Consider the following 142,459-nt stretch of genomic DNA (forward strand, 5'->3'; position numbering starts at 1 on the left):
GTGGTGGATGGCTTTTCCAGTGGAATACAGTATCAGTGCAATACTGGTGGTATTCACTCAACACCGTCGATACCGGTATTATTATAAAATGAAAGGTTGTTACTCCACTGCTCCCATTTGGCGAATTGGTAGAGTGACTAGAAGTGCACAACCAGGCACCTCAAGAGCTGATCACTAATCGTCAGTTGATTTTACTTACTGGTATCAAGTCACACAAGCTGAGAGTCACGCATCATAATGACGGTGCCTTCCCGGCTTGTGGAAAAAGGCGGTAATACCAGTTAACTACGGTTTTAATATCTAGCGGCACTGATGGATATCTGGTTCCACCTTGACAAGTCTACAAGAGGTTAACTAGTGCTTATCTGCCCCCCCCCCCATGTCACCAGCAGCATTGCAGATCTCTGTCTCTCAAAGCACACAATAAGCCACTCGGCTTCACCCGGGTCCTTAACGTCTTCCGTTCTACCCGAAAAGAGGACTACATGAAGGCCCAACACATTGCATCCCGGTGGCAGAGGAAAAAAGAAAAACACACTCTCCCTAAACTGGAATGGTATTTGAGAAGAGCCCCAGAGTTATTTACATGAGGTGCTGTACATGTACCCACGTGTCTGCTCCTAACATTTTACTATTCTGCTTGCGTTTGTAGTGGCATTCAACCAATCCAGTGTTTGAGACTCACAGCATGACAAGGATACCCAGACCACCCAGTGAGATTTTCATCTCCAAGTTAAAATCTTGCAAATGACTTCTCCATTAATTTAAATATACGCTACTTCACTGTGGAGCAGTCCTACGTTGAGCACTACAGATGACAATCCCTCTTGGCGGTGTTATTTTCCACTCCCACATTGAAAGATTTTCTCATTACAAGAACATTTTTTGAAGTAGTTATTTCTTGCCAAATGGCTTTTAAACAGTGTTTTATTTCGTAACTTATTCATTCAGTACAATTGTGATTTGTCTGATATTTGTGATATTTTAGGCTCAATAAAGAACAAGAACAATTTTTTGAACATTGGAAAATAGACAGTGAAAACGCAGCATTAATTCTGAACTGGATAAGCTAAATGAGAAGCTTTGAAAGACATTTTTTACACTGTACAAATATTAGATTTAGTTAATGACGCTTTCTTAACAGAAACACTGACAGCTGTCGCGGGAAATTTAAATTTGACCAATTGTGTGCACATCCATGTGACATCCATAAGTTTTTTCACCTCCATGTTCTATCAAGGTTTTGCAAACCTGGTAAGCCTGCAGATGTGTGCATGCCATTTAGAGACAAAGTGTTGTTGACAGATTTAAAAGGCATAAGGGTTCACAAGCTGTAACCCTAAGCCAGTGAAACATAACGATCTGTCTCCATTCCAACCATACCACAACTCTGCTTGGCAAAAAAAAAAGAATTAATCCCCCCAACACACACACCACCGTATCCCCATTACTACAGCACTAGTAGCTCCTGACACTTTACAAGCTGACTGATTCAATACATAAGAAGCAGAGATTGTATTTACTCCTCACGCACCATATGATGGAAGTATGGCATATTGTTTGCCACTTTTTCCTCGTGGAATGAATATAGAAAATAAAGCAAAAAAAAAAAAATACAAGTGTGTTTTTACAAACACTTAAATGCAAGATGATGATCGATTGTCAGGTGTGTATACATTGCTGTGATATCTGCCAGTGAGCGAAGTGACCCCCAGCCTCTGTTCTACTCCACCAAGTCTTTGTCATAGTTGATCAGGTCGCAGGTCAGGAAGAGGTCAGAGCGACCACTCTCTGTCACCACCCTGTTCAGCTGGCTGTGTGTCGCGTGGACTTCCATGAGCTCGTCCAGGGGCCAATCTAAGAGCTGGGCGCTGGACGGCAGTTCAGGTAGGCCTGGCTGGTAGTCTTCCAGTGGATTGGGGTAGAGCAGCTGGCGGAGGGAGGGCATTCTCACAGCTGTCCTTACCAGGTCCAGAAGGCCAGCCATGGAGAGCGGATTGAGGGACAAGCCCAAGCTCTTCAGGGCCCGGCAGCAGCTCAAGGAGGGCAGGAGGGCTCCCAATAGCCGGTCTGTCAGGCCACAGCCACTCAGACAGAGGTGCTGCAGGTTGCCAGAGGCCTGGGAGAGTAGGCGGCGCACAGATGGCAGCGTAGTTTCATCCAGACGGTTTTCACTCAGGTCCAGTTGTTGCAGTGTGGAAGCATGTTGGCTACAGGACAAATAGGCGAGGTCCGATGGGCTCAGGCTCAGATAGGGCATCTCTAGTACCTCCAGAGGCTGAGACAGCGAGCTGTGAAAAAAAGAAAAAAAAGAAGAGGGGCAGGACATATGGCTAACATCATATATGGCTTACAATATTAACTTGTTATACTGTTCAAGATTAAGTACGGCACAAGACTATGACTTCAGTCTTAAACTCGAGTATTCGAATCCTTGCTCATTCAAATGGGTCAACCAAAACTGCAACCCCTTTTCTACTGATTACAATACGTTGGCTTTCCAAGTCCATGCAATTGAAGGTAGGATTGATTGTATAATATTAAGTTTGTAGCCTGGGAGGAAATGGGAGTAAAATGATTTATGATTTTGTAGCCTGGGAGGAAATGGGAGTAAAATGATTTATGATCAAATGCAATTTACTGAACTTTAGGTATAGGCATACAGCACAGTAATGGTGTTCACGAACAAGAGAGTGGACTATACCTGAGCAGCATGCGTAAATGTCCTGGCAGGCGCAGTGCAGTGAAACTGAGGTGGCTTAGTTGTTTTAACTGTGCCAGACCCAGTGACAGATCCCTCAGTGTTCCCTCCTGCCCAGGCTGGTCTCTGTGGAGATCCAGGTTACAGTAGTACAAGCGGAATGAACTCAGCGCTGGGAAAGTGGAGAGTTGGGGCAGCAGCTCTGTCAGCCCCGCCACCCCAAGGCTGCTGTAGCGGACATCCAACCCAAGAAGTCCCTGGCGGGGCAAGAGTTCCAGCAGGGTCTTGATCCTCGACACAGTGAGCTCCTCCACCCGGAGATACCTGCACTGGAGCTTGAGGGGTCCCACTGTGCGCATGGCCAAGCGCACACGCTCCCATGAGCGGGCATTGACAAAAAGATCAGCTCTTACGTGCATCACCACCTCACTGTCTATATCAATTTCCTCACTCTCTCTTCTGCTTCCTGACACTTTACTCTCTCTCCTTTCCATTTCCATCCTCCTCCTCACCCCCTTTATCTTTTGCTCCTCTCCAGAAATCACCGATGTTCCAATGCCCTGCTCTCCATTTCTCACAGGTTCCCTGGTGTCTGTGCCATTGGAATTGCCACTTCGTGCCTCTTCCTCTGATTTTTTGTTTTCTTGCCCTCTCTCCTTCTTCACCAAATCCTTTTCTCTCTCCATAGCCCGGAACCTTTTCCTCTCTCGCTCCCCTTCTCTTCTTTTTTCCCTCTGAGTGCCAATCTTTGCCTGAAGAACCATGCTGCAAAGGGCCACGGTCAAAGACCAACCGCCCATAGGGTCTCCCATTCCCCCCTCTTCACCCTGCAGTCCACAAAGGTCCAGCACCTGCAGAACACACCTGGGAGAAAAGAATAGCAGTGCAATGTTATTGATTAGAGGAGACTAAAACAGGGGTAGGCAATCTTATCCAGAAAGGGCCGGTGTGGGTGCAGGTTTTTGTTCCAACCAAGCATTACACACCTGTGTCTCCTAATCGTGTTCCTCAGCAAAGACTCTGCTGGTTGATTAGTGGGGTCATGTGTGTAACTGCTTGGTTGGAACAAAAACCCTCACCCACACTGGCCCTTTCTGGACAAGATTGCCCACCCCTGGACTAAAACATGGACTTACAGAACATGCAGCACTACAGGATTCAATGCCGTCAAGGGACTGGTGTTGGAAATTAGCTTCAGCTTTAAACACGCGTACAGTACACCGGGCACTGCTTCTGCAACTGTCGATGTTCTCAGTATTTGCCCCTTACAAATAAATAAAATTACGAATTAAAATTATTTTAAAGGTCCCACGAAATGGCATTTAGAGCACTGCAAACTTTTGTGAAACAGAACAGTTGGGGTTTTCTGAGGGGAGGAAGTTTGATTTAACCAACAGCCAATAATAACCAGGCACTTTCAGAAGAATGTGGACTCCAATATGCTATTAGCCAATTTCAGTTTGGGAGGTCGTAAATCACTAGACCTCTCTCAATCTCGCGTTCGCATTGGAAGTCTTTTTTTTAAATAGCGTTTTCCAACCCAGTCCTCAACCCCACCTAGCAGATTTTCCATTGTAACCCTGCATAGGTAGGCCTGCATGCAGTAACTCAACCAATCATAGTACTTCATTCTGCCACGTCTGCTAAATATGACACAACTAAGCGCTGATCCGTTGAGCAAGTATAAGCAGGGTTACACTGAAAATCTGCAGGACGGGGGGGGGGGGGTCCAAGAGGACTGAGTTGAAAAACACTATTGGTGAAAATCCCTGTAAGCGACAGGAAGAGGAAAAACGTTCTTATAAACACAAAAACAAAACACGTTTTTCTGTGAATTTCTGAAACATGGTGGTAAACTGATGCAACCCAAGTGCAGATTAAAGAGGTAACAAAACAAAGAAAAAGAATACACATTTTATTTTAATTTCATGGGACCTTTAACGAATCCGAAAATATTCGTCACCTTGGGTCCGTCAGTCCTCTGACGACAGCGAGCAAGAGAGCCTGGATGCAGAGCCGGTTCGGAGGACTTTTTCGGGGCTTCTTTCGGCCACCGACCCGCAGGGTGCGTTCGGGCCACCGCTGAACCAGTTCACCGACGGCCAGCGGTCGGCAGCCAGTGAAGGCGGCATCGAGTAGGGAGCCGTACAGCTCCCTGGGCACACAGCTCAGCCAGTGCGGCGACGAACTGTGGTCACTCACCACCACCTTGGCGCACAGGTTCACTAAGGAAAGCACCATCGTGGCACAGGCCGGGACGAAATTTAGATGGGGGGGATAGAAGATATCAACAACTGACGCTAGGCTAGAAAGAACCACAAAAACCTGTTTCGGAATATATCCTCCTTAAGTCGCGGACGGGGTTACATGTCCGAGTCAAGGCAGGGAATATTTTGCAGACGTTTTAACGGCTCTCTTCAGACGAGCCTGACGCCGGCTAACATTAGTTTTTTACTCTAAACCTTAAAAAAAAGAATTCATAACATCATTCGATAAACTATTAACATTAAACTATGCTGAGATGATTGGAAGCGTCCTACATGCCAAACATCGGACGTTGGCAGTTATCGAGACGGGCGGTCTCCGAACGTGGACGGTTGAAGCGGCACGGCGCTGCCGTTTTATGCTCCTGTGTTTACAGTTTACGGCGGCGCCTGCTGATGACGTCGCGTGTTCCGTACGACGTCGACACTGGGGAGGGGGAAGCGGTGCGGTGACCGGAAGTAGACGCGTTTCCGCGCATGCGTTAAACATGCATCGAACAAACGGGTTTCTGCCGGAGTGCCACCAGGGGGCCCGCTGGCCTTCAGCTAAAGATGTTTGGAGTAGATTTAAGATGGCTATTGGATTTTTTTGGTGACTTTTGCGAATTAGAGAATGAAATGTTATTTACACTGGGAAAACTGATGGGAAAATTTAGTACACTATACAAGAAGAAATGGACTGGCTCTAAAACAAATGTTGCACGCCCCCCCCAAGAACTGAACACATACGTTACTTCCATTAGTAATGTTATTAATAAAGGAGTGAAGATATTTGAATTTATAAAAAATACGGCATTATTGTTAAATGACTATTCTGGAATATTCCTGTTTTTGTGCACTGTTATAGATAATGCTTTCTATGTTCATGTTCATTAATAAAGTTTAAAAAAATGTTGGCCTTTATCTAGCAGATATAGAGACAGCGATGGAGAGCATGAAATAGCCTCGAATTTATTGATTTCATTTCCCATTTAGTTTCAAACAGGTTATTTTCTCAAGATATGAAGGTCGCTTTTAAATATTGGTGAGGTTTGCTTCATCACAGTAAAGATTAGACTTCCGGAAGACCGACAACAGTTGTTATTAAGGTAACTTGGCTAAACCAGAGACCCTCCGCGCACCGCTGAAGGTAAATAAAGGACCTCTGGTCTGGCTGAAAACGGTGGATCTATTTCTGCTACGAACCGACAAGTCTAGCTGTCCTAAATCCCTTACAGTGATGCCTTCTTCGCTTATCAATTTGTATCCTTTTTTTAAAGAACTTTATTAACAAAAGTGTACAAAAATAGTATACAACAATGTCAATCAACAATAGTCACATTATCAAATGTATACAACATTAACACATATATTATTGTAAACTACTAATAAGACACGTTAGCCCCTAGCTAATGGGTCTGACCCTTCAGCCGAGCGGTTAGTGATGTCGCCTTGTGGTGCAGTACACGCCGTATCGAATCCCGCGCCGGGCAAGAAAATAACCGGTTACATTATCATAATCATTAACATAAATACGCCAGGGGAATTGTATAAAGTAAAACAAATAAATTACATACCTAACTAAATATGTTGTAAATCATAAAGCGCTTATATGTTTTTACAGCTTTTTTTATTTTCACTATCAGATATTGATGAAATATATTGTTTGATATACGCAGACAACTCAGGAAAATTAGGTTTCTTGCTAGAGAATTTAGATCTGTGAATATAAAATTTTGTTAAGATAATTAGCGAATTGATTAAATAATACTGAGAATCGAGGTTCCCATCAAATTCAGCATATCCAAACCATACGTTTTTCCAACTCAGGGTGAAATGAGAGTAAATACGATCAATAATCAAACGAGACCACCTACTCCACAGTTGTTCAGTGTGTGGGCAAGACCTATCAATTATTATCCACGAACCAGCTAATCGGGAAATATCGCGTAGCCTCAGCGCTTGTGGAAGGGATGTTTGTTTTTGTTTTTTTTACCGCAGGCAGGATGTAAACGTTGCTATGACTCCCGGCGTGACGTCATGATATGTCGTCATCCAGGCGACAGGAAGAGGCCGCGACGCTCTGTAGTTTTGCTGCGAGCCGCGGTTTGTGGGCGAAAAGCAAACACGCAAAACAGAAGGAAAGATGATGGCGCCACAAACAAAGTGCCGTATGTGCTCATAGGGATGTGGGCGGCCGAGTCCAGGGTGAACTGTGAGGAATGAGAGGGTACATCTATTTACCAAAGTGTGTGTCTCGCTTGGACGTCTTTGTACCAGTAATTTATAAACGTTCACATGCATCGCCTCCACTTAACGGAGGAGAACTGAACTGACTTAATAGGTGATGCGTGTTTTGAACATTGCCGGACTGCCCTGAAGGCAGTTCAACACTCAGAATATAACAGGACCAGAAGAACCCCGCTACAATGTAGCGGTTTGGTTATCCACCCGTCTAAATCTCCCTCCTCTTCATCCTGCCAGCTAACCGCCCCCCCCCCCCAAATGCTCAGAATCATCTGAAATGCCGAGAAAAGCGGTTTTTAGCCATTTTTAGAAAATGCATATTTTGCATAATTATGCATAATTATTTTAATTTTCTGCTATTTTTTTGGTCCTCTCTGGAACAATACCTACCACCTCCCAAACAAAATTAGGATCATAAGTGCATTTTTGCAAAAATGCATATTTTGCGTAACGCCAAAACATTTAAGTCCCAGAAATTTTTTTGTATATAGGTGAAAAAAATCAAAGATGCTCAGAATCACCTGAAATGCCGAGAAAACTGGTTTTGAGCCGTTTTTAGAAAATGCATATTTTGCATAATTACGCATAATTATTTTAATTTTCTGCTATTTTTCTGGTCCTCTCTCTGGAACAATACCTACCACCTCCCAGAAAAATTAGGATAATAAGTGCATTTTTGCAAAAATGCTTATTTTGCGTAACCCCAAAACATTTCTGTCCCAGAAATTTTTTTGTATATAGGTGAAAAAATCAAAGATGCTCAGAATCACCTGAAATGCCGAGAAAACTGGTTTTGAGCCATTTTTAGAAAATGCATATTTTGCATATTTATGCATAATTTTAATTAATTTTCTGCTATTTTTTATAGGTGCCCCTGATCAGCCCCAATAACCTCCAAAAAGAGTCAAGGCCCCAAGTGCTTTAGTTTGGCCGTTTATAGACTCTCACACAGACACACACCACACACCAGACACACATTGTGAAAATACAGTAGATTTATGGCCCCGCCTCCACAAAAGGGCATCACGGTTTTTGACCTGCCCAGACAGCACCACGTTGCGACCACCTATTCTGGGCCAATAACCACCAGTTGTTTGAGGAGCCGCTCAGTGAGAGAGATGGCAGCTGGAGGGGCCCTCTGACATAAAGGGACCTGTGGTGCCACAGTACCGCCACTTGGACAATAATCTAGAAATAGAATTGTACTGCCTATCTGACTGATTTGGGAAAAATAAGCAGGTGATGCAACTATTGCCTGTACTACAAACACTTGTTGAAGTACAGTATATTTTGTTGTTGGAAAGAGACTGAAGGAGTGCAGCCATTCTGATCTGTCTGCGCTACTGGAGAGCAACAACAGAAGAGAGGACAGGTTTTATGAGCTGATGCTTCTGGAAAAAGCAGCAGAGGCGCAGGCAATAAGCCAGAGGAGAATGGAGGCCTTCAATCACAACTTTTTAGCTACCATCCAAATGCTTACCGGGGCCATCGCTGGACGCACACCCCAGACAGACTTACCTCTGGACTAGATGTTAGGGCTAAACCTCTGGACATGAATCCCCCCCTTTCTTGTTTGCACATTTGTTCTTTTTTTTTTTTTTGCAAATTACTCCACCTTTTTGTGGTTTACCATTTTTGGTTTCAAAAAGACATGCATGTTAGGGTTAATACTCCTGTGCAAGGCAATGGAAAGAAGAACTGGAGTTGGACCCTGCACGCTGCACGGTGGCTGCCCGCTGCTCCTAGCTACACAGCTAGGATCAGTTAAATGCAGAAAGTACATTTCATCTGTATGTATGTACAAAATGACTAATAAAGAGTATTATATTATTCTATTTTTGTTTTTTCCAACCTCACATTCTGTGCTCATTTTATCATGAAACACTATCTGATTTTGATGTCTTGTGATTTTACATCATACAACATACAATAGAAACCACATCAATTCAACATTGCAATACACAAGTATTGAGAAAACTACATCGTATTTGTGCTTAGGATAATGGAAATATAACTTGAAGGCTCCATGAGGCAAAGGGGAGAATGAAGCAATGACCCCCAAACAGCAATCCTGTAGTTTAACTGATTATTTATTGCAGAAATCTTCAAGAAAATAGGCCAGTCAAGAACAAATGTAAAGTTAAGCTAACATAGGTCTCGGTGAGCAGTGTGTTTTGGAGGGGTTTGATGCTGACTAGAGGGTCAATGTGTATAGTAATTAGAGTCTCAAACAGCGTATGTCATTCATCTAGTACTGGTTTCCTTCATTTCCAAATACGGCTGCAGATATGAGCATATTTAACCAGCTTCCTCTATTGCCAGATGTGACCGTGGATTTTTAGTCGTCATATAGAAATAACATTTCTTCTTCATCAGGCCAGTCCTAAACATCACATTTAATGTCATCTGTATTTTTTTCTCCTTCTTGCTTTCTCTTCTCTTGCTTCCTGTGTAATGTTTTGTGCATATTTAATGTCATCTGTATTTTTTTCTCCTTCTTGCTTTCTCTTCTCTTGCTTACTGTGTAATGTTTTGTGCAACCTGTATCTCCGGTTCCTGTTGATGTTTGATTCTTTTTGTAGACTTCTTCCTGTTTCCTGAGTCATCCACCGTCTTGTTAGCAGAGGCGTCAGTCCACACAACAGGTGACATCACATAAAGCTTCTCTTGACTGTGAGTGTTGACTTAATGATGGCACAAATTTAATGCACATTTGTGCTTTAAGCAAAATGCAAGTCATTTTTACCAAACCTTATTAGATAACAGAGGTGAAAGAAATCCATTAAGCTTGTGTTGGGTGCTGAACACTGACAATGCCTGACTTTGCTTTCCATTTTAGAGAAATGCAACTTGGTAATCTGACCGTTTCAACCATGCAACCTAACAAATTGAAGACTGAGACAGTTCGACTCAAATGCAAGTTTATTGACATGTTCAGTATAATGAATAATCAAACAAGGCGCAGAGCAGTCAAAGTCACGGAATTCAAGCCCACTTGTAAGCAACATGAGTACTCGATGTATTAAAAAGAGTGTAAAACATGTTCAATGTTCCTGTTAAGTTTGTCTGACGCCTCCGGTCTTAAATTTTATGCTACATTCATTTGAACTGAAGCCTTTGCACCAAGATAATGAGCAAAGAAGAAAAGCCTTATAAGGATGACATCTATGAACTGGGCAATGCATTAGGTCATGCATTTTAGGAAGAAGAATATAGAAATATATACACAATATAAAAAAAATACCTTAGAACTGTAGAATAATGAATTCAAACCAGACAACGGGACATCTATTAAAAACTGATATGTTGTCAAAGCTGCAAATAGGGTGCCTATAATATTTTCCTTGGCTGTACTCTCCCTTCTCACTTACACAGAGGAGTATTGAGCAGTAATACAATTCAATAGTACAAGGCTCAATTACAAATGCAGCATACACGTTCAAACTCAGTGCTAAAAAAATATTAAGTTCTCACAGTAACATCACTGTCACACAAAAAAGCGACACACAGAACAAAGAGAGGGACAAAAACAAAAATAGCTATAGAATCACAAACCAGTATTCAGCTGCTCATTGCCATTGGCTATAATGGGGCCAGCCCAGCTCCTTCCCCGACAGGGCGACTACAAAACCCTCTCCGTGTGTTGTATTTTCATTGGTGCTGGTGTTGTGTGGACTCCCCTTGTATTGTAGGAATTTATGACTTCACTTGTAAGAAAACAAATACTCTTGCAATCTTCCATGACAACTTGTGACTCAAAGGACCCCGGCTCCTAAAAGGTTTGAGAAGGGTCTCTGAAGAAAACACGGATTCCATCGTAGAGGCTGGTGTAAGGGGGTCCATAGATGTGTGTGTTCCATGGGAAAAGGAGCTTAGGGTCATCAACCATGTACTGGAGAACAAGGACGCTGGCTGAACGCTGTTCAAATTGTACCCTTGGGCATTTCCGAATGTCCATTGATTAAGGTACTGTTTTTGACTAGCAGAGAGGCTTGAAATCATGCACGTGTCTACGGGGCAAATAGTTCTTTCACTGTATGAGAAAATGGCTTAAGATGAGGCAGCAGAAAACAAATAAAAACAAGAGTAGATGAGAGGAAGAATGGGATGAGAGTAAGATGTGAAAGCAGAAATCTTCTCCAGCCACGGTGTGTCCTCTGGCAAGGCTCACACACACAAAGCTCTGGGGAACCTGCACACAAGAAGTAGGAAAAAGAAATCACTTGTGGTAAATGCCAATTTTATCATTAATGGCATGAAAAACATTCTAGGTCTCATGGGAGCACTGGTATATAACATCTGTTTTGAACTGACCTTTTAAAAAACCCCATTAATGTCTAACAAAGACAATTTTGTGCAGTGCCTCTGAAAAGAGACCCATAAATACCACTGACAGAGCTGCTGCCTTTCCCCTCTTTTATATAAACCCCTACAGACAATATCCATGCCCTGAAGGGAAGCTAGCCTTTCGATACCAGACAATCATAGATCGCCACCTACCAATGTCTGGGGACTTCTAAAATGCAAGACGGCTGCTACAATGGTGGCAAGAATGGCCGCTAACAAACCTATAGGGTTAGGTACCAAACCCCGGTATTAAACAGGCACCGGTATTGATAAGCTCTAACATTAATGGTTCTGCTATCGGTATTAGAGAAATTAAGAAAATGTCCTATTTATTTAGGCTACATAAATGTTATCTTGCACCTTTAACATCACCAACTCCATTTCTAATCTGCAATAAAATTAAGACATTTGTCTATGATGCATTTTTTCTACTCTCAATCCAGAAGACAGATCCAGAAAAGAGATCTTACAGTGACTTTGTTTAAAATTTTAACCCAAGGAGAGAAAGACATGTTGGCTAAAATATAGCCAATGCCGTCCCTCAACGTAACTCCTCCTGTTAATAACCTCCAAAGCAGATGTGTAGTCCGGCCGGACAAATGAATCATGAACTAATTAAATATTGTGTTTGTTTTTAACCAATGAATATGTTCGGCGCAAATGCAACAAACATCAAAAAACTTTGATGGGGTTTTCTTCGGCGACTGCGGCTGAGCCATCCTATAATGCTCGTGTTGCTGGTGCGACAGTGTTTACAAGCACACAACTTACGAATGTCAACGTCACAATATGGAGGGCCGCCCTAGAGACTTTGGATTGGTTTTGCAATTAAGGTTTTTTTTTAAACTCTCTTTATTGTTTCCACTCAATTTTAGCAATGAAAGCTGGGAGATTGTCCTAAGTCTCTAGTCGAGCGAAGCATTAAGAGACTGACTTGTGAGTCTAAAGGGAAGCTAGTGGAGGAAACCTGTGGTCTTACCTGTCCTCAGTGAAGCCATCAGTCTCCTCTTCATCATCCATTTCCATGTCCAGCTCATTGTCAAGACACCCTTGGCCATAGCCACTCAGGACACTGCAGGAATTCAAAATTACTCATTATTTCCTAAACATTATTCATTGTTTACTGACTGAATAAAGTGAGAAGCTTGGGGGGGGGGGGATATTCTGTGTGATGGAAAAATTTAGGGAGTGAAAAAAAAATCGAACCTAAATAAGTGACTTATGAATCAAAAACAACACAGTGATGTCTTAATTATTTAATTAGTGGCCTGGTGTGCCCATGGACTTTCAGGAAGTCTACATTTACATTTGCTACCTTTGACAATAAGATATAGTACGTGCTCACTGTTGGGGTAGCTGACCTGACAGAGCGGCAGGTGAAGAATACAATCCTCTTGAGTTTCTTGTTGTAAAAGAAGTAGTTGAAAGACCAGAGGCTGCCCTCCTCGCCGAAGGGGTCTGAGTCCAGGTCAGGGTTGTAGCTGCAGACAAACAAAGATGTACACCTTTCAAATAGTCTCTATGCTCGGGGGAGCCAACAGTAGCCTTAGGCCTCTCTAAAAAAAAACACACAACAATGGGCATGTACACATATGGCTTTACCTGTAAATATCACAGCTCTGCAGGGTTATCTCTTGGTCGATGGCATTCCACAGCTCAGGTCCCAGGGAGTTGAACTCCTCACCTACAGCTGAGAAAAGGCTGCTGTTCACTGCGTTGGCCACCTGGAGGCGATAAAACGTTCAGATTGTCATTTACTTTCCCCTTGATATTGCCTAGTGTTTTCATATCCAGAAGTGAGGCAAGAACTTGTGCATCGTAATCATACAATTCTCTGACAGGGTTTAAAAGGTTAATTTTTATGTTATGTCTTGTAGATTTGTTTCTGTAATATTCTAATGTCATTTACAGTCTTTAAAGCAGGTGAGCAGATGTTCAGCTGTAAAATACGCCCTGTAAAATACAGGAGTGAGATTCCTGAGAATTACTCCCATGCATGTATACTCAACAGCCTTCTTTGCTGATATTTCTAAGGTTACTCAGGTTAGGTTCGTCACTCTCGTTGGGTATATTATTGTATCTGACAGCAGCACTGACCCAGTTGAGGCTGGGCTCTCGGCTGAACTCGTGGGCCCGGGCAGCACTGAAGTCGTAGTCGGGCCTGAAGGACTCGTTGAGCGTGGTGATGAGGTAGAATAGAGTCTTCCTGCAACACTTGTCACTCAAGGGGTTATCCCCATCTTCGCCACTCTTCCCCAACCTGGACAGACCACAAAACAGAGATGATATAAAACAGAGAAGGAAGTTTGTGAAATGTCAAAGTGACTGAACCAACCCAGACTAGAGAAGTGCACTCAGTAGAGTGCAGCTCTCTGCCAGGTGTACGTATCTCCCCTTCTTTCTATACACACACACACACACACACACACACACACTCACACACACACACAAAACCAGTATTTTTCCTGCCACTATAAGACTTTTGCGCAGCGCCTAATTCGATTGAACGGGAAATTTGGAGAAAAAAGTTTTTAATATGCAGCGCTCAAGCTAAAAAAATCTACCTAATAATCAAGCTAAACAGTTTGCCTGTTACATTTTGCTTGTCAGTCTGTGGTTGCACAACCAACTTGGCGGCCCGTCACATGAAAGCGACCAGGTCTAAGATGAAATGACAGAGAGACTATCATAATTTCAAAGCCCTTATTAAAGCACGTTAAATGTGCTTAACCTTCATGGTTGTCATGATCAAAGATGAATGAAAGCGAATGGCTGCTCTGCTGACTGACTTTCATTCATTCTAAAGCAATAAAACACTGGTAAAAAAACATAGCTCAGCCATGGGAAATGTTTTATTGTAGCTACTGAGATGATTTCCAGCTGTGATTAATCCTACTCTTGAAATAGTATTTTTATAGTGGATTTTTTTTTAACGTTGGTGACTATGGCACTTCCGTGTGGCGGCGAGGTGAATAAAGGGAATTATTTTTGGTTCATCCAGCGTACCTCCAGTTTTCCTGTGCTGAGATCAGCAGTGAAGGATTTGTTGGCTTGGAAATACGATCGACTTCTCGCTCACTTTCAAGACTCATATCCAAATACATAATGTTTTGGTTTTGACAATATCGCTGCCTGATTGGACTCAACTGTAGATGTGAGTCGTGCATGCATATGGTTGACTCAGAGCGAGCAGTGACAGAGAGCAATGTTGGTCGAGCAAGCAAGACAGTGAATGAGGAGCGGGAGCGGCGATAGTGAGAACAAACGTTTTTCGAAGGTTTTTAATCACCGCAACCACGAGAGGTTCTTCATCATACAAGGCTCAGTGTTTTCGGTTTTTACCGATTTTCACCGAAAAATACCCAGATTTTTAAACGGATTTTCACCCAGATTTTGTTTCCACGGATCCAAAAATTGCTCCTTTTCATGTGAGGTTATGTAACAGTGTCCTCTTGTGGCGAAATTCGGCATGCTGGATGGCTTTGAAAAATAAAAACCGAAAACGCCGAGCCTTGATCATACAGTCATAACTGCGCACAAAGAATCTTAGGCTGATAGGTCCAGTAGTTTGCCGGACGCACACGTGCCTACATGCATGCACACACACACATACACACACGCACAACCCGCGCACATGCGAGACCAAACACATAATCTCCTCCAGGGTACTGCCTGGTGGCAATAACCAACAAGTTTCTCAACAAAGAGTCAAAACAGAAGAAGGGAGAAATTCAAAGTTTAAAAGGACACACAGGTGTTTCCATTGACCATTTTCTAAAGCCTGCTGTAGTTTGTTAGATTTGTGAATGCGTTTTTCCTACCTTTTATGGAGCCACTGGTTTCCATTCATTTAATTACAGTATGAAAAATTTACTTGCAGAGTTGCCATCACAGTGAACTTTCTGTCAGTGTTATGTTTTGTGAAAGCTGTGCTATTGTTGTGTGGTAACGCAGTTGAACTCATGGGTGTTTCGAAAAGTCGTCTGAGTGGTGCATTCCTGGGCCAGTAGCAAGCTCTGACATTCCAGATCTGAGAGTTGGATGCTGAACAGCGTTTCACTCATGATGATGTATATTGTAATAAAATCAAATCCATTAAAAAAAAAATTTTTTAAATCAACATGCAAACATGGATGATGTGAAGAGAAAAATTTAAATCTGATAGCTTCTTGCATCAAAAGCATTGCTGTTCAGCAGCTGACTCGGATGTTGGAGTTTCCAACCAGCACTGGAGTGCACCATCCCAGAAGAGATTTAAAACATGTATCTTCACCTGCATTACAAAGCAATGATAGTTTAACTTTGATTTAAAAAAAAAAACCTGACAATGTGCAGTGATGGATTCTCTCCAAGTTGATTTTGATTCCACACTAAAATGAATGGAAACCAACGGCTGGCTGGAAGGTAGAAAAAAATGACAACATTCTTTAGAAAAAGATTAGGAATAATGTAAAGTAGTGGATGGGCTAAAAAAAAAAAAGAAGCAAAAACACGGGTATGTCCCTTTAAGTATGATGGAGTCCTTCACTCAATGCTTTCTGTGAGGACAATGACAAAGGACCTGATAGATACTGGTAATAGTCGAGCTCTTATAGGACCAGTTGTTTTTAAATGTCTTTGCAGACTGGACCTGCAGTACTCACTGTGAGGGGCTGGTGGTGCTGGTGGACTGAGGGGGGGAGAGAGCCTCCAGGACATGTGGCTCCCCCTCCTGGCAGAACTGCTTAAACATATGTTTATCATCCCCTGCCATCTTGCAGGAGTAGCTCTCAATCCTACAAGACAGACATGCAACATGTTGTGTATGTTTATGTGTTAGAGGAATTGATGCATGTTATTAGTAATTTTAGAGATTAAAGACATGTTATCTGCAATCAGTTCTGCTAAACCAACACCCACTGCCAAAAAATATAACTGGACTCTTGTGTTAACCCAACTGAGAAGCAAAACTACACTAATCATCTGATAAACAGACGTGTTGGTGGGGTGAAAAGAATTCATTTTGCAACAGCATGTTAGGCTCACAATCCCCCCTGTGTTCTTTTTGGAGTTTCTGGGTCAGATGCCACAGTAGACAGAGATAAGAACAGTGCAGACTGCTGCACAGTGTTTATTTTGCCCCCACCCACCTAGCAGTTATGCAAGAGCTATGGTTGTGAAACTTAAGATTGTCCCATCTGAGAGCTTTCTCTGGCCTTGGCAGTCTAATTATAGGGGCATTAGGTCGCCACGAAACCATTGTGGAAATAGCTGCCCTAAGTTTCCATACACACAACATTGCCTAACTGCCTGACAAAAAACTGTGGGTGGACGGATGATATGGCACCCGATGGAGCTGAGTGTAGAGCATAGCGAGTTAAAGTACATGGCTCAAGGTCCGTTTTATGTGATTTGTTCTTTGATTTCTACATCTTTCTTTTGTACAACAAATTACTTTAAGACTTAGAGCAACCAGTGATCTACCTACAACAAACAACCTGTTACCTGAACTGGACAGAAACCATGGCATCAAAACATAATGTTCAGTTTTACACTGTACTGTTTTGGTAAGATCAGGGGGGTTATTGAAAACATCCTGTTAAGAACGAAAGTCACTGTTCACATCACGACAGACTACGACATAACTGATACAGAACAACAAACAAACTGCTGCTTACAATTATTGTCAGTCTCCTTTGATGGGAATAACTGAGCACTGAATCAATTTGACATGTAAAATCAGCATTGGCTGTCAGGAAACAAACATGTAATAGTGTCTGATTCAAACTCAAAATCATCCTAAACACACTTCAGAGCTATCCAGTAATCCCAGATGCCGACATCAGAGACAGGATATGACTCCGTAATAACATAACACCGCTTAAGTATCACGTTATAACCAGCAGCTCAGGAACACTGCTGCTATGATGGGCTGCTGCTGTACTAATCCACTAATCAGCTTGAACACCACCCCAACTTGGCAGCTCTATAAGCACTCAGCTGTGATGTCTGATGGTGTGTGTGTGTTGGTACACGTACACTCTCCATTACAGTCTGTGTATAACCTCAAAGGTGGGTTAGAGGACACCACATCGAACATCACGCCTGGGTTATAGCCAGCACAGAGCCTCGGTATCAGTTCCCCCGCTTCTAAACCCTGCATTCAGTCAAGTCTGCATCACTCCACAAGTTTGTGCCCTTTAAGTTACTGTTACAAAGGTCCAAGGCTTAAAGGAGGTCATCCGGCTCAAAATTACATAACATCAATTTCATTTATCTGTGAGATACAGACAGCTTGCAAAGGCCTGGCGTTAACAATAGCAAAACCTATTGCGATCACTTCAAGTAATCAGTCCAGATCTTAATGTAGGTCTTTCAGTACAAATCATTGTGGTTGTGACCAACTGTGTTGCATAATATGCATGTAGTTAGATGCAGTAGTGCCCCAGTTTATCAACAGTGATCACGGGAAATATCACACCCGATGAGGTAACCTTACACCCCCCCCCCCTTTTCCTGACACAGAGTAAACAAGTAATTTCTGGTTCTCAAATTACTCTGACATACAAATTACAGCAAGACTCAAGTCTGTTGTTGTGTTCTGCTATGACTCCCTAAATCTGCTGTAACCAAAGCACTTAAGCCATACCTCAAGAAACATTCTTAACATTCACTACCCAATCAGGAAAGGTGAGTGTGTATGTACATTTGTTTTACATGTGTTCGTGCATGCGTTTAATCTCTAAGGCTGAATGGAGAGCAGGGGTGATGTGGGATGGAGGTGGGTGAGGTCAGAAAGGCAGCTCGTGCTTAGAAAACAATTACACTGATCATTAAAGTTTAGAGAACCTCTAAGTTTTCTGGTTAAATAGCTAAGGCTTGTCTCCAAAACCACTTGAATATATGTTAACAGGCTCGGTATTATTTATGCAGCATTAACAATGCTATTCTACGCAATGTGATCATGTGCATCATTTACAGGGTGACACCACATGAAAACTGATTCGTTACCTGCCAAGTATGCGAGACTCTCCTGTTTCAACACAGAGCTGAGAGCTGAGAGCTTCGAAGCTGGAGTTCTCCAACAGTTTCATTTCCGCCTGTAGAAAAAAGACAAAAACTTAGTAATATCAGGAGAAGGTAGAAGATGATTGATTCAGATTAATTCTTGACCGGCTACCATAATGTCAGATGAACTGCAAGGTACTTTTGGAGAGTGGTTCTCAACTCTCAATTCCTAGTACTTTAAAAGGCCCACAGAACTGAGGGGTTTCTCAGGGAGTTAAATCAATCAGTCAATCAACTTGCATTTTATATAGCACTTTTCTAGCTGGAGCAGCAACTCAAAGCGCTTTACATTTCTGGTCAAATCTGAATTTCAGACACAATTGAACACAAGCCATTTTCTGTACAATGGAGTTAATAATGACCACCTGTTTTGACAGATTAAATAAAATCTCCATGATGAGACAGCTGAGAAATCTAGCAGAACAGAAAAGCAGCGGTAACCGTGGCTCCTGATGACAATAATGGAGAACCAGTGAATATATATACATAAATATCTATATATAACACTGGTCTACAAAAATATAGTTTTTTTTTTCTTGCATGGACTTTGAAAACTGTTTTAGGCTAATTCTGGTCTGCTCTATCACATCAAGTTTTCGTGCTATCTGTACGCTCCTTATTAAGGATTTTACAAAAGTTGACCATCTAGTCTGGCCATCTTGGTGGGGATAAAAACGACCCCTATTCATTTCCTAAGTGATTTCGTGCTAGGCTGAGCGTTCATTTATTCATTGTAATCATTTGTGCACCTGTCGATCTTCTAATGCAGCAGTGTTTTTTTTTTAACCTCCGAGTGTAAAAACGGCTGCTTACTCAAAAATAACGATTTTTTCATAGTTCAAAAAACCTGATGCGATAGGGCGAAAACGAATGCCAGATTTGGATTCAGCCCCCAAAAGTGAGCTAGGATCCGCTGAAAACCCCCATGCAAGAAAAACTGCGTTGACCAGTGTCATGTGCATTTTGTTTATCAACAAGGGGGCTGCTGCTGCGCAAGTTATGCAACATTTGTGCGCAAGCGGGGGGGGGCGTGCAGTTATAACGTGAGGAATAACACCGCTATAGCCGTCCGGTATTCAGTTTCACTTCTCAAAATCATCGCCAGCCATCTCAGCCGTCATCAAATATCGTACTGTGGCGAATTCTACTAGCGTTTCTGCCCCGAGGTTCATTCACATATTACCCACAATGCAACTGAGCGGTCGACGTTTTGGTCATGTTGTGGGATATGGAACATGTTAAAAACGGACATATCTGTTACAGATAGCGGTGATGTGGTGGAAGGTGATGGGGACGTTATGAGAGAAGCTAGATTAGATAACCTGCTGCTTCCCGCCATGAGGGTAAAGAGTAGGCAGGTAGATGGGGTTGCTTCGGTGGCCGGAAAAGCGGAGCGCGAAGACCCATACACGCTTGTGTCTGTTCTGGCTTGTTTGACTTGCAGTCATTAAAAGCTTACTTGTTAAACTGAGAGAGTGTCTAAGTCAGTGGTTCTCAACCTTTTTGGGGTCCTGGACCCCTGCGCATTTTTGATCTACCCTGAGGACCCCTCCACCTGATCTTGGGGGAGGGGGGTTGCAATTTGATAGAAACTGCATTTTAAATTGCATTATAGCATTTATTCACTCTTTGGGGCAAAAATAAGAGCTTTCAGTTGTAACTTAGATATAGTTAACAAAACAGAATTCTTATGCAGTAACTTTCAGATATATGTAACGAAACAGAATATGTATTCAGTAACTCAGATATATGTAACAACAGAATTTTTTTGCAGTAACTTTCAGATATATGTAACAAAACAGAATATGTATTCAGTAACTTTCAGATATATGTAACAACAGAATTGTTATGCAGCAACTTTTAACAATGCAAACGGGAGCGAGATCTCTTATTAAAATACAATAAATTACACTTGTGAAACAGATGTAATTAGAGAAAAAAAGTCCTGTTACCCTTTATAGTTTACGTAGATAAAGGTCTCAGTCACATTTGAGTAAAATAATCCTATTTCTATAAATGTCACAGGATCTTTTTTTTAAAAGATATTTTATTTTCACGGTCCCCTTGCAATTACACCACGGACCACTAGGGGGTCCGCGGACCCCCGGTTGAGAAACACTGGTCTAAGAAGTCCATTATTTAAACACGTCACAGTACTTGAAGTGGTTCCACAGCGCCCCTTGAGGACGCGCGCGGGCGCAACAAAAACTAAATTTCCCCTCTCTTTAATCTCCCTCCCCTCCCCCACACCGCTCGATCCAACTTGGCCATCCCTCTTCCTGGTTGAGTCCCCCCCGACGTTATTACGCCACCCTGAAAACTCACCTTGTGTTAATGTCGGCGCAGGTAACCGTGGTGCGGGTATCTCTCCCCCTTCGTCGGTTGATTCGTTAACTTGACGAGTAAGCGAGCTCGCGCCTCCCGTTGTTTACCAGCGTAGCCGTTAGCTCTCGCGCTCTGTCTCGCTCTCTCTCTCGCTCTCTAACAACGACGGGCCAGTCGCATTAATTCCAGGCTGACATCACACATCTTTCCAAGTGACTCGGTCGAGGGTGACTTATCGTTATAACGCCGCTACTTGCTTTTATCGTGAAACTGCTCTTCCCAATCGAATGCGACGAGATTAAACCCAGCGAAGGTTTCAGTCCGTCTGACTCGGTCTGCCGCGGCATCCCTTTGACCTAATAACACAAAGGGGCTCTTGCGTTAACCGGATCACGTCGCCTTCGGATAAGCGACCCGATCGCGGAAAAAAAGAAACGAGCAACGCAGCAGACGAGGCGCCCGGATCGGAACGGTTTACGGATGGCGCTTGCGGCTAAAACATCCGACTCGGGGGGCGGAAAAACACGTCTTTGCTGGATCAAAACAACCGATACCGACGTACGACCGAAGCGCGACCGCTCTCAACAGACGTCCGTTGTCGTAACACCCCCTCCCCCCCTGGTAGGTGGCCGCCCGTGACGCTGCTGCGATTGGCTGTCCGGCCTGTCATTTAGAAATTAAGCGCGCCGCGATTGGTCAGGGTTTGTTGGACCCCCCCCCCGAAGCCTTTGCGCCAATGGACGGTCACGACGCCAGATGGTCACCTGATTCGCGTAGATAAACGGTGCCAAGTAGCGGTTTCGATCCGATACCCAGTAAATACAGGGTCAGTATCCCGATACCGATTTGTTTTTCTTTTCTTAAAGCGGCTTATGCACTTTCATGTCGGGGAGAGCAGTGTGTCGTGGTTTATGAGGTGAATGAATCATCAATAGGCTGGAATTGGCTTCTCTTCTGGGAACCGGTTCATTTCAATTAAGGCATCACTGGCAGTTGTGCAGTGCTGCTGGGATGCAAACACTCGGGTGTCAAACTCCGTCCATATCTCACCTTTTGCTGCGGGTGGGGATGCAGTGGCCACTGCAGGGAAGGTTGAGGTAGTCGCAGTATCCATAGCTGAGGCAGAGCTTGGGGCAGATTCAGGAGCTGACACTGAAGTGGATGAGGTCTGGTTCAGTAACTGCATTTCAGTGATGAGTCGCCCTTTTACAGGTTCAACGTTTGCTTGGTCGCAGAACCCAAGGTTTTTTAATGTTGTGTCCAGGAAGGTGCTGACAGCAAGACCGTAAAAGGTTTCAATAGCTTTGAAACGACGTTGGCATTGAACTGACAGCTCAGCAGCTAGCTTGCTACCGTTGCGCTCATAAAATGCAGTTGCTTGGTGACATGAGAGGAATCACTTTTGAAAGTGAACCGTGTTTTTCACTTGATATCGCTTTTGTCACTTCCTCAAAGGGTCTCCGGGCATCAATGGAGAGACTGATCTCCATTGATGCCCACCAGTCTTCCTCACTTAAGTACAGTGAGCTCTTTCCAAGAAGACAGAGGACTGTTGTAACAGCTTCCTTCTGCTCACAGAGTCTCTTGAGCATACAGAACACAGAGTTCCATCTTGTTTCAGCTAACTGTAACAGTTTGTGTTCTGGAAACTTCAGCTGTTTCTGAATTTCTTTGAGCTTCTCTGCTGCTCTTGTGCTGTGGTGAAAGAAAGCACTATAGCACTGCTTCTCTGCTGGATGTTAAATCAGTGAATGAATTTAACAGTGCATCTGGATTGAGGGGGGATAAAGAGGGATTAAAGGATGATGAATTAAAAGCATCACAGAATTTAACTGCAGAGCCAGCATCGAGAACGCGTGTTTTAGGATGTGACTAGAAATAGCGAGCTGTAGTCAGACTTTGAAAATGACAGCTTTAATGGTCAGATACAGGCATATCCACCAGATAAGACATTCGAGAGAGAAACCAGGCGAGAGTACAAGGTCTAAGATGTGGCCTTTAGGATGTGTGGCCCTTTAACAGATTGAATGAGGTTAAAAGAGTCTATAATATCCACAAAAAAAAAGTGAAATCAGGGAATGGCATGACAATAGATAGAAGGTCAGAAAACTCTGAGATAAAACTAACTGAATTAGGGGGCCTGCAAATTAAGATGCAGCGTAAAGGGGAGGGCAAGTTATTAAAAAGCATAAAACCTCAAATGAGATACAATTACCGAAAGTAACAGGATGGCACTTAAGACATAACTTGTAAAAAACAGCTAGGCCTCCCCCTCTTCCAGAGGGCTTGGGAATATGAAAATATGCAAAATCAGGGGGGCTAGCCTCAATCAGGGGAACAGTGTCCCCTGGGGACAGCCATGTCTCAGTAATCATAAATTAAAGTCCAGATTATTAGAAACAGTAAAATCATTAATGATAAAGGACTTATTGCCCAGAGATCTCACATTCAAGAGGCAAACATTGTTTGGTGCAAAAGAAATTAAAACCATCAGGAGTACAACAAATATGACACAAATTGCAGATATTTGCTCCAGATATTCGGTTGTTGTTGTTGTTTCTACTATTAGATAGGTCGTGTGGATGAGAGGCAAATCACTCCCAATTTTTCTGGAATTTTAGGTGAATTTAAAGAGTATGTTAAGACTATAGAACTTATAAATGATAAAAAAGCAATAAAACTGTGAAAATGTATGATGAATTATTTAAAGAGGAATAATTTGATAGTTTATGATGCGAGTTCTTTCTCATAGTTTTATAATAATGTAGTTCATTATCCCAATGTTAATTTTTGTCCTCTTATTTATCTTTTATTTTATCCTTTTGGGACGTTCTTGCCCGTTTTTATAATCTTGTTGAGCACATGTCTGTAATGTCTGTATACTTGAACGTTTGTCAAGAAAAAAAATAAGATAGTCTGTATGGGGAAAACTGCCGGCGAGGAGGTCAGTGACAGATCAGGCCAGTGACGGGTGTCAGTGGGTGACTTTACGTGGTCAGCCACTTTGTGGCTGAGTTGCTGTTGTTCCTCAACGCCTCCACTTTTCAATAACACCACTTACAGTTGACTGTGGAATATCTAGCAGGGGAGAAATTTCATGAACTGACTTATTGTAAAGGTGGCATTTGACAGTACCACGCTTGAACCCACTGAGCTCTTCAGAACGACCCATTCTTGCACAAATGTTTGTAAATGTAGACTGCATGGCTGGCTGTTGGATTTTATACACCTGTGGCAATGGGTCTGAATGAAACACCTGAATTCAGTGATTAAGAGGTGTGTCCCAATACTTTTGCACACACACACACACACACACACACACACACACACACACACACACACACACACACACACACATATATATATATATATATATATACACTAAATTTTTCAATTGTGGAAGAGTTATTTAGGTAATAAAATAAGCAAAGTAGCATAACAAGTCACACTTGTTATGCTACTTTGCTTATTTTATTACCAAATAACTCTTCCACAATTGTCTGTGTGAATGTGCCCATTCATCCAGGTCATGGTTATCCACCCGGATATATACCAAGTCCAGTTGCACTTGATTCAACTCCTTTGGATCTTCCACAATTGAACATTTTAGTAGCAAAAGACCAATTAAAATGGGATTTGGTTTAGCTTATTTGGATGCAACCTGAGATTCGACAAAGCACATCCCTTTATTTTTCGTTAACAGAGCTTAGTTTGCACTGCACAAGGGTTACGGTCTTTCTTTGCTGTGGATACTGTATGATGAAAACGTGTATAAGCTGTTTGCATGCGTGCCCAGTCCACATTTTTCTGCTTTTCTATACGAACAATTTGATATCAAATCTCAAATCACCAGTCATCACTGGTACTTGGGAGATGTATTCGGGGATGTTACACACGATCTTCTGAGATGGAGTTCCAAACATCAGTCAGGAAAATGGTTCAGCCCAGAAACAACATTTAATTTGCACATCACAGCATTTACCCCTGCGGTGGCATCAAACATAAAAGCCACCGTGTCACACTGACAATGCACGTCTGCCTTCAAAATGCAGGGGATATTACTTTGCGTATCATTTGCATTGATTTGGGCTGCTTTGCTTCCTTGTACATCTACCTGGAAATACTTACTTGGTGTATGATGATTTGGAATGATTTATCATGCTTATACAACCCAATAAAATGTGACCCAGTGGCCTAATGGATAAGGTATCAGCCTCCGGAGCTGGGGATTGTGGGTTCAAGTCCCACCTGGGTCGTCAATTATTGTTGCATGGAATCTATCAAATGTATATGATTTCTGTGGTGAGTCCACATGATGCAGCTCAAACTGTGGCGTTTGTTAAAAAAACAATTATACATTTGTGCCTAAACACCTGTAGCAGGGTTCAACGCTAATTTTTCCCCCCCACTTGCTCGTGGGTCAGAAATCTACTTGCCCGAAATCAATTTTTAAAAATGTATTAACGGTTAACAATTAACAAAGACTAGAGTGAATGATCATGTTTGATCTTTATCTAAGTAAGTGAAACATAACAAGGACACGGTGTGTCATAGATGCGTAGCAACAAACATTCTTGCATATTGAAAATGGTATGACCCTTGCCCCCGTCCATCCTTCTCCCCAGAGATGGACTCATTAACTGAGAGTGATTGAGCGAGTGAGCTCAACCGTGTGTGAGTGAGTGAAAGAACAGGCTATAGCAGATGTTTCACACCTAAAAACCTAATGAAACCATACAAATACAAATCTTAATGACACCAACGTGCCCTCTGCCCTACTGACGGCCATCTTTGTACAACACGCTCCGCACCCAAATTGGCAAGTTGTGGAGGAATGCTACAAAAAGACAGAAGGGAAGCTTTGTTGAGGAATATCAAAACCCCTCCAGGAAGTCCTGATAATCAGCAATATGCAGAGCAACCCAGATCTGGGTCTTCAAGGTTAGGCTATTTCATTAGGGTGTGTGTGTGATTCTGACTTAGCCTACTCCCAGGGACACAATTTATACTAGATACTTGTTTTTTTTAATTTATTTATACAGTTTAAAGTTACAGGGACAATGCATATTAATAACATTTTTGTAAATGTGCCAGTTTAGCCATCTCCGCTAATTTTCAGCTGTAGTCTCTGGGCCGGTGAATGGCAGTACAATAGACACACAAGACACATTAAAACAGACCAGCAATACACATTTAAAAAAGCACGTATAGAGCACGTAGAAGCAAGGGCAACAGTACATAAAACACACCAGCTGATTGGGGACTTCTTGTCTAACTGGGGACAAAAGCCGTGACCCAATTGGATGAAGGCTGATTTTTGGGTCAGTGGTTCAGGTTAGGGGTAGGTTATGGGTAGGGTTAGGCAAGTAGTGCTTAGGGTTAGGGTAAGTCTCGTGGAAATGAATGTGAGTCTGGGGTTAGGGGTTAGAGTGAGGGTCATCCCCAAAAGTAACCCAAGTCAACATGCGAGTGAGTGAGTGAGCGAGTGAGTGTACATATACTGTCTATGTAAGTGTTTATATGTGTTTGTCCATGTGAGATTATTATGCTGACTGCCGTTGTAGTCATTATTTATCGCGTGGTTTTGTTTTAGGCAACATTCGGGGGGCAAGAAACAATCTCGACGAGCAAGATACAAACTGTACAAAGAAACAGAAAAACTCAAACATGCACTCAAAAAGGACAAAAAACTTTTTTAAAAAAAGTACAAAAAGTGGCTTCAGTGATCAGCAAAACAACAACAAACAAAAGTCCATGAACTGGTCCAGAACTGTACAGTGAACAGTAGAACCAGAAAAACTTTACCACCCCATGAAGCCCTTATTACTGACATCAAGAGAAAATACCAGAATGCCAGAAATGAAACAGATCAGAATCAGAATCAGAATCCTTTATAAGTAAACCATATCTAAGGTTGCTGTGGGAAAGTTCGTCAAAATATAGGCTGCAGAGATGGTCAGAACGGGCAGGAACGCAGGAGCCTTTTGAAGAGTAAAAGCCTGAGCAACTTTAACAGAAAGCCTGTCAACAGGCATGCCGCTACATCTGTTGAGGGCAATGTAAAGACCTTCGTTACAAGAGATGATGTCAGCAGGATGACTACGGGAAGAAAACAAACTATTACAAGAAACAAAGTAAAGATGCAAAAAAGGTTCCTTGTAGACACAATGAGAAACCTTCACAGGAAATGTCTAGCAGAGAACAATATGAAGATCTCATATCCTGCATTTTGCCGCCTACGTCCCTTTTTGGTTGTGCACCCATCCCCGTCTGACCGTGAGACGAGCACGTGCAAGCTGCACGAGAATCTAAGTTTTCTGGCAGCTTAGTCAGCTGAAGCTCACTGAGACCTCAGATCTCGAGAGACGTGTGAAACTTGCGTGCTGTGATACCGCTAGCAAGGATGTAGCTATGAGGACTGTGAAAACTGCAAAGACAAAACAGTTCCCCTTTCGAGTACATGTGACAGTGCAGAGAAGGTGTCCTATACTCAGTGGGGGACAGAAGAGAGGGCAAAAATGAATGATCAGAAGGGACCAACAGTAACGATATCCGTTAAACAAAATGTTGAGGGCACCAAGGGGCAACTTGCTGAGCAGTTCCACACACACCTGACCAAGTTCAAGAAGCAGCTCTTCAATATTAGGCAACAGTTTGCCTACTACCGTGAGCTGAGGGAGAGCTTGGACACTGATGAATGCTTAATTCACATCGCTTTTTCGGGGAACTTTACCTGCAAGTACAGTTCTGAAATCCAAGCAGTGCACCTTGGATCGTCTCATAAGCAGGTGAAAGTACATACAGGAGTTTTTTTATGTAGGTGGTAGCCAAGAAGCAACCTGCTTCAGCACAATATCCCCATCAGAGCACAAAAGCCAAATAGCTATATGGGGGCATCTGAGCCCTGTATTGGATTATGTGCAGGCAACACACCCAGAGGTTTTGGTGATACACTTTTTTAGTGATGGTCCTTGTACCCAATACAAGCAGAAGGGCAATTTTTTTTCCTCTTTAGCACTGAGCTGGAGAAAAGAGGCATCAAGGCAGGAACTTGGAATTTGTTTGAGGCCAGCCATGATAAGGGAGCATCAGATGGTGTTGGAGGAACCTTGAAGAGGACTGCGGACATGCTAATAAGCCATGGCCGGGACATCCAGGCTGCAGATGAGCTTTTCAAGGCCCTTTTGGAGATCAACACATCAAGTTGTTCTTTGTTGATGGTGAAATCCGGGGAGGGCTGCAGACTACCACATGCTTCTTCTGATACATGTGGATTCACCAGCCGCTTCTTTTCACCTGACAGTGAGGAGTTTCGCCAGGGGAACGTAGCGCGTGGGAGGATCATGCTATTCCCCCGTGTTACCCGTCCCCCCTGAACAGGCACCCCGACCGACCAGAGGCGCTTGTGCAGCAACCAGGACACATACCCACATCAGGCTTCCGACCCGCAGACACCCCCAATCGTGTCTGTTGGGACGTCCGACCAAGCCGGAGGTAACACAGGGACCCGAACCGGTGACCCCCCCGTGTTGGTAGGCAACGTTATAGACCGCCACGCCACCCAGATGCCCCGCAGTTGATGATTTTTGAGGCAGAGCAAACAATTCTGCCCAGCTGCTTCCTCTGTTGAGCTGTGGCGGTGCACAGATATAGAAAAGGTGAGAACTTTCCGGCGCAGCTGTAGAACTGCAGCGTCCCCTTTCTCAACACCGCAAACTTTTTGAGCTGGTGAAGGAAAAACAGTCTTTGGTGGGCTTTTTTGATGATGCAGCTCGAGTTGTCATCCCATTTCAGCGGAGATCGTTGTTCCCGAGAAACTTGAAGTTTCTAGTCTCTCCACCTTCAGACCATTGATGGTCAGCGGCCTTCCCATCTCTCCTCAAGTCGACCACCAGCTCTTTAGTTTTGGAGATGTTCACTGGTGCTCTCTCTACAACTTGGAAGTGACCTCACTTCTGTAGGCTGATTCATTGTCACATGAGATCAGCCCTACCACTGTTGCGTTGTCAGCAAATTCAAACATTTTAACAAAGTTACAATGTGAAATGCTGTCATTTGTGCACAATGAATACAGGAGAGGTGATCGTATGCAACCCTGAGAGGCACCAGTGTTTATGTACCAGGGGTTAGAGAGCCTATTGTTAATTTTGACTATTTGTGTTTTGTGCTGTAGAAAGTAGAAACTCCAATGACATAGGGAGTGATTAACTCCTAGTTTCCATAACTTATCAAAACGTTTTGTAGGTAAGATCCTATTAAGAGTAGAGCTAAAGTCCATAAAGAGAACCTGTGCATAAGTGGCAGGAGCTTCTAAGTGCTGCAGGATAGAATAGAGACAGAGGGACATAGCATCCTCTACAGAATTATTTGCCTTGTATTCAAACTGGTAGGGGTCTAAGATGACCGTGTTGGCTAAGTTTACATACTAGGTGCTCAAAGTTTTTCTCTTATTACAGATGTTAATGCGACAGGTCTGTAATCATTCAGGCAACTGATGTTGGATTTCTTAGGTATAGGCATTATGACAGCAGACTTAAAACATGCAGGAACTTTGCATTCCTTGAGAGACCTGTTAAAAATATCAGTGAATACAGTAGCAAGTTCATCTGCACAACATTTTAGGGTAGCAGAGGATACAAGACCAGGGCTTGCTGTTTTCCTGCCGTTCTGTCTTTGCAGCAGGTTCCTGACCTTATACTCCTCTATCACACAGAGGGGAGTTAGGGAACTGGCCACTATTGGCTGTCTTATTAGGATTTGATTGTTGCCAAAGTGACAATAGAATTCATTGAGTCTGTCAGGCAGCTGGGGGTCATCACTGACTACTGAAACTGGTTTTATAGTTAGTGATCTAAGGCCGGCGGCATGGTGGCGCAGTGGTTAGCACGGCCACCTCACAGTAAAGTCCTGGGTTTGAGCCCCGGGGTAGTCCAACCTTGGGGGTCATCCTGGGTTGTCCTGTGTGGAGTTTGCATTTTCTCCCTGTGTCCGCGTGGGTTTCCTCCGGGGTCTCCGGTTTCCTCCCACAGTCCAAAGCTATGTAGGTCAGGTGAATCGTCCACACTAAATTGTCCCTAGGTATGAATGTGTGTGTTTGTGTGTGTGTGCCGGCCCTGTGTAACAGCCTGGCGGCCTGTCCAGGGTGTCTCCCCGCCAGCATCCCTATGACCCTGAGAGCAGGATAAGCAGTTCGAAAAATGGATGGATGGATGGATGATCTAAGGCCTTGCCATACAACCCTGTTATCACTGGCCTTGAGTTTGTTTTCTAACTTGCAATTGTCGTCAGCTTTAGCTTTTATGACAGCTCTCTACAAATCATATTTGGCCACCTTATACAGTTTCCTGTCTTCATCCTTAAAGGCATTGTGCTTATTTTTCCATAATTGTTCCATCTCTCTATTGAAGCATGGATTTTTGTTGCTGTATAGTATAATCACAGACTGAGATGGAACACACATATTTTCAGAGACGTTACTGTAGATCAGGTAATGGAAGGTAATGTATTCAGATCAATTGTATCAAAAACTTTATTTATTTATTACTATTTTATTAATCCCCATGGGGGCAATTCCTTCTCTGCATTTAACCCATCCTAGCTGTGTAGCTAGGAGAAGTGGGCAGCCGCCGTGCAGCGCCCGGGGACCAACTCCAGTTCGTCTTGCCATGCCTTGGTCAGGGGCACAGACAGGAATGAACCTTAATATGCATGTCTTTTTGATGGTGGAGGAAACCGGAGATTATTAACAGCGAAAGAAATCTCCTGTCCATTTTGCTATTGAAAAAATCCCATGCAGTAGATGCTGTGAGTCATTCAGGTCTGTGGAACATAAGCCAAGACATCGTCCAAGCCGGCGCTATCATTGTCCAGGTACTCAAGGATCACATTACCCCCATTGTAGAGGGGTGTCTCTGGGTGAGCCAGGAGGGAGTGCAGCGTGTCATCCATCCGCAAAACCTCCCCTGTCTGAGGATGGCATAACCGCAACTTCTGTTCATGGCAAGAAAATACAGAAAGAAAAGGATGTTAGACATATTTAAGAGACCACTTCAAGTGAGTCACATTTACAGTTTATGTTTACAAAGAAGCTAACCTATAGGCCTGATGAGTTTAAACAATATGGGTTCCTCTATTACCATAAAGTATGCAGTCACTTGAATCACTCATGTAAAAATTTTGACTTTAGTGGGAGCAAATTTAAGATATGTCGTTATCAAATATTTGGGAGTAAAAATACATTAGAATTACCAGCAAAGAATAATCAGCAGCGCAAGTTAAATAAAGACCCAGACAGAGTGATTGGGCTGTCTTCTAAATCCCTCGTATCACTTTATAGTTTCAATATACAAGATCGACCACCTGTTGGTGCTCCTGTCGTGCTCCGACAGGTGGTCGGATTTCCCGACCACCTATCGGTGCTCTTGCTTCCTGCCTACGTGCAGGAAGTGAAGTGCGTGCAGCCCACTGTGAGGATAGTACAGTGCCAGTATAGTGCTGGACTACAGAACACGAATCCAAACTTCAGGGATATTTTGAATCAACAGACTGGTCAATTTTTAAGGATTCAGCCTCAAGTTTGGATGAGCATGCTGAATTGGTCACTTGCTATGTTAAATTCTGTGTGGATAAGTGTATCCCAGTACAGTCTATTCACTCCTACCCCAACCAGAAGCCCTGGATTAACAGCGACATTCACCTCAGGTTGAAGAGTGTACCACTGCTTTTTTTCCCCTTCCAATTTCCCCTTTTTTCACTCCAATTGAATCTGGTCAATTACTCCGCTCTCTTTTTTTTCTTCTTTTTTTTTCTGAGCCATCCTGGTCGCTGCTCCACCCCCTCTCGACCGACCAGAGGAGGCGCTAGTGCAGCGACCAGGACAAATACCCACATCCGACTTCACACCTGCAGACATGGCCAATTGTGTCTGTAGGGACGCCCGACCAAGCTGGAGGTAACATGGGGATTCGACCCGGCAATCTCGTGTTGGCAGGCAACGGAATAGACTGCTATGCTACCCGGACGCCCCGTGTACCACTGCTTTTAAGCAAGGAATGCTACAAAAAAATCCAGGTATGGCTAAAACACAATATAGGGACAAACTGTAAAATGACTTCAGCGACTGTGATTCGCAGCGCATGTGGAGCGGGCAGCAGGCGATAACAGACTATAAAACTAAACCCAGTGTGGCTATCAACACCTCTGCCTCGCTCCCGGGTGAGCTCAACAACTTTTACGCCCGCTTTGAAGCTCACGACTTGGACCCAGCAACAGCAGCACAGTGCCCACTCGATGAAGTCAATCTACAGGTGACAGAGGCTGATGTGAGTAAAACTTTTAAAAGGATTTGGGCTCGTAAAGCTGCTGGCCCAGACAGCATCCCTTACTGTGTCCTCAAGGCATGTTACACTCAGCCATCTCAGGTTTTTACTCAGCTATGTTAGGTCTTTACTGACATTTATAACCTGTCCCTGTCATTGTGTGTGGTTCCACTGTGTTTTAAGAAAACCACCACTGTGCCTGTAAATAAGAAAACACCTGTCTCTTGCCTTAATAATTACTGGCCTGTTACTTTGACCTGTTATTATGAAGTGCCTGGAAAGACTGGTTATACAGGTTTCATACATAAACTGTAACATTCCCATTTCCCTTGACCCATCACAGTTTGCCTACTGTTCCAACAGATCTGTAGATGACGCTATCTCACTTGCTCTGAACACTGCTTTTAGTAAACTCTGAAAAGAAAAATACCTATGTAAGAATGTTGTTTATTGATTACAGCTCTGCTTTTTCATAAAATTGTACCATCCAAACTGGTGTTGAAACTCAGAGGTCTTGGTCTAGGCAACTCTCTGTAATTGGCAATTTGATTTTTTTTCCCTCCCCAACCATACTTGGCCAATTACCCCACTCTTCCAAGCCACACTGGTCGCTGCCCCACCCCCTCTGCCGATCGGGGGAGGGCTGCAGACTATTACATGCTTCCTCCAGTACATGTGGTGTCGCCAGCCGCTTCTTTTCACCTGACAGTGAGGAGTTTCGCCAGGGGGGCGTAGTGTGTGGGAGGATCACACTAATAAGTTTCTTTCCACAAGCAGTCAGGTTGCTGAACAGCTGATGCACCAATATGCACCTTACATTGTTGTGTTATCATGTACTGTATATTGTGTACATGTAAAGTATGAATTCATTGTGTACTTAGTCTATGTAGGTCTGTAGTGTTTTTATTTGGGGGGAGGGGTTCTTGTGTTAAGGCAGAGAGAGCCAGAGCACAAGAGTTTCATTGTATTCCAATACATTTTTGCTGTGTTGTTTGACTACTGAAGATCCACTCAAAATGAAACTGAAAGTTGTCAACGTAACCCCCCGCTCCTCCAAAAAGAAAACTTGGTTTGACCTGAATTTGAGCTACTAATGTTGAAGTATCTGTAGGTAAAGGTCTAATATGAGTTAAGACTGCCATATCTGCATATTAACCACAACAACTTTGCTTCTTCAAAGTTGCCATTACCTGCCTTATGGCCTTATTTCACTGCATTTTGCTCTGATGGTAAAATTGTGAAAGGCTGTACACCATGTTGCTTTTCTTAAAAGTCCTACCAAAGAATAATCATTAAAATGAGCAATTACAAAAGCATTAATAATACTAATATTCATGGATTAGCTACTGTATGCCTAACAATAGCAATAGAAAGAATCCAAAAGGACATTTGTTTGCATATTAGTCTGCAGGAAAGTAGCTTTAATTTCTCCTGGTTTGACTTTTTATGCCAATGGAAATATGGAATTTATACACACAACAATTCTTGTAATTCTCTGTTTGAAAGGCTAATGGGAGAGTCAAAAATTTGAATTAAATTAAGGAGTGTTTTTTTTGGGGGGGGGTTATGGAAACAAGGTGATGCCTGAAACGTGGTAGTTGGGTGAGTTTGAGAAGGGTGAATTCCCATATAATATTACTTTATTCTATTGGCATTAAACAAACAAAACAAAACAAACAAAATCCTGCTGGAGAGTAAATATGTTTGGCTCTACTCATAAATACCATTTTCCTGTTACCTTGGCAGTAAGTATGTTATTGTTGTTCTTGAGGTTAGCCAGGGAGGCGGCGTAATCCACCACTTTGCCCACACTCCACTTAGAGCAGAAGAACATGGGCTGGCTGGAGTCTTTAGAGTCTTTGGGAAGACACACCTGAAAGTAGGTCCTCTCTGTCTGGAAAGAAAAGCAGATCAGAAATGTATCAACTAGTGTAAACAAAATTAGAATCACAGATTTATCCAAGAGGTATATTTGAGAAGTTGTGTAAAGTTTGATACTGCTAATATAATACGCTTTGCTGACATGTGATCATTTTAATCAAGTTCAAATCTGTGTTGCAAAGAGTAGTACCTGTGGCAGTCCCTTGTCTCCTGCAGCATGCAGTTTCAGTTTCATTAATGCCACTTTAGCTGCAGTTGCACTGTTCTTTGCTCCCCTGATTCTCCTTTTCACAGGTGTCGCCTTTGACTCTGAGTAACCAAAGGTGAACAAAACAAAGTTAAAATATAACTTTAGAGACAAGCCACAGTATTTTGGTCCACACTGCCATTATGTGGCAGAAAGGGGAATGGCAAGAGAGTTTTTGGCAGCCTTCTTGTGAAGTTACTATTTACAATGTCTTCTGTATCTCCTAGGTCGAGTCTGATACAAAAAAGTCATCACTGACCCAAAATCTTTTGCACTAGCTCTTTAGTGGCTGCCATTCGAGGTTTGGGTGTTTCCAGTTTCTCACACATGTGGTCATCTTGATGACGATGGCTGCAAAGCAAGGACAAAAAGAGTTTGAAAGACAGCAGTTTCAGCTTCTAGCTTCCATTTATAAAACAGACAGATAAAACTTGAAGACACCATGACAATGCCTCCCTTCAAGCCCCTCTTTAAGAAAGCTCACATTAGAATGAGAAACATGATTGAAGTCAACAGATGATATATGATCTCATAAAGAGAGGTGCAAGTTACAGAGAAGGATATAACAGTGAACCTACGCCAAGCAGAAATGTTTTTCACAATGTGGACATATGATGGGCAATAATTCTTTCCCCTTGCAGTCTTGGAGTGAACATCGATAACTTGTACTGCCACCAGAAGTCTGAGACTCCCTTTTCACAGGCACCTGCAAAATATATCAAGTAAACAACACAGTATCCATTTAAAAGCATAGCAAACAAGAGGTTTTATTTCAATCATGGTGGAGGAAGAAACAAAGCATAGTTTACTGAGCTAAAAAACATACCTCTGGACATAAATGTGACTCTCTACTTCTGTGTTCAAGGCTGAAAGGGACAAGAGGCATGTCATATATAAATATTCACACACACACATACACTATATATACATATACACTACCGTTCAAAAGTTTGGGATCACCCAAACAATTTTGTGTTTTCCATGAAAAGTCACACTTATTCACCACCATATGTTGTGAAATGAATAGAAAATAGAGTCAAGACATTGACAAGGTTAGAAATAATGATTTGTATTTGAAATAAGATTTTTTTTACATCAAACTTTGCTTTCGTCAAAGAATCCTCCATTTGCAGCAATTACAGCATTGCAGACCTTTGGCATTCTAGCTGTTAATTTGTTGAGGTAATCTGGAGAAATTGCACCCCACGCTTCCAGAAGCAGCTCCCACAAGTTGGATTGGTTGGATGGGCACTTCTTGCGTACCATACGGTCAAGCTGCTCCCACAACAGCTCAATGGGGTTCAGATCTGGTGACTGCGCTGGCCACTCCATTACCGATAGAATACCAGCTGCCTGCTTCTGCTCTAAATAGTTCTTGCACAATTTGGAGGTGTGTTTAGGGTCATTGTCCTGTTGTAGGATGAAATTGGCTCCAATCAAGCGCTGTCCACTGGGTATGGCATGGCGTTGCAAAATGGAGTGATAGCCTTCCTTATTCAGAATCCCTTTTACCCTGTACAAATCTCCCACCTTACCAGCACCAAAGCAACCCCAGACCATCACATTACCTCCACCATGCTTAACAGATGGCGTCAGGCATTCTTCCAGCATCTTTTCATTTGTTCTGCGTCTCACAAACGTTCTTCTTTGTGATCCAAACACCTCAAACTTGGATTCATCCGTCCACAACACTTTTTTCCAGTCTTCCTCTGTCCAATGTCTGTGTTCTTTTGCCCATCTTAATCTTTTTCTTTTATTGGTCAGTCTCAGATATGGCTTTTTCTTTGCCACTCTGCCCTGAAGCCCAGAATCCCGCAGCCGCCTCTTCACTGTAGATGTTGACACTGGTGTTTTGCGGGTACTATTTAATGAAGATGCCAGTTGGGGACCTGTGAGGCGTCTGTTTCTCAAACTAGAGACTCTAATGTACTTATCTTCTTGCTCAGTTGTGCAACGCGGCCTCCCACTTCTTTTTCTACTCTGGTTAGAGCCTGTTTGTGCTGTCCTCTGAAGGGAGTAGTACACACCGGTGTAGGAAATCTTCAATTTCTTAGCAATTTCTCGCATGGAATAGCCTTCATTTCTAAGAACAAGAATAGACTGTCGAGTTTCAGATGAAAATTCTCTTTTTCTGGCCATTTTGAGCGTTTAATTGACCCCACAAACGTGATGCTCCAGAAACTCAATCTGCTCAAAGGAAGGTCAGTTTTGTAGCTTCTGTAACGAGCTAAACTGTTTTCAGATGTGTGAACATGATTGCACAAGGGTTTTCTAATCATCAATTAGCCTTCTGAGCCAATGAGCAAACACATTGTACCATTAGAACACTGGAGTGATAGTTGGTTGAAATGGGCCTCTATACACCTATGTAGATACTGCACCAAAAACCAGACATTTGCAGCTAGAATAGTCATTTACCACATTAGCAATGTATAGAGTGTATTTCTTTAAAGTTAAGACTAGTTTAAAGTTATCTTCATTGAAAAGTACAGTGCTTTTCCTTCAAAAATATGGACATTTCAATGTGATCCCAAACTTTTGAACGGTAGTGTATACATACACACCGACATTCTTTTTAAGTTGAAAGGCATTAAATCATGCAACTCTTACCAGAAAAAACCATTACATGAATCACAAACAAAAGGCAGGAAATCTGTGAGGGGAATGGAAGGATAAGGAGCAGGTAAGATGCAAGGTTAAAAAAAACCCCAACATAACACATTTTTTAAACGCCTGAATTCAAATACACTGGATTTAATTGGATCACAACGATTATTGGTGTAATATTTTAAAATATCTACTTTTTCATTAAAGATTGTAAAGCACTTTTAACCTGCCTTTTTGTCGTATCTTTATATCTTTTTCTCTGCTTGATTGTTTTGACTGTTTATTTCTAATGTAAATCACCTTGAGCTGCATTTCAAGTACAGAACGCGCTACAATGTATCATTTATTCGTCACAATTTAATCAGAGGAATGGATGAGAAGTTGAGAGAGACAAGACTGAGGTGGTTTGGACATGGACAGAGAGGAGGCATAGACTGTAGAGCAGCGGTCGGGAACCTATGGCTCGCGAGCCATATATGGCTCTTCCGGTGACGGCATTTGGCTCCCAGACAATTTTGAGTTGAAAATTATTTTGTTTTCAAAAAAATCAGTTTGGAACTGATTTTAAAATACTTGTGATATTTCTTAATAATACTGTGTCATTTTAAAGTAAACAGAAATTAGTTTTGAAGATAAATTTCACGGGTCACGGGTCACCCGTGGGTCGGGTCGGGAACCAATGGCTCGCGAGCATGTCCGGGTCATTGTAAAGGTGAAGAAATCAATTTTATCAGATAGCCAACTAGTTTATCCGCTTCAACCCTTGTAACGGAAAAGATGGCGAAAAGAAAAAAAGACGATGATTACCGTGCATTCCAGGCTGCGTGGACAGAGGAATCTGCATTTGTGGAGAGAGCAGGATCTGCGGTATGTCTAATATGCAATGATAAAATTGCATCGATGAAACGGTCAAATATAAAGCGGCACTTCGATACGCACCATGCTTCATTTGCATCGAAATATCCAGCGGGGGACAGCAGGAAAAGGGCATGCGAGGAGCTACAGCGGAGAGTGCAGACGAGTCAGCAGCAACCACGTGTGTGGACCAAGCAAGGTGACGGGAATTCCGCTAGCTTTGCGGGGGCTTTGGCAATAGTAAGGAATGGAAAGTCATTCACAGATGGCGAGTATGCCAAAACATTCATGCTTGATGTGGCCAATGAACTGTTTGATGACTTCCCAAATAAAGACAAGATAATCAAACGAATAAAAGACATGCCCCTGTCAGCAAGAACTGTGCACGATCGTAGCATCATGATGGCAAATCAAGTCGAGGAAACACAAATTAAGGACATAAACGCCGGGACATACTTTTCTCTCGCGTTAGATGAGTCAACAGACGTTAGCCATCTATCTCAGTGCAGTATAATTGCCAGGTATGCTGCAGGTGACACACTGCGTGAGGAAAGCTTGGCTGTTTTGCCAATGAAAGGGACAACAAGAGGAGAGGATTTATTCACGTCTTTCATGGAGTTTGCTAAAGAAAAAAAACTACCGATGGATAAACTTATTTCTGTCTGTACTGATGGTGCACCCTGTATGTTGGGGAAGAACAAAGGATTTGTAGCGCTTCTCCGTGAACATGAAAAGAGAGCCATCCTAAGTTTTCATTGCATCCTGCACCAGGAGGCGCTTTGCGCTCAGACGTGTGGCCAGGAGCTTGGCGAGGTGATGTCTCTGGTCATTCGAGTGGTCAACTTTATTGTTGCCCGAGCTTTAAATGATCGCCAGTTTAAAGCTCTGTTAGAAGAAGTTGGGAATCATTATCCCGGTCTGCTTTTACACAGCAACGTGCGTTGGTTGTCAAGGGGGAAGGTGCTCAGCCGTTTTGCAGCTTGCCTGAGTGAAATCCGGACTTTTCTTGAAATGAAAGGCGTCAAGCATCCTGAGCTAGACAACACTGACTGGCTCCTGCAGTTTCACTATCTCGTGGACATAACTGGCCATCTGAACCAGCTCAATGTGAAAATGCAAGGTATTGGAAATACAATCTCATCCCTTCAACAAGCAGTGTTTGCATTTGAAAGCAAGCTGGAAGTCTTTCTCAGGGACATTGAAACAGGTCGTCTTCTGCACTTTGAAAGACTGCAACAATTTAGAGATGCATGCTTAGCAAGTGACTCCACTCAACATCTGGATCTCCAGCAGCTAGCTGGCTTTACGTTCAATCTCCTGCAGTCATTCAAAGCACGTTTTGGAGAATTTCGTGCGTGCACTGGTCTTTTCAAGTTCATCACTCATCCACATGAGTGTGCAGTGGACAAAATCGACCTGACATGCATCCCCGGGGTCTCTATCGGAGACTTTGAGCTGGACGTTGCTGACCTGAATGCATCAGACATGTGGATGAGTAAGTTCAAGTCACTTAATGGAGAGTTGGAAAGTCTTGCGCGACAGCGAGCAGAGCTGGCGAGGGAACACAAGTGGACAGAAATTAAAAATCTTCAACCTGAAGACCAGCTGATTCTTAAAACTTGGAACGAGCTTCCTGTGACATACCACACAATGCAGCGTGTGAGTATTGCCGTATTGACCATGTTTGGCTCTACATATGCATGTGAACAGTCTTTCTCGCATATGAGGAACATTAAGACCAACCTACGCTCACGTTTAACTGATGGAAGCCTCAACGCCTGCATGAAGCTCAACCTCACCACGTATGAACCAGACTACAAGGCCATCAGCAAAACCATGCAGCACCAGAAGTCGCATTAAAAGTAAGACATATTTAATTTATTATACGTTAAAAATACTATATGGCTCTCAATGAAATATATTTAGAAATATTTGGCTTTTATGGCTCTCCCAGTCAAAAAGGTTCCCGACCCCTGCTGTAGAGGAAAGAAGGTATTGGACCTGGAAATAGAGGACGACCAAGGAAAAGACGGAGAGACCAAATAGAGGAGGACACGAGGAGGGTTGGACTGCGGGAGAGAGATACGTCGGACAAAGTTATGGAGGGCAAAAATCCGCTGGGGCGACCCCTGAGAAACAGGGAACAAGTCCAAAGAAGTCATCTCTACTATCCAGGGGCGCTAACTCATGTAGAGCCGCATATATGCACGCTACAGTACCAGCTAACGTATAGCTTAGTGATCTGTTGTTGTGTTATGTAAGGCCAACTACCACCCAACACAGTAAAAAAAAAAAAAAAAACAAGACCTTATTGTATATATGAACGCACCAAACCTATGCTATCTATCAAACATTGGCAACTTAAAAGCGTCTCATTTAGGTAAGCACCTAAACTGCATTAGCTTACATGAACGAAAGCCACTAGCGGCTTTAGCAACGCTACCTTGCTAGCGCTGCTAAAGCCACTAGCGGCTTTAGCAACGCTACCTTGCTAGCGTCGTTACCTGGTTAGCTTCAACGCTAGCGGCTTTAGCAACGCTACCTTGCTAGCGTCGTTACCTGTTTACCTTCAACGCTAGCGGCTTTAGCGTCGTTACCTGGTTAGCTTCAACGCTAGCAAGGTACCTTGCTAACGTTGTAGCTAACCAGGTAACGACGACCCATTCAGCCGGAACACAAGGCAAGAGTCATGCATCGACTAGCCACTTTCTCTGGCGTGCTGACACACCGACCTTTCTGACGACAGGATTCAATCTGACAATGCTTTCCGAGGTCCACTTCAGCCATAGCTCCTCTGCCTTTCAACTTCAACTTTGACCCTATCGACGAGGAACTACGTCACGGCGTGACGTCACCAGTTAACTCTGCAGGGCCTAGATTTAAAAGTCAGTAATAATGAACACGTATCGGTGTGGGGGTTTTGAATATTCTGGACTTCACAACTCCAAATAGCGCAATCAAAATGAATTGGCTCAGACAATTCATTAATAACCTATCATCTTTGTAGAGCTTTATCCCCCAATTTTATGTTCCTCAAAATTGGTGGACTGCAGTTTCTTTTAACGTGCAACTATAATATTAATAAAATCCCAAACAAATTGTCAAACTTTCATAAGCAGATGCTTTTGGCCTGGTCTCTCATGTTTAAACACAACTTCTCGCCGCATAGATATTACATTTGGAATAATAGGGACATTCTCTACAAAAACAAATCTTTCTTTCTTTGAAAACTGGTTCAAAAACGATTTAATTCTTGTTGGTCAACCCCTTAACTCAAATGGTTTGGTATACAACCAGTCAGACTTTCTGAGGAAATATCACATTCCCATAACAGTTAAGGAATATGCTGTCATTTTCGGTGCAATTCCTTCTGGAATTATAACACTGCCGAGGGGTATTTACTTCCCATGGCCGCTTACTCACACTGTCAAATTATCTGATACCGCTGTGGGTGGTCTGTGCTTTTCAGCAGAGCATTGGAATAAAAACAGAACAATTAGGGCTTTATTTCAAAAAGACATTGTCACAATTCCTTACATAATCCCATTTTGGAATGGTATAATAGAGAATGTGACTTGGAGAAAGGTGTGGGCCTTACCTTTCAAATATTCTATTACTAATAACGTGAGAGAAGTGACGTTTAAGTTAATTCACAGGTTCTACCCAGTTAAATCTTTCCTTAAGAGGCATAAAACAGACATTGAATGTGAATGCTCATTTTGTAAAAATTAAATTGAAAATGTTTCACATGTGTTCTGGAATTGTTCTCATATAGAGAAATTTTGGTCAGACACTCTAGTGTACATCCAAATGTAGTTCATTACTGATTTTTCTTTCTGTTTTAAGGATGTTTTCTTTGGTGTGTTCGATTTTAAGATACAATGTGAAGGAAAATACTTTATAATAAATCTTGTATTTTTACTTGCTAAACATTACATCCACAAGAGTGAATTCAATGGTTCTAAACCATTTCCCCCCCTTTTTAAAAAAAAATGAACTCAATGAATATATGGATACCATAAAACATTCAAAGCACTGTAAAGCCATGAGGACTGTACTTTTATATGAATCATTTGTGAACTCGCCGGACTGATGTTGGAGCAGCCTGAACTGAATTTGGTGCTGAGTTTTGACCTTTTGAATAACACTCTTTTTTGCCTGTACCCCCGGGCCTTGTGTGGATGTTGTATTTTGTACGTCTTTACGTGTCCTTTATGTTTTGTATTTGATACTGTTTTCAATAAAGTTTATTAAAAAAAAATCTCTCAGGACCTAGGTAGGCCATGTCATTATCCGGGCCAACACGACCCAGGAAATCAAAACAAGCCAACTTGTTGCTGGCCTAAACTAACAGCAGCCTATTTACAGTTGACCACCCTCATTGTATGAGGCACCCAATCATATTTTTTGCTTTTTTTTTTTTTTTTGTAGGGAGTGAAGCATGAGGATATTTTGATTTAAATACATCACGTCAGTGGGAGGGGAACCCCTCAGCCTTGGTATCGTCAAGTTGGGGTGGTGTTTCGTTGCACTTAATTGTGCAGAGGATTTATTTAAAACATTGGCTACTTCTGAACCTCATCTGCTGCTTTTATAACATAATTGCACAATTCAAGTCCTCTCCCACTACTGCTAACTGTTGGACTCCAGCTGACATAATGTTTTGTACTGCGCAATTAAGCCACACGCACAAAAGAAAGTAGGCCATGTCAAGGTTATGTGACAGCACACCGCTTTGACCTGTAGGCGGAGCAGCTACACCAGTAGCCGTCTCCTTCCGGACTCCCAGAATGCACCTCGCCGACCAGCGAGCACTCCCCGGTCTGACGGTAACATGGCGGCCGTCAGTAAATTTCTCACTGCCAGAAACTCTTCGATAGCCGGCGGTGTCCTCCTCGTTTTATATCTCCTGAAAAAAAGAAGGCGGGCGAGCAAATTACGCAGGTAAGTCTCTAATCAGTGTCGAAGTGGGCTAATTCGTTTTTTTAAAACGCGTTAACGTTACCTGCCGACGGCTCTGAAGGGTCGGTCACCGCCGGTCACCTGAGAACTGCTGTAACAGGTGTGTCAGTGGGGTCTGTTAGGTGCGTAAACAGAACTGGGTCAACAGTACCAGAACCAGGGGCTTTACACCATTTATCCCCTCCTTGTTGAAGAACATAGATTCGAGTCCCACAGTTGGCTGGATCTCAACCCCCCCCCTCCCAGATGAGAGAGAGGCATCTACCTACTGAGAACATCTGCTTGGCCAGATGTTTTCTGTTGGTCTGTTTTCTCCTTTTATCATTATCTTGTTCTGTCTGTGCACTTGCCCCTCGTGTAGTGTACATTGCATTGTATTTTAATAGTGTTATATAAATAAAGTTTTGTGGATGGATGTATGGTTTGATGGATCAGAGGGAGATCCCAGTGGGGCGTCCTACAAAGTTCTGGTATCTGTTCTCATGCATGTAATTTGGCCACTTACTATGTGAATCTGAAATCTCCTTTACTTGCAAACAATGGAGATCTTTGTGGTGCGGCTGCTAGTGGCACGGTTGAGTAGCTGTTGGCTATCTAAATGTGCAAGATGCCTCGTTTGAACAGCTGCAAATCCAGTATTGATCGATCCTTTTAATATCAGGACATACAGTCTGGTCCATGAGTATCTGGACACCATTTTGGCTCTGTCTGCCACCACAATGGACATGAAATGAAACAATCAAGGTGTTCTTTAAATGTAGACTCTCCGCTTTAACTTAAGGGTTTTGTCAAAAATATTGTATGACCTGTGTAAGAATTATAACCATTTTTATACATAGCCCCCCAAAAAGGGCTCAAAATTAATTGGACAGACTATCCATCCATTATCCAAAACCGCTTATCCTGCTCTCAGGGTCACGGGGAGACCCCGGGGAGACAGACTAACATAATCATAAATTAAATTGTCGTTTTTAATACTTGGTTGCAAATCCTTTGCAGTCATTGACTGCCTGACGTCTGGAACCCACAGACATCACCAAACACTGGGTTTCTTTCATGGTGATGCTCTGCCAGGACTTCACTGCAGCTGTCTTCAGTTCCTGCTTGTTCTTCGGGCATTTTGCCCTCAGAAAGTGAAATGGATACTCAATTGGATTCAGGTTAGGTGATTGACTTTGCCATTGCAGAACATTCCACTTCTTTGCCTTAAAAAAGTCTTGGGATGTTTTCGCATTATGCATCTCGTCAGTCCATCTGCACTGTGAAGCGCCGCCCAATGAGTTCTGAAGCATTAGGCTGAATCTGAGCCAATAATGTAGCCCTACTTCAGATTTCATCCCGCTTCTTTTGTCAGCAGTCACATCATCGATAAATACAAGGGAACCAGTTCCACTGGCAGCCATACATGCCCACGCCATAGCACTACCTCCACCGTGCTTCACAGATGAGGTGGTATGCTTCAGATCATGAGCAGTTCCTTGCCTTCTTCATACTATTCTCTTACTCTCATTCTGGTACAAGTTGATCTTTGTTTCATCTGTCCATAGGATGTTGTTCCAGAACTGCACAGGTTTTTTTAGATGTTTTTTGGCGAACTCTTATCCGGTCTTCCTGTTTTTGAGGCTTACCAATGGTTTACATTTTGTGGTAAACCCTTTGCATTTACTCTGGTGTAGTCTTGATAAAAAATAAATAATAATAAATTGAGTTTGTATAGTGCTTCTCATCTGTGGAGACAGATCTTGAAGCACTTCACAGATAAAAGACTTACAGTAAAAGAAAAAAAATGTATAATAAAATAAAAAGATAAAAGAGGGGGAATAAAATCAGGGTTGGCCACTGTAAAAAAAAAGGTGCTGTAATTCACCGTTCACCTGATTCAGATGTAGATACCCTAAGATTAAAGTTTAAAGGTGCAAGTCTGCACTTTGAGCTAATATTCATTTAATTTCGACTGTAATATGCTGTAGTAAACAGCTAAAATAACAATAACTTTGTAAATGTCCAAATATCTATGTACCTGACTGTATCAGTGACCGTTTTGCTGCTGTTTTGCATGAAAAGGTTGAATTAGCCATCTTTTTTATTACTATAATTAATGTTACTAATATTATTGTTCTTGCAACAACTATCCTTAGTATTATTGCAGCAATGCAAAGTTCTGTAAATGGTATCTAATTTTCTGATAACATTGATTTTTTTTGCATTGGTGTCAGTATGGTCTTAAAATGTTGCTTTTTATTTCAGTAAAAAAGGAGGCTCAGAACTAGCACTGAACAGTGATGTAAGTAAATTTTACTTTTTCTTAAAAAAGCTCTTTGGGACATTTATTAAATACTCTCTTCTTGGCAACTGTCATAATTACTAGATATGTTGGCACAATCTGAGTTGCATTAGGCATGTGTAATATACCTTTTTTTTGGCTTTATTCCTACAGAAAGATGGCAAAAAAGATCGGGCAGCTGTGGACAAAGTCTTTCTCTTCAGAATCCTCCGCATTTTGCGGATCATGGTGCCTCAGTTTTTCTGCATGGAGGTGGGCTATAATTACTGTTATCAGCTGTTTATGGTACAGTTCCATGTTTAGTAAAATTTTTTTTTTAACAGTAACATTTAATTTCTTGTTTAATTTGTCTTACACTGAAGTTCTTGCCGCAGTAATTATGGTCATTGAAAAAACATCTAGTACTGTTGTTATTGCATTATACAAGTCATGGACACATGGGGAGCCTCTCCAATAGCCAGACAAGCCTGGACAGTAACTTGTCCCAGGATGACACAAAGCATAAACAGTAGAACATAATTTTCTCTCCTAACAAAAATCCAAGATAAATTCTCCTTGCAGATATTAACCTTGAAGTACTTGGTATCAGAATGCCATGCAGATCTCTGTAGACATCTGTAGAGCATCAGAAAACCACTCTGTCTCTCACTGTGTCATTTTGAAAATGCAAAGCTTATCATTTCTATATTTTATCAGAGCCTCACCAGTAAAACCAGGCACTCGTTTGACAAAGAAACTGTTTCAATATGCTCAACATTTTGTTAGTGAACTCTGTGGAGTTTGGCTGGAATGAAAAACCTGCATACTATCCATGGTTCATGGTTGAGTACCACGCCACTAGACAATGTCAAAGGAACATTTCCTCTTTGATGAATACAGGGTCAGTTTCTATCTTTTGGTTAGAGGGAAAATTAAAAGCAAACATAAAGGTCAAGGCCGGGACCTTGAAACACGAGCATATATTTGATAATCTACTATGTCCTCAACAAAGAATGCTAATCAGTTTTGCTGCTTGCTGTCGCCCAACAGACAGGCTATCTTCTCTTCATTGCTGCCATGCTAGTGGCCAGGACCTACTGTGACGTATGGATGATCCAGAATGGTACCATGATTGAAAGGTCAGTCCCACTTCTTGGAGAATAGCTTATCATGTACAGGCACATCCAACCAACTGAGTAATATCATCAAGCTCTGCAAAGGTTCAGGTCCACACAAATAAATCAATGACACCTCTTTATTTGATGTGCTTTTTTTGTTTTATCTGTCTAGATTTTAACAGGCGGGTGGGGGACATGCATCCTGCAATGCTGTTTCATTGCCTTTGCAGATATTGATTACTTTGTTTTGGTTCTCCACAGCGGTATTATAAGCAGAGATATCAATCTATTCAAGACGCACTTTTATTCCTACATTGCTGTCATACCCGGGGTAACTGTCTTTCACATGTCTACCGTAGAAGTGGAAAATAAACTATTAACGTTGACGTTTTGGTCTTTAACATTAGTGGTGTTTTTGGCGTTTTGCTGAACACTTTACCTTGTCATAGTTGCTTTCAAGGCCAGCGTGGCCCTGTTATTCAGCTAAGGCAACCATGTCAATGCATCATTAAGTCTCCTCAGGTGGCAGACTGCGTAAAAGTGGCATACGTTTATGGGAAAATATATTAGGGGAATACCACAGAATTATTGTTTTGAAATGTTATTCTTATGTGTAAGAATAATTTGGTATGTGTTGGTAAGCATTCTTCCTTAAGGAAACAAGAAATCATTTAAAAAGGACTCATCAGTAACTGTCAGCTCAACAATTTTCTGCTCAGTTGATGTAGAGTAAAATAATGGCATAAATAGCTTTTTCAAGTCAAAAAAGTACAGAAATGTCAGGTGTCCGGGTGGCGTGGCGGTCTATTCCTTTGCCTGCCAACACGGGGATGCCGGTTCGAATCCCCGTGTTACCTCCAGCTTAGTCGGATGTCCCTACAGACACATTTGGCCGTGTCTGCGGGTGGGAAGCCGGATGTGGGTATGTGTCCTGGTCGTTGCACTAGCACCTCCTCTGGTCGGTGGGGGTGCCTGTTTGGGGGGGGGGGGCTGAAGGGAATAGCGTGATCCTCCCACACACTATGTCCCCCTGGCGAAACTCCTCACTGTCAGGTGAAAAGAAGCGGCTGGCGACTCCACATGTATCAGAGGAGACACGTGGTAGTCTGTAGCCCTCCCCGGCTTTACAGAGGGGGTGGAGCAGCAACCGGGACGGCTCGGAAGAGTGGGATAATTTGCCGGACACAATTGGGGAGGAAAAAGGGGGGGAAATCCACAAAAAAAAAAAGTATAGCAATTACTTCATTACAGAGGGAATGTTTGGCTCTTATTAATGTAGTTCAGACAGTAAGGCAAAAACAACTCGAAATTTCTGGCCACCTGTTTGTCAGTTGCTATATTTCCCAAATTGTCATGACTGTTAGAAATAATCAAGTTGAATTGGCTTTTGATGGATCCATCAACATTTAGTTGTCTATATGACATTCTATTAATTTTGTTGTACCAGTGGCTCGTAAAAGCAAAATTGCTTTGTTTTTGGCACAGCTATGAAGAGAAACGTCATCCAAATTGAACGCTAAATGAGAGCACGTAGATGAAGAGCAAAAGCGGACATAGAAACCCAACTGAGAAGTGGTTTTATGAGCTATTAGTTATGAACAAATAATAATGTCTGTATTCCCATAAAGTATCTTGTATATTATCAAAGGAAGTGTTGAGGTCAAGTTGGACCAGCATGGACAGTGCAGCAGCATCCACTAAAAAATAGGTATTCATAGCTCTTTGAGATGCTAAAAAAACAGGGCAAACATTATTAGTGTCCATAAAGCCACTGTCCATGAAGCCACTTGTCCAAATTATTGGCAGCAGATCAACTCCAGAATGCAGTTCACTGTTTTGACATTGCAGATCCATAAGAATAACATTCTGATTCATAAATCGAGTGGCACTCCCCTATTCAGCTATGTGGGTACTCCTCTGGTCCCTGCTTATTTCACAACACAAGATCACTCCCCTCCAGCCTAGGGCAATAGGTTTGCTTTTTATTTTGTCCCGTATGTGTTTTTATTTAATTATTTTCTCTCTCTTTTTTTTAAACCAGTGCATTATTTCCTCTACAAGGAAAATGAACCTACAAGTTTGTCTTGCCTCACTATCTGTCCCACTTCCCTCCCTGACAATGTTTGTTCATCCTTGTGCATGTGTTGTGGTTTGCAGTGCAATTATCGGTCGCTCGACTAAAGATTTCAAGATCTTCTTGTTCAGCTTTATCAAATTCATGCCACTTGTAAGTTCATTTTTTTGTTTTTTATCTGTACGTATTTACGTCCCCCTCTTTAGGTGTGGACTTTAAGTTGTAGTGATATTTCTACGAGAGGTCAGTAGTCGTATGTCCACAGAGCCACAATTTTTACTGCTATCAGTCTACAGAGGAGACCTGATATGAACATATGTCTAATATTGTCTCAGTATGCTTCCTAACATGTTATATTTCTGCCTTGTGTTGTAAAACCACTAATTTCCTGGTGTCCCTTGCGTAACTATATTTAACTGGGTTACTTAATATATTCATTGGCAAACATAACTTTTGCATGAGTGCGCTAACATTAGCTATGCCTCAACAGCATGCAAATTTACGGCCGTTTATGACTACCATGATAGATGAATGTGCAGCGATTTCTGTTATCTTATTATCTTAGCTTGCATGTTAATGTAAAATCTTTAAAATCTTTATTAATCTGACAAGAATTGGTGGACGGGGCGTCATTGTAACTGCCTGTGAAAATTTCCAGAGAAACGGTTTCATGAAAAGAATCACAAGTTGTTATTTTAGAAAATCTGCTCTTGATTCAACCGTGCATAAATAGCTGCTGGTGGTGTGTGTTAACCTTTATTTTGTGTGTGTGTGTGTGTGTGTGTGTGTGTCTGGCCTATTCCAGATAGCCTTGGTCAACAACTTTCTGAAACTGGGTTTGAATGAGCTGAAGCTCAGGTTCCGCGAGAGGCTCACCAAGCACCTCTACGACCAGTACCTCAGGCAAGCATTCCCACCTGAACCAATACCAACACACAAGTACAATGCTGTTAGGATATAGTGAGCAAAATATACCTTCTGACAAGTTTTTGTGTCAAAAACTCTGACGGTATATGTAGCCTGTAAACCCTCTTTGGATAAGATCCTATTCCAGGGACCAAAACCTTGGAAGATTTATATGTTATCAGATTAGATAGAGAGATGCAACATGGACCCTTGTCTGTCTTTTTGTTGTGTTTTTTGGAGTTCTTATTCTGAGTTGTGATTCTGTAGAGGTTACACTTACTACAAGATGGGTAACCTGGATAACCGGATAGCTAATGCGGACCAGCTGCTGACCCAGGATGTGGAGAAATTCTGCAACAGTGTGGTGGATCTCTACTCCAACCTCAGCAAGGTACAAGAGCTCTGCTAGCATCCAATCTGGATGCTCCATTGCTTTTTCACCTTTTTGGATTCAGTAGATGAGTGATTTGTAAAACTTGAGTGAATCTTGCAGCTCGACAAAAATCTTCGTTCTAAATGACATCGTGGTGCATCACAGAAAGGGAACTGGACAATTTCAAAAAGTCGATCATCAAAAACGTATACATCATATTTGTTTTCGAACTTGCCACATGTTATTTTTATTCCAACAAAACAAAGAAGCTCTCTGATACTTAAAGGGAGTAGTAGAAGTAAAAAAAAAATGATTTGTTAAAATACCTCTGGTTCTGGGCACACAATTGAGTGAATACTATCTGGTTCAGTTATGGTTACGTTTTCCTGCTGTATTGAGAACTGCTGAGTACAGATACTAAACTATAAATTTAGTGAACTGTTCCGCCCTTATTGATTTCTCAAATAACCTCAGGAATGGAAATGTTATGTTGTTTAAAGAGTGTTTTTAAAAGTTTCTTTCCTGTATGGCTGGCAGCCTCTCCTGGATATTGGACTGTACATCTTCAAGCTGACAAGTGCCATCGGTGCCCAGGTGAGCAGATTACAGAAACCAGATAGAAAATCGGCACAATCAGTGCTAAATAGGAAGTGATGTCACCATGCCCCCCCCGCCACCTCCCTAGGGCCCAGCCAGCATGATGACCTATCTGCTGATCTCAGGTCTGTTCTTGACCAGACTGAGGCGACCCATAGGGAAGATGACTGTCGCTGAGCAGCGCTATGAGGGCGAGTACCGCTACGTTAACTCCCGCCTCATCACCAACAGGTGAGCACAGTCTGCATCTATGCTACGTTATCCCAGTTGCATTTTTAGATTTTATGATTAAGTGTATGTTTTCCTTCATATCCACCGTTTGGGTATTTTGTCTTTTTGATGCAGTGAGGAGATTGCCTTCTACAACGGGAACGTCAGGGAAAAACAGACCATTTACACCACATTCAAGAAACTGGTTCGCAAATTTGTTTTAAAAAAACACCAGGCTTTCCATCCTTTTTTTAACCCTCTCCAAAATGTTAACTTGTTGATTGTTTGTTCTCAGGTTGACCACTTGCATAATTTCATCTTCTTCCGCTTCTCCATGGGCTTTATAGACAGCATAATTGCCAAGTGTAAGCAGATTTATTAGTCCCTCCACATGACCTTGATCGCATCTTCACTATCTTGTTGCCATATCTGAAATGTTAATTGGTAAAGGTGAACGTTAAAAGTGTTGCACATTAAGCTAGGTATGTTTATTAACCACCCCCATCTCTTCTCTTTGTCTACCCTCCTCTACAGACTTGGCCACAGTGGTGGGCTACCTTGTGGTCAGCCGTCCCTTCTTAAACCTGTCCCACCCCCGGCACCTCCACAGCAAACACGCTGAGCTGCTAGAGGTCAGTACAGACACACACACAGGGCTGTAGCCAGGGCAAATTTTAACTGAGGTCCAGAAGCATAAGTACAGTGGGTTTATTTTATAACTGTACATTTGTACTTTTTTTTTTTTTTAAAAACGTTTCTCCCAGGAAAATTTGAGTCTCACACATGTAATTCTGCATGCATTCTGGTGAATTTTTCACTAAAATATTTGGGCCTGTATTAAGTTTAAACGCAAGAATAGTGCAGTCCTGGGGATGCAGATGTTCTGAATCTAGAAGCCGTCAATATTAACTGGACTGGTGTGACCTGTTTGACCTGTAGGACTACTACCAGAGCGGCAGGATGCTTCTGAGGATGTCTCAGGCTCTGGGCAGGATCGTACTGGCTGGCCGAGAGATGACCCGCCTCTCAGGGTGAGTGTTTACCTCTGATGAGCTGGAAGAACAGCCAGCGCTTGAGAAACTGTATTCAAATGTGTATTTATAGTGGTCACAGCCATCATGCCTAGCCTGTACAGCTGTCCTCAGCATGAAGATGATGTTTGCATTTTTAAGCTGTTAGTGCTTTTCTTTGTCTGCCCTGTTTTTGAGCTACCCCAGCCCCAATTTGCTGAAATAGCCCTACCTTTGCTGAACTGGATAGTTGCTTTGGTTTCACTATTTGTTCCTCTGCTAGTTTGTCCTGAAGCTAATTGGCTTCCTGTACCCACATGATTGTGGATGAAAAGCACTGAGAATAAAACTTTGAAGGACCAGATGAAAAAAGAAATGATGAAGAAGATGCAATTTGTAATAAATTGTCGTGTTCACATTTTTAATGAAAAAATATTGGCCTAGCATCATAGATGACGTGTGAACATGCCCCCCCAGATTCACCACTCGCATTACTGAGCTGATGAAGGTACTGAAGGATCTCAACACGGGCAAATACGAACGCACCATGGTGACGCAGCAGGAGAAGGGTAAGGGTGGTCCTCGAATTTCAAAGAAACCTGTCATTTTAACTGACTGGACTTGTAGCCCAGTATTGAAAGATGTGATTCACCGTAGAATCTGATGTGCTGGAGAAAATGTCGTTGGTACCTGGAAGTGGCCGTATCATTAATACAGATAACATCATCAAGTAAGGTTCACATGACCCTAGCACATGGATACTTAACCTCTCACATAAAATGTTATTTTTTTTGCCCAGCTCATCAAGTTCTGCATTTTGCAGGTTTGAACACACCCCTCTGGCAACACCCAATGGAGACGTACTCATCAGAGACCTAACATTTGAGGTAAGAAACAAAAAGAAAGAAACAGGGTCATGGTGGTCTTGGGCAACCTCCAAGGTCATGGAAAATATACCCAGAAATGTGAGTCATGGTTATAAGTGTCACAGAATTCAATCAGCTGTGTCCTGCTGGAGTCTGCAGTTTGAAACTGTTCATTTGGGTAAAGCTTAGTATTTGTTACTGGTATTTCCTGATTATTTTTCTCTACCTGAAGGTGAGGTCTGGCACCAATGTTTTAGTGTGTGGACCCAATGGCTGTGGAAAGAGCTCTCTCTTCAGAGTCCTTGGCGAGGTGGGCATTTTGTCATTCAGGAGAAAAAAAGAATAGCCGCAGTGTAATCTATGATGGGTAATGTACATGGGGGGTTGTTTGTATTTGTTTTTAGCTCTGGCCTTTGTTTGGAGGCCAGCTGACCAAACCTGAAAGAGGGAAGCTCTTCTATGTTCCCCAGGTAAAAACTCCTCTTTGTTTTTCTTCTGTGAACTTGGTTAGACTACAGTGACCGATGCGCGAATGACCGTTGCCTGCCGAGACGAAATTCGTATCTTGTCATGCTGAATGTGGGTAGTGCAGGCTGTGACGCCACGTGGGGTCAACCACCCACACTTCTTTGCTATTGATTTAGGCTGCGGTTTCGCTGGTCAAAGTTTAAGAAAGTGAACTCCACACGAAGCGAAGATGCGAATTTCTTTCGCCACCGGGAGCGAATGTTTTATTCGCCCCTTCGCCTGCATATAATGGAAGTGAATGTTCACCACTGTTAATTTCGCGCATGTGTGACTGTACCCTAAATCTTGACACAATGGTTCCTCAGCACCAGCGCCCTCGAAGTCTTTGGTAATTTACATAGTAAAAATGTGTCATCCACTCTTTCTGATTACTTAGATCAGCCACCATGTGTAGCAGATCTCTGTCAGAATAGTCAACATGTCCAGAGTAGCTTATCAGCATAAAGGGCACTTTTAATTTGCAGTGCAACGTACTATTGCCTGCTACCAGTAATGTAGGGCTATCTATGGCTTGACAAAGGTCTTGAGAATCCATTTTCGTACTGTTATGTTACTGATTTTTGTGATGTATATGTTGTTGCTTTGTGTATGCGTGTCCAGAGGCCCTACATGACCTTGGGCTCCCTGAGAGATCAGGTCATCTACCCAGACACCCACGAGGATCAAAAGAAAAAGTCCATCTCTGATCAGGTGCGATGTCATGCATACACAGACCCATTCAAATCATCATCATCATCATCTGGAAGCTACCTTCTCACATTTCTCTCTTTCTTGCGCTCTCTCTCTCTCTCTCTCTCTCTCTCTCTCTCTCTCTCTCTCTCTCTCTCTCTCTCTCTCTCTCATCTGTTTGTTTGTATGTGTGTGTATGCATATGTGCAAGTTCAGGTGCTGAAGGAGTACCTGGACAACGTCCAGCTAGGTCATATCCTGGACAGAGAAGGCAGCTGGGACATCATCCAAGACTGGATGGATGTCCTCAGTGGAGGGGAGAAGCAGAGGATGGCTGTAAGAACTCATCATTCACTATTCTCTTTTTTTGTCTTATAGGTTTTTAAGTTTATTCATTCCTAGTCTGCAGTTTCCTGCACGAAACCTTGAATTCATCAATATATAACTAGACTTTTGTCTCTCACACAGTAAAAGCCATAGTAATCTGTGTGTGTGTGTGTGTGTGTGTGTGTGACAAATGGTAATGTGTTGTGTGTGTGTGTGTGTGTGTAGATGGCCAGGCTGTTCTACCACAAGCCCCAGTTTGCCATTCTAGATGAGTGCACCAGCGCAGTGAGTGTGGACGTAGAGGACTACATCTACAGCCACTGCCGGACGGTAGGATTAAAGCCCAGACAAACTCTCATGTCTATTCTATCTACCCATCTTTTACAAATGTGGTTTACCTTTATTCCTAGACAGAGAAATCCTTGTCCTACATCTGATCTAAGCACAAAGCCTCACCCGTATTAACAGGGAAACATACTGGGAAGCAGTACGTCATAATGTGAAGTAGAATGTTACACTAAACCTTCCCCTTATCAAAATGTTGAAGAATTTTGCAATTGCTGCCATTCTGTGTTGATGAAAATATATTGGATTACCTGTCCTAAACCTGAATTATTAATTTAATCTGGGTTAAAAAAAATCATCAACAAAGAAAACCAGCGAGTTTGGATTTATGAGGTGTGGACAAGCAAAGTCCCATCCTTTTCAATTAGTCAAACATCAGTAGCTAATGATGTCCACGTTCTTTGGTCAACAGGTTGGAATCACCCTGTTCACCGTGTCTCACAGAAAGTCATTGTGGAAACACCACGAGGTGAGAGAAAGTGCTGTTTTCTGTAGATGCACATACCACAAGATTGTACTAAGGGAAATTTATTTCAGGATACTGTATTTACTTTGTTTGATTTACTTTTTAGTCATTGTAAGTTAATGGTGTTGCCTCTCTTTGGTAGTGTTGTGTTGGTCATGTGACCACTTTGTATGGCGTTTGTATGTCTCTGCATCTCAGCGTGGCTGCAGAGCCGAGTCCTTTCAGATCTGTTGACAGTTAAAAGGAGAGTTTTCTTGTTATTGAGACCATCCATTACTAACCTCAGCGTATTCTCTGTCCGTCTTGCAGTACTACCTCCACATGGATGGGAGAGGGAACTACGAGTTCAAACCCATCACTGAAGAAACGGTCGAGTTTGGCTCCTAAATTGTCAATGGTGCCCATATTCACACCTGCTCCTAAAAAGCAAGTCTGTTAATTCCCTGCATATAAAACTAACATCTGAGCAAGTCTGTTTTTAATCAAATATAACTTTGTTCAAGATGTTATTTAAAAATCCGTTTTCATCTAGATTAATGATTTATTTGTCCAAGTTGATTGTAAATAACTTGTAATCCACAGCCCATGAATTGCACTGCGTCGGCCTAAACTAGTAAAGACTCTAGAGAAGGTGCACATTTAAGTAGATTGTTAGCACCACATGCCTACAACTACATTATGTGTCATAATGGTTAGATAGATGACTTGATGACTTTATCCGGTTCTTGACCTCAGAACAGCAGCTATGCTAGGAAGCTTAGTGTCCATCACAGGACAATACTGAAATATATGCAAGTCCAAAATGATGATACGTAGATGCCCGGATGCCGAAAAAATGTTGTTCCTGTTGGTGTCTCTGTCGTCTTCAGTGAGCGTTCCATCTTAAGTAATAGGAGAAGGAAGTGTGTACCAGTGTGTCACAGAGCACACGTGATCCTCTGGAAGTCAATGACCTGTTCAGAGCCAAACCCCAGACAGAGCTATTTGATGTTAAGTATCTGAAGACCATAAATTAGATGGTCCCAAACAGTCCATCTTTAAACTCCTTGGTCAAATTGCAAATTAGAGCACTGACATTCATAACCTTTTAAAAAAAAAAAATCTGTTGTCTAATTCTGTTTGAATTCTAATATATATGTTACTTGGGTGATTAAGGTGAGTTTTTTCTGGAACTGGAATGAATTATGTGGGGGGAAAAAACTTTATTAAGGTACAAGGACAGGTGGTACAGTGAAAGTGCAATAGGGGCCGTTCTCAGTTAAGCATAGTCACACATGAATTAAGGACAATACCAGAAGCCTTTCCTTCCTCCTCTTCCTCACCACTCAAAAGTTGCCTCCTGTCCTTTCAGTTTGTCATTGTAATATAACACTATTCTAAGTCCTCTTTTTTTTTTTTCTTCTCCAAAATATGAAGAAGCAACCTCTGTAGAACTTATGGTTTTATATGGATGATAATTGTATTAAAGATGAAACTCGTTGAAAAAGTGCATGAACTTGCAATAAACTGTAATTAATTTTCCTTAAAAGGTGGACATGTTTTCTTGAAGCACTTGCCCAGGGGGGAATTTGTAAATATTCAAATTTGAGTTGTTGCCGAGGTCAAAATGATTATTACTTGGGAATTTGGGCTCAGGGTCACTTGGTAAAGATTGTTTGACTTCTTAAATCCTTATTTGCTGTTGTGACAACTGACCACAAAGTCGGTCTGTTCTCATCTCCATCTAAAGCCTTTTGCATAATTACATTGTTGTGTCTTTGTTTAGTTTCAATAGTTGGGTAAGCAATGCCAACTGCCTGCAGTTTGTTAGCCAGAAGACTAGAAATTGAGACTTGTAATTAAAACCAGCTGCAGAACAGAGACCTTTGCCCGCTGTCCTGTCCAGGCCTGTGTCATCGCTGTACTGGGTAAAAAGTCACTGCTGCCTTCTGTTTAGTGAGTACTGTTAGTATGACGGCTGGGTTTTTCTTTCCTCTTATCCAGTTGTGCTTGCATCATCTTGTTTTTCCTCCCATCATTTATATACAGGCAAATGAATGTATACTAAAAGCATATACCGGAAATCAACATTTTGTTCTAGATCAAATGTGGTGGTCGCTCTGATTTGAACGAATAAGGACCCACACATAACACAAGTCATTTCTAATTTAAGTGGGCTGACATACATCTGTAGTCACTATTGACACCGACGGTTCTCGTACTTGTGATTTTATTTAGCGTAAATTAAAATGCAGTCATGCTCAAAAGTTCAACACCTTGACATTTTGTGTATGATACTTAGTTTTGAGGTAGTTATTCTCAGAGATAACTATTAACGTTTTGCATCGTATGTTTTTCGGGCTTCACATTTGAATTATTCAAAAGGAAGTGTAAAGAGATTTGAACAGGTACAACTGAAAATATCTCGAGGCCCTTCAGTGCATCTCTGTATAGGATGCAGCACAAAATCATTATTTGTATTGTGTGCTGAGACGTTTGTATTACAGGATGAAGCAAATGAGGAATGGTTTGTTTAAGCCTCTGCCATGTTGTAACTGACACTAAGTTGAGTCATCCTTAAATATAAAAATGACGTTTGACTAGAAAATAGTCTTTGTATAACTTGCTGCACTTAACATGCAAAAGTTACATGTCCACATTTTCGACGCTTTCACTATCAACAGCATTCAAAGAGAAAAGGAAAAATATTTGACACTATTATTTCCTTGCAACAGTTTCAGTCATGAGGAAGTTGGTGCGGTTTGCAATGCCGCTGCCAAGTCATGTAGCGTATCCACAATAAGATACTGTCCTGGTGTCCACAGATGACAAATTTTCTTCTCAAAGTTAATATTTGAGATATTTGCTAGCTATACTCCCGTATAACCTGCATACAGTTATTTGTAATGAATATTTTTTCCAAGTCACATAACAGTCTTTGAGAGGAAACAATTCAGAAGTGAAAAGAGTCTCGTGTGTGTGCGTGTGTTTTTCTAAACATTGCATCCGTGTGTTTTTTTTTCTTGCTGTGCTGGACTGGTGAGGTATCACCTTCCTATCACACACTTCGACAACAGGCCATTTCTGCAGGGGCTGATTGGCTCGGCGAAACTACAGGATTAGACTTTGTCCTCGGCCTTGGGAACCACTTCTGTTACAGCAGGGCGAATGACATGGACAGCCTCCGCTTCAAGGCTAGTTCACATTCACACAGGGAACACAGCAAGAAGTCGTGGGGCACATTTTAGATGTAGTGACCACTTCTTATCAGATCAGAGTTATAAAGATTTGGGGGGAACATGACACTCAACAAAGTCAATTCACTTTTTGTGCAAGGTAGAAATGAAAGGCTTCAACAATGTGAACTGTTCAGTGGTGGTGATGCAACCCTGGCAGTCAGACAGGCTCTGATGTGGCAAGGTAGTTCTGCAGCTAATTACCCCTAAAGGCCAATTCATGATGCAAGAAGAGAGGAACATTTTGCCCCCTTGTGTTAGAAAACTGACCCTGGATGTGTGTTATAATATAAGCTTGGAATCCCAGTGCATTAGTCCCTATAAGTCAAATTAATAAAGTTGTGACCTTTAACAAAAAAAAAACAAAAAAATAGAGCAAAAGCATTGTAGTCTTGCGTCCTCTTGCCACCTGCTGTTACTATCAGTAAACAGGGTTACTTATGACAGCATGCATTTGAGAGCATCTTCTCTCCTCTAAACATCCAATGATACCGGGTGGTGAGAAACCATGACCAGCTGAGGAATATCTCCACTCCAGTGGCTTTCTCCAGTGCATCCCACAGATGAAAAATAAATGAAACGAGCCCTTCGTTTAGAACCTTGCTGGTGCTAGTCATTCTGAAAAGTCTTAATTTATTCTCAATACAACCCATTCCATCTAATACAAAAAGATATCTTCCAATGTATTTACATAAGCATGGTAACTGATCTATTCTGGAAATGACTTATCTGCCTTACTTATCAAACCTGAAGAATTCATAAAGCGCAGATCCATTGAAGGAGAAATAAAATACAAAAACAAGCTAACATTATGAGGATATGCAAGAAGGAATACTATAATAGGGAGTTAGAGACCAATAAAAACAACACCAAAGGTATATAGAACGTGTTTAATAGTATTATTAGAAATGGTTCTAGAAGCCCAAGCTGCCCTCAATATTTTACCGATAATGATAAGACTAGGAGGAACGGCGTCCCCGATCGAAACCCAAGTGGTGCCTTGTTATTGGACTTGTGTGCGAGTCATGGATTGGCCATAACAAACAACATGTTCAAACATAAGGTAGTTCATAAGTGTACATGATACCATAATACCTCAGGCTGAAGATCGATGATAGACTTTGTGGTCGTATCATCAGATCTGCGGCTGTATGTTTTGGACACTTGTGTGAAGAGAGGAGTAGAGCTCTCAACTGATCACCACCTGATGGTGAGTTGGATCAGATGGTGGGGAAGGCAGCTGGACGGACCTGGCAAACCCAAATGTGCAGTGAGGGTGAACTGAGAATGTTTGGCGGAGGCCCCTGTCCATGAGGTCTTCAACTCCTACCTCCGGAAGAAGTTCTCGTGTATCCCGAGGGAGGCTGGGGACATGGAGTCTGAGTGGGCCATGTTCAAAGCCTCTATAGCAGATGCGACAGGCAGGAGCTGTGGTCATAAGGTCATCAGTACCTGTTGAGGTGGCAACCTAAGAACCCGCTGGTGGACACTAGCGGTGAGGGAAGTCGTCAGGCTGAAGAAGGAGGGCTTTCGGGCTTGGTTGGCCCTGGGGTTTCCTGAAGCAGGAGACAGGTACCGGGAGGCCAGAGGGCTGTGGCTTCGGTGGTCGTGGAAGCAAAACCTCAGATGTGGGAGGAGTTTGGCAACACTATGGAGGAGGACTTTCAGTTGGCCTCAAGGAAGTTCTGGCAAACCATCCGGCGACTCAGGAAGGGGAAGCAGGGCTTGACTCAGGCTGTGTTCAGCCAGGGAGGGGAACTGTTGACCCGGACTGGGGATGTTGTCGAGTGGTTGAAAGAACACTTTGAGGAGCTCTTGAACCCAGCTAACACGTCTTCAGGGGAGGAGGTAGAGTCTGAAGACTTGGGGGAAGCCCAACCCATATCCCTGGCAGAGGTCTCTGAGGTAATTAAGAAGCTCCTTGGTGGCAAGGCGCTGGGTGTGGATGAGATTCACCCTGAGATGCTGAAGGCTGTGGACATTGTTGGGCTGTTTTGGCTGACACGCCTCTTCAGTGTTGCGTGGAGGTCAGGAAAAGTACTTGTGGAATGGCAGACTGGGGTGGTGGTTCCCATATTTCAAAAAGGGACCGGAGGGTGTGCTCCAATTATCAGGGCATAACACTGCTCAGCCTCCCTGGGAAAGTCTACTCTAGGGTGCTGGAAAGGAGGCTCCGACCGATTGTCGAACCTCAGATCCAGGAGGTACAATGTGGATTCTGCTCTAGCCATGGAACAACGGACCAACTCTTTACGCTTGGGGAAGTGCTGAGGGTGGCATGGAAGTTTGACCAGCCAGCCTACATGTGTTTTGTGGACTTGGAAAAGGCTTATGATTGTGTACCCTGAGGCACTCTGGGGGATACTGCGGGAGTATGGGATACCAGAGTAGTTGCTACAAGCCATCCGGTGCTTGTATAACCAAAGTGAGAGCTGTGCCAGCATTCTCGGCACAAAGACAAACACACTTTCGGTGGGTGTCAGACTCCGCCGAAAGTGTGTTCCCTTGTCTCCGATTCTGTTTGTAATATTCCTGGACAGGGTCTCGAGGCGCAACCAAGGTGAGGAGTGTGTCCATTTTGGGAAACTCAGAATTGCCTCTTTGCTCTTCACAGATGATGTGGTTTTGTTGGCTTCATCAGAATGCAACCTCCAGCGAACACAGGCGGTTTGCAGCTGAGTATGAAATGGCCGGGGTAAGAGTCAGCACCTCCAAGTCTGATGCCACGGTTCTCTACCAGAAAACTGTGGATTGCTCCTTCCGGGTTGGGGATGAGTTGTTGCCTCAACTGAAGGAGTTCAAGTATCTCTGGGTCTTGTCCACAAGTGAGGGTAGGATGGAGTGGGAGATTGACAGGCGGATTGGTGCAGCATCAGCAGTAATGCGGACATTGTACTGGACTATTGTGGTGAAAAGGGAGCTGAGCCTGAAGGCAAAGCTCTCAATTTACCAGTCTATCTTCATTCCAACCCTCACTTATGGTCATGAGCTTTGAGTAGTGACTAAAAGGGTGAGATCGGGGATACAAGCGGCTGAAACGAGTTTCCTCCTTAGGGGGTCTGGGCTCGGCCTTAGAGATAGGGTGAGGAGCTCGGACATCCGGAGGGAGCTCGGAGTAGAGCCGCTACTCCTTCGCGTCAAAAGGAGCCAGTTGAGGTGGTTTGGGCATCTGATTAGGATGCCCCCTGGGTGCCTTCCATTGAAGGTTTTCCAGGCATGTCCAACTGGGAGAAGACCCCGGGGTAGACCCAGAACTGGCTGGAGGGACTCCATGTCCAGTCTGGCCTGGGAATGCCTTGGGATCCCCCAGGAGGAGCTGGAGGGCGTTGCCAGGGAGAGGGACATCTGGAGTGCCCTACTTAGCTTGCTGCCACCGCGACCTGATCCCGAAGAAGCTGCTGCTGAGACGAAATGAGATGAGGTTGGCAGTGATCTGATGTTTTTAGGTAAATACATCAGGTTATTCTATCGATCTAGCCTGACAACTATTTTCTTAGTTCGCTGTCTAATATGCTGCATTCCATTCAAGGAATTTCCCAGTTGGAGTTTCCAATTTCCGACCTCCAAGCGTTCCAGGTGCACGATGTCAAACGTTAATAAAAAACGTGGCTGTGTATTAACAATTGAATTGTCAGCAGTGCAGCCTCCTTGCATATATAAACGAAACAGAGGAATAACTTGTGTGCAGAGATAACTTTCAGAGATTGTTTACCATAACCAGCTACTTATTAACATCGTCGACATATTTTGACATCAGCTTACACGCAGAACAGGTTTTACTGTATGATAGTATGTATTATTGTAATTAAATACAGGCAAATCTACTTTGTGTTGCTTTCGTTTATGGTTTACCATTAACACTGCGCCTCCATGGGTGCTGCCATTGTTGTGTGATGTCAGACAACTGCCCAGCAAAAAAAAAAAAACGTCCCTAGCAGCACGTCCCCTAAATGTCAATGTGTAGGGTTTGCATTACGTCACGGGGGCGTTATTGCGAGACGTTCAAAGAACGTCCCCCAACATCCCCGTGATGTCCCGGGGACGTCTAGAAGACTTTCCCCTAACGTCCCTGTAATGTCCTGAACGTCCCGTGATAACGTCCCCGTGACGTCTCGGGGACGTCGAGAAGACTTTATAGCGTCCCTGTAATGTCCTCTGGATACGTCCCGCAATAATGTCCCTGGGACGTCTACAGGACGTTCCCCTAACGTCCCAGTAATGTCCTTGGGACGTTACAGGGCGCAATAACGTCCCCGGGACGTCACGGGGACGTCAGGAGGACTTTCCCCCTTACGTCCCTGTAATGTCCTCGGGACGTTACAGGGACATCCCGCAATAACGTCCCCGTGACGTAATTTTGGGACTTTACAGGGACGTCCCGCAATAACCTCCCCGTGTCTTAATGAAAACCCTACACAATAACATTTACCGGACGTTCGGAGAGGACCTTTAGTGGACGTGCTGGGGACGTTTTTTGTTTGCTGGGTGCTTATCCGTGAAGTCGGGGTAGATGGTTTGCCCCGAGTTTTGAAGTAGGAACTCCGACTTTGAGTGGCGTTCCATTGTACTTTTTCCAGCAGGAGATCGAAAAATCTCGATTTCCGAGTTGTTTGGAACGCAGCATTAGGCTAACGTAACATATCAAGCCGTTGTGTCCGTGTATGGGATACGGGACTGCTTTCAAAACTGTATTGAGACGAAATTAACTGGATGACTGGTTTTATTGTCATTTCAACCTCATATACAGCTAGTCCACAGTGAGATGACATAACATTTCTCCAGGACCATGGTGCTACATAAAACAACACAGAACCACACGAGGCTACACGGTACAAAGAATACATAGGCCTACCCAAGACTACATAGAGTGCAGGTGTGCAAACATGTACAAACAGTGCAAGAACTTAACAATACTACTGATTGTGCAAAGCTATAATAACAGCTGTAAATGGTTTTTTTTTAAGATACAGTACAAGATTACTGATTGTACAAAGCTATATCAATGTAACGGTTAATAGCTGTAAATGCAAACATAGGCTGCTGCATATCTAAGCATAACTGCTGCAAGAGTAAACACAAGTAGCAGAATTTTATGTGGTCAGTACAGTCGGAAAAAAAACCTGCCAGCGGAGTGGAATGGTGTTCAGCTGAGTATGAGTGTGTGAATGTGTGTGTGTGTGGGGGGGGGAGGTCAAGTCCAGTCATGAGGTATTAAGGAATTTGATGGCTTGGGTGAAGAAACTGTAACACAGTCTGGCCGTGAGGGCCCGAATGCTCTGGTACCATTTGCTAGATGGCAGGAAGGTGAAGTGTTTGTGTGAGGGGTCATCCACAATGCTAGTGGATTTGCGGATGCAGCATGTGGAGTAAATGTTTGTGACTGGGGTAGAGAGACTCCGACGATCCTCTCAGCTATCATCCCTATTCGCTGCAGTGTCTTGCAGTAGGAGGCGGTGCAATTTCCAAACAATGCAGGGAGTCACAGCTGCTCAGAATGCTCTCAATAGTCCCTCTGTAAAATGTGGTCAGGATGGGGGGAAGGAGATTGGCTTTTCTCAGCCCGCACAGAACAGTAACGTAACGTAACAATAACGACCTAATAATCTAATTTATTTCCAATAATTTGATGCTAAAGACATATTCTACAATCAGGCTATGAAATGAGTAAGAAATTATAGTAACATTTGACCAGACATGGTTCACAATAAGAGAACTTCAGCCTTATAAAGCGGCACACCTTTTGTACAATACAATACAATGGGGGGGGGGGTAGTTGGCAACTACTACTGACAAAGGGGCCTTTAGCCTTCTTTTGGGGAACGCTACAGTTGGGGTCAGAAGTGTGATGTGTTTCATGAACACACCAGGTGCCCAACATGGAAATGCTGATGTACTTTTCTGCCGCCCCTGCAACGCCGATGGCTGTCACAACTGTAGAAAAAGGAGGCACAGGAGAGAGTGGCTGCAACTCGAGGTGAAGTGTGCAGTGGTGGGCCCAGACGGGCTGACAGCCACCCATGGACAAGTAGCTGTGGATGCGGCAGAGTGGGGGTACAAACAGGAAGAGGATGTTGGCATCACACCATTGTTCACATGGGTGGCAACACAGCGATGTCCTGCATGGGAGGAGGTTAACATGTTTTCTTGGGCCACAAAGAGACTCTGGTCGGTCAATGTTTGAAGCCCTGCACCTGTGTGATGGGGTGCTGCAGAGGGGGGTGGAAAGAAGAGAAACACGGTAGCGGGTGATGGTGCTCCAGGCAGTGCACGGAGCTCCAGGATCACCAAGGCCCCAAAGTGGCCAGATGCCTCCACTGCCTCCAGCACGGATTCTACTGGGGCCAGCATAGGCGGGATGTGGAAGACTATTGCCACTGCTGTGACAGTTGAACTGGCCCCACAGACAGATCTCATGCCCAGCTCCAACAGTTTCCAGTGGGGTGCCCCATGGAGAGAGTGGGGATCGATGTCCTTGGTCCGTTTCCCCGCAGAGAGGAGTAATGGCTACATCCTCACGGCCATGGACTATTTCACTATGTAGCCCAAGGCTTACAGCCCATCCGAAGTTATTCACACTGGCGAGGGCAGGAACTTTGAGTCCCATGTGTTTGCAGCCATGTGTGGAAAAACTGGGCTCCCACAAGACCTGCACCATGCCCCTCCACCCTCAGAGCAATGGACTCATCGAGAGATTTAGCTACACACTGGCGCAACAGCTGGCCATAGTGATGGCTAAACACCAACGGGACTGGGATACCCATGTCCCCCTTGTGCTAATGGCATACCGGTCTGCTGCCCAAGACTCAACCTCCTAGTCCCCTGCCCTTCTCATGTTAGGCAGGGAGATCCGGACTCCAGCTAAGATGATGGTGGGCAAACCTCCTGACCGGGGGTGGGCAATCTTATCCAGAAAGGGCCAGTGTGGGTGGAGGTTTTTGTTCCAACCAAGCGGTTACATACCTGATTCCACTAATCAACTGGTAGGGTATTTGCTGAGGAACTTAATTAGGAGACACAGGTGTATAATTGCTTGGTTGGAACAAAAACCTTCACCCACACTGGCCCTTTCATTGCCCACCCCTGCCTGTAGACCCTCCGGGACCCGGCTGTGCCAGGAAGCTCCAGGGCCGCTTGGAGTCAGCTCACGAGTTTGCCAGAGACCAACTACTGAGTGCAGGGGCAAGATTGAAGAGAAACTACAACGTGCGTTCCAGAGGATGGCATTTTGGAAGTCGAGGAGTTGGTCTGGGTGTATAACCCTCGGAGGAAGAAGGGCAGGCACCTGAAGCTGGACAGCGAATGGATGGGGCCTTGCAGAGTCCTGGAGAGACTACATGAAGTCATGTACAGGGTTCAGCTGCCACCAAGAGAAAGAAAAGTCCCCCTGCATCGAGATAGGCTGGCCCCCTACCAGGCCACGGCCATCACCGGGACCAGGGAGTGGGACACGAGGGGCACCGGACACTACCATGACCCCCCCCCCCCCAATGACTCGAGTGCCTCACCCTGCCCCTCACGAACTGGACCGTTTTCTTTTTGCCCTGTTTCCCCTTCCCTGACCCATTGCCCTGTCCCTTGCCCCGGTCCCCACTCCAGCCCTTTCCCCTTCTTCGCCAGGGCAGACACAGCCTCGGAGAAACCTCAGGCCCCTTGGTCATCTGAGAGACTTTATTTGCCCTCGCTGGTCTTTGAGAAGAGGGGGGCAGTGCAATGGACTGGGTGACATGTTAGTTTTTAACTATTATGTTACAAGTGTCACTGTGTTAAGAGAATAGTACCTGCGATTGGCAGAGAGATACGGAAAAGCAAAAAAGGTTTTGTTGTTTGGCATTGGCTATGGCCCACAGTAGCTTGTGTACTACCACTAATAAAGTGCTCGTGAAACCAGCGGACGTCTCTTAGCCTTCTTATTGAGGGATGCTACAATACTATTATGCCTGCCTGTTCACTGTGCATCTTCCCTCCAGGTTGATTGGTAGCTGGTCAGTCAACATGTAGGCTCTTTGTGGTGTGAGCTCATTAGATGGCGTTTGTTGCCACCTTGTGGAATATGATTGTTAACTTTCCAATTGCTATCATTATTCAATGCTCAGGAACCCCCAAAATAACTCATCTTGAAAAATCATCGGCCCTCTCATTGTGTTTGAACTTGTACCTGCCAGTGGAGAATGAGTTTATTTGCAGAATGGTGAAAGAATGGGGGGTGGGGTGGTATTCGTAGTGGTACCAGGCACATCACAATACAATCAAATGTTCTCCATCCTTCAGTGGAAGCAGGCTTATTCCATATCGCTTTCAACCTTATGTTATTTAGAGTTACATGGTGTTTTTGAATTCTTGGCACAATTATCAACTGAACAACAGCTAAAATGAAGCATTTATTATTATTGAGACAAATGAAGATAACGGTATGATTATTTCATACAAAGTTGGTTACTGGTGTCAGTGGGTCATGAATTAACGTTCGTGTTACCTGTTCTTTCAATGCGTTATTGTTATTATCGTCATCAAATTTGTCGAATCTACCGATCACGCATAAAGTTTTCCCCGCCGGGTGTCCGGCGAAAGTGCCCGCACTGAGCACAAGCCACGTTTACTCATTTCAAGCGATTTCATCATTCTTCAGCGCTCCATGCTCCGCAGCGCAGCGTCGGTACTGCTGAGGACCAGCGCTAAGATCTCCTCCCTCTGTCCGGTGCCGAGGGTCCGACTCGTACCGAAGCCGCCCCGAAACAGGCCGTTTTCTCTGTCGGTCTGCTTCTACCAGAGGAAGAAGAAGGAAAGTCTTCGGCCGCGGCTGTCTGAAGGGCAAAACATGGGCAGTATTAACAACGAAGAGGTTCTCGCCCCGCTGAGGCTTGCGGTGAAAGAGCAGGTAACTTTTAACGTGTAAATTCACCGTCAACTGGGATCGACGAAGCCGGGTGGGGATGATCCCAAAATGATCTCCGCTCTTACGGTCGCGCACCACCCGGCGCACTGGCGCAGCGTGCTTAGCGTGCTAGCCTTGCTACCGCGGTTGTCAATGAATGAAGACGGGCGTCTGTTAGCATCTTGCTAGTCTGCTGCTTGCTGGCTGACGAACGCACGTCTGCGGCTCCGCTGGCCTCCGTCCGCTGCCACGTTTCACCCGCCGCTGCTGCGGCAGCTGCAGCGGCGGGTGAGGGCAGGGTGGGGTTGGAAGAATAGGCCGGGGCAACAAACAGCTCAGGGTTTTCCAATGGATGCCGGCGAATTGCCAGTTTAATAGCAAAAGTGCCCGGCATGTATAAACTAGAGAGCCGCTCCTCGGAGCTGGGCTGGGGGGATTTTCCAGTGTGCAAACCTCTTGCGTCTTGCCTGTTTCAGGGGGACCTTGTGCGCAAAATGAAAGAGGAAGGGGCCCCTGATGTGGACATTACCAAAGCTGTGGCAGAGCTGAAAGCAAGGAAGAGAATGCTCGAGGCCAAGGTCAGTCATAAACTCTTAAGACATTACCTCAACTGAGTAATCCCCAGTTTTCAATTTTTGCAATTGAAGAACCAGTTCTACTCCCCCTGAAACTCTCCACGCAGGAACTAGCCTTGCAGCCCAAAGACGACATTGTAGACAGAACCAAAATGGAAGATACTCTGAAAAGGCGATTCTTCTATGATCAAGCCTTTGCTATCTACGGGGGTAAGCATTTCACCATTAGTGGGTACCCTCTAAGTTAACATTGTTGCATGAACTCATAATACACATTGTTTTAAGCATTTTACCACCATGCAGTACTGCTCTTCAGGTGTGAGCGGCCTATATGACTTTGGCCCCGTGGGTTGTGCCCTAAAGAACAACATACTACAGGCCTGGAGGCAGCACTTCATCCAAGAGGAGCAGATTCTGGAGATTGACTGCACCATGCTGACCCCAGAGCCTGTGCTCAAGTAGGTGCAAAGGACAGAATGCTTGAGTACACTTGTTGTGCATTCATGTTATGTGGTAATAACTACCTGCAAGCTGTCAGCTGGGGAAAAACGGATCACAACATTCTCTGGCAATTGTTAAGGTTGGAGTTTTTGTTTGTTTTGCATCTAAGGGCTGTAGGAAGAGAATTCTTGTTGATCATAAGATCGCAACAAAAAGAAGTGTCCGTGTTGATGTAGTGGTTGCCATCTTATGAGGTAAATGTGTGAACATTTTCCCCAGTTAGACTCATTTGGCTTTTCTGCTTCTCCCCCACATTTCATTAACGCAGCATGGAATTGGCCTGCTCTCCAACCAACACTTTGTAGACGCTTTAAATGCTTTCAAAACTTTCACACTCGCTCACAAATGGAAGAGAAGCAACAAGTCTTTATTAGTGGGTTACTTGTTTCTTAGTAAGATGATGTGGGTTAATAGGTCGCAGCTAATGGATGAATACAGTGCCTGGTGGTTCCCAGAGACAGCTCTGAAATGCTTGTCTGTGGGTTTTGATTAACAGGCATATATTAAATCTGCAATTTTATGCATGGGAGCTGCCACCCTAAGCAGCCTTCCATAGCCCGGTTGCAGAGACAGTTTATTTTTAAAGTGTGGAGGTAGCATACATGTAATGCCTTGTTTGTGTATGGTCATAATCAATTATCTGTGTTCTTATGCGATTACCAGGACGTCTGGACATGTGGAAAAGTTTGCCGACTACATGGTGAAAGATGTCAAGAACGGTGAATGCTTCAGGGCTGACCACCTCCTTAAAGGCAAGTCTTAATTCACATCTTCTCTTGTTCCTTTGACTTTAACCAGACCCTTTAAGTTCCCTCACTGTATAGAATATATGTTAACAGAAAAGCAACTTAGAGGAAGGTTTTAGCAAAAGTCATCTGTGATATTTGTTAGTGTCTGTGGGGAGAGAGATGGACATGGTTTGGCCTCAGTGCTGGTTGGCTTGTTTCTGAGTATCAGTTTTGTGCCTGGGGGAGATTGGAAGTGGCCGGATCAGCAGGAATCACACAGGGCTCTCAGACACCGGTTAGCAAAACAAGGAAGGCACAGAGACACCAGCAGGACATTTCACTCTGTTTCAAAAGCATGGCGATGAAACTGTCTTGATACACTTAAATTAGTATTATAATAATAATTCAGTGTGAGTTTAATTTTGTGGAATGTGAATGTATATTTTATTTTTTTGCATACCCAATCTGAAGTGTTTTGTTGAGTTATTCAAGTTGCAGCTACAAAGGAACATAATGTAAATGTATGTTATATTTAGAAAAAACATTTTTCTTTTATTTGACTGTCTTTGAAATGGTAACAGAACACACTGGAACATTGGCAAGAGAACTTGAATCTATGCATGAAGCCATTTTCAATTTCTTTGTATATACCACAGCTCATCTCCAAAAGTTGATGTCTGACAAGAAGTGTGCTGCCGAGAAGAAGGCTGAGATGGCTGAAGTAATCACTCAGGTCAGTGCAGCCAACAAGAATGGTCCTAGTCAGTGATTATAGAGGAACATGATGTAGTTGTGCAGGAATAAAAAGGCTATAAATGATTAACTCAAGCATTTTTTCCCCAATATTGTTTTTCAGATGGACAACTACACCCAGCAAGAACTGACTGATCTGTTTGTGAAATACAATGTCAAGTCACCCACCACAGGAAATGACCTCACAGCCCCAATTTCCTTCAACCTCATGTTTCAGACGTCCATCGGGCCAGGGGGGAATATGTCAGGGTACAAACCAGTATTACATTAACGGAAACCAAAAAATTTTTTTTGCAGCAATGGTTAAATCTTGTTCATATTGTGATAATTAGTAAATAAATTACTCCAAATTTGCAGCTATCTGAGGCCTGAAACCGCTCAGGGAATCTTCCTCAACTTCAAGCGTCTGTTGGAATTCAACCAGGGAAAGCTTCCCTTTGCTGCTGCTCAGATAGGAAACTCCTTCAGAAATGAAATCTCTCCTCGCTCTGGACTCATTCGTGTTAGGTGAGCGAGCCAATGTTTCTCTTAAGGCTTGTTGCAATAGGCAGTTTTACCAAGTTGGTATAGTGTTTAAACCAATATTGGTGGCATGAACTCAATACTGTCAATACCTGTGTATATTATTGTAAAATGAAAGAGCATGCTGTTGAGTAGCAACAACTTAGCTAAAATCACAGAAAGTTTAATCAGTTCAGAGCGATATAGTGTTCACTGTTAAGTACGAGGAGGGTTGCTGTGACTTTTACACTGGGGAAACCAAACAGACCCTGGCCAAGAGGATGGCACAACACAGAATAGCCAACAGAACTCTGCAGTCTACACCCATCTACAGGCCAGAGGCCACTCTTTCAAGGATGAGGGATGTGCACACCCTTGATAGGGAGGAACACTGGTTTGAACAGGGAGTCAAAAGAGGCCATCTATGTGAATAGGGAATGACCATCCCTGAACTGAGTGGAGGCGGCTAAGAGTACATCTGTCGCCATCTTACAAAGCTGGGATTGCAACTGTTCCCCAATCTTCTGAATAGTACACATGACCATTGTAACTGTAGTTAATGGTCACGGTAATTTGCATATGAAACCAATCGTTTTCGGTCGTTATGCCACTGCAGGGGAAACCTGCAGTCAGTTGGGAATGAAGAGGTCACTTAGATGAGTGATAAAAAATTTCTCTCATACATGTCCAGATGAACTTATTCAACTTTCTGTGATTTCCTTACCTGGATTATTGAGCATGCATAAAGAAACTTTGCTAAAATGTTAACACTGTTACAAGTCTGTTACTTTCCCGATATTCAAAGACACAAGTACAAACACTTAATGTCTTTATTCAGAATCTTGTGCAAGTATTTGACCGTTCCTCATTTGTCTGCAGAGAGTTCACCATGGCTGAGATTGAGCACTTTGTGGACCCAACAGAAAAGGTCCACCCTAAATTCCACAATGTGGCCGACCTGGAGATCACATTGTACTCCTCCAAGGCGCAGACCAGCGGCCAGTCTGCCCACATTATGAGACTGGGTGATGCAGTGGAGCAGGTAAGGAGCCACTTTAATAATTTGGCCTCATGTATCCTTAGCAGCAGGTCATCTCAGATCAACTTTGGTCCACCATGGAGATAACCACAGGAAACAAATGGGCTCTTAATGTGATAACACTTTTGGGATACTCTTCCACAGGAGGGTAAACAACTTTATTCTGTGTTCATTTTGTTCTGTCAATTATTTGTACATGAAAGTCAACAGGAATCAGACAGGTGTTCTCCTTGATTAATGGTACAGTGCCCGTTGCTTGCTCTCTTTCTAGCAAGCACGTTTGATGCTGTGTAGACAGTTCAACTGTGCTGTAGTTTTCATCAAGTCTTGTCTTATTAGAGTGAATTTGGAGGAAACTTTTGAATTTCTGTAATATGAGCGTTGTACCTTTTTAATAATTTTTACGTCGTTGGCTACATGCCTGTTGCATATGGCGACAGGCATGGGTGCAAGTCCATGCCCCCGTCCATAGGGTTAGTGGTTATGTCAGGAAAGGCATCTGATGAAAAATTTTGCCAAATCAGTATGTGGAGTGACAAGACCATACCGGATCAGTCGAGGTCCGCATTAACAACGGCCAGTATTGGTGCTGTGCCCTCACAGGATCCTGGATGGAACCTGTAAAATCTGCTGTGGCGACCCCCGAAAAACCGGGGAAAAGCTGAAAGAAGAAGACAACATATCGTTGGCTACAACTAGTCATTATGGACTCAAACTGATGCAGTGCTTTTTTGGGGGGGGGGGGGCGTAAAAGCAGTCAATGTGGACAATGAAATGTGTTAAAGATGTTTTCCTTCTGTCTCTTTCAGGGAGTAATCAACAACTCCGTCCTGGGTTATTTCATCGGGAGGATCTACCTCTACCTCACTAAAGTTGGCGTGGCCAAAGATAAGCTACGCTTCCGTCAGCACATGGACAATGAGATGGCCCACTATGCCTGTGACTGCTGGGATGCTGAGACCAAAACCTCTTATGTACGTCATTCAGGTTAAATGTGTTCAGTGAGACTTCAAGTTGAACAGAAATTATGAAGAACAATTTAAAGTACAGCATAAGAAATGGAGCTAAACGCTCTGCCCTTTTGCAAGTCATGGATCATACCGCTTTTCTACGGCTTGACACTCTTTAGTGAGACACATAAGTCTGTTGAATCTAAATTTACCAAGTCTTTATTTGTTTGGACTCATTAACAAAAGTGCTTCACATCCATGGTACCATGTGTTCTTGTTTCATAACCCAAGATGCAGAGCTTGGACTTACAAACTGATTTTCTTTTAAAGACCCTTAGATCCTCCCCCTTAACTTTTAGTTTTTGTTTTTATTCCTTATCCTCTTGCATGTCTTCGGTTTCTCATTTTCTCACTTGTATTCCCCATTTTACTATCTGTGCCTATATAGTTTGTTGTACAAAGCACTTTTAATAATTGTTGTAAATTACTATATTAAGATTTTGTTTTATTAACATTATATACATGTATGGTCATTGGTAATGGTGTGGCTAAATGTTGTTTGTGTCCATTCCAGGGATGGATAGAGATTGTGGGCTGTGCTGACAGATCATGCTACGATCTAAAATGTCATGCGCGGGCTACAAAGGTCCCTCTGGTTGCTGAGAAACCTCTGAAAGAACCCATATCCTTAATTACCTTGCCTACGTTTAGTATTACAGTTAAAATTACAAGCGCTGGACAACCTCAGAGTCGTCATAGGTTTTACAGTTCCACTGTTGTACTCCATAACTTCTGCACACAAAGTTGTCAATGTCGTCCAGTTTGAGCCCAACAAAGGCGCCATTGGGAAGGCCTACAAGAAGGATGCTAAGCTAGCGATGGAGTATCTTGCTGTGTGCGATGAATGCTTCATTACCGAACAGGAACAGCTGCTCAATGAAACTGGGTGAGTGCTAACAGCCGTCATATGGGGGAAGTTATGGGAACAGTGGATAACCTGGTCATTAAGAATAGTGCAAATGTGTCAGTTGTCAATTTATCTCTACAGGGAGTTTACCATTGAGACGGAAGGCAAGTCTTTCAAGCTCACCAAGGACATGGTGAGCGTGAAGCGGTTCCAGAAGACTCTGCATGGTGAGTTTTTTTTTTTTTTTTTTAATACGAACTCTTGCTAAGGGAACCATTGAGTAATGCTGGTTTTGACCGGGTGCTGTCCCATCTTGTTTGCAGTGGAAGAAGTGGTTCCCAGTGTAATCGAGCCCTCCTTCGGCATCGGTAGAATCATGTACACCATCTTTGAGCACACATTCCATGTCAGAGAGGGTGATGAACAGAGAACGGTATGTGGGGTTGTCTGTGTCAACAGTATTTGTCAAATAATTCTTAGACTTGTACTATTTGGACAGTGAAGAAGAAATCCCGTTTGTCAAAATCCCTTGCTTGCTTATTCTCCTTTTGAAATTTTCAGTCTTGTGAATTTCATTCGAGCAGCATACCAAGTCGGGTTCCTAGCATACATTTATTTAGCCAAAAACAGTAGACCTGTACACTAGTTTAGTTGGAGAATTTGCACTTTATTTATCTGTACTGTTTCTTTGCTGCAGTATTTCAGCTTCCCTGCCACTGTAGCTCCGTACAAATGTTCCGTCCTTCCTCTGAGCCAAAACCAGGAATTCATACCTTTTGTCAAGGAATTATGTAAGTGTCCACTTAATGTGTCTTTTTTTTTTCTCTGCTGGTAAAGAAGATAAATTGTGTTCTGTCTCTAACTGTTTATTTGTCCTCTCAGCTGAGGCAATGACTAGGAACGGTGTCTCTCACAAAGTGGACGACTCTTCAGGGTCTATTGGGAGGCGCTACGCCAGGACAGATGAGATAGGAGTGGCTTTTGGGATCACCATTGATTTTGACACAGTGAACAAGACGCCTCACACAGCCACTTTGAGAGACCGTGACTCCATGAGGCAGATCAGGGCAGAGGTATGTGAATTTTTGTCCCCACTGTCACTCAGAAGATTTGGTTTATTTCACAGAAACGAACTTTTAAGCCTTTTCTCCAGTGTTGCCAAATTATACTTTAACACTAGAATGACCAAGACGGTCATTTATGGCCGTTTTTGGATTTTCAAAGTTTAATAACTTTGTGGGGGAAAAGGATACAGACCTGCTGCTCCCTGAATTCTCCTAAAATTGCACATACTTGCATTTAAAATGAGTTTTAGATCAGTTGCACAAAAAAAAGTTACGATAAGTTCTACCTAAAACGACCATGGACGGTCAACATGGCCGTCTCATAATTTGTGCGTGATTGTGTGCGTCATGTCACTATTTATGATGTGTTTTGGTCGCATCATTTCCTTGGCGAAATTCATTGCTCTGTCCTAGAAACACATTAGTGTTATCCAGTGCAGAGAAATAGTCTAAATTTGATTTTTGATTATTTCCAACATGTCTGGGTACAGACGCCGTTACAGACGCACCATGACTACCACCGACGCGTTGCAGTATTTACAGGTGTTGGACAGTGGCCATTTTAAATTGTTTAAAAATAGTATTATAGTTGTTAAAATAACAGACACACTAACATATACAATGCATTAAAATTTCATTTGGCTATTTATCATGACAGAATATAGAGTTTAAAAATCAGCAGTCATTTTGACAGCCCATGGTCGTTTTAGGTAGGAGTGAAATCCCAGTTGTTCTAGTCTTAAGTGGACCCTCTAACAGCACTAACCGAAAGAACCTAGTATATTTTCCTTACCATTTTAATGGGGCGTCTGTAGTGACAATGTTTGTGAATGCAAGAAGTGCATTTTGAGAGTGAACACAAAACACTTAAAAAATATATTTTTAACTTATTTTTAGCAGGTAAGTCCTGGTGAGATCAGATGTTTTTCTTGGGTGACCAAAACAGCAGCAGCACAGTCAGCTGCAGTGTGTATCCAACAAAATAAAATATTGTCAGATAGACTGAAGGTCGCGTCTTCTCGGCCGTGGCACGTTGGATGTGTGAGCAGTGTGTGTGTGCGACGCGGAACATCTAGCTTGTAATTTCGAAGCCCGTGTTAATTAAGGAGTTTGAACAGCCACACTGCTGGTGTGGGCAGTCATGGTTGATGAATCAGTGAGTGGTAAGAATGATGAATTGAATAATCAGCACACGTTTAAGAGACACAGAAATGACCGGGGGGGGGGGGTTTACAAAGAAAGTCTTTTTCTGTCAATAATTAAGCTGAACTCAACATACCAACTGACTGTTAAGTCTGCTATTATTGAACCCTAACCATTAACATGTGTGATGATTGGCTGTTAAAAACGAGCATAGCACCAAGTTGAATCTGGTCGCTATGAACAATGTTTTTTTAACTACCTATCCCTAATAACTACTAAAGCTTGTACACCGTAGATCTGACAGTGTTACGGACCATTATGCTACATAATCTTTCAAATGTGTTGTTTATCTATATAATGGAAAGCAAACTGCCATTTGTCAGACTGGGAGTTGTCATTTTTAATAGTTGATTAGGTTGTGATTTTAGAATATAGTAAAACCACATGCCTCTCTCTCCCTCTTTCAGGTTAGTGAGTTGCCGGTGATAATCCGAGATCTGGCAAATGGTACCTTGACCTGGGCTGAGGTGGAAAGCAAGTACCCCATCTTTGAAGGGCAAGAGACCAGCAAGAAGGACACAGAATAAACATCTCGCTCATCTGCCAGTCACTTCTCTGAACAGCTACAGACTTTTTGCACATGCATCAGTTGAAAGATTGCGATTGTATTGTGACAAGCTATCGATGTACGCTGAGGGCGCCCTCAGTGTCCCACCCCACTGCGTCACTAGAATTCAATTTCAAAATAAATGTTATGTATTTATGATGCCTAACAACAATTATGGGTAACAAAAGGTTGCAGGGTTTTGTTTTTTTCTTTCTTTCTTACTTTTTTTTTTTTATTCAAACAATTTCAGGGCATCTCCAGATGTTTTTAAAAAGGGAGAAAACTTGTTCAGGTTTACGTCTGGTGTGGAAGGAAACTTTCACAATTCCAGTTTTTTGGCCAGATGGAATGAGTGATTCAAGAAAAGCAAGCAGCACTTAATGGTCAGACATAGGACTAATATTTTCTGTAAAGCGTCTAAAGCATCAAAACTTAACCTGGTCACTAATGTTCAGTGATTCAACACATATAGTAACGCTAACGGTTCTAGGGACTGGGGTTTGATTTCCATGTGGAGCCTCGTGTTTAAAAATCACACCCCCTGAGCGTCAAAGAGTAACGGTACACTTAAAGAGAGTCTGGTATTTTTTTTAACCTATCCCCTATTTCGCTATATTTAGGAGTCAAACTCAGCGATGGGTTGCAGAATCTTTCAAAACTGATTCAGTATTAAGCAAGCTAGCCTCAGCTGCCTGCACTCCTAGCTGCAGTGTAATTCTCTGAGGCAATAACAGTCACCCAATCACGTCCACTAAAGAGCTCTATATTGGTACTCATGGGCTCAAAGTTATGAAAGCGGTCTTTAGAATTTTAGCCACAATATCACTCATGAAAATTAGAAAAGGTATCCATCCATTTCTAATCCAAAGCAGATGTGTCTGTAATCCTGCAAGGAGCGGGTTGTTGCAGGAAGACAGCGGAAATGAGTTGCACGGCACTGTTTCCTCACAGCAAGAAGGTCCTGGGTTCGAACCCCAGGCCATCCCAGATCCTCTCTGTGTGGAGTTTGCATGTTCTTCCCATGTCTGTGTGGGTTTCCTACCACCATCAAAAAGACATGCATGTGAGAGTCAATACTCCTGTCTGTGCCCATGAGCAAGGCAGTAGGAACAAATAACTGGAGTTGGTCCCCGGGTGCTGCATGGCAGCTACCCACTGCTCCTAGCTACACAGCTAGGATGGGTTGAATGCAGAGTGCATTTCATCGCATGTAGTATGCACAAATGACAAAGTGTATTCTATTCCTAAGTGCAAAAAGGAAAATGCAAAAAAGTACCACTGAGCTGAATGACTATCGTTGGATCGTCTTTTCATAATGAAAATGTTTTCAAACACGTCTCATAAAATTCAGGGACCGTTGATGCAAAAAAAGCTTTAAGTGGATGATATTTGACCAGAACTACTGCTGCTAGCTCTCTCAGTACCGAATCAATTTAAAAGATTCTGCTGCCCATCACTTGGCTCGTGATAGGAAAATAGGGCTTAGATTAAAAAAAAGTTTCCCTTTAAGTTTTGAGTGATATGGCTCAATTACAATTAAAGCAATCAATCCTGGATGAACTCAACACTGCTGTGCAAATGTGTCCACATTTCCTTCAATAAATCTGCCAACAATTGCACATCTGTTGGTTGAACTCTCGCATAGACAAGCAGTCCTGAATGCTTATGTCCAAGTACTTTGGTCCACAGACACATCACATGCAGACGGGAAAAAAATGCCACTATGACAACTGTAGAGTCAGTCTGACCCCACCCACCCACCCAACTATTGCCTTTGTCTTGCTTAGGGGATAACTGATGAGGCTATAAGAAAAGTGTTTGCCAAATCGATGATCATAGCGACAATATTTGACTTATAAATGCATGCAAATATCCTTTTTTGATACTTGCATTTAAGACAACAGCAAATCCACCACTATTAAAATTATAAACTCTAGTAGTTTTACTGTCTTTCCAAGAAAACCGATTTTGTCAATTTTGTCTTTACAGCAGCAGCCAAATGAAGAGGAATATAGGCAGGTGTTGGCGAGTTTGAAGCAGCAGTAGCCGTGTCGTGGCTATATGAGCGCTATCTGCAGCTTAGACTCGGGTTCACATAAGATTTCGTGTTTGGCGGTGGGGGAAGATGCTGACAACAGCATTGGCAAAGCAGTTCTGTTCTAAGTTTAATGGATCTTGGATTTACAGAGGTCAGACTGATGGAGATATGGCAGGCCATTTCACCATTCAGTCATTTGAAGGCACTAGGAATGAATGGGTGTGTGAGTCTGTCGGCCCTGTGATGGCCTGGCGGCCTGTCCAGGGTGTCTCCCCGCCTGCTGCCCAATGACTGCTGGGATAGGCTCCAGCATCCCCGTGACCCTGAGAGCAGGATAAGCGGTTAAAAAAAAGATAACGGATGGATGGATAGTCACTAGATATTAGACATTAGTACTTATTTTCTAAACACTAGTCGCTATTGTAAAGTCATTAGTTGCTAAAGATTAGATATTAGTTCTGTTAGAATAAGCACTAGTTACTTTTGATTATGACTAGTCACGTTTGTCTTACTGGTAATTCAATAAACATGCTTTAAATTAGGTACTAGTGACTAAAATAAAAGGCATCAGTCACTGTTATATTACAAGGAAAATACCAAGCTGCTGGTCACATTAGATATCAATATTTCATTAACTACCAGTCACTATATAAAGAACACTAGCTGTTAATCCAATTCTACTAGTCGCCGTATATTAGTTACTAGTAACTATCGACGACTAGTTGCTAGGGTACCCAACTCAATACTTTTTACAGGTTCTGATCAAATTACATCGGTACTACCGAGTCTATTCACATTTAGATTGATCAGTGCCAAGTTTCGGTACCTTGCGAGTTATGTTGCGAATTAAAATAAATATTGTTAAAATTCCTTATGAGCCTTTCAAAAAAATCCCTCCTAGTTTACCGCTTGTTGCAAGTGCGCATCTGGGTGAGCGAGTAGACGTTAGAGAGCGAAACTACATTACCCCTCCCTTAAACCTACAACTTGTTCAAGTCCAACAGTCGGGGCAATGGCGAGCCGGAGACTGCCGCACTTTACCCCAACTTGACTCAGACGTCGCTCACTGCAATACTTGTGATGCGAAATGCAAAGTGGACTTGTTTTCCCCCATGGCGGCACCGTGGGCTGTGTCACAAATTGTGGCTGACCCGAAAGGGAGGCTTAGTACGCGCGCTCGTTAGTCTTCAAAATTCCTTGAATAATAATAATCTGACTAAAATGGAAGGAGTCCGTTTGTCTTTCGATTTTTTTTTCTTTTTTCGTGCTTGTTTACTTATTTTTCACAACTGAAATTACGTTTTTGTCATTACAGTGAGAAAAGTACCCAAAAAAAGGTACCATTGGGTACCGCTACTGAAATCCAGGTACTGGTTCCAGTATTGGTTCAAATGTGAACGGTACCCAACCCCGCTAGTTGCTATTGTGGTATTCACTTGTCACAATTACATTGTTGCTATTCAGTATCGACAAGTAGGTTTTTAATGACATCTAGTTTCTACTCCAAATAAAGACACCAACATGTATGTTTTTGTCCATCCATCCATCCATTATCCCACCCGCTTATCCTGCTTAGGGTCATGGAATGCTGGAGCCTATCCCAGCAGTCATTGGACGGCAGGCGGGGAGACACCCGGGACAGGCCGCCAGTCCATCACAGGGCTGACACACATTCACACCTAGGGACAATTTAGTACGGCCGATTCACCTGACCCACATGTCTTTGGACTGTGGGAGGAAACCGGAGCACCCGGAGGAAACCCACACAGACACGGGGAGAACATGCAAACTCCACACAGAGGACGACCTGGGACGACCCACAAGGTTGGACTACCCCGGGGCTCGAACCCAGGACCTTCTTGCTGTGAGGCGACCACGTTAACCACTGCGCCACCGTGCCACGTTTTTTTTACCTGACATATATATGTTAACACAAGTGAATTAATATGACTAGTCACAAATAGATGCTGATATCAAATTTTCAGTAGTCACTTTTGAAAAACTACTAGGCGTTATTCAAAAGCAACTGGTAACAGTGGGACATTCACTAGTGATTACTGGAATATTATCTAGCATTAATAAATAGTTATTAGTGATTATTAATACATAATTACTGGTAGAATTGTCTTGGAGACAAGTAAAAATGTATTTTTAGACCTAGTACCTATTTTTTTTTAGCAACTAGTACCTTTACAACAGCGACCAGTGATGGCCACAATAGCGACTAATATCTAAAAAAAATACTAGTGTTTAATTTTTTAGTGACTAGTGCCTGATCACCTCAGCTATCTTTTTTTATGGTGGGTTGCATTTAGCTGGCAGACTGAGCCGTTTAGGCACTAGTCACTAAAAATTAAACCCTTGTACTTGTTTTTTAAACACTAGTCGCTATTGTGAAGTTACAAGATGAGAAGAAAAGATGCTATTAGAATAGTGACTAGTGCTTTCTAAATTAAGTTACTGGTAAATAAAAGAACTCGTGATTAATGAAGTGTTACGAGTAAAAGAAAAGTGACTAGTCACGATGAAATTAGTAATTAGTGCTTATTCTAATAGAACTAGTACCTAATTTTTAACAACTAGTGACTTAACAACAGTGACTAGTGTTTAAAAAAAACAAATACTAGTGTAATTTTTAGTGACTAGTGCCTTAAAATGAATAAATGGTAAAACGGCCTGCCATGTGCAGTTACCTGTATCGTAATATGTGTCAGTCAGTCAAATGGTGACCGTTACACTAGCCTCTTCATCCTCGTCCTCTTCCTCCTTTAGGTCTCGATGAGGCCTCTTGGCTGGTCTGCTGAGCTTCATAGGTGTTGCTATCATCAGGAGAGCTTGTGAAGTGCTCAAGGGGCCAGTAGTGGTGTCAAGTCTCAGGTTTTTGCAGGACAAGATTGTCCGGGTACCTTTGATTCAAACAGGTATAATTTGACGAGCTTGTGACAGAACTCGTTAAAAAAAGTAGTGAGTATTCACGTCTGTAAACAGCAACTAAGTTCCTATTCCATAAATATTGTAGTGATCTGGTATGGGCTTCTGACAAAAAAAGGAATTTATGATGGGAAGTCTCCATCGGTCTACAAACCTGAATTTCTATTGTGCCGCTGCAGAGTTCTCATGGAAAGCTGCGTGCCAACCGATCGTTTGTGCAGGGAGTCGGTCTGGCAGCCCGTATGTCTTACAAGGGGAGACTCTGGTTGCGAGTCTGCCTGAATGCAGAGAATAAAACGTGTTTGATGCATCAATCATCCTGAATATTTGACAAAGCACAAGTGATGGATGAGTACAAGACTTAATTTTTCAGAGGCAGTGCAAAGAAAGAAAAATCGACAAACTTTCACATCCCATGAAACGATCTGGCACCGCTTATGCCTGCTGAAATCTTCCGGATGTGGGAATCATATAGGCATATCTTGTACTTTTTTGCATTCAGTTGAATTAATTCGATGAAAATAGCCTACATCAGATCACCAACTATCCAGATGATTCATATTCATGACATATGGTTAAGATTGTCACTGTACATAATTTTCACCCACCAGAAACACCAACAGTCTCTTGAAGATGCATATATTTTGGCGTTTCAACTATTATTACTAGACAGGGCAGTAGAGGCACAGGGTGAAAAGAGCAGGGGAAGATACAGCAAAAGAAACCACGGCCAATTTTGAACCAAGAACCCTGTGATCATGAGCCTACTGGCCGAGCAACGGAGGACAGTGACTGCAGCTGAAGCAGTGCGCTCCCACACTGCCATCAACCCATGAGCAACATCCCATTGGTGCTTCTGTCAGGGGCACACAGAAGCTCCTGTTACTTAAGAGGTTAAATCATGACACTACCCAAACTTCTGAAAGGGATAGTTTGGATTCATACAAGGTACAAGGCAGGCACCCCCGAGCAGCCTCAGTCACAGCCCAGATCAGCAGGCGGTCCCCTCACCTCTGCGTCAGACTGGGAGCTGCAAGCTGACTTGGGGGGGTGGGGGTGGGGGTGGGGTGGGGTGTAACTCAGGTTCCCGGACCACATTCTGACAACTTCGTTGAGGTCAGACGTAGTGTAAATAACCTTTAACTGAGTTATATTGTTATTATTTTTGATAAGTGCTCGTTTTTGTGCTCATGCATATTTGTTTACGATAGCGTCTTATTTCTTAAAATGCACTTTTATTCTGAAGTTCAATTATACTGCCTGATGCTCACGCGCAGTTGTTGTGTGAAGCCGGAAGGAGGAGACTCTTTTTCTTTTTTTCATCAAATACAAGGAAATATCTAAAACAAGATAGGAAATACATGTAGAAAAAGAAAGATAAAGTTCAGACAATGGTGGTAATAATGTTACATCAAATTCAAACACAAAAAATAAATCAATAAAAATAAAAAAGAGAAAAAATGAAGTAAACAGATGGAGAGCACAAGGGGGCAGAAAAAGCGAGGACCGAGATATAGAAGCACTTTTTTTTGTTGCTTTTCTATTCGTTTTTTCCAAATATTTCAATGACTTGAAGTAATTTACAAATGTATATAAAACGTGGTAAAAGAGGGAGGGCTGCCTTTCCACGTACAAGTATGTAAATGATATTGACCCAACAGAATCATGAGATTAATAGTATCTGAAATATATACATCTAGATTATCCATGAAGTAGATTATATCAATATATGTAAATGAAGGTATGTTTACTCATTTTAAAGACGACCAATTATGGATCTCAAGACCAAAATAAATTAGCATAAGAACAATTAAAAAATGAATGGCCAATGGTTTCAGCCTCAGGAGATGGAAGGATCCACTTAAAATTTAAATCTCTTATGCAGAAGATCATTAACAGGGTACATCGCTGACACTTTTGAAACGGGTTTCTTTGACTTTAGGAGCAACAGGACATGACAGATAAAAAGAAAAGGACCTCCTCCCAGGAACGAGGAGAATCAAAACAAAAAGGAAGTGGATAAATGCAGAAAAAGGTTTGCTAATACTGGCGGACAAAAATAATAATATTATTGGTCATTGGTGGTCTACACTACCTTTATGGGATGTAGCACTGGCGCCACCGTTTTTATGGGGTCATTTAACTGGCATGGGGGACAGCGCCTGACCTGAAACACAAGTCAGAGTACTTAAAAAGACAGTTCATGTGACAGATGGCCTGACATATTAGGTTGATTATCTTGGAGTAAACTCAGAAGTTCAGTGGTCCAGACATCAATCCTGGCCTTACCCAATCAGTCACATCCCGTGTGATGGTGTGCCAGTAGTACCCAGCCACCACACGGTCTCGGGTGCCTCTGACACCTCTATGGGTGCCAGTGCCTTGCTGGTTGTGGCACTCATTCAGAACTGCCCTCCTTTCCTCCTCAGACATAATCACCAGCCGCATGTAACACTGGCTTGGGCCAGTGTAGTACAGTCTGCCACCTGTATTAACCATAAAAAAAAAAGGGTGTGTGTATGCGTTTATATATATCAACATAAAATACTGACCTGAACTAAAAACATGAGCAGGGAAAAGGGTGGACGTGTATGGATTAGTTGTTCACTGAAGGAACATGTGTTGCTGGAGCTAACCATCTCACAATTGCCGTACTACACAACATTCTCGCATGACTTACACATACAGGAAGTGTGCAAGCCTTAGACTTTCATTTCGTTGTCTACATACATAAATAAATATACAAACGGTTGCAATCTCATTATCAAACACTGAACATAAATACTTAATGTCAACCATTTATTTGAACATGCTTTCGTGTGTATGCGTCTCACCTCACGTGTGTATATTCTCGGCATCTCTGATATATTCTCGGCACCACTGCATTTTATCACCTCTTATTCCACCTGTATATAGACAATCCTCGGGTATATATCTGAAGGTTGTTGTGTTGTAGTGTTGTTATTTTATGTTAAGTACACTGAGAGAGCCACCAAACCGGAATCAAATTCCACGCAGGTTTGCGCTACCTGGTATTTGATTGTGACTCTGCGTGGTCCTATAATTGGGATATTAGGACTTCTGGCTTCAATAGCTCACGAACGAAACGTCAAATGATTAAGACAAATCCCAGATTCAGAATGTTGGCACGACAGACAACCAGCTACAACTGTAGTATTAAGCAGTCTTCCATATCTACATGGCTTTCACTGTACTTTGGCAAAAATAGAGCCAATTCTCTGCTTCTAGTACTCCTGAGACACAAGGGGCCATCTGCAAAGTTCTCCACCAGAAATGCATTTCTTAAAAAAAAAATCAACAATACTTTCACGAACAAGAGGTGCAGAGAAGTAAATCCAAGTCGGCAAGACAGAGGGGCATCTATAGTCCCTACCACAGTTCTTAAATATGGAAATATACTACAGTTCTTATGTATGGAAATATCGTCTGGGTCAAAATTTGGTCAATTTTTATTAGGAAAAAAACCCCATTAGCTCCAAAAACACAAGAATGATGGCATCAGTGGCCTTTTAACTTACTGACACTGTCACATCTTACATCAGCTTTTGTGAGGACGTGTGTGCCCACCAAAACCTTTAACAACAATAAGCCCTGGTTCTCAGCCAAATTCAGGCAGCTTCGTCAGGCCAAAGAGGAAGCCTACAGGAGTGGAGATAGGATCCGGTATAACAAAGCCAGAAATACACTCACAAAGGAGATCTGAGGGGCAAAAAGGTGCTACACTGACAAGTTAAAAAACAGGTTTTCGGCCAACGATCCATCATCAGTCTGGAGCGGCTTGAAAGACATTACCAACTACAGGAGACCAACCCCTCACACTGCAAGGAACCATCAACTGGCTGACGATCATCATCATCATCAACCTTTATTTTAATAGGCAAGTTAATTAAGAGCTAAATGGGTTTTACTGTAGGTTTGAAAAGAAAACTTTCACACCCCTCATCCTCTCCAGCCACAACACACAACTAACTGCACTCCCTGCCTGCCACTCCCCCCCCCCCCCCCCACCCTCTCTCAGGATCTGTGTTGAGGACGTGTGCCAGCTCTTCCAGACACAGAAGACCAGGAAGGCACCGGGCCTGGATGGGGTGTCACCCTCCTGTCTTAAAGTCTGTACTGACCAGCTGGCCCCCATTTGCACATTGACCTTCAACAGATCATTGGAGCCGTGTGAAGTCCCCTCCTGCTTCAAGAGCGCCACTATCGTCCCGGTCCCCAAGAAACCCATATGACAGGATTAAATGATTACAGGCACATTGCCCTAACGTCTGTGGTCATGAAATCCTCCCAGAGACTGGTGTTAGGCCACCTGAAGGAAATCACAGACACCCTGCTCGACCCCCTGCAGTTTACCTACCGAGCAAACAGGTCAGTGGATGATGCAGTCAACATGGGACTGCACTGTATCTTCCAAGACCTCGAATCCCCAGGGATACACGCAAGGGTCCTGTTTGTGGACGTCAGCTCTGCGTTCAACACCATCGTCACACAATCATCAAAAAGGCCCAACAATTCAACCTGCCACAGGAACCGCTGATTCAGTTCTACACTGCAATAATATAGTCTGTCCTCTGCACATCCATCACTTTCTGGTTTGGATCGGCCACCAAACAGGACAGGGACAGATTACAAGGGACAGTTACGTCTGCAGAGAAAGTCATTGGTGCCAACCTGCCCTCCATTCAGGACCTATACATCTCCAGACTCAGGGAACAGGCAGCCAACATCACTGCAGACCCATCACACTCTGGTCACAACCTGTTCCAACTCCTCCCCTCTGGCAGGCGCTACAGAGCACTGTACCCCAAAAACAACCAGATATAAAAACAGTTTCTTTCCGTGGGCTGTCATTCAAATGAATGCTTAACACTGTCAAATAAATCCAACCATTTTGTATATACTATACTGTACATTGGTACACTCTGTCATGTCCATCTACCTCAGGGCATGCATGTAAGTGACCTGTTAACATCTATTTCAGCATCTCTGATATATTCTCTGCACAACTGCACTTTATCACCTCTTATTTCACCTGTATAAGCCAAGCCTTGTGTATGTATCTGAAGATTGTTGTGTTGTAGCGTTGTTATTCCATGAGTACACTGAGAGAGCCATGAAACAAGAGTCAAATTCCATGTATGTGCAAACCTACAAGGCCAATAAACATGTTTCTGATTCTAAATGCTCATTTCTGATGCCTTTTAGGATTAGTCGAGCGCTGGTCACAACCCAACAGAATTAAAGTATTGAGCAAAATAAAGTACAAAATGTTCATTTATTATTTTACATATGATATGCTCACATTTACAAAGAAAATTAACAAAGGGCAGCCCCACCAGGTACACAACTAATTGCAATTATTTTCAAAATTAGACCTGCTAAAGGGGTCCAAGCCCCCCGTGCAAGTCGCACCTGGCGGCCCGGTGTCCACGCAAGTCGGACTTGCAGGTCCACGGGACTGATGCAAGCTGCGAGCAGCACAGAGGGGGGCTTAAAGAGGGGCTTTAAAGATGCCGAGGAGTGAGTTTAAGCAGCTGCTGTACAAGTGTCAAAAATACATTTGTATTGGTACAAGGATAGGGTAAAAGCGCAGCAAAGTGTCACATAGGATATGTACAGTACAAGTTTCAATAATAAGGCCAATAGATTTGTGAATTGTCAGATGTTTAAAGGTAAAGCTGTCATTGTAATTTTTTTGTAAGTGTTCTATCCATCCATTATCCAAGCCGCTTATCCCACCGGGGTCGCAGGGATGCTGGAGCCATCCCAGCAGTCATTGGGCGGCAGGAGGATAAACACCATGTACAGACCGCCAGTCCATCATCCAGCAAAAATGTATAAATGGCAAATAAAGTGTAGGAAATGTGTAGACACCTAAAACCAAATATTTAATGCAGATAAGGTAAGTTAACATTTATACTGAACAAAAGTGATTTGATTTAAAAGGTAAATTTATGGAATTAATGTTTAGTGGTTGTGCTGTATTCATATGGTTTAAGCTTGTTATAAAAGGTAAATTGGATCAGTGGAATCCAAAAAAATATATTTGGTAAATAATTAAGTAGCTGATGTAATTTCCATTACTTCTAGCCTGGGCTTGCACAATACATAAAATGCAAGGCTTAACTTTAGACAAAGCAGTTTTCTCTCGGCTGTCCAAGCATATATAGCTTGAAGTCGAGTGACATCTTTAGAAAACCTTATAATACAAGATTTTTAAGCCACTGCCTTAAAAAAAATGATATTGACGTTTATGTACAGAAAATGGAAAAATATATTGAAGCTCTATTAACAAGATCAAGATTTTCTCTTTAGGTCTGTTCACATAACATTAATGGTCAAGATGTACACATAACAGACCTAAAACATTATCACAGGATGCTGGACGCTGACATCATTTGTATTGTAGAAATGTGGTTGCAACACAATGCACCACATTATAATATTGCACTGGCCTCACAGCAAGAATGTCCTGGGTTCGAACCCCAGGCCATCCCAAGTCCTTTCTGTGTGGAGTTTTGCATTTTCTCCCCGTGTCTGCATGGGTTACCTCCGGGTGCTCCGGTTTCCACCCACCATTAAAATACATGCATGTTAGGGTTAATACTCCTGCCTGTGCCCCTGACCAATCCATAGCAAAAAGAACTGGAGTTGGTCCCCGGGCACCACTGCTCTTAGCTAAATGGCTAGGGTGGGTTAAATGCAGAGGATGAATTTCCCCATGGGAGTTAATAAAAGTACATCTTAATCTTAATGCCAGGATGGACATTTCATTATAAAGTCAGGTCTCCATCATACAGCAACATGGCAATTTTCTCTGGTTTACAGAAAGAACATGGTGCTGTTAGCTTCTGTCACAAAACCACATCATTTGTATTATTTTAGATTTGCCATGTAGCGACTTGAACGCCATATTTAAGGCTCAACCTACAAACCACAATTTAATAGTGCTGTATAGACTGCCATCATACAAGATTGGCCTATTCAACAACAAAAAAACCCCGACTACTGTAGTTTGTAATTTTAATCAACTTTCCGGAGGCAGAATAATAATGATTTTAATGACAATGCACTCGTTTCAAAATCAATAGCAAACTTCATAAAACAAGGTTACAACCAAATTGTAACCACACCAACAACAGAAAATAGGAATTGATCACATTTCCATAAAAGGTATCCGTCCACCCATCCATTATCTGAACCGCTTATCCTGCTCTCAGGGTCGGGGAGATGCTGGAGCCTATTCCAGCAGTCATTGAGCAGCAGGCGGGAAGACACCCTGGACAGGCCACCAGGCCATCACAGGGCCCAAACAAAAACACACACACACACACACACACACACACATTCACACCTAGGGACAATTTAGTATGGCCGATTCACCTGACTTACATGTCTTTGGACTGTGGGAGGAAACCCACACAGACATAGGGAGAACATGCAGACTCCACACAGAGGACGACCCGGGATGACCCACCAAGGTTGGACTACCCCGGGGCTCGAACCCGGGACCTTCTTGCTGTGACACGACCTCACTAACCACTGCGCCACCGTGCCACCCCATAAAAGGCACTGACCCCAAAATCGTCAATGTGCAAATAATGTCCACATAATACAGCTACCATCACTGGATTTCTTGATGAGATGGTTTTGATTGCCTCATATAACTAGTTTTGAAGCTATTGAGTATTTTCACCAAAAAAAAACAAACAAAAAAAAAAATCACCAAAATCAAACATCATGGATGTGATTTTATTGGTTTTTCTTGATAAAAAAAAATCAGCTTCAAATTCTCAAATCCGTAAAGTTGGAATATCCCCAGTAGTATTAACCCAATTTAATAAACGGTATATTTATTTATTTATTTTTTACCAAGACAAAATCTCCTGTGTAAAATCTGTTTTTTCTCTCTCTCCATAATATAAACAAAATGAAAGAGAGGTACGTAACATTTTTTTCATAAATAAATAGATGTGAAATTTCCCAGCCTAACAGCTTTAGTACTGTCGTCATCAAATGCTTGGACACTGGAGTGAGTTTAATAAACAGGTATTTTTCACATTCACCAGAGGCTTTAGGCACTTTCAATCTCCTACATATCTTGTCACTGTACTTTGTTGACGGTCCCTAAACACTCCGCGCGGACGCGTTGCCATAGAGATCAACGTGATTTCCAGTTTTAAAAGCGTTACTATTTATGGGGGGGGGGTTGTAGTTGACTGCCTACATTGCCAGGTCTGAGAACTTAGTGTTGGTATTTATTTAACTGGGGGGTTTCAAGTCGTGAGATATTGAAGCTCCAAGTCCGAATATCCCAATAGAAAGCTTGCCTATACCGCAGATGTGCGGCGCCCATCTCGGCACAGGGTCCCTACAGCGCGTCCGATGCCTCCAGAAATGAACAACTTTTCAACACACGTGGCTGTAAAGCTTCCATGCTTCATTACGCTTATCTCGCCATAACCACCATAATTCACAAGCGTGGGAAAAAAAAAACACGTGGCTACCTTTCAAGATGAAATTACTCGCCGACCGAGTAAGCTTCCATTTCTCGGCTTTTCCCCAGCTGGGGTGCATCTTAAAAGTCTCCAGATAAGCTCGGAGGTGGTGGAAAAACTGAAAGGCGCTCATCTCTTACCGGCCTCCACTCTCGCGGGCACGTGTACTGTAGTTTACAAAACCAGCCTAAAGAGGCTGCGGTAAAAATGTCGTAAAATGGCGCATGCGCGACTCACATCTACGGTTGACGGTTCGGGACGAGAAGTCTTTTTTTTCCCCCACCCGCATTTCGCAAAGACCTGCCCGATTCTGCGTGTGGTTAGGTAGTATTCGTCGCCTCCACTGCCTAGCTTGCTTGAGTATCGTTACGGCGGCGATAGGGTTAATCCGAGCAGAGGCAGAGTAGGGGCGGGTCTTCGTGAAATGCGGGTGGGAAAATGACGCGGCGGCGACAGGTCCAAGGTTTCCTGCTTAATGTCCAGCATGCCAGGCACTGCCCTCCATAGTCAATAAACCGCATTGCGAGTCAGTTCTTACACTGTTGGACAACTGCATGAATCCATTTGTGCAGCTGTTCTCTCTGCTGTATTTTTAACAAGAAAAAAAACTGCACTCCCTCTGGGCTCTCACAGCCCATCTGGACGTTTACCTACTACTCTTAAAACAGCTAACCAGACCACAATGGCCAAACCTTGGTCTAACTAACTTTAACTACATCCTTCCCATATATACACACTTAGTTTTTTCAGTCTCTTGTACTGAAAATACGCCTTGCCCTCTTCTCTTCTTCCTGCCAATCCTTATCGGCCACTTCCTTGCGTATACAAAACATTCTGCACTTCCAAACAAGTTCTGGAGCTCATTGTTTCTCCTTAGTGGGTGAATCCTTAACAGTTTTGTCAGCAACTTCATTGCCTCCAACATACTCACAAGACACACCCACAAGAAGCTGACACGAGAGCAAACCTTTCTTGGTTTACCTGACGTAAACAGCACCACAGAATTTTACAGTTTGCATTTAAAAAAATCTAAAACACTATGCGAGAATAAACTGAAGGGCCACATCGTAATAAAAGTATTAATAAATCTGCTGTCATTGCACATCAGTCTGCAGAAATATGTCAAATGGTTGTAATTCAGAACGCCAATGTGTCCAAGCACAACGGTCTACAGACAGTATACACATACAAAAAAAAAAAAAAAGTCAACGCCCCCACTGATCAGAGAGATGCTCTGATATCAACAACTGCTCCCAATGTCTTGTTTAAGAAAGAAAAGCCATTTCATTTTGTCATTGTAAAGTTACAATGAAATCTGTTCTCTGCATGTAACCCATCCTATTGTATAGGAGCAGTGGGCAGCCGTAGCGCCCGGGGACCAACTCCAGTTCTTCTTTCCATTGCCTTGGCCAGGGTCACAGGCAGGAGTATTAACCCTAACATGCATGTCTTTTTGATGGTGAGAGGAAACCGGAGCACCTGGAGGAAACCCACGAACACATGGGGAGAACACGCGGGGGAGAACACAGAAAGGACCTGGGACGGCCTGGGGTTCAAATCCAGGACCTTCTTGCTGTGACGCAACAGTGCTAACCACTGGGCCACCATGCTGCCATTTAGCATAGGAATTCTGATATTTATAAGCGAACCCATCCCAAGCAAGAAGCCATTTACTATCAGATACAACTACAACAACAGCTTAAACTCAGGTTCAAATATGATTTCTTGTGTGGTGGCTGGGAAAGTACCAACACACCAGCAATGACAAGGCAACTCCGTTTCACATTGAATGAATCTCTGGGATTTAAGGTGGTCAAACACCAATCCAGTTACCAGTATCACGTGTCAGTCAATCAAATAGTAACTGTTATACTGCCCTCTTCTTCATCCTCTTCCTCTTTAAGGTCCAGATGAGATCTCTTGGCTGGTCTGCTGAGCCTCATAGGTGTTGCTATCAGGTTAGATTGTGTAGTCATCAAGGGGCCAATAGTGGAATGAAGTCCAAAGTCTTTACGGGACAAGATTGTCTGGGTACCTTTTTTTTTTTCAAATAAATTAAATTTAATTATCCATTGATTACACTGTGCCATTATTAACTGATGTAAAAACAAAGTGACCTTTCATGTCTTTAAACTGCAATATTCCAAAATCATGTAGCAATATTTGTCATGTCCTTTTCACAAAATGAATTTACGATGAGAAATGTCTGTCAGTCTACAAACCTGAATTCATATTGTGCCGCTGCAGAGTTCTCACGGAAACCTGCGTGCCAACCGATCTTTTGTGCAGGGAGTCGGTCTGGCAGCCCGAATGTTTTACAAGGGGAAACTCTGGTGGTGGGTCAGCCTGAAAGCAAAGAATAAAAATATTTCATGTATCCATTATCCAGAGTATTTTTCATGACAAATCATAAGTGATGGATAACCAAAAAAAATTGATTTTCCAGAGCTGTAACACCAGGAGAAGTCAGGAACTTTCACGTCTCATGAAACCGCCAGGCACTGCTCCAGCCTGCCACAATGTGCTGTCTGTGGGCATCTAATGGACAGCTCTGCTGTATGTTTTGGCACTCATTTAAATGAAATAATTGAAAATAACCCACATCAGATCATCAAGTAACCAAAACAAGGCAGACATTCACGGCATATAGTTAATGTTGTTTATATTACTTGTACACACCAGAAACTTCCAACACTTACCTTTTTTAAGATCTATATTTTGGCATTTTAGCCTTTATCATTTGACAGGACAGTAGCGATAGAGACTGAACACTGCATCCGGACTGGAACGCAATACTAAAAAGCATGCAGCCTGGTTAAAGAATTGATTATTGACTGTTCAAGTTGATTGACTATTTGATAACAATGGCTACACTTAAACACAACTACTTGTTCTGATAGTAGGCATGGGCATCCCAAAAAAACTTTCAACAGGAAAAGTGGTTTTGACAGTACTGAATGTTGGTATTGTTGTGATAATTGTGCTTATAACATTGAATCTAATATGAAAGGCTAGTGCACATTCTGTTGTTTTACTGATGGGAGGGGGGGTGTTAACTGCCTAATTGCACTTATCTGGTCTCAAAAACCCCTGTTAAAGGTTTCTTTTTTAGGGAGTTGTTCCTTATCCGATGCGAGGGTCTAAGGACAGGGTGTAGTGTTGCTGTAAAGCCCCTTGAGGCAAATTTGTAATTTGTGATACTGGGCTGTACAAATAAAATTGACTTTACTCATTTATAAAGTATTTAACATGTTTATATGTTTTCAGTAATGTGCATAAAATAAAGTTGTTATTTTTCAAATGTATATCTCTTTGAAATGGCTGGTTTACCTATTCAAGATAATATAAGGTGGTGCAGAAATAGCAGTGAAAATGGTGAGGAATGTTCATTTATGCACAAATTTGCTCATCTCATGATTCATAGATAAGGCCTATTGTGAACTGGGTTGGGATGGTGTCTTGTCTAGCTAAGACGGTGTTGTGGCGGTGTTTGAAGTTGACTGAATTGTGCGTTTGCCTTTAAAATTGTATACCTGCACAGTTGCCGTAGCCCGTGCAGAAGTCACAATATGTACAACAAACACGTTATTATCCTCTCTTTTGTCTCTCATTGTCTGGCCATGAAACATTTGCCTTTTTACAGATCTTCTTAAAGGCTTTAAACAGAACTCCTTCTGAATCTGAGTCTTTCTTGGGAACCTGTTATCTGCTGAGCTAGCAGGCTGGTTAGCAGGGGCAGAATAGATGGGTTGTCATTTTTAAAAAGTGGGTCAAGAGGAAAAAAGTTTGGAAAACACTGGTATAGACTACCTCATTGTACATTGAATAGGTTCTCCCTGGTACCATTATCAATCAGGCTATTGAACAATAAGTAACAGAGATTGGATATAATGTAGGCTATATTAGGTCATTTTGTATCATATTCGCTATCCTTTTAAATAGTTACTGTCATTTTTATATTCTCTTCAATGCCTATAAACGCTCTTATAAAATGTATTGTTCCATTTCATCCATTATAGAGGACATCACACAGACATGCTGTGTGGATGTAATGGGGTGCTATGTTTTATGTTGGAAGGTGGGTGGATGATTGTGTGCTTGCATCAGCCAACTGCGTGCACCAAGCTGCAATGTAATCCTTTGGGGCAATTGTGATCACCATATAAACGTCCACCATAAGTAGTTTTCTTTGCCACTAACAGGCTCAGAACGGTATGAGAAGTGTTTGAAAATGCCTTTCATTATGATGGCAGTGCTGGAGAGAAATATTCAGTGAGTTTTTCAGAGTGGGCATGATGAGAACAAATCAGCTTATAGGGGCTCAATGAATAATTCTGTTTGTCAATGCCAATGAGAATCTGTGCGACTGTGTACTTACTATATGGACAATATACTGTGTAACGAGTATCTATATGACTGTGATTACACCACTCAGCCATGTTATGTGGCTACTGGATATTCACATTTGACAAAACAATGGTCTTATAGCATGCACGCACACAAACACAATCTTTGACAACAATGTTGCCCAGACGGTGTTAAATTGTTTATATAACTGAGTGTCAAATGCTATGAAGGGAAAACATACCTATTTCGATAGTTGTTTAAGTACAAATATTGAAAACAACCTGTTCTTCACCCACCTTTCGTGAGGACGGTCTAATGATGTCAGTTAAAAAAAAACTTTATCTAATACCCAATAACATTACCTCCACTTTGTCTGCAGAAGGTCTCCCCACTGTCGGAACGGCAGTTTTCTTGAGAAAAAAGTGCCTTGGTACAGGATTTTTTCTCCTCTTTGGCTGGCTATAGTCATCCCTGATGAAATGGTCACTGCAGACCCGATGATCTGCCAGGCGCAGTGCATCAGTGGGAGTGTTTGGATCCATCTGTAGTGCAACTAGCCAAAACTTCAGCATGCTCTTATCTCTCAAAGGTAGTCTATGAAAGCTACGCGGAGTATGAGACGTCATTTTGTTGCCACAATTTGGAAATGCACAAACACGAACCATTCTTTTCTGCCTGTTAGACTACACTAAGTTACATTCCCAGGAAACAAGCTTCCCTGGACAGCATTTCCAGCTGTTGCGCCTTCACTGTCACGTTCCAGCAACAACTCGTTCCTCGCAGGATTACAGAACTGTTCAGGCTGGAAATGTATTGATATCTACACACTTCCATGATAAATATCACATAAGGCTCTTTAGACTTTTCTCATAACATTCGCACTCTGTTAGTGTCCAAAATAAACACTTTTAAGTGCACATTATCTGAAGGGTTTAATTGCCCCAAAGGATTACATTGCAGTTTGGTGCACAGGAGTCAGCTGAGGCTAACTGGCTCAATAACAAATCAATTTGGAAGATCTACTACCCCTCTCTCCGTTTGATTCCTAACGACAGAGCGGCAAAACTTCAGTTTAAGAAATACCGTCTAAAAAGGGTCGAGTAAACAAATGTTCAGATTTAGGCACTGCTTGTGTTTTCCTTCGCGTAAGCTGTTCGTGCCACATTTTTTTCCAGCCTCCCCGGCACCGCAGCTCCATACAAACGTTCCGCGCTTCCGCCACATCAGCGTGACCCGGAAGTTCTTTTCTTTTCTCTTTTTTTCACGAACTACGAGCGCTCGGCTCGACGGTTTCCATAAAGAAATGAGACTACGCTGCTTTGTTGGTTTCTTCAGGCGAGCAGGAAACGACACACTCCCGTCATCCATCCGTTGCTATTTCTGTTTTTTTTTAAATGTCGTTCATGCCACGAAATTTTCCGATAAATTGAGGAGCTTGATATATAATGAGCCGTAAAGGGAAGTTCAAACACCGGCGAAAAGAAAGGGAAGGAGTGCTTGTTAATGGGCCGATGATGGACAGCGGGAAAGAAAATCGTGTGTAGATAAGCATGCTGTATAATGTAACGCTAATGTAAGACTCATAGCGATGCGATGCCTTAACGCAATACGATAACTCTTCTATCACTGTCTTTTATTCTGAAGAGTTTGGTGAACGGAAATACGTAGCAAACTTGGGCTTTTATTTTGCATCTTGAACATTTACGTCCATATCTACTCATATATTTTCTGTGTGTGTTAGTGTAGATAGCGGGACCGAAAACTAAAGCATTTATGATCCTGATTCTTTTTGGGAGGTGGTAGGTATTGTCTCAGAGAGTAAGGGAAAAATCCCAGAAAATAAAAATTATGCATAATTATGCAAAATATGCATTTTTCTAAAAATGGCTAAAAACCAATTTTCTCGGCATTTCGGGTGATTCTGAGCATCTTTGATTTTTTTCACCTATATAAAAAACTTTTTCTGGGACTTAAATGTTTTGGCATTATGCAAAATAAATGCATTTTTGCAAAAACACACTTATGATCCTAATTTTTTTTTGGAGGTGGTAGGTATTGTTCCAGAGAGGCCCAGAAAAATAGCAGAAAATTAAAATAATTATGCAAAAATATGCATTTTCTAGAAATTGCTAAAAACCACTTTTCTCAGCATTTCAGATGATTCTGAGCATTTTTTTTAAATAAATCTTTCATCTGATAAACACTACCAAAGCATTAGTGTCACGTGTTGATGCCTGTTCTTATTCTATCATCTTATTTATTGTTGTTTTTGTGGCCAAGAGCTCCAGGGCACATTAGTGTTCCACGGTATACCGAGATTTAGGTACTTTTTCGTTAAAAACGGTTTGGTATTAGAATTTCCCAACATTCAGTACTTGTAGGTCAAATGTGTCTCCAGTGAAAGTGAACGAGAGGATGAAATGTATAATTTGTCTGAATGTGCACTAGGTAGCAGTACTAGCAAGGTAGTCACAGCGCCGTGTATAGACGGCATTGAGAGTCTGGCCAACTGGCTACACGGGCGTCATATTGCCTACCAACTCCATCCATCCATTATGCAAACCGCTTATCCTGCTCTCAGGGTCGCGGGGATGCTGGAGCCTATCCCAGCAGTCATTGGGCGGCAGGCGGGGAGACACCCTGGACAGGCCGCCAGGCCATCACAGAGTATGGTGACAGCGATCTGCAGCTTGACAGGATCAATGTCTACGACTATGAAGCTTGAGGTGTATATTTTACCAAAATATTTCTTTATAGAAAGAACTGATTTGACTTACAGCATTATCATTATGTGAAATGTAGTATTAATATTTTCTACCACCTCATCGTCCGGCTCTGAGCTGTTCTGGTTCCGGGCATATGTATGGTCACTTTGCATCACTTTTGCTGGTGAAGTTTCCTCAGTGAAAGTTGCAGTTCTCTTTCGAGGTGACCTGTGGTGCTTTTTGCCTTTATCGCGACTAAAGGCGAAGACAGTTGGGACAGCGTTTGGCTTAAGTTGCTTTCGACCTTCCGGTTTTCTTTCGTACTGGGTCTCATCAAAGTGATCCTGAAAATGATAATCACAAACATTCCAGATTTTTGATACGGTTGAGTACAGTCATGCTAGAAAAAATGTGATATGAGCAAAAGATCAGTCCACCTTCCCCTGATTCCCTTTGGCATGGACGGCAATAATTCATGTATGATCAGTCCACATCTCTTTAAAGCCTCTCATTCGAGTTTCAAAAATACTAGGAATGGGTGAGACTTAAATCTTGATCACTGTGATGACTTTTTTGGCTGTCAGAGTAAGGTCTCTGCTACTTATTCAGAGACAAGTGAAAATAAAAAAGTGAGGTTGCCCCACAAGTAATAAAAAGGGAGGGTGGAGAATCCGAATAAGCAATGTAAATGGCCTAGGTTAATTAGCCCATAGTTTCCCAACCCAGTCCTCAAGGACCCCCTATCCTGCAGATGTTCTTTGCAACCCTGAATAGGTACCTGCTTGTCGTTATTCAACCCATCAGCAATGAATTATGTCAGATTTTGCACACCTTGCATAAGTAAGTGCTGTGAGATGATTGGTTGAGTAAGTACAAGCAGGGCTACCTATGCAGGGTTGCAATGAAAATCTGCAGGGTAGGGGGTCCTTGAGGACTGGGTTGGGAAACACTGAATTAGCCAATGACTGAAGGAATTGCACTCATCCAATTCAACTGCAATGTTGTCTTATAGGATTCAAGCTCCATGCCAGATAGCCTAACAGACCTAATTTTCTAGTTAAACACTCACACAACCCACACACTGCCTCAGGTTAGGCCTGTCATCATACTCAATCCATCCCATATGACAATCTGACACTGTTTACATTTGCCTGATGTCATGCAGCCAGGTAAACTAGTAACCTGTTCCTGTAAGTCAGGGGTCACAGAGCAAGTGCAGTAATAGAAATCAGGAGGACGACTGAAACACTCCATATAATAGGGTAAGCTATGAGCCTTGTTATGTCATGTGACCACCTTAATGAGACAACTGACTGAAAGTCGCCTCACTTTTGACTACTGTTAAATAGGAATTTAACACGACTATTGTGTCTGTCACCTTGTTAATTGGTCACATGGCAAAATGAGGTTCACAGCTTACCCTGTTTTGTGGGTGTAATGTACAATGAATGGATCACTCTGTTCATTTCTATTACTAGACTTTGACCCCAACTTAGAGGAAACAAGAATTTATCATATTAAAAATTTAGACAACATATTGAAGCTATTGAGAAAGGGGTTTGGCCTTTTAAGGCCACACCACTGCGTAAATAACTTTGAGAGGCACCTTATGTATTTTACATCATTCAGTACCAGTACTTAGGGCTCCAGAAATTATGGATTTTTCATCATTTCAATCCCAGTTTCAGAAAACCAGATTTTTTTTTAGCATTGTGTACCAGTAGTCAGAGCAGGTGGTTTAACACCAGATCAGGGGCAGAGGCTATGGTAATAATGTGTTTCACTTTTCCAGTCCATGATGAAGGTGATGAGATCAGGAAGGAACCCACCAGCGGTCATAACACAGTCGCAAGCACTGAGTAGAGGCCTCTGCTGCATACATGTAGATTTTAACCCAAAGAATTTACTCCCGAGACTTTAGTTTTTATCCACTACGCTACCGGTGTGGTGGGTAAATTGGTGATCAGTACCAGTATTACAGATTTTGCAACATTCAGTAGGCTACTAGTGAATGATAATGAGCAATAATATCAGGGACACTTGAGAAATATTACCTGTTTGGAGGTTCAGCCAGTGCAACATCGGTTCTGTATCGGGGCTCTTGTCTAGTTTATCTCAACACTACCCACACACTGCCTCGGCTCAGGCTCAGGCCTGTCACTCAATCCATCCCATATGACAATCTGACACTGTTAACATTTGCATGATTTCTGTCAACGGTTATACATGGCTTGGATGTGCTATACAACTGATTTCCACACATCATTACCTTACCGACTCTCGGGTTGCTGTAGGGAAGTTAGTTTATCGAAAAGTCGTAAACACTGACACGAACTCACCGAGCACAAGTAGGAATAAGCTGAGGGGGACCAGCCCAGCCTGCGAATCTTCGCGGTCCAAACGGCCCTCCTTTGCGCATCCTGTGGAAATCGATGCATCATACGGCCTTGTCCCGGCCGCACGGAACAGCCCCAAGCCGCGCAACACACCATTTCTCCTTCAACTGCTACAAATCGGCGAGAAATGGGCCGAAAAACGCAGGAAACATCATTGAAACGCAGTCACAGAGCCAGACGTTGGTAGGCAACATGGCGCCCGTCAAGCACGTGACAGACTCTCGGGCAATCCCAACGCGTGTTGCAAAGGTTAAAGGCTGGCCAGCCGCACGGCGCTCTGGGTAGTCAAATCAGGCGCGTGTACGGTCTGAGGTCAGGGGTCATGCGCCTGCGCATTCATCCCCGTTGATACAGCGCGAGCCTCCGCCTCTATACAACTGAGAGCAGCAGCGTGGCATCTTCCGAGTTAAACATAACACCTCCGCGCCCTGTACTGGTTAACAAAACGGGCTGCCGAACTCTACTGGGGGACCACTTTGCCTACGGAGCCGACGCTGATGGTGAACCCGCTCACAATAACGAAGGCTGTATGCAAAAGGTGCTATAAGACAGTGTTGTGCAAAGGAGGGAACGCTTCAAACTCCGTGACAGACACCAAGACCTCTCCGAGGAGTGCAAAACACTGCAGGTTAGCGGATAAGCTAGCTGGCTAGCTAGCCAGCTGGTAGGATGGGGACGACGAGCTGCTGAATTATATGAGATGCGTAGCGTATCAGTGTCAGGCCTGCTCTGTATATCAGCATATTAGAAAATGTGAGCCCCAAAACGACACATGTATTAAGCTACAGTTATTTGGGGGTCTCGTTTTGGTGCTGTTTAAAACGGCTAAATAGCATAGGGCTACTAGCTACTTGTGCTGCCATGCCATGGTTCCGAAACCCAAATAGTCCTTAAAATGTGCCATTGGACCGAAAGGCCATTTGTCCGACAGCCCGTTATCCCGAAAACAAACGGCCATTGCTCCGAATGATTTTGGGACCCTGCCCTTAAAATGCGCTATTTTGGCCGTCCCCCAGATGCTAATCCAAATCTTAACCACGCCAAACCCACGTCAAAACTTAACTGTCGCCAACAAAACGCCTAATCTTAACAATTTCAAAATGTTATGCCTAAGTTTAACCGCGTCGATCTGACCGCCGTATCCTGTCTGAAATTGTGTGTTTTAACAGCGTGGTCACATAATCTGAAGCATCACAGATTTCGGTGTAACACCTGCCCTGTCCAGTGTCATTGCTAATCATTGCTCAGAACTGGCCAGATAGTTGAAGTCGTCACTGATTAAAACCCCAGCACTGTGTCTTTTGGGACTGTTACCAGAAAATGTCAGAATGTCTAATCGGATGAAACTATGGGTACAGCTGGCTCTGATAACTGGCTGTAGAATCAACCTGAGACACTGGAAATCCTCTGCTCCTTCAACCTACAATGAATGGATGGAAACAATGTATCAGATGGCAACATATGAATGAATCACTTATAGAGTGGCGGGTAGAGAGAACATGTTTAAGGAGGTCTGGGGCTTATTCTTCACAGAAATGGAATGTGGACGTTGAAATAGATGATTACTCTGCATGAATATTCATATGGACTCTATGGCTATGTGTCTTGTGTAATTGTTTTTTTTTAATTTGTGTATGTTTACTTTGTTTTTTTTGGGTTTTTTTGGGTGTGTGTTGTTTAAAAACAGGAAAAGAGGACAGTTGAGGTTGTTGGATACTTGTGTTATGATGCATTGTGTTTGTGGATGCAATTGTTGATCTGTCCAGAAAAATATCAATTAAAAAAAAAAAAAAAAAAAGAACTGGCCAGAGATAAATACAAGAAAGTTGATATTTCAGTGCACATAAAGTAGTTTCTTCCCGGCATGTCGCAGCTTTTGTCCAACTCAGGCACAACACTGAAGCCCCCCCCCTCCAGTATACACAGGTACCTCATTCAGACAAATTCTGCTACTGCCCTGTAAGTCGTTTGGCATCTTCCCTTACAAGTTGAACGTGTTCTGAACATTTTGACACTAAATCAACGTTTTTCTGACTTGTAGATCCAGTGAAAAACAAGTTTGTGCAATCTCAGTGTTACGAAGTTGTTAATAAACTGTGAATTTGAAAATGTGATCAACCTTTGTGGACATTCTGTTTCTGATCCGTTAGGTATCGAGTCAGTATCATTTCAGTTTCAATATTGTTTCGCTATCGAGTGATGCTAAACTTGGTATTGGTATCAAAGTCAACATTTTGGTATCGTGACAACACTAGGGCACATACACATTTCATTGCATGTGTACATGGTTCCTCATGAGTGGATGTGACAAACTTTAACTTTAGGCTTCTCTAAATATATCCAGACGAGGCTGTAAGAAGAGTTCAACAAACACGATATGTATACTGAAAATATTTATTTTTACATGAATACAAATGTCCCTCAGACACTTTCCACTGCTGGTGCATTTAAGCAAGTAGAATACCTGTACCATCAGATACAACAACCATCAACAGCTTAAACTCAGGTTCAAATGGCATTTCTTGTGATGGTGGTGGTGGGGAAAGTGCCGACACAACAGCAACACAACTCTGTCATGTTACCAGTGCAGTAACCAGTGTCACAACCTGTCGGTCATTCATATGGTAACTGTTATACTGCCCTCCTCCTGCCCTCCTCGTGCTCCTTAATATGTAGATGAGGTCTCTTAGCCGGAAGAGGTTCTGGGCGATCAAGGGGCCAGCGGTGTTGTCAAGTTCAAAGTCCTCATAGGACAAAGTTGTCTGGGTACCTTTCATTCAAACGCGTACAACTGTATTATACATAGACTGACTAGGTTGTCATTATTAAATGATGTAAAAACAAAGACGGCTTTCCTGTCTGTAAACTGCAAGTGTCTCCATTTCAAAATAATGTAGCAATGTTTGGCATGCAGTTCCGACGATAATTAAATTATTTCTCGAAGAGAAAATTTCTGTGACACAACAAACCTTCACTCCTAATGTGATGCTGCAGAGCTCATGGAAAGCTGCATGCCAACTGCTCCTCTGTTCGGGGGTTCAGTCTGGCAGCCCACATGCCTTACAAGGGGAGAAGTTTGTGAAGAGCCGGCCTAAATGCAGGGATGAAGAATTTTTTATTTATACATTATTAAGAATATTTTTAATGACAAATCATTCACGATGGATAAGCAAAAGCCTAAAGTTACAAGAAGAAATGCCAAGACACAAAAAAATCCAGAATTTTCACGTCTCATGAAGCCACACAAGCGGTGAAACCACCTGCTACAATCTGCCATCTGTGGGCCTTGTCTTGCCTACAGATGAAAATATCCTACACCGGATGAAATAAGACATCAGTGGCATTTGCTTAAGATCATTGTGTGTTCATGTTCTCTATATGGGAAGAACTGAGTCACACAGGTTGGAAAACCAAATAAATAACTTGACGTCCATGTTATTAGGAAACTTTACCTTTTATTCTTTATTTGAACAGAACAGAGAAACGACGTTGTCGATACACGCAAAGGCCTGGACAAGAACAAAAGGAGAGATTAACAGGTGCAATCTTCTTGAAAACATTTGATTATGAGTGGAATTAAAATTTTTGGGGTCTGTAGACTTCCATAACTTGATGTTGGGAAACTGGAGATGGATGCATAAGAGCAATTAAAAAGATTAAACGAATAATACACAGGTCTCCGTCACCCTGTAGAGCAGTGGTATTCAGACTATTCCTTGAGACTCCCAGCCATTCCACACATTTATTCCTATTCAGACTAGCACAAGTGATGCAATTAGTCGAGGCGTGGCTGAGTTTTTTACTACATGCATCAGCTGTACTAGCCTGAGTACGAACAAATATACGGAATGGCTGGGAGTCTCCAGGAATAATTTGAATACCACAAGGTAACAACAGAGAAGCAGTAGCTATGTGCAGGCTGGACTGTGGTATTCCACGTATATCAGTACACGAGGTCCTTGTTCCAACGTGGCCTGGCTCACACTCCCATTTCACTTACACTTGAGACCCCGTGTAAGACACCTCTCTTCTCTCAATGACTTTGAGACGGGTTTGGCAGAACTTCATCAGCTCAAGCATCTTTGACTCAGAGACTATAGCCTTTGGCTCTTGCCAGCCCTGCTACCTCCTTCCCTCATTTCAGTGCCTGGTCAGGCTGCCAGACTACCCAGGGCCAACATAAACACACACACCCACGCACACATTCATACCTAGGGACAATTTAGTACGGCCGGTTCACCTGACTTACATGTCTTTGGACTGTGGGAGGAAACCGGAGCCCCCGGCAGAAACCCACACAGACATGGGAAGGACGTCCACACAGAGGACGACCCGTGATGACCCACCGAGGTTGGACTACCCCGGGGCTCGAACCCAGTACCTTCTTGCTGTGAGGCGACTGCACCGACCACTGCACCACGGTGCCGCCCCATAAAAGGCACTGATCCCAAAATTGTTAATGTGCAAATAATGTCCACACAAACCCCGAAAAGTTGGAATATTCCCAGTAGTATTAACCCAATTTAATAAGCTATAGATTTGTTTTTACCAAGACAAAATCTCTTGTGTAAAATCTGTGTTTCCCCCTCCATAATATAAACAAAATGAAAGAGAGGTACATAAATTTTTTTTTCATAAACTTAGTAAATAGATGTGAAATTTCCCAACCTAACAGCTTTAGTACTGTCTTCATCAAACCCTTGGACAGCGGAGTGAGTTTAACAGATATTTTTCACATTCACCGGAGGCTTTAGGGCATTTTCAATCTCCTACATTTCTTGTCATTGTACCTTGTTGACGGTCCCTAAACACTCCGCGCGGACGCATTGCCATAGAGATCAACGTGATTTCCAGTTTTAAATGACTATTTATGGGGTGTTAGGGCCACGGGTGTGTCCGTATAGTTGTTTTGTGTTGCCTCCTGTATGTAACCCTCCAGCTCCTGTATGTAACCCTCCAGCTCCTGTATGTAACCCTCCCTCCTGTATGTAACCCTCCCTCCTGTATGTAACCCCCCCTCCTGTGTCTAACCCTCCTCCTGTATGTAACCCTCCCTCCTGTATGTAACCCCCCCTCCTGTGTCTAACCCTCCTCCTGTATGTAACCCTCCAGCTCCTGTATGTAACCCTCCCTCCTGTATGTAACCCTCCCTCCTGTATGTAACCCTCCAGCTCCTGTATGTAACCCTCCAGCTCCTGTATGTAACCCTCCCTCCTGTATGTAACCCTCCAGCTCCTGTGTCTAACCCTCCTCCTGTATGTAACCCCCCCCTCCTGTGTCTAACCCTCCTCCTGTATGTAACCCTCCAGCTCCTGTATGTAACCCTCCCTCCTGTATGTAACCCTCCCTCCTGTATGTAACCCCCCCTCCTGTGTCTAACCCTCCTCCTGTATGTAACCCTCCAGCTCCTGTATGTAACCCTCCCTCCTGTGTGTAACCCTCCCTCCTGTATGTAACCCTCCCTCCTGTGTCTAACCCTCCCTCCTGTATGTAACCCCCCCTCCTGTGTCTAACCCTCCCTCCTGTATGTAACCCTCCCTCCTGTATGTAACCCTCCAGCTCCTGTATGTAACCCTCCCTCCTGTATGTAACCCTCCAGCTCCTGTGTCTAACCCTCCTCCTGTATGTAACCCCCCCCTCCTGTGTCTAACCCTCCTCCTGTATGTAACCCTCCAGCTCCTGTATGTAACCCTCCCTCCTGTATGTAACCCTCCCTCCTGTATGTAACCCCCCCTCCTGTGTCTAACCCTCCTCCTGTATGTAACCCTCCAGCTCCTGTATGTAACCCTCCCTCCTGTGTGTAACCCTCCCTCCTGTATGTAACCCTCCCTCCTGTGTCTAACCCTCCCTCCTGTGTCTAACCCTCCCTCCTGTATGTAACCCCCCCTCCTGTGTCTAACCCTCCCTCCTGTATGTAACCCTCCCTCCTGTATGTAACCCTCCCTCCTGTGTCTAACCCTCCCTCCTGTATGTAACCCTCCCTCCTGTATGTAACCCTCCCTCCTGTATGTAACCCTCCCTCCTGTATGTAACCCTCCCTCCTGTGTCTAACCCTCCCTCCTGTATGTAACCCTCCCTCCTGTATGTAACCCTCCCTCCTGTATGTAACCCTCCCTCCTGTATGTAACCCTCCCTCCTGTATGTAACCCTCCCTCCTGTATGTAACCCTCCAGCTCCTGTATGTAACCCCCCCTCCTGTATGTAACCCTCCCTCCTGTGTCTAACCCTCCCTCCTGTATGTAACCCTCCCTCCTGTATGTAACCCTCCCTCCTGTATGTAACCCTCCCTCCTGTATGTAACCCTCCCTCCTGTGTCTAACCCTCCCTCCTGTATGTAACCCTCCCTCCTGTGTCTAACCCTCCCTCCTGTGTCTAACCCTCCCTCCTGTATGTAACCCTCCCTCCTGTATGTAACCCCCCTCTTGTGTCTAACCCTCCCTCCTGTGTGTAACCCCCCTCTTGTGTCTAACCCTCCCTCCTGTATGTAACCCTCCCTCCTGTATGTAACCCTCCCTCCTGTATGTAGCCCTCCCTCCTGTATCTAACCCTCCCTCCTGTATGTAACCCTCCCTCCTGTGTCTAACCCTCCCTCCTGTGTCTAACCCTCCCTCCTGTATGTAACCCTCCCTCCTGTATGTAACCCCCCTCTTGTGTCTAACCCTCCCTCCTGTGTGTAACCCCCCTCTTGTGTCTAACCCTCCCTCCTGTATGTAACCCTCCCTCCTGTATGTAACCCTCCCTCCTGTATGTAGCCCTCCCTCCTGTATCTAACCCTCCCTCCTGTATATAACCCTCCCTCCTGTGTTTAACCCTCCCTCCTGTATCTAACCCTCCCTCCTGTATGTAACCCTCCCTCCTGTATGTAACCCTCCCTCCTGTATCTAACCCTCCCTCCTGTATGTAACCCTCCCTCCTGTGTTTAACCCTCCCTCCTGTATGTAACCCTCCCTCCTGTGTTTAACCCTCCCTCCTGTATGTAACCCTCCCTCCTGTATGTAACCCTCCCTCCTGTATCTAACCCTCCCTCCTGTATGTAACCCTCCCTCCTGTATGTAACCCTCCCTCCTGTGTCTAACCCTCCCTCCTGTGTTTAACCCTCCCTCCTGTGTCTAACCCTCCCTCCTGTATGTAACCCTCCCTCCTGTATGTAACCCTCCCTCCTGTATCTAACCCTCCCTCCTGTATCTAACCCTCCCTCCTGTGTTTAACCCTCCCTCCTGTATGTAACCCTCCCTCCTGTGTTTAACCCTCCCTCCTGTATGTAACCCTCCCTCCTGTATGTAACCCTCCCTCCTGTATCTAACCCTCCCTCCTGTATCTAACCCTCCCTCCTGTATGTAACCCTCCCTCCTGTGTTTAACCCTCCCTCCTGTGTTTAACCCTCCCTCCTGTATGTAACCCTCCCTCCTGTATGTAACCCTCCCTCCTGTATGTAACCCTCCCTCCTGTATGTAACCCTCCCTCCTGTGTTTAACCCTCCCTCCTGTATGTAACCCTCCCTCCTGTATCTAACCCTCCCTCCTGTATCTAACCCTCCCTCCTGTATGTAACCCTCCCTCCTGTGTTTAACCCTCCCTCCTGTATGTAACCCTCCCTCCTGTATGTAACCCTCCCTCCTGTATCTAACCCTCCCTCCTGTATGTAACCCTCCCTCCTGTGTTTAACCCTCCCTCCTGTATGTAACCCTCCCTCCTGTATGTAACCCTCCCTCCTGTATGTAACCCTCCCTCCTGTATGTAACCCTCCCTCCTGTGTCTAACCCTCCCTCCTGTATGTAACCCTCCCTCCTGTATGTAACCCTCCCTCCTGTGTCTAACCCTCCCTCCTGTATGTAACCCTCCCTCCTGTATGTAACCCTCCCTCCTGTATGTAACCCTCCCTCCTGTGTCTAACCCTCCCTCCTGTGTCTAACCCTCCCTCCTGTATGTAACCCTCCCTCCTGTATGTAACCCCCCTCTTGTGTCTAACCCTCCCTCCTGTGTGTAAACCCCCTCTTGTGTCTAACCCTCCCTCCTGTATGTAACCCTCCCTCCTGTATGTAACCCTCCCTCCTGTATGTAGCCCTCCCTCCTGTATCTAACCCTCCCTCCTGTATGTAACCCTCCCTCCTGTGTTTAACCCTCCCTCCTGTATGTAACCCTCCCTCCTGTGTTTAACCCTCCCTCCTGTATGTAACCCTCCCTCCTGTATCTAACCCTCCCTCCTGTATGTAACCCTCCCTCCTGTGTTTAACCCTCCCTCCTGTGTTTAACCCTCCCTCCTGTATGTAACCCTCCCTCCTGTATGTAACCCTCCCTCCTGTATCTAACCCTCCCTCCTGTATGTAACCCTCCCTCCTGTGTTTAACCCTCCCTCCTGTATGTAACCCTCCCTCCTGTGTTTAACCCTCCCTCCTGTATGTAACCCTCCCTCCTGTATGTAACCCTCCCTCCTGTATGTAACCCTCCCTCCTGTATGTAACCCTCCCTCCTGTGTTTAACCCTCCCTCCTGTGTTTAACCCTCCCTCCTGTATGTAACCCTCCCTCCTGTGTTTAACCCTCCCTCCTGTGTTTAACCCTCCCTCCTGTGTTTAACCCTCCCTCCTGTGTTTAACCCTCCCTCCTGTATGTAACCCTCCCTCCTGTGTTTAACCCTCCCTCCTGTGTTTAACCCTCCCTCCTGTATGTAACCCTCCCTCTGATGCCACATTCAGGTATCCGCCAGGTGCTCCTCATCACCTAATCAACCGGTCAGCAAATCAACCAATTTCCATCAGCTGTGCAGTCTCCCATTTAAACCCCCACATGTGTTCAGTTCTGCGGCCAGCAAGCTAGTGTGTGTGAGATTTTAGCTGCTTTGTGTTTGTAATGTCTGGCCTGTTTTCGGTGAAGTTTTGCATTGTTTAAATTTTGAGTATGTTTAGGTCTTTTGGGCAAGTGGATCAAGGTAAGATGCCCATGGGCAAACACCCTATCACGTAGCTTACCTCCTGTTATACACACTAGGTTAGGAGTGGTTGCCACCCTCTGTATATATTTAGGTTTGGTACTTGTGTTAAGTTTGTTGTTTTGGCAACCGTTCGGTTTCCTTGTCCTGTCATGGTGTTAATATTTATATCTTATTATATTTATACGTTTGTCTCACCTGTGTTGTATCCTCACCTCACTGTTACCCAGTGCACTAATTGTTACACCCTCACCAGACCAAGGGATGTAAAATGGGGGGGGGGGTTGTAGCTTATTGCCTACATTGTTTGAACTCATCCTCTCTTAGTAGAGTAACACTTACAATGTTTACACTTGTATTATATTGGAGTCTTTTTTTTTTTAAAATGTGACGATGTGTACATGAACACTCAATAAAATACTAATTTAAAAAAAATTTTTTTTTTGAGTTCTGCTCAGCCAACAGAAAGGCAGAGGCCTGAAAAACAGGTGGAGGGCCACCACCACCTCTGACAGAGGCTGAGGAGCTGGCCCTCAGCCAAAATTGTAGACGACTGGTGGCTGAAGGCATCCCAGGGGGAAGCTCATCTGAGCCCGTCACCCCTCGGCACACAAGTGCCTACATCAAATGCAAGTATACACCTATATATATCACATACCCCCCCCCCCCCACAAACAGTTGTGGATGGTGTCATCCGCTTCGTCCAGCCTCCGACTACCGAGACAATTGAACACTGCAGCTGTAAGTATTGCATACTCCAATCTTGCCTCAGATGGTAGTTTAAAGTATTCTGAAACTATCTTTTCCTGCATCACAGGAGGATGATGATAAAGAAATGCTGTCTGCTGCCACAGGGAGAGATCCAGAGAGACCTACAGAAGTATGTCTTGTGTATAGCTACCGGCAGTTCTCTACCCATTCACATTCCTTATACATTTTGAGTGCAGTTTGACATGTATACTGAAGTGATGAGCATAAATAATGGACAAACTAGCACATTCTTGTCCTTCAACAGAACATGGCTGGGCATCATGAGGAGGGTCCATCAACTTCCACAGCACAGCCTGACAGTGAGATTTTCGGTCAATACCATGTTAAATTTGCATGCCGAACTGTAGGATTTAAATGTCGTCCATATGTTTCCCAGTTACCAGCAAAGGAGTTATATACAGTCCACCTAATGAGCACCATTGCAAAGACGGAAATGGTCTATCTGGCTCGCAAGATCAGAAAAACTGACCTTGAAATTCTATTACTGGAACGCCAGTTGAGGTGGGTGCATTGTCACAGGTGAAATATGTTAATGGTTGGAACTGTATTACAAATGCTAACTGTTGCTTTTGTACTTTTAGAGGATAAAGACCAAAACAGATATGAATTATGTGACCGTTTTAATTAGAAAAGTAACTTCTGGACATTTGCAGGGTGTAGGGGATGGTCATTAATTTGTACGGCAGGGTGTTGCTCCCCTCTAATAATTGCAATATTATGGAGAACAACACATGCCACAATGACGTCACATGCTCTCTCTGGGGTGACCCTGAGCTTACGCAGGCACTGGAACCGAGATTTGAGAAGGCCTATGGCCATCTCAATCCGGGCTCTAGTCCTGAAGTGGGCCGCATTAAAATGTTGTTGGGGGTAAGGGGTCAACAGAGAGGGCGGGCATGGCTAGCCTCTATCCCCCAGGCGGTAGCCATCAAACTCTCCTGTAATTATAGAGGACACATTTGAGTGCAATTAAAAAGGGAGATAAAGAACATTTGTATAAAGCTTTAGCTTCCTTACCACGTGCGAATCTGTTGCTCAGGCTACACTCCCGATAGATCTGGGACTCATGTCTGGAGCCGGGCCACTTGGCTTCTACATTTGTGATTATGTAGCAGGCATCACATATATGATCTTCACAGTGCAGAGAATGATGTGAGTTGCAGTGTATTGTCATGTGTACATTTTTAAGATGGTGGATCATATACCTGGCCATTGATGCTGTGCAAGGATTTTCTATTCACATAGTCCCCTTCATTTTCAGCAGGAGCAGTGATGGGACTGTGTCCCATCCATGCACCCAATCACATCTGGGAGCCCTGCAAAATGACAGCTAATTAAGCTACTGACCCCACTCTGAGGTCGCAGCAGAATGTGTATCATAATTTAAAATGATAGACTACTGTATATGAGTTCTACATCAGTCCCCTGCAATCCTGTGGCCTTCCTCTTTGACGTTTCTCACCGGTTTGTGTCGGGGGAACACTACCCTAACTGGGACCAGGCGTTTCAGTGCGAGGGTGACTCTCCCTACGGCTCTACACGCTGTTGCTTTACCCAAATGTTCTGCCTCCCCAATACTGTACCAGAAAACTACCGTGTGCCTAGCAACGCAGGGCTGTGCGTAAAGCATTGCGCCTCAATGTCGATGGGATTACGCATAAACGGACAATCCATGTCTGGTAGCGTGCTTCCGGTAGGAGAAGTTCGGGGTTTCTTATAGAAAACCTGCCAGCCAGCAGGTTATGTCCACAGAGTCTGTTACCATGGTGACTTACTCAGCCTTTCATTTACCTCTCTGTCTGGAACGGATAACTCACGGTTCCCTCATCTCAGGGTTAACCTACTGTAGCGAATTCGTGGGACAACGCAACCACAGGAAGTGCCGCGGCCGGGAAGCGAACCCGTATCGCCCGCACCGCAGGAGGCATCGCTAACCGCTCGACTAAAGGCTCAGACCCGCCAGCCAGCGGCCAGCGTGTCTTCTTATCCATGCACGTTACAATACTCTGAGTTTCCACATAACCCGCTTTCTGGAATACTCCCCCCCCCCCCCCCCACACACACACAGGTCTGAGAACTTAGCGATGGTATCTGGGGTTTTCGGTCGTGAGATATTGAAGCTCCAAGTCCGAATATCCCAATAGAAAACGTGCCTATACCGCAGATGTACGGTGCACATCTCAGCACAGGGTCCCTACAGCGCATCCGATGCCTCCAGAAATGAACAACTTTTCAACACGTGGCTGTAAAGCTTCCATGCTTCATTAAGTTTATCTCACCATAACCACCATAATTCACAAGCGTGGAAAAACACCCGTAGCTACCTTTCAAGATGAAGCTTCCATTTTTTGGCTTTTCCCCAGCTGGGGTGCATCTTAAAAGGGTGTGCAGACAAATGCTCACAATACTAATAGAGACAAATGCTCACAAATTGTTTTACAATCTTTATTTTCAAAAAGTCAACTGAACATTCTGTTGCATGTCACATAAGACACGTCACATAGGCCTGAGCATGTGAGAGGGATCACATCTCCCTGACAAATGAAATGGTGATCTTAAAGATAATCACGATAATGACACTTATCAATTACTGTTTGGTAATACATAATCTTAATTAACCTTTATTCATGGGAAAATATTCCATTGAACAGTCTGTTGCATGCCACAAGAAATATCACACAGGTCTAAGCACGTAATAGGGATCACAGTGACCTAATTAAGAGATTTTAAAGCAGCGTCTATAGAGTCATAGAACTACAAAGGAAATCGATTTCATGTACATATTTTACTAGTGCATTGGGTTTTGAAATATTTGTACATATTTTCATAAATCTATGTAAACATTTCATATTTGTGTATCTGTATATAATTTTTCGCTGTAAATATACATTATAAAACTTTGTGAGCATTTGTCTTTTTCTTTTAGTGTTGTGAGCATTTGTCTTGTGAGCATTTGTCATGGAATCTCTTAAAAGTCTCCAGATAAGCTCGGAGGTGGTGGAAAACCGGAAAGGCGCTCATCTCCTACCGGCCTCCACCCTCACAGACACGTGTACTGTAGTTTACAAAACAGCCTAAAGAGGCTGTGGTGAAATGGCGCATGCGCGACTCACATCTACGGTTCGGGACGAGAAGTCTTATTTTTCTACCCGCATTTCGCAAAGACCTGCCCGATTCTGCGTCTGATTGGGTAGTATTCGTTGCCTCCACTGGCTAGCGAGCCTAAGTATTGTTACGATAGGGTTAATCCGATCAGAGGCGGAGTAGGGGCGGGGTCTTCGTGAAATGCGGGTGGGAAAATGACGCGGCGGCGACAGGTCCAAGGTTTCGTGCTTCATGTCCAGCATGCCAGGCACTGCCCTCCATAGTCAATAAGCAGCATTGCTCTCTTAGATTGTTGGACAAAGACCGGACGGAGGGCAAATCACACACCTTTCATTAATTTGGTAGTTCTTTTCACGTGACAAAAAGTTTAAAAGAAAAATGTATGAATCCATTTGTGCAGCTGTTCTCTTTGCTGTATTTTTAACAAGAAAAACAAATCTGCACTGCCTCTGGGCTCTCACAGCCCATCTGGACGTTTACCTACTACTCTTAAAAAGCTAACCAGACCACAATGGCCAAACCTTAGTCTAGCTAAGTTCAACGACATCCTTCCTAGATATACACAGTTTTTTCAGTCTCTTGTATTGAAAATACGCCCCCCCCCCCCTTCTCTTGTTCCTGCCAATCCTTATCAAGCACTTCTTCGCATATACAAAACATCCTGGACTTCCAAACAAGTTCTGGAGCTCAATATCCCCCTTGGTGGGTGAATCCTTAACAGTTTTGTCAGCAACTTCATTGCCTCCAACATACTCACAAGACATACCCACAAGAAGCTGACACGAGAGCAAACCTTTTCCTTACTTAGGTCTATAAGCACTGTTTATCTAGCAGTAACCTGCAAGACGGACTTTAAAAATATTATGGTTCCCTCACCAACTTATTCTTTTAAAATCTTATCAATCAGACTTGGCTTACTCCATATAACGGGGCATCTGTAGTGACGATGTTTGTTAATTTGTAATTGTAAAAAGTATATTATGAAGTTAAGTGAAATCTTTTATTTTTAAACTTTATTTTTGTTTAATTCATTTGACCAGGTTGGTCCCATTTAGACGAGACATCTTCTTGGTTTACCTGACGTAAACAGCAACACAGAATTTTACAGTTTGCATTTATAAAAAATCTATGCGAGAATGAACTGAAGGCCACATCTTAATAAAAAGTATTCATAAATCTGCTAACATTGCACATCAGTCTGCAGAACTATGTCAAATGGTTGTAATTCAGAACGCCAATGTGTCCAAGCACAATGGTCTACAGACATGATACACACACAAAAAAAGGTAACGCCCCCACTGATCAGAGAGATGCTCTGATATCAACAACTGCTCCCAATGTCTTGTTTAAGAAAGAAAAGCCATTTCATTTTGTCATTGTAAAGTTACAATGAAATCTGTTCTCTGCATGTAACCCATCCTATTGTATAGGAGCAGTGGACAGCTGCAGCGCCCGGGAACCAACTCCAGTTCTTCTTTCCATTGCCTTGGCCAGGGTCACAGGCAGGAGTATTAACCCTAACATGCATGTCTTTTTGATGGTGAGAGGAAATTGGCGCACCTGGAGGAAACCCACACAGACACGGGGAGAACATGCAAACTCCACACAGAAAGGACCTGGGATGGCCTGGGGTTCAAGTCCAGGACCTTCTTGCTGTGACGCAACAGTGCTAACCACTGGGCCACCATGCCGCCATTTAGGGTAGGAATTCTGATATTTATAAGCGAACCCATCCCAAGCAAGAAGCCCTTTACTATCAGATACAACAACTACAACAACAGCTTAAACTCAGGTTCAAATATGATTTCTTGTGTGGTGGCTGGGAAAGTACCAACACACCAGCTATGACAAGGCAACTCTGTTTCATATTGAATGAATCTCTGGGATTTAGGGTGGTCAAACACCAATCCAGTTACCAGTATCACATGTCAGTCAATCAAATAGTAACTGTTATACTGCCCTCTTCTTCATCCTCTTCCTCTTCAAGGTCCAGATGAGATCTCTTGGCTGGTCTGCTGAGCCTCAAAGGTGTTGCTATCAGGTTAGATTGTGTAGTCATCAAGGGGCCAATAGTGGTATGAAGTCCAAAGTCTTCACGGGACAAGATTATGTGGATACCTTTTTTTTTTCAAACAAATTAAATTTCATTATCCATTGATTACACTGTGCCATTATTAACTGGTGTAAAAACAAAGTGACCTTTCATGTCTTTAAACTGCAATATTCCAAAATCATGTAGCAATATTTGGCATGTCCTTTTCACAAAACGAATTTACGATGAGAAATTTCTCAGTCTACAAACCTGAATTCATATTGTGCCGCTGCAGAGTTCTCATGGAAACCTGTGTGCCAACCGATCTTTTGTGCAGGGAGTCGGTCTGGCAGCCCGAATGTTTTACAAGAGGAAACTCTGGTGGTGGGTCAGCCTGAAAACAGAAAGTTTCCTGTATCCATTATCCAGAATATTTTTCATGAAAAATCACAAGTGATGGATAACCAAAAAATTTGATTTTCCAGAGCTGTAACGCCAGGAGAAGTCAGGAACTTTCACATCTCATGAAACCACCAGGCACTGCTCCAGCCTGCCACAATGTGCTGTCAGTGGGCATCTAATGGACAGCTCTGCTGTATGTTTTGGCACTCATTTAGATACAATAAATGAAAATAACCCACATCAGATCATCAAGTAACCAAAACAAGGCAACATGATGCCGAGCAATTATGGATAGCAAGTTATGATTTCTCTTTAGTTATTTTTTAAAATAAATCTTTCATCCGATAAACACTACGACAGCATTAGTGTCACGTGTTAATGCCTATTCTTTTGCTATCATCTTATTCATTGTTGTTTTTATGGCCGAGAGCACCAGGGCACATTAGTGTTGCACCGCATACCAAAATGTAGGTACTTTTTCGATTAAAACGGTTCGGTATTAGAATTTTCCAACGTTTGGTACTTGTAGGTCAAGTGTGTCTCCAGTCAAAGTGAACGAGAGGCTGGCCAACTGGCTACATGGGCGCCATATTGCCTACCAAATCCATCCATCCATTATCCAAACCGTTTATTCTGGTCTCAGAGTCGTGGGGATGCTGGAGCCTATCCCAGCTGTCTTTGGGCGGCAGGCGGGGAGACACCCTGGACAGGCCGCCAGGCCATCACAGAGCATGGTAACAGTGATCTGCAGCTTGACAGGATCAATGTCTACTACTATGAAGCTTCAGGTGTATATTTTATCAAAATATTTCTTTATAGAAAGAACTGATTTGACTTACAGCATTATCATTATGTGAAATGTATCAATGTTTTCCACCACCTCATCGTCCGGCTCTGAACTGTTCTGGTTCCGGGCATATGTATGGTCACTTTGCATCACTTTCGCTGGTGAAGTTTCCTCGACGGAAGTTGCAGTTCTCTTTGACCTGCGGTGCTTTTTGCCTTTATAGCGACTAAAGGCGAAGACAGTTGGGACAACGTTTGGCTTAAGTTGCGTTCGACCATCCGGTTTCCTTTCATACTGGGTCTCATCAAAGTGATCCTGAAAATGATAATCACAAATGTTCCCTATTTTTGACACGGTTGAGTACAGTCATGCTAGAAAAAATGTGATATGAGCAAAAGATCAGTCCACCTTCCCCTGATGCCCTTTGGCATGGACGGCTATAATTCATATATGATCAGTCCACATCTCTTTAAAGCCTCTCATTCGAGTTTCAAAAATACTAGGAATGTGTGAGACTTAAATCTTGATCACTGTGATGACTTTCTTGGCTGTCAAAGTAAGGTCTCTGCTACTTATTCAGAGACAAGTGAAATAAAAAAGTGAGGTTGCCCTACAAGTAATAAACAGGGAGGGTGGAGAATCCGACTAAGCAATTTAAATGGCCTAGGTTAATTAGCCAATGACTGAAGGAATTGCACTCATCCAATTCAACTGCAATGTTGTCTTATAGGATTCAAGCTTCATCCCAGATAGCCTAGTAGGCCTAATTTTCTAGTTTATCAGTCACATAACCCACACACTGCCTCAGGTTAGGCCTGTCATCATACTCAATCCATCCCATATGACAATCTGACACTGTTTACATTTGCCTGATGTCATGCAGCCAGGTAGCCTAGTAGGCCTAATTTTTAGCTCTACTGGCTGAAAGCCAGTTGAGCTTATGTGATGGTGCAGCGTCCGGAGTCCATCCGTCTGTCTGTCCCTCCGGTCCGTCCATTAACTTTTCGTTCCAGCAAGATAATTCAAATAAATTTTGATGCATTTCGGTGAAACTTGGAACATGGGTCCATGTTGCCAAGATCTTGGACGAGGTCAATAATGGGCAAAATCCATTAAGATTAAGTAGGTCAATTGGTCCATCAACATTCCAGCTATCAATTTGGTTTCAGAGACATAACTCAAACAAATCTTCACGGATTTTAACAAAATTTGGAACATGAGTTTCTTTTGCCAATATCTCGGACAAGTTCCATAATGGGCAAAACTAGGTCATCATAAGTAGGTCAACTGGCACGAGGCTTTAGATTTGGTTTCCACGATATAACTCCAACAAATTGTGATGGATTTCAATGAAACATGGAACATGAACTCATTATGTCAATATCTTGAATGAGTTCGAAAATGGGTGAAAGTAGGTCAACATAGGTAGGTCACCCAGTTTCTGATTCGTTGCATTTCTTAGCTAACATTACAAAACTTGATGGGTTAGGGTTAGGGTTAACCCTAACTCCATAAATAGGGTAAGCTATGAGCCTTGTTATGTCATGTGACCAGCTTAATGAGACAACTAACCAAAAGTCGCCTCACTTGACTACTGTTAAATAAGAATTTAACATGACTATTGTGTCTGTCACCTTATTAATTGGTCACATGGCAAAATGAGGCTCACAGCTTACCCCGTTTTGTGGGTGTAATATACAATGAATGGATCACTCGGTTCATTTCTATTACTAGACTTTGATCCCAATTTAGAGGAAACAAGAATTTATATTAAACATTTAGACAACATATTGAAGCTATTGAAAAAGAGGTTTGGCCTTTTAAGGCCACACCACTGCGTAAATAACTTTGAGAGGCACCTTATGTATTTTACATCATTCAGTACCAGTACTTAGGGCTCCAGAAATTATGGATTTTCCATAATTTCAATCCCAGTTTCAGGAAACCAGAAATGTTTTTATCATTGCATACCAGCAGTCAGAGTAGGTGGTTTAACACCAGATCAGGGGCAGAGGCTATGGTAATAATGTGTTTCACTTTTCCAGTCCATGATGACGGTGATGAGATCAGGAAGGAACCCACCAGCGGTCATAACACAGTCGCAAGCACTGAGCAGAGGCCTCTGCTGCATACATGTAGATTTCAACCCAAAGAATTTACTCCCGAGACTTTAGTTTTTATCCACTACACTACCGGTGTGGTGGGTAAATTGGTGATCAGTACCAGTATTACAGATTTTGCAAGATTCAGTAGGCTACTAGTTTATGATAATGAGCAATAATATCACGGACACTTGAGAAATATTAGGCCTACCTGTTTCGAGGTTTAGCCAGTGCAGCATCAGTTCTGTATTGGCACACCATTTCTCCTTCAACTGCTAAAAATCGGCGAGAAATGGGCCGAAAACGCAGGAAAAATCGTTAAAACGTCATCAAAGAGCCAGACGTTGGTAGGCAACATGGCGTCCGTCAAGCACGTGAGCTCCGGGTGTCACGTGACGAGTTTTGTTTACACGGCCATTTTGGCAGGAAGAAAAGCGTGTGCACTGAGCAAAAATGAATGGCGCCAGCATCGATTTCAAGCCGTCAGAGTTCACTGCGCATTTTAATTCCAAAGACATTGAACGTTATATTGCAAAACTTGACAGATTAAACATTACTGACCCTTATAATGCTCCCAGGGTGCTTTTCACGAGTATTGAAACAGTCGGAACGGGCAACGTTCCAGACCTGCAGCATCCAGACATCTACTATTACCTGATCAACTTTCCCTCGTCCTACTCTGGAGGGTCTTTGAAAGCATACAAAAGCCTGGAGGGGTACAAATGGACGAAATCTGGATTCGTGACAAATATTCAGCTTTGGAGTCTACCGACTAAAAATTGCTTTCTCGTCACTGGAAGGGTAAGTGTCACTTCATGTTAGTTCAAGTTAGCATAAGCAGTGGGCAGTGTAATGTAATCGTTGTCATAACTTGTACCTCAAGTTGTTTGTGGGTAGATTCCTTCACGGAAGATTCTTCTGTGAGAATCTGGTCTGCAGTAGTAGGATGCTTGCTGCTGTCTTGAGGACAAACTTTTGGAAGGATTACTGCTGCAGCTGATGACTTCGTCGCTTGCTCTCTTCTTTGGAGTCTGCTCTTCTGTCTTCTGTTGAATGTATCTAACTGCATTCTTCTTCTTCTCTTCTCCGGGGATGATACATGTTTGAAGATGGATGGGACGTAGTCGGGTGACAGAGGGTTATCACTCTTTTTCCCTAAAACATAAGTAAATAGCAAATGTTCAGTCACGTTTTAGTGAGCAACAGGCCTAGTTCTTTTGTCTTAGCCTTTGTTAGCCCCGCAAAATCCACGCCATAATGCATAGGTCGAACTTGCCTTTTAGTATAATAAAATTGTCAGAAACCGTGATAAAAGCCTGTTAAATAAATAATATACTAAAGTTAGGAAGCCTTGTATTCTGTACCTGATATGAAGTGGTCACTACACAAGCGGAATCCGTTGCTTGTGGGGTCCCATCGCTCAGTTTTCTTCTGTTTTCTTCTAGCACGTTTTATGGCAGTAATCCATTTATGTCGTCTTTCGGGATCTTTGGGAATCCGATAAAATGCCTTCCCTTTTACCTGTCCGCGACTGTTCTGGCATCCCGGCGCACAACAGCTATCCACCATATTTACTGTATAAATACAGCAGGCGAGGAGACTTGCTGCTAGCTAGCAGTCATTTCCCGCTTTCCTGCCAAAATGGCGATGTTTCGATTTCGACTATTGCGTGACGTCAACTACCGGCGCTCTGGGTAGTCAAATCAGGCGCGTGTACGGTCTGTGGTCAGGGGTCATGCGCCTGCGCATTCATCCCCGTTGATACAGCGCGAGCCTCCGCCTCTATTGAGAGGCGTCTACAACTGAGAGCAGCAGCGTGGCATCTTCCGGGTTAAACATAACACCTCCGCGCCCTGTACTGGTTAACAAAACGGGCTGCCGAACTCTACTGGGGAACTACTTTGCCTACGGAGCCGACGCCGATGGTGAACCCGCTCACAATAACGAAGGCTGTATGCAAAAGGTGCTATAAGACAGTGTTGTACAAAGGAGGGAACACTTCAAACTCCGTGACAGACACCAAGACCTCTCCGAGGAGTGCAAAACACTGCAGGTTAGCGGATAAGCTAGCTGGCTAGCTAGCCAGCTGGTAGGATGGGGACGACGAGCTGCTGAGTTATATGAGATGCGTAGCGTATCAGTGTCAGGCCTGCTCTGTATATTAGCATATTAGAAAATGTGAGCCCCAAAACGACACATGTATTAAGCTACAGTTATTTGGGGGTCTCGTTTTGGTGCTGCTTAAAACGGCTAAATAGCATAGGGCTACTAGCTACTTGTGCTGCCATGCCATGGTTCCGAAACCCAAATAGTCCTTAAAATGTGCCATTGGACCGAAAGGCCATTTGTCCGACAGCCCGTTATCCCGAAAACAAACGGCCATTGCTCCGAAGGCCCGTTGTTCCGAAAATACACACTGTTGTTAGTTCAGTAACGGTCGGTGTTATGCCAAAATCTGTCACCCGTCATATTTTGGGACCCTGCCCTTAAAATGCGCTATTTCGGCCGTCCCCCCAGATGCTAATCCAAATCTTAACCACGTCAAAAATTAACTGTCTCTCAACAAAACGCCTAATCTCACCCATTTCACATTTTATGCCCGAATTTAACCGCATCGATCTGACCGCCGTATCCTGTCTGAAATTGTGTGTTTTAACAGCGTGGTCACATAATCTGAAGCATCACAGATTTCGGTGTAACACCTGCCCTGTCCAGTGTCACTGCGAATCATAGATCAGAACTGGCTAGAGATAAATACAAGAAAGTTGGTTAACACTTTAGTATGGGGAACATAAAAAAACTTAATTACTAGTGAATTAGTAATGATCAAGATGTCACTTTAATATGGGGAACATATTCTAAGTAACAAAAACTTAATTTACAGTAACACTATGAACACTTGTAGTTTTGTGTTTTGTTATGTAAGAACAGACCATATTCATTAAGTGTTAGTAAGGGAGAATAACTCTTCTTGTGGTACTACTACCTTATAAAGGCCATACTAAGCAAAGCATATTGAGATGGTACTACTAATAAGCAATAATTCTGAGGTTATAGAGGGAAAACTCATAGTTAATGGCTCACTGGTTGTATAATAAGGCCATGCAGAATAAGGCATTAATGAGTACGTAATAATGACCATTTAAGAGCCAATATGTTGCTAATTTGCATGCTAATAAGCACCTAATTAATGGTGACTACGTTCCCCATACTAAAGTGTTACCGAAAGTTGATATTTCAGTGTACATAAAGTAGTTTCTTCCCGGCATGTAGTACCTTTTGTCCAACTCAGGCACAGCACCTCCTTGAAGCCCCCCCACCCCAGTATACACAGGTACCTCATTCAGACAAATTCTGCTACTGCCCTGTAAGTCGTTTGGCATCTTCCCTTACAAGTTGAACATGTTCTGAACATTTTGACACTAAATCAACGTTTTTCTGACTTGTAGATCCAGTGAAAAACAAGTTTGTTTTGGGACTTTTCCAGCAATCTCACAGTGTTATGAAGTTGTTAATAAACTGTGAATTTGAAAATGTGATCAACCTTTGTGGACATTCTGTTTCTGATCTGTTAGGTATCGAGTCAGTATCATTTCAGTTTCAATATTGTTTCGCTATCGAGTGACGCTAAACTTGGTATTGGTATCAAAGTCAACATTTGGTATCGTGACAACACTAGGGCACATACACATTTCATTGCATGTCTACATGGTGTCTCATGAGTGGATGTGACAGACTTTAACTTTAGGCTTCTCTAAATATATCCAGACGAGGCTGTAACAAGAGTTCAACAAACACGGTATTTATACTGAAAATATTTATTTTTACATGAATACAAATGTCCCTCAGACACTTTCCACTGCTGGTGCATTTAAGCAAGTAGAATACCTGTACCATCAGATACAACAACCATCAACAGCTTAAACTCAGGTTCAGATGAAATTTCTTGTGGTGGTGGTGGGGAAAGTGCCGACACAACAGCAACACAACTCTGTCATGTTACCAGTGCAGTAACCAGTGTCACAACCTGTCGGTCATTCATATGGTAACTGTTATACTGCCCTCCTCGAGCTCCTCGTCCTCCTTAATGTGTAGATGAGGTCTCTTAGCCGGAAGAGGGTCTGGGGCGATCAAGGGGCCAGCGGTGTTGTCAAGTTCAAAGTCCTCATAGGACAAAATTGTCTGGGTATCTTTTATTCAAGCACGTATAACTGTATTATACATAGACTGACAAGGTTGTGCCATTATTAAATGATATAAAAACAAAGATAACTTTCCTGTCTGTAAACTGCAAGCGTCGCCATTTCAAAATAATGTAGCAATGTTTGGCATGCACTTCTGACAATAATTAAATTATTTCCCGAAGAGAAAATTTCTGAGACTACAAACCTTCACTCCTAATGTGATGCTGCAGATGGGAGAACCTACAGGAAGGATGACTACCTCAGAAGCACTCCATCAATCAGGCCTTTCTGGTAGAGTGGTTGGACGGAAGCCACTCTTGAGTGAAAGGCATATGACATCCCACTTTGAGTTTGCCAAATGGCATTTATAGGACTCAGAGCGTGAGGGGGAAAAGATTCTCTGGTCTGATGAGACAAAAATGAAACTTTTTGGGCAGAACTTCAAGCAGTATGTCTGGCAAACACCCGGCACTGCTCATCACTTCATCCCCACGGTGAAGCATGGTGGTGGTGCATCATGCTATGGGGGGGTGCTTCTCAGTGGTAGAGACAGGGAGACAGAATTGAGGGAAGGATGAATGCAACAAAATGCAGAGGTCCTTGAAGAAACCCTGCACCAGAGTGAATGTGACGTCAGACCTTGGCGACGGTTCACCTTGCAGCACAATCTGCAGCATACATCCAAGACAAGGCTGGAGTGGCTGTGGGACAAGTCTCTTGTTCTTGCGTGGTCCAGGCAAAGCCCAGATTTAAACCCCATGGAACATCTGTGGCGAGACTTTAAGATTGCAGTTGCTTCCCATCCAATCTGACGGAGCTTGGGAAACTGCCCAAATCCAGGTGTGCAAAATTGTAGAGAACCAAGAGGACTCGAAGCTGTAATTGCTGCCAAAGGGGCTTCTACAAAGTACTGAATTAAGGGGTCTGAATACTTGCGTAAATGAGACTTCAGCTTTTGATAATAAATTTGCACATTTCTAAACATGTTTTCACTCTATTTTATGGATTGAGTGTACATTGATGAGCGGAAATGGCAATTTTATCCATTCAAAATCCTACAGCACAAAGTTATCATGTCTCCCTGTTCAGTCCAGTCAATCGTTTTATCAGTCGCCTCCCTTGTTTTCAGCAGTCAGTTAGCTCCTCATTGGGCCTCATTCATCGTCAATCTTTCCTACACACCATGGAATTTTTAGCTCTTCACATTGTCTGACAGCCAGCGGCAAAGCTTGGTGGTTATTTGTAATTCCAATCACCCAGGCTTGTAACGACACCAGTGTTAACCAATTGCTGTCTAAATTCAGGGGTTGGCCACGTTCTACAATGTTCTCCAAGACTATTACATGGTGTGTAAGAACAAATTTGTACGTACGAATGAGACCCGTTGTCTTTCCTGTTTTTTGAAGTTCTCACCCGTCTTGTCAGTACCTGCTCCCCATTCCACGATTAGCTCCAACTCTACTCCTGGTGTCCCTGTTCTTTTGCCAGAAGGTCTTGTGTGTACCGACAAGTAATCCGGCCTTCTCTAGTACTCTTTCTGCCTGTCTACCCGGTTGTGGAGTCTCAGCACGTTTTCTGGATCTTGTTTCTCTTCCCCGCCCTCATCAGATCTGTTCGAGCTGAAAATCCAGCAACTAGAAATTGTGCTTCGGATCTGTTTTTGCTTGTCTGCCTGCCCTTGTGTATCTGGTTCCCTGTCGGACTGATTCATTGTGTTCTGACCCCTGCCTGTCATTGGTTATTAAACCGAGTGTTGGGGTTACCTCCCTGTCTGTGAGTCGTGCACTTGGGTTCTCGCATGTCAGTCCCCCCCCCCCCCCGGAAACTTGAGTGTTCAAAAAGTGAAGGTGTCAGAATACTTTTTGAAACCACTGTGTATCTTACTGATGACTGATTTAGGTTCATGTCATGTCACTGAAAACACACATTGGAGTATATGTTTGGAGTCAGTGGCGTGCTCAGTCCTCTCGGTAGTTAAGTAATATATTTGTTGGCTGCTCTTTGGTCCTTTGGTCCAACTCCATTGGAGTTTTGGGTATCAAATCAGGATTCAGTGTGCTCTTTTTTTTGGCCTGAGATTCACTTCCTACAAAAACCAATAGAAGGGCCTCATGGATTTGGAAAGAATGGAGAGGACCGCTTACCCATGGGAGGTTTAGAGCTGCAGCCAGACACTACTGAAAAAATAAACCTCAGAATGTAGCTGCTCTTCAGATCAACGCACGTGTCGGCACCAACCTATGAAAAATCAGAGTATTAGCAGAGGAGCAGCAGATTGACATGTAAATTTATTCAGGCACCTGGTTTCACGAGAATAAACACTAAGCGGACATGCGGCATGCTTTGAGTATCCAACAGAACCAAACCTAGGAACTGCAAATGGCTGAGGCGCAGATTCAGTGCATCCATATAGCTCCCAAGTGTGTAGAAAAAATAAATTATGTAAATTACAGTCTTATACTACTCTCACATTAACTACAGATCTGACTGAGCGAGGTGAAATATTAGTGATTCTGTATGGTCCTTGGGCTGTAATTTTGTTGTTTAGATCTCACGGCTGAGTTTGTAACAATTTGAAAGCTTCATTTTCGTTTTTATAAAGGGATTTGCTGCCACATTCTGGAACGTTGGATGAACAGCATCTTAGTAAAGTCGACGCAGTCGTGCCTCATAACTGCTCGGTGGACGTCCAGTTAAACACCCACAATGACCACAATCCAAAAAATCTAACTCAGTCTTTATTGGGTAAAAGATTACAAAACCTCTATTGCCATTACCGGCAATAGTGTATCTACAAAGGGATGAATGCCTTAGTCACAAACTTCTTGTTGCCATCATTCATCACTGCATAGTGACCTTTAGTTAGGCATGCTTCTATGAAAATAGAGTATGAATTCTTGGGCTTTAATCTAAGGAAGTCAACAACAGCTGTGCTTGCAATTCTTTAATGTGGTTATTGAGTTAATTATTTGTTGGAGATAACCAAGCTCTTTCTCCAACGATAATTTATCAGGAGAAAAATCACGGGATAATTATGGAGAACTTGAAAATGAGTGTCTGGTTCATTTGATCACACATGATTTCAGCCTTCAAGTTTCGGGCCTTCAAGTCTTGACTGTCGGTGAGGATTCATAACTGAACGGTAAGTCAAGGCGTACATGTGTAGTTTTGTTTGCCGCAATAACATCATTAGAGCAAACAATCTCGTTTTATAGTAGCCAAAGAGGAGAACGAATAATTAACTCGTGGTCGAAATAACGGCATAAAAAAGTAAGCACGGCCGTTTTTGGCTTCCGTACTTAATACCATTTGATCATAAACATACTGATAAATGGCTCATTTCAACTCTGAGACGTAAGTTGGAGTTGAACATTCACCTCTCCATTCTGCCTTTTCTGTTCAAAAATTACAAGTATGCAATTTTGATGAGTTGACCGTTTATCTTGCATCAGCATTTCTGCACTACTTGTATCAATTTTTGTCCAACATGTCAACGGATAAAACTTGGTGCAACCAAAGCTACTGTGAACCACATGACTAATTATATATTAAGACTCAATCACTCAAACATATTTCTACTTCCCTCATGTCATAGCAACCTCCGTGTAAGACAACTCTCAACTTGAGTCTGGCTTTACAGTAGTAGACTAACTATCATCAACAAACTTAGGCAAACAATTACTTTTGAGCCTTTTGCTGGATGCTGCCTGGATGTCCAAAAACACTCTACCCATGTGTTTCCAACATTATTTACTGTGCCGTGGGCTACACCAAACATGCAAAAAAACCCAACAGTTTTAGGCTAACTAATATGAGGTAGTACCTAAAGCCTTGTCTGGTTAGAACAAGGTCTGCTATTAATGAGTGTGGTCTGGAAACACAATTTTCACCTGCTTAATTTAGTGATTTCATTCCTGTGTGGATCAATATTATGTGAGTTTCAAAAGAAGTGTGCAACAGTTACGAGGTAAGTATCCTATTTTTCGACAAACTTGTTTTTATAAATTGGCATACTGTCTAGATTGACCATCTGTGTTTCGTACAAATTATAAGTACTTCCAGAGGTACAAAGAAACCATCTGTGATCTATTTGGGAATATGATGGGACTGAAAAAAAAATCAATGAATTTTTTTTGGGTGAGAACGTAAGTAAACACATGTATGCCATGTGGATTGTTACACTGCACCTCAGTGAAGCATGACCCATGTTTTCCTGCCACACCAATCCTGCTCAGAAAGCCTCCCACCCTGCTCCTCCAGAGTCTGGTTACAACCGGTGAACGCGGTTGTGATCCATGAACTGCTTTAGGTTCTGGAGATTGTCCCACCATTTGAAGAGGAAGGTCTCAGCGATGAGGCTGAACCAGGGAGTGATCTTCAGCTCCTCGCGTTTGGCCTGCTCCAGCATCTCCTTCAGCTCCTCCCTGGTTACATAACAGTGGCTTTTGATCTCATTAGGGTCTGGGTTCACCACCACATCCTTCATAGAGGAGGGAAAAAAAATGATTGGTCATAATCTGAAAACAAACATCCAAGCCAAAACACAATCAGTGATGTAGTAGCAATACCTTCTGCAAGAAGAGGATGTAGTCAATTTCGTGCTCTCCCCACACGCCGTCTGATTGTGCCTTGTAGTGGATCCTTGTTAGATACGTCATCTCATCTGGTGTTACCTGAGAAACAACAGGAAGGTAGAAAAGATCGCTCAATAAGGAAAATTCACCACAATCCTTGTGGTCAATTGCACCTTTGCTATAAAATTGTTGCCTTTTTGATTTGGGGTCAAGAAGCTGTGCTGCCACCAATTTCAGACATTTGCCAATAATCATGGCTGGATTACTGACTGTGCAAGCGGGGATAATGCCCTGTGGCCCTAGCCACCCAGGGCCCCAAAAAAACAGAATGCACTACATTCGTAAAGGCACAGTTCCAAGTGAAAAAGACATTCCAGACCACGTCTGTACATAGCCTATGATAGACTCCACTATTACAGTCTCTGAGACTATATTAACGACTGTTGCAAGGGCCCAAAATACAGTTTCTATTGATGCAGGGCCCTCACCTATATTCTTGATTCATGTAGGGGCCAAAGCTACAGTCTCTACTAATGTGGGTGCTTGAGGCACCATTGATTGCTATAGGGGGACATCTAAAATGGGGATCAACAAGAGTACCAGGTAGTAGATTTGTTGTATTCAATTTAGGTCAAGGTTAAAGTAATCCTTATTATCACCGAGGGGCAGTTTGTTGCACAGCCAGCAGTAAAACCAATCAATATCAACACACACTGATCAATACACAAACAATTCACACAAATAAACATAGAATTAGATAGATATTCAAAAGGGCAATAGCATCAGGGACAAATGAATTCTTAAATCTATTGGTCCTGCATCTTGGCAGATTATATCTGCGACCAGATAGACACAACCTAAACTCACTGAACAAGGGGTGACTAGGGTCATCAAGAATTGACTGAGCCTTCTTTGTGCCTCTGACTTTGTACACATGGGAGGACAGTTAGATTTGTGCCTGCAATTTTCCTGCACAGCTTAACAGATCTAAATCTTATCTTATTTACGGACAGCCCCTTATTTATTGTAAAATATTGAAAACCAGAAGTATGACCAGTTTGGCGCATTAAGACGTCATCAGAACATGCAAACAATAAAAAGAAAAGGAATAAAAGGAACTGTTTTCTATATTCTACAGTAACTTTGCAAAGGTAAGCTGTATGACTGGTGACAGGATAGGTTTTGCTGAGTACAGGGGGCTGGGAGGATCAGGGGACTGGACAAGGCAAATGCCTTGTCTGCTTTGGTTGAGACATAGAATATAATCAAATTTTAATCAAAGAAAAAGTGAAGAAAACAGGATGGATTGTTTTCTGACCCACTCATCACAACAACAATAAATACAGGAATGAAGTCTATCAAATACTGACAACGTCTTAAGTTAAAATAAAGCTGTAGGACTACGCAGGGTATTTTGTCCCGGTAAGGTTAACGTGTGAAATATAGGAATTTGTGAACTCTTGCACACATATATACATTTTACACAGATATACCTGTTCCATGGGAATTCCAAGTTCAGCTTTGAGTCTCCTCTGAGCAGCTCTTCTCACTCCTATTGCATCTTTCTCTTCCAGCTCATTGGTTATGTGTAAAGGATGACTACAGCAAGTGTTGGTGAAACAACCTACACATAAAAAGGGAAAAAAATGGGAACCCAAAATTGTTGCTTATTAATACTGCTACCTAATCATTAAACAGTGACACGGTACATGTGGCAGCAATTGTGTATCACGACTTAGGTCCCACTGAGGATTTTTTTGATAAGGGTCACACTCAAAGGTTTAAAGCCTCCTACAGACTGTGAGATTCTAGCAATCCTACAAGTTTACTGCAAGCCACACTGTGCGATATGGATCTAATAAACTTGGGTATGACATCAAGTTTAATGTATGTAGACTGTACGATGATAACACCTGAATTGCAGGCTGTGACGCAAGTCCATAAAAACATCATCAGCGTGCGTGCCGCATCCGTGCGTGTAATCAATCTACGCTGCTGGTAGAGCAACATGACGCCAACCAGGGATCGAGTCCTTTCAATAGTCGCCACATTAATGTGTTTGGGGAAAAAATCTAGTAGTGTTCTAGTGTTTTGTTGAATCCATCATATTTGGGTCACAGATGCTAAGTCTGTTTGTTTGTGTTTAGCGCCAGCAAAGATTCTGCATCATGTTGATCCGTGCATCATTTCGTGCTGTATTTCTACTGGTTGGTTAGTAGACGTAGGTCGTAATAACAGTCACATTGTGAGATGGTCATCCAAATTTCTGACATGGTCAGACTTTTGTCCCAGGTTATCTTCAGTCGCAAGACTGTAATAAATGCCGTCTTTGAACCTGTCTCACAGCACAACGTAGGACCACCTTTTTGGAGCCACAACCAAAAATGTCGCCACGTTTAGTCATCTTTCATCTGAGATGGCCCAAATTCGCACAGTGTATAGCCTACCAGCCTTAAGAGTTAGCTACCCACCTGGAAAAGTGATTTTTGCATCAGATCTCTGCTGTAAGAGCAGCTTCTCTTCGCTGTTGAAAATGAAGACACTGAAGGCTCTGTGTAATAAACCTGGCAACACAGACAGCAGTTTAAATAAAAAGTCCATATTAACATAGCCAAGGCACTGCAGTGAACTTATGATCACATCCTCATTTGTTTTCCCCACCCAATTTGCCTCAATACATTCTCCTAATTTCAGATTCGGTAGGCTCTTAGAATGCAGGACAGATCTGTGTATGATAACGCTCCAGACATGAAATGATTGACGGATGGATGGCAACAAGCCTACCTTTATCAATATTGGAGTTAAGGTGACAATTCTTCTTTGTATCTGCCCCAATTTTGTTGTCGTTTTCGTCAATAAGGATGCACATCTCAGAGAGCAGCTGAACCTGCTTCTCGTCAAGGTTGTCTGTGTTTATTTCAGGCATTCTGATTGCAGACTGTAGGTTTCTTACTTGACTGGAGAGGATATGGAGAACCAAAAGTAGATGGTTAGGGTATAGTAATTACAGCACAGTAATTGGGTAGGCTAATGATTATTTTCGGACCAGAAAAGTGGTTTTGTATCCTGCGTCGCTTAATACCAGTAACATTGTAGCGAAGTTGCTACCCCCGAATTGGCTACAATATGTTTTAAATGTGACTCTAGTATTACCTACGCTGCCTGTTCTCCGTTCTGCCAGGGAATTAAGTACGTTCACCTGTTGTGATCCACCGTTTCATCAGGGATTTTTTTTTAGCCCAGATTTGGAAACACAAGACGCAGCCTTCTATTTGAACGTGGGACATGTGGCACGCGACCACTTGTCGCGTGCTTAACACGCACCCAAGCGGTCACGCCGGTGAGGAAAGAAACCCAGCTCCGGGACAGCGATCGACAGCGATAACTCGTTTTTTTTAAACCACTGGCTAGCGGCTTAAGTTGAGGAGGCTCATGGTTAGCGAGCTCGACGCGAGTGCCGCACTTCTGCTCTCTCACGAAGTCGCAACCTACCTTGATCTGTCTCCGAGGGGGGTGATGGGGCGTATTTGAAATGGTGGGTTCCTTGCAGCGGAGCGCCGACTTGCCGCAGGTACGTTTGATATGAACGACGCCGATCCCTCGCAGGACACCATCCGGAGCACCGCCCACACCGCCCGCGCCATCGCCTGACCAAAATAGAAGTCCAATCAAACGGTGTCAACACGCCATCGGACCACCGAGCTTCCCCGCTCCACCCCAGATTTGACAAAATCGACTAGACCTGGCGTCAACGTTGGCCGTCGAGAATATACTCTCCAGAAAAGCGGACGCGATCGCCGGTTACTCGCGAATGCGTTTTCGTATTTCAGGTAGAGAAATGGCTTCTTTGTCTCTTGTCCACGCTTGTTCGCGATATTTTCGGAACGGAACACACGGCGTTCGACTGTCATTTTCGTCATCGTCGAGCGCTTCCGACGCAGCGGCTTCTCATTGGCTGAAAAAAAAACAAACAAACAAAAAAGTTTCTCATTGGCTCCTCGGCGCCTCGCGCACGACACAGCGACGCCGCATTGGCGAATGGTGGCAAACGCGTCGCGTGTGACCCGGAAGTCTGAACTGAGGGGAAAAAAATAAATGATGTGTCAAAATGGGACGAGAGACTTAAATGCATAGCGTGAAACCCGCACATTCACAACCTTCCCCAAAACAAAACCCAATAATAATACGAATTTAGGTCATGCGTCGTGTAGTGTCAGATCGTCCCGCCCATAGTGTTTTTGAGCTGCTGTGCTTAAGGGGTGAGATGTGCTACAGGCAAGGCGAACAAGCTATTCTCATTTGCAGCCTCCACGCGTAATCTGAATTAGCCAGGTGTGGTCGGATGGCCACTCTCTGCATGTAACTTTGCTTTAACGAAGAATTGAAGCAAAAATCACGAAGGCCATGCCTTCATTTACACTGCAAAGAAAACCGGTAGCCACTGATATTATAGAGATATGTTACGATATTATAGGGACAAACGCTGATTCATTTCGTCAGGGGGCGCTCAACGTTATTTTCCCTTCCCTGGTTTTGCTGTCATCTGTAGTCGCACATCATGCTAGCATGATGCTGAAGTCCGTTTATGGCCTGTCATAGTAAGGTCTCTCTCTCTCTCACACACACACACACATATATAATACATCAATCTTATGTATGTGTGTGTGTGTGTGACAAGTGGTTTTCACCAACGAACCAACCAGCCTGATCTGTGTTTATCTAGCCAGCCTCTCAGGTAGGAGGTGAGCAGGGGCAGGGCCACTGAGGAGAGATGCCTGTGGAGGGCGGAAGCGGCAGCTCTGCTTCAGCTGCGCGCCATCCCAAGCAGAAGCGCAAGGCCCACAGCTTGTCCATACGGCGCACCAACAGTACAGAGGAAAGGCCACCTGGCTTGCACAGAGGAGACATGCTGGAGGGACAGGTGAGGGAGAGACAGAGACTCGGATCAATGCACACACACACACACACACACACACACAAGCATGGATAGCTCAGATCTGCAACAAGGGTTCACACAAAAAAAAGAAATATCATGCAAAGATGTAAGACATGTAAAAATATAATTAGAAATAGGTAAGACACGAGGAGCTCCATTGCACCTGCTTACAACATGCATCTAGGGCAGAGGGAGCTTTTTTTTTTTTGGTTGTTTAACATTTTGCTTGTCATTCTGTTCTGTGGTGGGAGGCCAGTTTCTGTCAGAGGGAATACAGTAGCAGCCGGTTTTTCAGCATTGCTTTTCTTCGCTCTCTGTTGTTGCAACATCCTTCCTCAACTGATTTTATGAAAAACACTTCCCCCAAGGAAAGAATAGTGTCAGACCTCGTGTTTTTCATGGTGCCTAATTTGGTGTAACATTTTGTCACTGGGAAACTTAGGAGCTGGCTGGATTTGTATGTGTATATAGGTCTTTCATTTTGTGATAGTTTAACAAAAGTATCTGCTGTGTACTGCTCTGAAATCTATTGATTGCTAGTGTCAAGTTGGGGTCTAACCGTGTACTGCTCTGAAATCTATTGATTATTAGTGTCAAGGTAGTGTCTAACCATCCATTTGATCAGGGGACTTCATCACCAGTGTCTGGTATTTACACTGCAGCCAAAATTTGATTTTGTTTTGTTTTGTTTTTTCCACCAGGGAAGGAAGATTTAGATCAAGATGGTAAACTGACACCCCTGATACAGACCTGCTGTAGCCGGTTGTCATACACCCTTACTGTTAGAATAATAAAAAGCCTTCTGCTGTTTGATCAAGAACATCCTGGGTCTTACCATTTGGGACGTGGCTGCATTATGACTACAGTAAAGCCCTCTCTGATATAAGCTACACAAAAGCTGACATATCCTTGAATCTGGGTCTGTAAGTTGAATAATGGTTTCTCAAACTTACTCCATATGTTTTGTAGATTTTAGTATCGCTAGAACTAGTCTTTTACCCTTTACTTTCTCTGCTGGACATTGTCCTTGACTTGTCAACCTCTGAAGTAAGGGCGAAACAATGGTATTGGACTCTTGACTCATTACGTTTTAATATGGGCTGCTTGTCCAGGTCTGATTAGTCTTTTCACTAGGCCTTTTTTTTTCCACTGCCAATATCTACCTGCTCATATTATGTACAGAAGGTTAGCCAAACAAAAGGTTTACATGAATTGCAAGCACACACATACACACTCACAGACATACAGGCACACAGTGTAAACAGCTCCATAGACCTTTATGGATCACATCCTCTCTCACTCCGTCAATGCTGTCATTATGTGCAGCAGCCACTGAGGGCTGTAGGTTTTAGGGCTCATGACTGAGCAGCTTTGAACGAATAAGGGGCAGTGTGTTGTTGTCTGCTAATTGCCTCATTTTTGCAGCGTGTTTTACATGTAGCGCTGACAGAATGTAGAAGTGGCTAACCTTGCCGTGACACACACTTGCTCTTGAACGTGCGCCAGGGGAAAGGACAGCAGTGAAGTATTTGGTGTCCTCGTGTTTCAGATCACTAGAGAAATGGGCTGCCGCTCTCAAGGCGAACTGTCACAGCCAGGCATTTGATTCCATTGTTTTCATGGCAACCTATACTTCTCTTTGCATGCTGTGTAGTCGCAGTCAACTGATAACTGGGTACTTCTAGGAGTTCGCTATGGAGGTAAGTCAGTTGAAATATAGAGTTAGGCTGGTTGGTTCGTGGTTGATGTGTTGTTAATCTTTTTTAGCCTTTAGTTAGCTGTGTTACAAAAATAGCTCACCTTATACAGTAGTTGCCCCCCAGCTCAGCATATGGCCTGCTAGTCTTACTTGAGCTGTAAATGGTACCGCACTTAATTTAGATAAGGTATCTGGCATGTGTGTGTGTGTGTGTGTGTGTGTGTGTGTGTGTGTGTGTGTGTGTGTGTGTGTTAGGATGTGCGTGGAAGCACTCTGTTTGGCAAGAGATCTATACGGGTGGCTCCAGCTACGATGCTTTGTCTAATGAAGTATTTGTACTTGGACTTCTTTCCTGGTGTGTTGGATGACTAAACCAAGCCCCTGCCCGAATGGTGACAAAATGATGTAGCTGCATATGAGGAACCACACCCGATGAAGCTTATATCAGAAACACTGTCTTTTATTTAGAAGTATAGTTTAACATGGTTGTCATGCTAGTCATTTTTTTTGGACAATACAATATTCAAGCTTTTATTGTGCTGGGCAGGTGCCTCAAAAAGCAATTCTTCGGGGGTGGGGGGCATGCGGGTAGTATAGCGGTCTATTCTGTTGCCTACCAACACAGGGATCGCCAGTTCGAATCCCCATGTTACCTACGGCTTGGTCGGGCGTCCCTACAGACACAATTGGCCGTGTCTGCGGGTGGGAAGCCAGATGTGTGTATGTGCCCTGGTCGCTGCACTAGCACTTCCTCTGGTCAGTTGGGGCGCCTGTTCGGTTGGGGAGGGGGAACTGGGGGCAATAGCGTGATCCTCCCACGCACTATGTCCCCCTGGCGAAACTCCTCACGGTCAGGTGAAAGAAGCGACCGGCGACTCCACATGTATCGGAGGAGACTTGTGGTAGTCTGCAGCCCTCCCCGGATCGGCAGAGGGGGTGGAGCAGCAACTGGGGCGGCTCAGAAGAGTGAGGTAATTGGCTGGATACTATTGGGGAGAAAAAGAGGGGGAAAAAAAGCCATAAAAAATTCTAATTTTTTACTTTCTTGTTATTATTATCCTTGATATGAAGATTGTCTAAGCCTGTGAAAATGCACCTTTGGAGTGGTGAAGGGAAGAGGGTTAAAAAATGGTCCCCACCCTTCTCCTAACCCGCTAGGACCAATCGAACATATAGGTCTGTATGGTTTCAGTCTGAATGCGTACTGTGTTTGAAGATGATCAGAGTCTGTTTCTTTGTCCTTCCATTTATGCAGGATTCCAAGCTGCCCCTATCCATAAGGAACAACCTCCTCGACCTGTTTGGCCAGATTGAACGCGAGTTTGAGAATCTCTACATTGAAAATCTAGAATGTGAGTGATTGAGAAGACAGCGTTATAATATTTTTGGGGGTTGTTTTAAGATAACCAGAAATGCAGCACAACACTGGAATCTTGTTTGTCGCTTCTTTGACCGTCTTCACGATTGTTTTTCGATGATCATTTCCCCCCTCCATACTTTAATTTCCCTGAACACATACCTGTGGTGTTTGACTTCTTGGCCAAATGATTTGGTGTCGTGTGAAATCTAGTCTTTGTCCGCTAACGCCCTGTCATTGCTGTGAAACATTACAGTGCGTCGGGAGAACGATTCTCTGAACGAGCGCCTGACAGGGGATGGACAAAACATTGAGGGAGGAGACCCCGCCAAAGGGGCCCTGAAAACAAAAGGTACAACAATACACTCTTTCCACCAGGGTCTAATGTCTTTTTAGGACCACTGTGACCATCAAAGCACAATTAATAGGAGCCTCAGTTTCCTTGAAATTCTGATTGTAATTCAAAGAAGGTTGAATCAGTTCATCTGGATACATCATTTATTGACAGATATGTCTCATCACTCATCTAAGTGACCTCTTCAGTCTAAACTGACTGCAGGTACCCCCACCCTTTATAAACAATACAGCTGCATAATGGCCGAAACCAACGATCAGTTTCATGTGCAAATATGGGTGCAACCATTAACTGAAGTTTCAATGGCCATGTGCACTATTCACAGAGGATTTGGGAATGTTTGCAATCACAGCATTGTAAGACGGTGGCAGATGTACTCTCAGCCTCCTCTGTGGACAGCCACATCAAGTTCACCAGGGAGGATGTGAAAAATGACAGGTTAGCGTTCTTAGACTGTGAAATTGCAATTGGTGATGGGGGACATTTGCTTGTTGATGTTTACCGTAAACCAACACATACTGATCAGTACTTAAGGTTTGACTCTCATCATCCACTCGAGCACAAACTAGGAGTCATCAGGACGCTGTACCACCGAGCTGACAACGTTCCCGCCGACACAGCGGCCGGGGAAGGGGAGAAATTCCACATTAAACAGGCCCTGGTTAAGTGTGGTTATCCTAACTGGGCGTTTGTCAAAGCCAGGAAGACGCCCAAACAGTGCACCAGCCGATCGAAGAGAGGAGAAGGACAACAGTTGTCTAAGCATAAACCAGTGGTGGTTCCATATGTGGCGGGAGTGTCAGAACAATTGAGATGCGCATTTTCAAAACACTGCATTTCGGGTGCTTTCAAACCCCAAAACACAACGTGCCAGAAGTTGGTCCAACCCTAGGATCGGGTCCCCTGGAACAAACAGCGCAATATCGTGTACCCTGTTAAGTGCCAAGAGTGATTTGTACATTGGGGAAACTAAACAGATGCTGGCCAAGAGGATGGCACAACACAGGAGAGCTAACACGTCAGGCCAGGACTCCACAGTCTACACCATCTACAGGCCAGTGGCCACTCTTTCAAGGATGAGGATGTGCACATCCCTGATAGGGAGGAACACTGGTTTGAATGGGGGGTCAAAGAGGCCATCTATGTGAAGAGGGAACAACCGTTCCTGAACCAAGGGGGGGGGGGCCTAAGAGTACATCTGTCACCATCTTTGGTGGTGGTTGAAGTGAGTTACCCCCTTCTCTGTGAAGCGCTTTGGGTATCTAGAAAAGCGCTATATAATTTTAATGATTATTATTATTATCTTACAATGTTCCATATGCAAATATTCCCTAATCCTCTGTGAATAGTACACATGGCCAATGAAACTCTAGTTAATGGTCTCACCCATATTTGCATATGAAACTGATCTTTGGTTTCAGTCGTTATGCAACTGTTTATAAGGGTGGGGACACCTGCAGTCAGTTTAGACTGAAGTGGTCACTTAGTTGAGTGATGAAACGTATCTGTCAGTAAACGTTGTATCCAGATGAACTGATTCAACTTTATTTGATTTTCTTACCTGGATTACTGAGCATGCATCAGGACATCTGATTGTAATTGCAAATAATAATGAGTTGTGTGTTGCTTTTGACTGTAAGGAGGGCTATCTGAAGTGAAATATCCATTAGCGGCTCACTCATGGCAGTCATGCAAGGGGATGTGAAGGGCACTGAGAAGGAAGTAGAGGAATCTAATGCACTGAGAGACACATGCATAGAGTTTAATATGAATTTATCTAAACTTTGTTCCACCAATTTTCATGTTCCAAAGAACATAATCGGGACTCAAGACAGCCAGTGCGAAGTCCACAGCGTGTTTCCATTCTCATATTACCTAACTGTGACCGCTTACAGCCGTACTGTTCACCATGGGTCCCCTGAGCTGGTGTTCAAAAGGCACAAGGGTCTATGTAGACAGTAACTAACAACTATAAATAAACGAGCAACAAGGCTTTGCAGTGTGAAGAGTGTCTGGTTCAAAGCCACGGCCCTTTTTACATCAGTAGTCGAGGCAGCAAAACCACCGTGAGTAAGACCGACAAGGTTTTCATTTTGGTGAATTTTCATTCGCTCCCCTTGGTCTCTCTCTCCTCGACACAGCAAGCCACAGCACCAGTCAGCTCTCGCAGAAGCTGAAGACGACCTACAAAGCTTCCACCAGCAAGGTAACCGGCGTTAGCTGCAGTATGTGAACGCATTCTATAAAGCTAATAAGATTAGCCATCTGTATGTAAATATTTGAGCAGTTTGGGTTCAGAGCCGGGATAATGATTAGTGACTATCAAAAGAGCCTTTGTTGCCCGAATGAAAGAAGGGAAGACACGTCTTTTTTTTTTCTCTCTTCAACAGAAGTTGTGACCTACGCAGGAGGCAGTCAGTTTGAAATGTTGAGCAAGATGCCTCGTGTTCGACTCGTTAAACCTTTTCTGCTTTGCATGCTTTATTTTCTTGAAGAGTAATATGCATGGAAATGCATCGAGCGTCAGGCCTCATAACAATTTTTTTTTTTTTGGATTTTTCCCCCTTTTCTCCCCAATTGTATCCGGCCAATTACCCCACTCTTCCCGAGCCGTCCCGGTCACTGCTCCACCCCCTCTGCCCATCCGGGGAGGGCTGCAGACTACCACATGCCTCCTCCGATACATGTGGAGTCGCCAGCCGCTTCTTTTCACCTGACAGGGAGGCGTTTCGCCAGGGGGATGTAGCGCGTGGGAGGATCACACTATTCCCCCCAGTCCCCCCCCCCCCCAACAGGCGCCCCGACTTACCAGAGGAGGCGCTAGTGCAGCGACCAGGACACACATCCGGCTTCCCACCTGCAGACACGGCCAGTTGTGTCTGTAGGGGCGCCCGACCAAGCCAGCGGTAACATGGGGATTCGATCCAGCGATCCCTGTGTTGGCAGGTAACGGAATAGACCGCTACGGTACCCGGGCGCCCTCATAACAAAGAATGTGAAGTGCTGGATGCAGAGACTGAATATCTTGAACTGCAGTAAACATAAAAAGCCAAAATTTGGGCTGATACAGGCACATCGTTGTTTACTATAAAAACCGAAATGCTCATTTGAATGGCCTTCAGCATAACTTCAGCTAACTGTGTTCTTCTGTGGACTTATAAAAAGACTTCTTCTCGATATTTTGCTCACATAGCCCTTGTACACTTTCCACGGCAAAGTAGGCGGACCTTGCAACTTCAGTGTGGCCACATGGGAGTTGTGGGGTGGAGATTCATGGGTAACCAACCTACTTGGATGCTCCGTTTGTCATTAAGCATGAGGGAGGCAGCAGCGGGCTGAATTTCTTTGCTGAAGTCGGACCTTGACTCCTGGTCTCCTCTCTGCCCCACAATCTTTCAACAAGGATTTGGGGAGGATGACTGCATTTGCATATGGCTTCTTGATTCTGCTATATTTTAGAGTTTTTGAAGACTTTTGCTTTTCAGCATGCCCTTTTTCAAAGGATATCAGGAGCAGTAATACAATATCAATGCTAAGCAGTTGCAAAATAAGCATTATGACTGATTTTTGCTGTGCACAGGCTGCTTGTCTTAGGAGTTGGCTGTTTTATCTGCAAGTGGAGATGCCTTGGTTGCCTTGATTTAGAAATCTGCATTGAAGTCTGGTACATGCCATAGAGCAGTGTTTCCCATCCCAGTCCTCAAGGACCCCCTATCCTGCAGATTTTCATTGTAACCCTGCATAGGTAGCCCTGCTTGTACTTACTCAACCAATCATCTCATCGTACTTAATTATGCAAGGTGTGCAAAAATCTGACATAATCCATTGCTGATTGGTTGAATAACTACAAACAGGTACCTATTCAGGGTTGCAAAGAAAATCTGCAGGACAGGGCGTCCTTGAGGACTGGGTTGAGAAACTGCCGTAGAGCATTGTTCTCGTACAACACCCCGAGAAGCGCTCATTGAGCATTTATCTATATAAACCTGTTGCTACTTGAAATGAATTACTTTGAATAATGTTAATTTTAGTTGGTTTTTGATGTGTAGGAGGTAAAGTAAGTAAAGGGAGACGTGGGTTCTTGGGACCAGTTTACTTTGCAAGTTGAGTCATTAGTAAAGTCCCGAAGAGCGTTAACATGAAAATTGCCTGTGAACTGAAATACAATATTAAACCTGTCCCCTGATTGTTATTTTTTAGTTGATCCTGTGTTTCAGTCTTTAAGTGATGTCTTTTCCACCCTTAAAAAAATAACAGGGATAGGAACCCTTTTCTAACGTCTGAAAGCAGACCAAATCTGAAGGTGATGAAAACAGAGGGAAGACCCATTTAAATTCATGCAAGTTTGAGAAGATGATACAGGACTTTTCAAATTACCCTCCTGTTGAAACTGGCTAAAATGCACTGTCATCTGACCAATACACATGCCCGAAACTATTTTTTTTCCAGACTGGAGGCATGCAGGTCTAATGCAAATAGTTTTCCCTGACTGTATTTCCTGATTACTACTGTTGGGCTTCGTCAGTCACTACGCTGTCAACTCTACTTGTGCTCTTTCCATCGAAAACAAACAAGTTAGCACTACAATAGTAAAAACTCCCCACGGAAGTTAAAATATACAATGATACAGGCGGGCACAGGCGAACCTAGATGCTTTGCAGCTGTATCTAATAGCAAATTGCTGCACCCAGTTGCTTTGGTTAGCCTTCAGCTCACAGCAGCATGCACATCATGGGCTTATTATGTAATGGTCCCTTCAACATGTACCTAAATGACAGTGCTGTGAAAAAGACAACTTTATTTCAGCCTGTCTTACCACAGATCATCTGTAACCTACAGTAACAATAGGCCATGTGTACCCAGACCACTTACATAATGGTTTCTTACGTTTATCTTGGCTCTAATCTGAGTAAAGCTGTGTTTAGTTTGGCTATGGTTCAGCGCTTTGAAGAATGCTCACCTCTCTCTCTCTCGCTCTCGCTCTCTCATATTTACAATTTATCTCTCTCTCCCCATACAGATTGTGTCTAGTTTCAAAGCCACCACTGGTTCCAGGGCTGTGTGCCAGTTACTGAAGGAGTATGTGGGCCACAGGGATGGGATCTGGGACCTCAGTGTCACCCGGACACAGCCAACGGTCCTGGGCACTGCTTCTGCGGGTACGCTTGGCACACTTGACTGATGAAGTCTCTTAAGTCATTTTTAAAATAACCTCCTTTTCCCTCCATTGTAAAACATATACATTAAATGATGAGACCATAGGTTTCTTTTTTGTATTTTGCATGATTAATCATCCATCCTTATTGAATTGTTAGCTGATGGACATGTCAGCTTTCTGTTAATTGATGAGTTGAATGATGAAATGGAAGTCAATGTCTTTTTCCTTCGTAGACCACTCAGCTCTGCTGTGGAGTATAGAGACAGGGAAGTGTCTACTGCGATATGCTGGCCATGCAGGATCAGGTAGGGCATCTTTTTTAAGGATAAATGTAACTTTTCCCTGCATTTCATTGTATTATGAAAGTCTTGAAAAAACATGATCCAAAAAATTGAAATGATATGTACAAGATTCATACATGGCATGATGATAGAAATCAGCTTTAACTCTTTCAAGTATATCTAGAACTGGAGAAAATAAATGTGCCCCCCCCCCGGCATCAGTCGCAAATCTGGGGTTGATATAGTTTGAATCGCAAACACAAAATCACCAGTTCGTATGTAAAATAAGATTTTCTCATTTAACTTTTGACAAGACTACTTGATGAAGCTTTTATGCATGCCTCATCAGCAAAGATCATGTTTTGAATAAATGTTCTCTCACCCACAGTCAACTCCATCAAGTTCCACCCCACAGAGCAGATGGCTCTAACAGGTAAGTGGGTGTGTTTTTTAATGAGTTTTTGTTGTATTTGATTGATTTGTCACCTCATTAGTCATTTTCATGAGCCGTAGGCAATCACCGCTCTCTCCCTTTCTCTCTCCTGGTCTCTTTGTCTCTGTCTCTCCCTCCCCTTGCTCTGTCTGTCTAGCGCTGATGCTAGCAGATCATCACACCTCTCGATGTTCTGATGGATGTGCTGCTGTTATTTGCTCATGCACACAAACAAGCAGCATCGTTGTGATATTGATTGTTCGGTATTTGTCTGTGTGGGCCTGTATGTGTGTGTTTATCCATTATTTATTTGTCCACAGCCTCTGGAGACCAGACGGCACACATCTGGCGCTACATGGTCCAGCTGCCTGCTCCTCAGCCGACACCAGACGTCACTGTGAGTATCACTCCCTTCTTTCCTGTTCACAGGTCAGTTGATGTGTCAGTCAATCCATTCATCAATCACTGAGTCATTTATATAACCACTCAGAAGACATAGCTGTTTACAAGGATCCGCCCTTTTGAATCCTCTGACCCAAATACATGTACACACTTATGCACTAAAGGTCCGATACCTAAAATACCAGGCTTAGAAATAACCTATAATTTCTCAGATACCTGCCCTTTTATGGCCAATTCTCCATTTGATTCTGATTCTGGTTGTCCGTGTGTCCGTATTCTCGGCACAAAGTCAAACACGTTTTCGGTGGTTGTCGGACTCCGCCAAGATTGTCCCTTGTCTCCGATTCTGTTTGTGATATTCATGGGCAGGATCTCAAGGCGCAGCCAAGGTGAGGAGCGTGTCCGTTTTGGGAACGTCAGAATTGCATCTCTGCTCTTCGCAGATGATGTGGTTTTGTTGGCTTCATCAGAAAACGACCTCCAGCGCACACTGGGGCGGTTTGCAGCTGAGTGTGAAATGGCCGGGATGAGAGTCAGCACCTCCCAAGTCTGAGGCCATGGTTCTTTACGGGAAAATGGTGGATTGCTCCCTCCGGGTTGGGGATGAGTTGTTGCCTCAAATGAAGGAGTTCAAGTGTCTTGGGGTCTTGTTCACGAGTGAGGGTAGGATGGAGCGGGAGATTGACAGGCGGATTGGTGCAGCATCAGCAGTAATGCGGACGTTGTACCGGACCATTGTGGTGAAGAGGGAGCTGAGCCAGAAGACAAAGCTCTCAATTTACCATTCAGTCTTCGTTCCAACCCTCACCTATGGTCATGAGCTTTGGGTAGTGACCGAAAGGGTGAGATCGCGGATACAAGCAACTGAAATGAGTTTCCTCCATAGGGTGTCTGGGCTCAGCCTTAGAGCTAGGGTGAGGAGCTTGGACATCCGGAGGGAGCTTGGAGTAGCGCCGCTGCTCCTTCGCGTCGAAAGGAGCCAGTTGAGGTAGTTCGGACATCTAATTAGGATGCCTCCTGGGCGCCTTCCTTTGGAGGTTTTCCAGGCACATTCAACTGGGAGGAGACCCTGGGGTAGACCCAGAACCTGCTGGAGGGACTACATGTCCAATCTGGCCTGGGAACGCCTTGGGATGCCCCAGGAGGAGCTGGAGGGCATTGCTGGGGGGAGGGACATCTGGAGTGCCCTACTTAACTTGCTGCCACCGTAACCCGACCCCGGAGAAGCGGCTGGTGATGAGATGAGATGAGATAGTGGTATTTGATTGTGGAATAGGTACTTCATCGTAATTATTCAATCAAACCTACTACCATACTTTCATCTTCCCTATAAATTACTTTTCTGCAAGAGCGTTATTTTGATACTCAGTATTTTTTGTCATTTATGCAATTTATAGTTGTCCTTTTAATTTTGACGGACCGGCTGTTTCACAATCAGCTTGGTTTTCTTCTTTTGAATACATCGTGTACTGAAGTGATGAAGCGAATGTTCTAGTTCGGAGCTACCCACAGTGGCTGAGCGGGTAGGGCTTCAGTGTCTCTTGCTCTCTAGTCTCTGCAGTCTCCTCTATGTAATCGCTGCCACCTTTTGATTGAACTGTGTCCCTTCCTGGGCGCCCACAGGCCCTGTAGTGGCCTCCTTCTTCATCCACTAGCCGCGGTAGACACCATACAGGCAGTTCTGACGTGTGAAATTGGGTTATTTGTTTTACTCTTGTTTGATGAGCTTGTGGGCTCATCATTGGTTGACTTATGTTGATGAGTCTTGTGACTGATCCCCAAAACCAAACAAAATGAATAGGCTATAATCATATAAATCAATCTATTTTGGTTCATTTGCGGTTGGGAAACTGCGACTCATTTGGTATCTTCTGCTCTCCACACACCTGGTTCAGTTAATTTGGCCAGGGTCCAATGGGGTCATGTGTTCCTATATTCCTTTTCCATTCAACTAGGTGGTGTCCATAACATATGTTCAAGGCTCGGCGTTTTCGATTTTTATTTTTCAAAGCCATCCAGCATGCCGGATTTCGCCACAAGAGGGCACTGTTACATAACCTCACACAAACAGGAACAACTTTTGGATCTGTGGAAACGTAAAATCCGGCTGAAAATCTGTTTAAACCGATCTGCTCCTTTTAAAATATCCGGGTATTTTTCGGTAAAAACCGAAGACGCCGAGCTTTGCATATGTTCTAAACTATTTACTCCTTTTTATCAAACTAAAAAAACCTGGCTCTCACAGGCTCCATGCGACGATGACCAGGACTCATCAGACAGAGAGGAAGGGGAGGTGGACGGGGAGGGGCCTTGTGAGGTGCCCACCGTCCGAGTCGCTACGGCAACACTGAAGAGCCACCAGGGTGTGGTGATCGCGGCTGATTGGTTGGTGGGGGGCAGACAGGTGGTATCGGCTTCCTGGGACCGCGCCGCCAACCTGTATGAGGTGGAGACCTCTGAACTGGTTCACACTCTCACTGGTAGGGAGTTATGCACACACACACTCACACACAGCTGCAGTTCATCTGCCAATGATCTCCACAAGTATTGATGTCCAGATTGATTTTTGTGTGTGTGTGTGTGTGTGTGTGTGTGTGTGTGTGTGTGTAGGCCATGACCAGGAGCTGACCCA

General features: G+C 43.4%; 8 protein-coding genes and 2 non-coding genes across 12 annotated transcripts in view; 5 read left to right on the forward strand and 5 right to left on the reverse strand.

The window, feature by feature from the left end:
* Window positions 1–918: 918 nt before the first annotated feature.
* Window positions 919–5,097, reverse strand: si:ch73-174h16.4 (leucine-rich repeat-containing protein 14). Its single transcript, XM_056299723.1, has 3 exons — window positions 4,665–5,097; window positions 2,705–3,565; window positions 919–2,291 (listed from the first exon to the last, which is right to left on the reverse strand). The coding sequence occupies exons 1-3, from the start codon at window positions 4,940–4,942 to the stop codon at window positions 1,724–1,726; spliced, it is 1,707 nt and encodes a 568-aa protein (XP_056155698.1). The 5' UTR covers window positions 4,943–5,097; the 3' UTR covers window positions 919–1,723.
* A 5,004-nt stretch (window positions 5,098–10,101) lies between these two features.
* maf1b (MAF1 homolog, negative regulator of RNA polymerase III b) lies at window positions 10,102–21,490 on the reverse strand. Of its 2 annotated transcripts, none has more exons than XR_008812074.1 (8): window positions 20,911–21,490; window positions 18,529–18,617; window positions 16,182–16,313; window positions 13,636–13,798; window positions 13,141–13,262; window positions 12,884–13,019; window positions 12,518–12,610; window positions 10,102–11,383 (listed from the first exon to the last, which is right to left on the reverse strand). XR_008812074.1 is itself a non-coding variant. In XM_056299144.1 (8 exons), the coding sequence occupies exons 2-8, from the start codon at window positions 18,609–18,611 to the stop codon at window positions 11,359–11,361; spliced, it is 738 nt and encodes a 245-aa protein (XP_056155119.1). In that variant the 5' UTR covers window positions 18,612–18,617; window positions 20,911–21,490; the 3' UTR covers window positions 10,102–11,358. The 2 variants fall into 2 exon arrangements, 1 of the variants encoding a protein (XP_056155119.1); XM_056299144.1 differs by having other exon boundaries at window positions 12,900–13,019.
* Window positions 21,491–25,093: 3,603 nt separating this feature from the next.
* trnar-ccg (transfer RNA arginine (anticodon CCG)) lies at window positions 25,094–25,166 on the forward strand. Its single transcript has one exon. It is a non-coding gene; the product is annotated as a tRNA-Arg (tRNA).
* A 5,093-nt stretch (window positions 25,167–30,259) lies between these two features.
* On the reverse strand, window positions 30,260–40,630 carry zfand1 (zinc finger, AN1-type domain 1). The gene is made up of 8 exons (XM_056299724.1): window positions 40,551–40,630; window positions 36,967–37,009; window positions 35,183–35,222; window positions 34,935–35,062; window positions 34,616–34,707; window positions 34,300–34,418; window positions 33,967–34,122; window positions 30,260–30,900 (listed from the first exon to the last, which is right to left on the reverse strand). The coding sequence occupies exons 1-8, from the start codon at window positions 40,603–40,605 to the stop codon at window positions 30,724–30,726; spliced, it is 810 nt and encodes a 269-aa protein (XP_056155699.1). The 5' UTR covers window positions 40,606–40,630; the 3' UTR covers window positions 30,260–30,723.
* Window positions 40,631–42,647: 2,017 nt separating this feature from the next.
* abcd3a (ATP-binding cassette, sub-family D (ALD), member 3a) lies at window positions 42,648–56,144 on the forward strand. The gene is made up of 23 exons (XM_056299326.1): window positions 42,648–42,762; window positions 45,028–45,064; window positions 45,218–45,316; window positions 46,094–46,182; window positions 48,319–48,388; window positions 49,041–49,138; window positions 49,409–49,532; window positions 50,052–50,108; window positions 50,200–50,342; window positions 50,457–50,526; window positions 50,617–50,686; window positions 50,856–50,953; window positions 51,261–51,352; window positions 51,809–51,900; window positions 51,989–52,061; window positions 52,155–52,218; window positions 52,430–52,507; window positions 52,602–52,667; window positions 53,326–53,415; window positions 53,611–53,730; window positions 53,947–54,051; window positions 54,479–54,535; window positions 54,842–56,144. The coding sequence occupies exons 1-23, from the start codon at window positions 42,653–42,655 to the stop codon at window positions 54,917–54,919; spliced, it is 1,980 nt and encodes a 659-aa protein (XP_056155301.1). The 5' UTR covers window positions 42,648–42,652; the 3' UTR covers window positions 54,920–56,144.
* A 10,235-nt stretch (window positions 56,145–66,379) lies between these two features.
* LOC130129713 (glycine--tRNA ligase-like) lies at window positions 66,380–77,858 on the forward strand. Its single transcript, XM_056299313.1, has 17 exons — window positions 66,380–66,622; window positions 67,096–67,197; window positions 67,302–67,404; window positions 67,511–67,652; window positions 68,359–68,447; window positions 69,080–69,156; window positions 69,280–69,425; window positions 69,534–69,683; window positions 70,557–70,719; window positions 71,526–71,690; window positions 72,241–72,347; window positions 72,466–72,612; window positions 72,715–72,800; window positions 72,897–73,006; window positions 73,271–73,364; window positions 73,456–73,646; window positions 75,248–77,858. The coding sequence occupies exons 1-17, from the start codon at window positions 66,380–66,382 to the stop codon at window positions 75,365–75,367; spliced, it is 2,235 nt and encodes a 744-aa protein (XP_056155288.1). The 3' UTR covers window positions 75,368–77,858.
* Window positions 68,135–68,270, forward strand: LOC130130251 (small nucleolar RNA SNORA84). Its single transcript, XR_008812144.1, has one exon. It is a non-coding gene; the product is annotated as a small nucleolar RNA SNORA84 (small nucleolar RNA).
* Window positions 70,733–98,509, reverse strand: LOC130129645 (uncharacterized). The gene is made up of 9 exons (XM_056299236.1): window positions 98,267–98,509; window positions 96,044–96,271; window positions 91,098–91,221; window positions 85,753–85,845; window positions 82,646–82,842; window positions 82,452–82,523; window positions 80,511–80,634; window positions 80,119–80,331; window positions 70,733–71,377 (listed from the first exon to the last, which is right to left on the reverse strand). The coding sequence occupies exons 1-8, from the start codon at window positions 98,417–98,419 to the stop codon at window positions 80,144–80,146; spliced, it is 1,179 nt and encodes a 392-aa protein (XP_056155211.1). The 5' UTR covers window positions 98,420–98,509; the 3' UTR covers window positions 70,733–71,377; window positions 80,119–80,143.
* A 24,782-nt stretch (window positions 98,510–123,291) lies between these two features.
* On the reverse strand, window positions 123,292–129,125 carry idi1 (isopentenyl-diphosphate delta isomerase 1). Of its 2 annotated transcripts, none has more exons than XM_056299083.1 (6): window positions 128,699–129,125; window positions 127,991–128,163; window positions 127,678–127,770; window positions 126,700–126,830; window positions 125,201–125,305; window positions 123,292–125,112 (listed from the first exon to the last, which is right to left on the reverse strand). In XM_056299083.1, the coding sequence occupies exons 1-6, from the start codon at window positions 128,848–128,850 to the stop codon at window positions 124,900–124,902; spliced, it is 867 nt and encodes a 288-aa protein (XP_056155058.1). In that variant the 5' UTR covers window positions 128,851–129,125; the 3' UTR covers window positions 123,292–124,899. The 2 variants fall into 2 exon arrangements, with proteins under 2 accessions (XP_056155058.1, XP_056155059.1); XM_056299084.1 differs by lacking the exon at window positions 128,699–129,125 and adding an exon at window positions 128,360–128,674 and having other exon boundaries at window positions 123,293–125,112.
* wdr37 (WD repeat domain 37) overlaps window positions 128,897–142,459 on the forward strand; it is a 23,586-nt gene continuing 10,023 nt past the window's right edge. The window contains exons 1-11 of the mRNA XM_056299082.1: window positions 128,897–129,036; window positions 129,930–130,127; window positions 133,097–133,193; window positions 133,455–133,550; window positions 135,695–135,759; window positions 138,574–138,712; window positions 138,945–139,016; window positions 139,381–139,425; window positions 139,746–139,822; window positions 142,073–142,307; window positions 142,438–142,459. The exon at window positions 142,438–142,459 is cut by the window's right edge and continues 120 nt beyond it. Coding sequence (XP_056155057.1) covers window positions 129,978–130,127; window positions 133,097–133,193; window positions 133,455–133,550; window positions 135,695–135,759; window positions 138,574–138,712; window positions 138,945–139,016; window positions 139,381–139,425; window positions 139,746–139,822; window positions 142,073–142,307; window positions 142,438–142,459 — 998 coding nt within the window. The 5' untranslated portion in view covers window positions 128,897–129,036; window positions 129,930–129,977. The remainder of the gene's footprint in view (window positions 129,037–129,929; window positions 130,128–133,096; window positions 133,194–133,454; window positions 133,551–135,694; window positions 135,760–138,573; window positions 138,713–138,944; window positions 139,017–139,380; window positions 139,426–139,745; window positions 139,823–142,072; window positions 142,308–142,437) is intronic.

Source organism: Lampris incognitus, chromosome 19 (genome assembly GCF_029633865.1).
Source record: "Lampris incognitus isolate fLamInc1 chromosome 19, fLamInc1.hap2, whole genome shotgun sequence".
NCBI lineage: Eukaryota > Metazoa > Chordata > Actinopteri > Lampriformes > Lampridae > Lampris > Lampris incognitus.

Coding starts and splice junctions, on each gene's coding strand:
- si:ch73-174h16.4 (XM_056299723.1), bottom strand. CDS start 4,942: ATGGTGCTTTCCTTAGTGAACCTGTGCGCCAAGGTGGTGGTGAGTGAC. Junction 3,566..4,664: donor AGAGGACTGACGGACCCAAG/GTGACGAATATT, acceptor CTTTTCTCCCAG/GTGTGTTCTGCAGGTGCTGG. Junction 2,292..2,704: donor CATTTACGCATGCTGCTCAG/GTATAGTCCACT, acceptor TTTTTTTCACAG/CTCGCTGTCTCAGCCTCTGG.
- maf1b (XM_056299144.1), bottom strand. CDS start 18,611: ATGAAACTGTTGGAGAACTCCAGCTTCGAAGCTCTCAGCTCTCAGCTC. Junction 16,314..18,528: donor GAGTCTCGCATACTTGGCAG/GTAACGAATCAG, acceptor TCTGTCTTGTAG/GATTGAGAGCTACTCCTGCA. Junction 13,799..16,181: donor AGCACCACCAGCCCCTCACA/GTGAGTACTGCA, acceptor TGGTCTGTCCAG/GTTGGGGAAGAGTGGCGAAG.
- zfand1 (XM_056299724.1), bottom strand. CDS start 40,605: ATGGCTGAAGTGGACCTCGGAAAGCATTGTCAGATTGAATCCTGTCGT. Junction 35,063..35,182: donor AGTCACATTTATGTCCAGAG/GTATGTTTTTTA, acceptor TATATTTTGCAG/GTGCCTGTGAAAAGGGAGTC. Junction 34,419..34,615: donor GCTAGTGCAAAAGATTTTGG/GTCAGTGATGAC, acceptor TTGGTTACTCAG/AGTCAAAGGCGACACCTGTG.
- abcd3a (XM_056299326.1), top strand. CDS start 42,653: ATGGCGGCCGTCAGTAAATTTCTCACTGCCAGAAACTCTTCGATAGCC. Junction 45,317..46,093: donor CTCAGTTTTTCTGCATGGAG/GTGGGCTATAAT, acceptor GTCGCCCAACAG/ACAGGCTATCTTCTCTTCAT. Junction 52,508..52,601: donor TCTTCAGAGTCCTTGGCGAG/GTGGGCATTTTG, acceptor ATTTGTTTTTAG/CTCTGGCCTTTGTTTGGAGG.
- LOC130129713 (XM_056299313.1), top strand. CDS start 66,380: ATGCTCCGCAGCGCAGCGTCGGTACTGCTGAGGACCAGCGCTAAGATC. Junction 72,348..72,465: donor GAGAAACCTCTGAAAGAACC/CATATCCTTAAT, acceptor AACTTCTGCACA/CAAAGTTGTCAATGTCGTCC. Junction 72,613..72,714: donor CAGCTGCTCAATGAAACTGG/GTGAGTGCTAAC, acceptor TTATCTCTACAG/GGAGTTTACCATTGAGACGG.
- LOC130129645 (XM_056299236.1), bottom strand. CDS start 98,419: ATGGTGTGTTGCGCGGCTTGGGGCTGTTCCGTGCGGCCGGGACAAGGC. Junction 85,846..91,097: donor GCGGCACAATATGAATTCAG/GTTTGTAGACTG, acceptor TGCTGCTCGCAG/CTTGCATCAGTCCCGTGGAC. Junction 80,635..82,451: donor CAGTGCTACATCCCATAAAG/GTAGTGTAGACC, acceptor CTCTGCATTCAG/GCAGACTCGCAACCAGAGTC.
- idi1 (XM_056299083.1), bottom strand. CDS start 128,850: ATGGCGCGGGCGGTGTGGGCGGTGCTCCGGATGGTGTCCTGCGAGGGA. Junction 127,771..127,990: donor TAACTCCAATATTGATAAAG/GTAGGCTTGTTG, acceptor CTGTGTTGCCAG/GTTTATTACACAGAGCCTTC. Junction 125,113..125,200: donor ACATCCTCTTCTTGCAGAAG/GTATTGCTACTA, acceptor TCCTCTATGAAG/GATGTGGTGGTGAACCCAGA.